Genomic DNA, 121,896 nt, shown 5'->3' on the forward strand with positions numbered 1-121,896 from the left:
TTATTTCCTAGGACGCCCGCGACTTCATTCGCGTAGAATTCAGTTTTTAACAAATCACGCGGAAGTCATGGATTTTTTTGGGATGAAAAGTAGTACTATATGTTAATCCGGAGTAAATACTATTTTTATTCCAAATTTCAGAGAAATCGGTTATGCAGCCGCAATCTAAAGGAGTAACAAACATACTTACACACACTCATACTCACACAAACTAATAGATAAACACCTATGTCTTAGGATAGGATGAAGGGCATTGACCTATGGAGGCTAGCATAAAGCTCCTTTTAAGTGATTACAGGTAATGGTTATGTAATTTAAAAAAAATACTAAATCAAACAAGTTTAACCGAAAATTCAAACACAAGTCAAACAACAACTGTTTCTCCAAAGCAGTAAAAGAAAATGTGATTTGCATCAACAATATCAGGAACAATTGAATATAATATAAAGAATCTCCGTCAACAATCTCCAAGAATCTTTTACATTTATCTTTAAAGTCGACTATTTTGAAACGAAAACACTAAATAGGTTAATAGTGAACAAAGCCTGTAGCCGCAGCAGTAAGTAGCGGAGGCCTATTGTGCCGCGGGAGGACCACTCCGCTAAAACAAACGCGGACCAAAACAAAGAGAACGTCACCACAACAGAGCAATCGACAGCCGGTCTTCGGTCTTCGATATGCTGATATAAAACACCCATAGATACTTAAGACACGCGTTTTAGAGAAGGTGCATATCTGGCGGACACTGCGTCGTACTTTGTATCGTTTAGTCTAATATGAAAGCTCACTGCAGGGTCAGGCCTCTACTATTATCTTAATGGTGGATTTCAGTAAGAAATGAGTCGGCTTAGTTTATACTATGTGCGCTGTAGCATGGTGCGCGTGAGATTGCCTTATGACGTTCATAAAACGTACTATTATCGTGAATTGCGGCAAACTTTCAAAAGTGAAATGAACTATCACCTGCACCATTCTGCAGCTCACGAACTATAGTAGTACAACATCTACTAACAGATAACACAAATATTGTCCTCAAGCCATTCTGTTGAAGTTGAATGTATCGATTAACGGTGGCTTTCTTATGTGCAATAATAATCAACATATCTAAACTATTTTTTTTAATTTTACAAATAATAAGACGACCTAATTATTGATACGTAGTTAAACCCTCAATAGCAGTGTGTCTGTTTATTCAGAACCGAGTAAATGTTTCATCTAAGCTTGAAACACGGTTTAAATAGATTTTGGCCATAGAGTACATAGAAATCGGCACAGTCGCGAGTATCTAGGATAGTATATCAACGTCCGAGGCGCTACAAAAGTTGTCGCAGCCTCATTTGAAAAGGAAACAAAGCTGCTCACAAACTACTTAAGTATTGGAATATCGAACCGACGCCGTTATAATTCTCGCGTAGACGCGGCCGGCGCGCGCCTGCACCGTACTGTGCCTCATGTGGATATATTTGTACTATGTACTAACTTACTAGATGTTTGGATCATCACCGAACCGTCACCGTTTGTCAGTATTCTACCAGGAGAGTGTGATAAGAAACTTTTATCTTGTTCCTCCTTCACCGTTCTATTATAGACCTACCAGGTCAGAGGCTCCTAAGGCTACACTCCTATGCTCTTTTCATACCAAGGCGCCTTAGGAAACCTGATTGCTTGCCACTTTACTTATCAACAATCTATTTTTATAATTAAGTGAAAAGCAATAACTAATGTATTGACGATTCAAAATAAAGTCCTAACTCATCATTCATCATTAGCAATCCATTTTCGACTCACTGAAGATGACGAGTCTCCTCTCAGAACGAAAGGATTTAGGCCAATAGTCCAATGGCCCAATGCGACAGACTTCACACACGCAGAGAATTAAGAAAAATCTCTGGTATGCAGGTTTCCTCACGATGCTTTTCCTTCAGCGTTTGAGACACACATGATATTTAATTTCTTAAAATGCACTCAACTGAAAAGTATAACCGTAACCAACGACCTCTGAATCGAAGGCAGAGGCATATCTACGGGGCTATTACATCTCTAAACAGAAAAGTCCTAACTGAATAAACGAAATTTTACTACTAAAGTTACAGTTACATGTGATTTCCCCTGTTTCGCTTCAACGCAGTGGAAACACAGCCTTACAGTGAGGGCATTGACTTTTGACCCTCAGACTACATTGTAGACAGTTGAAATGCAATTCGGAAAGAGTTTAAGCGAAAAAAAATGAAAATCTTAGCCAAAGCAATCAATCAGCGCGCACTCGCCGCTTCGGGGACACCACACGAATATCTAATTTTGTTTGTTACGCACCCCCTACTAGTCTGAGAGATAGTGGGCACATTTCAAGATAATATGAATTTATAATTTCTATTACTAACGAATATAAATACTACTAACGAACTCTCTGGAACAGTTTGGTGTGATTTTTTTTACGACCGAGATGTTCTAGGTTCGATTCCCAACTCCCAGGTTATTTAAATATAACCCATTTCCCTAAAATTAAGCAATAAAGTGCACAATAATTTGTAGAGCGAGCGAAGATCTAACCTTTCGTCCTCACGTAGGTACTTACCTAATGGTTATGTATTTTAGAATTTCATATTTTCTAATATGGTTTAGGTCTTGTTATGTTTTGGGTGCTACTTACCACCCTGAAGGCATAGTTCCAAGTGATCGAGGTATTCTCTGAAGCATAAAAGTGCTTTACACGATTTCTCCATATAGAAGTATTATTTAGAAATTATTGGACGTTTGACATCCTATTATAGGATTCAAACCGTAGATAGGTCCGTAGGCGAATAGATTAACCACTGGACAACGTGGAATTTAAATCTTGATTAAATTAAAAGAGTTTAAATATTTTGACTAAACACGAGCTCTTTGCCTATAACCCTCCCTTTTCTCTTTAACCCCGCGGCTACGGCGCAGGCGTCGAACCCCCTAAATCCTAGCGGACGTTTTGATGGATCACCCTTAATGACAGGCACTGAAGGGGCGGCATAGGGCTGTGTGTTTATCGGCATTCAATATCGATACTCCATGTTATTATTGACAGAGTAGATGCGATACGATCTAATTGTACGTAGGGTAGGTGGGTCTTGGGGAGGATGGTGGTAGCTAAACATTTTTTCAATCAATAATGTGAATAGTATTAGTTACAATGACAAAGGAGAAGTGAAATTGATTACGGGCACTTAAAAGATTACTTTATACATATCTATTATAAGCCTCAATAGCTCAACGGTAGGAGCGGTCGGACTCATCACCGAGGGGTGGTGGTTCGATCCCCGCCCCGTTGGTCTATTGTCGTACTCACTCCTAGCACAGTCTTTCCCGACTAGTTGGAGAAGAATGGGAATATTGGTCATATTATAAAATATATGGCAAATATTCTTTAAAAAAAAATCTATTAAAACAAACACAATAAAATTATAAACAAGCATTTTTAAAAATTGTATCACTTCGAAATTACTGGATAAATTTAACTGAAAATTGGCACGATTCGAGTTTGCAGTGATACACTCTTTTAAGATGCTTGTTTTTAACTTTCTTGTATTTTATTAGATTTGTTGTTAGTGTGATAATGTTATGATAGAAAATATATATTCTTTACAAAATAAGCTATAAAACTGATACAAATCATACGTCCAGTACCCTTACCATCCCCCCCTCGGGTACGGTATAAAAAAATAATTTACCAACAAATCTCCTTGCAACATGCAGAATTGTAATCTGCATGTTTTTTGAGTTCAAAACTGTAAACAGAATGCGGTCCTCGATTGGTTAGGTTACTCTAGTACTTCTAACACGTAGTCCGTGACTACGTGTTAGAAGTACTAGAAACATAATAAATAATAACGTTGTGTTTTAAACTTAACTTCTATTAACTATATACTTCTATTCTAATACATTAGGGAAAACAGAACCTCCTTTCTAAAGACGATTAAAAATCATAAACATCGATAAAACGCGGCCATCCCTCGCGCAAGGCATACGCCCTCCGCTATATGAACAGCACTCGCTACAATTGCATTAGACATTAGCGATTCCGCGCTCTCGCTTTTATTGTGGCTCCAACCGACGCCGCGGAGAGGTGTTGTGAGTTTTAATTGTCTTCGGGCCGACGCCGACGCCCGCTATACAAGGGCATTGATTCTATTCAATACTTCGTAGGGTTGCCAACTACATATCCTAATAATTTATTAAATCGCATCATAAATAACATAACTTTATTTGAATGCAAGCGACAGTATCATTTTGGACAATAATCTAATCGCTATAACTAAGACATAACTTGTTAAAGTAACTGTTACTCACATTTGAAAAATTTTCATTGCTTCTTAGCTTGAATTTTTTGAACCAAATTCACGACTCTGAGAAAGTTGGTCAAGTAAAAGTCGTCCAACTTCCAGGGCCCTTCACAAGTTTATTATTTTTGAATCGCTTTATTAGTCAAGTGGTGGTAGATTTTGGCGTTCAGTTAGTTAAAACAAACACAAGACAAGGACATGCCGGGAAACGACTAAGCGATGCTGTAGATCATCATCATCATTCTTGCTTTTATCGGTCTATTTTTACGGCACACATATCCTCTTTATAACAGACTGACAGCAATCGTCGAGTTTCTTTCCGGCTTTTCTAAGCAGAATCTGTCTTCCGAACCGGCGGTAGATTCAAAGCAAATAGTTTAACTTGACGTTTCAAAAGAGTTTGTAAACTAAGCCTACTTGAAATAAATGAATTTTAATTTTAATTAAATACCTTCTAAGAGCTGGGTTTTTCTCAAGTCGACAACCCTAATGGAACCTCAAATGTTTTAGCTCTATTGTTAGCACAAACTATCTTTTACGAGGCTTTTTCTACTTTTCACCCCTTTTGTTTCGCGGCTACGGAACAGTTTCATTCTCTAGTTATTGATAATAATTTATTGTTTTTTACACTTGGAATTAAAAATAATTTATTGTTTGAGTGCAGAACTTATTATTTTAATTGATGTGACAGTGTGAATGGAGTTAACATAAAACATTCTCATAAAAGAAAAAGTAGGTAGTTTTTTAATAACAGTCTTTTACTCAGACCGCTACTGTTCTTTATTCAATTTCTATCATCAAAAATTTAATATAAAATTTCAAAAGATCAAAAGGTTTTAAGTAGGTATATTTTATCCTAATTGCCAATTCAACTGAAATGTTATATAATCAGAATGAAAATAATGGAATGAGAAATACAAAAACTAACACAATATTTAAATATTTTATTATTCAATAGCATATTAAATTACATATTAATTATAACTTATACAGAACTGAAGAATTTAAAAAATAATTATAAATGATATTAGAAAAATCGCTTGAACTTAAACATTATAAGTAAAGTAGCTAAAATGACATTAAGGCGAAACACCTTCATAAACAATGTATAGAGTCGACCCCCTCCCTGTGCATCACTGAAATAAATATAAATGGTAGTACGACAACACTAATAGCACGTTTCAATCGATCCAAAGTGAAGGAGCTCTATAATACAAGGGGTACATCGCTAGCTACATCGTCACGACATCGACAGACAATCGTCCGATGATTGGTCGCTGATGAGCCGATGTCGTGACGAGCGATATTAATGAGCGAATTGAGTTACCTCGTAGGTACTTCATGTTGTTATACGTTTTGTTCGGGACTTTGAACCACCGATACAAATGAGTACGATCACCTAATTGGCATGGGATCATGAAGTTCTGGATTCAAGTCCTCGGCGAAGCAATGTGATGTTTAGATTTTTTTTCCAGAAGTCCATAATAAAACTTCCCAGTCCGTAGTAGGGAAGTTGATAGTGTTACAGACCCGTGCTTTAGAGACCACGCTAAGCCTTGCTCACGGGCGTTATCATGAACCCAAATTAAAGTCTATAATTTTTTGGTGAACCATTGGTTTAAATGTTTTATGAAAACTCAAAAAATCCCTTTTGTTGTACTCGTAAGTACAAAATCGCGCCAATCGTGAACAAAATGTGTAATTTAACTTAGCCGATTTTCCTGGAAACACACAACATATTTTCCAATCCGCAAAGCCCTCGCGGGAAAACCGGCCGTTCTCGGAAACTAGTTGGTTATATGACAGGGTGGTGTCCTCTTGATTGAGTCGGCCGCTTGATGGGACTGAGCGGCGAGCGACAGACGATCATGTCACCCGGGTATTGGTTATACGTTCAATCAAGGCTAATCAAATTCGTTTATGTCACCTACCTAACTACCTGCAACAGTGATTACGTCCCTTAGCTTACAACACCGCTCAAGTCATTTTTACTAACTTTACAGGAGACGTAAAAAACTGTATATTTTAAAAAATATCTGTTTTTTTTCTAGTGCTACTTAATACATTCTTTAGTTACCGGTAAATAAATAATTATTTATACTTATTTTAACGATTTACTTTATTTTAACTTTTATTTTATGACTTGAGCGGTGTTGACTGATATTTTATTAGATTTAGGCGGTGTTGTTTGTGAAAATGTTATGGATCAAGGTATTAAAAGATGATTTGCAAATAAAAGCTTTTATTAAGAAATATTTCAAGAAAATTAACATTCTTTATAACAAAGGCATCTTAATTTAAATCTTAAGAATCACATTGTTGAGATCAATTGCTTAAGGTTATTTTCAGCTTTATGACTGCAACAAACGTCGCATTGATCTTTCTTTGGGTGGAATAGGCTCAGATTGAGTTTCAAAAATAATGTCATGCGTCGGCATCTTTGGAAGATCTGCTAAAAACTTTTCAACATGTTTGATGACATGGTCTTAAATTTTTCCTGGATTTCTGCACGGAAGTGCACGGTGGTTTTATGTATCTTGCAGGCTTAAATACGTCTTGTTTCACTTTAAATGTTTCATTAATCTTTGCTTTTCTGTCTCTTCTGTATCCTAAATAATTTTCACCTTTCATCCGTAATTCTTTATTTATATTGCGTTTATATTCATTTCGATCTTTTGACGCCTTGTTCTGTAGTTTTTTATGACTTAACAAATCACCGTGATAAGGAACATCACTGAATATGACCACTTTGTTAGTGATTGAGTATCTGTGTTAATTACTATATCCGAAATTGGATCTTGAGTATTCCTAGCAAAAGCTTTGATGTCAATATTTCGTAGCTCTTGTACAACGTTCTCACTTTCTACCGAGATATTGGCTACATTCAATGCAGAAGGCTGAAGATACTCGATGGTTACTGTAGCAAATTCGGGTGGTATATGTTGCAGATCAAAGAAGTCATCACCGACTTTTTCTACAACTTGTAGATTGTGAATGTCAATGTTTTCAATATTAGTCATAATTAGTAATAATAGTCTAGAGCTGTGATAGCCCAGTGGATATGACCTCTGCCTCCGATTCCGGAGGGTGTGGGTTCGAATCCGGTCAGGGGCATGCACGTCCAACTTTTTAGTTGTGTGCATTTTAAGAAATTAAGTATCACGTGTCTCAATCGGTGAAGGAAAACATCGTGAGGAAACCTGCATACCAGAGAATTATCTAATTCTCTGCGTGTGTGAAGTCTGCCAATCCGCATTGGGCCAGCGTGGTGGACTATTGGCCTAATCCCTCTTATTCTGAGAGGAGACTTGAGCTCAGCAGTGAGCCGAATATGGGTTGATGACGAATGTTCTGGTCAAATATTGTGTTTACATTATCCTGGCTACTTATAATACTTTTTGTGGACTCCCCAAAGTTTTGATTATTTATTGGTGTTGCAATAGTTTCATATTTAGTAAGAGAATTGCATACTTTGGTGTCAGAAGAACTAGTGTTATCTTTTTTATTCAAATCTAAAATAAATAATTGGAATTATTGCATTAAATGCAAGAGGCCTATGTCCAGCTGTGGACGTCTATCGGCTGATAAGGTAAGGTAAGGTATTGCATTAAAGTATTTTCGCGCGAAAAGTATGACAGACTAACGACTTGTGCGGTGTTGCGACGCCAACCGACTTGAGCGCTGTTACTATTTTTTGAATTACGGCTTCTGATTTTCTGAAATCTATTTCATGAGACCAATGGTTCGACGCGCAATGCGCAGCTTCATCCAATGACATCAAAATGTAAATACCGCCAATTTTCGACTTGAGCGGTGTTGTTAGCTAAGGGACGATTAGCCTATTGACTTGATATCTAGATAACTGATACTAAACAATTAAAGAATGTCGAACCCACCTCACCCACTCTCTCTCTCACTCACTCACTCTACCCTACTGCGTCTTTCAAACTAATTGATTTGAATTAGAACGGGAACATTATTTATCATAATATTTTATAATACATATGTTATGGTAAATGTTCTTAAAAACACCTACGATGGTTCCATATACGTAAACGAAGATATACTTTCCTACTTCTCTACCTACAGTTGAATGAAGTTTATGTGTTTTTGTTACAGATAACGCAAGAGATCCCGAACCATTCGAAGGTAAGCAAATCAACATATTGCATTTACTACACAGTCTTCGTGATTTTAAGCAGAATGACAATTATAATTATTATACAGAGTGCTGAGTATTTCCCATAACTCGCGGGTTATATTCTTTACCGAATATTAATTAAAAACTTGTTCTAAAATTAAAATTTCCGGTTATTTTTCGGGGTAAATAACTTTTTTTTTAGGAAATAGATCTTAAAATAAAATGTGTCTCATATACGCATCGTTATAATTATGACGAGCCAAGTTTTACGTGTTTTAAAATGCAAGTATAGATAAAACATATTGTGTTACATGGATTGCCGGAATCACTTGAATTAGTACTTTGTATGAATAAATAAAATGATTTTATTTATTAGTTAAAAAATATTACTTGTGCAGTTCGGTTCGTATAAGTGGAGTCGACACCTTGAAATTATGGGAAATACTCTTCAACCCGACGAGAGCTTCTTTTGCCTCTCAATTGTACATGAGGCTTTCAACCACCGCATACTTCAAGCCGAAACACAACACTTCTACTTGGAGACAAAAACAGTCACGGCGATAGTACTCCTTTGGATGAGCACTAAACTACTCATTTTCTCTATCCGTTCTTGACCAGACCTTAGATAGTTCTAAAATAGCACGGCAAAAAGTCGACGGAAGTTTGCATAGTTTCCAAAATAAACGCAAAGATACATTACGAAGCAGTACAATAATTTCATCTCCATTGCCCTTGCTCATAAAGTTTAAACTCAGTTCAAGCTCATAAGCCATACTTAGCACTGCAACACTATCTTCAATGAACTAAACATTTTCAACCTTAAGGATAACATGAAAAGAGTTCAAAATAGATGTTTAATAGGTGCGTACAGTAAATCGATCGACGCGCGCATTTCGCTGTCATCGCAAACGCATGCACGCACGTCTCATCCGTAGTAGGGTGACAATAATTTATTGTGTCCTTTGGTGGATCGATGAAAACTAACGGATATCCGTTGATAAAAATAAATGCGGACATTTTCAAAGTCAAGTGAGCGTTTGACTTCGATCTCACGGAGTAAATAGTAAGTGACTTAAGTTAGTTCCTACTTGGCATTATACTGGAACGCTATGCCATGACCGTGGCCAGTCCAGGTCTGAATCAGTTTAGAAGTAAGTAATAAATTCTATAATTTACAATTGAAAAATGAAAATAAAATGAAAACAACGTAATTGCTTATATTTTCAATCGAACGAATCGAACACAATCTCTATCTACTTCTCAATTATACTCAGGAGATCGTTTTCAGAACGTTTTTTAACAAATAACATATATATCTACCTATTTTTAAAAAGGGCAAATGTCGAGTATCCTGCCTGCTCCAAATCTGCTCCTGCTGACGAATCATCGGACTTGATTTTTTTTTAGGTGGCTATAAACATAAGATAAATCCATTCTTATTTATAAAATTCAAAAAAATCAATTAAATATTCATAACTTTAAAACACTTATTCTTATTTTGATGATCCTCTATTAACACACGAGCGTTGTTTATAAGGTTTTTACGCGTGTCTTGTTTGTATGATTAATGGAATTTTTGATACAAAGTCGTCAGTTTAACACATTATTGAGTATTTCAAAATTGTCATTATTCTATCTGAATGGTCTTCTCACTTTTGGTCTTTATGACGCATCGTCGATTAACAAGTAAGATCGTAATCGAAAATGTGCTGACTATTGCGTCTATTTCCTATATATTTGGAAACCTTTCTACCGGTGTACCTTTCGAGGGTAGGTAAATTCCTTTATCTTTCCTTTATCAAGTCAAAGTTTAACTAAAGTTCTTGTAAACCAAGAATTTATTCTTGAAATAAAAGAATTTTGATATTGAAATAAAACGATCATGGTCACCCTATTCGTCCTGCACTAAACAAATTTACCCGCACATCTCGCGCTATCAGTTATCTCGTGCTCGTGGGTGGTCACCGACTGCGGCTAGGTAGCTCTCCGTCAGTACTCAGTTCATTGCTACAAGCACCTCATTCAGACCAATCGCCGTTAAACGCGATACATTGTTCTGTTAAGTCCTGCTTATTAAGTTAACAGTAAAACTAATGAATACTCAAGTTGTCTGTTGTTTTATACACTTATTTAAGTACGTATTTAGCTATACAGCAACATAAACCACGTAGAGAAATGGATGCTATATTTATATACATAATTCTATACATACAAACATAGTGATATCTATTTACAGAAAGCAGAACCTTCCTTTCTTTAAAGTCTGTTCTACTTTGTGTGTTCTGTAATCAATAATTATATTTGTATGTCCATGATGTTTTATAATATTTCTGATCAGATTTGGATAATATTTTCATTATTTTTATTACCTTCATACTTTTCAGTCACACGTTTCAAAAGAAATTTTAAGGAAATCATTCAAATTATGTACGGTAAATTTTGAATATGTGTACAAAAACAAAGTCATTTGGTGTTAGTTTTACAGTGAAACTAAAATAGAACTTTTATATAGGTACCTAATTATTGTTATTCCTTATTTTATAAATAAAATGAAATTTTCGAGTCATCACAATGAAAGCAAATTGAAGAAAACAATTAATTATCATGCAGACTGTACGTACCCGCGGACGGTACTGTGACGGTACCTACACCAGGCGCCGTGTCATTAATATGACATGCTTTATGTCGTGTCACACTGTCACGTCTCGGCGGTCACTCGTGTCACTGTGACATCGCTTTATTGTCTTTGTGCTCTTTCTGAAAACATGCTCAAAAATACATCGCGCGATAACTGATTTTATGTTTTACAATTTAAACTTGAGGGTTTTTCCTGAATAAGAAGACGATAGTCTGTAGAAAACCTATGTGACTTCGGATCGGATATACAAATATATTCGGATCGGAAATACTTATCTTTCTACTACGATTTACATGTATCTTACTTATCTATTGAATAAAAGTTCTTAGCCCGGAGCTGGGCTGTGTTAAACTGTCACTCAATTGCTTCGGAGATAATAATAATTCAAAAATGTAACATTAGCATCCTAACCCCGCCAACACGCATCGGAACAGCGTGGTGGGCTTCAGCTAATACTTACTCCTACAAGGGAAGCCTAGTGGATTATCTCAAGAGCGCACGAGTGCTGTATGACCACAGCGAGCTATGTCTGTTTATTGTCTGTCGCAGTGTGATCAGAGCCACAATAATGGTATAGTGGTTAACTAGCTCATATGTATATTTAGGTTTAGGGTTCAAGTCCTTGATCTCAAATTAATTAAAACTTAATGGTTTACTGCACGCTCGGGGTATCTGTGAGGAGTTTAGTATTTCCTAGTGGGAGTTTTCAATATTTTCATACTATTACTACTATAATTATAATTTATATGGATAAACAGTTGTGCAGTAGTGCCACTAGGTGGCGCTGTTTCAATTACTTAGAAATTAGCGTTTACGTTAACGTGATAGTAACAGTATCAAACTGCCACTAGGCCCTCTGTATGCACCTATACACCTCACCTCTTCTAAGAAAGTCAAACAGTCCGAATATATACGAATGTGTGTTTTCAATTTAGTTTTTGTTGGATATACTCGTAATATGCCACCAAAATCAGAGCATCGACAAGTATCAGCCACCACTCGTACCAATTTGTTTGCTCTCCGTCGTTAACTACGTATCGGCGCGCACGCGGCGCGAGACGACAAATAAGACGTCCGACCTTTTTCCCAATATCTACTGATAAAACGCAGATAACTTTATTTTAGTGATGGTATGATGGTATCGATAACTTTTTTATGATGTATACTTTATCGATAACCCCGTCCGCAGAAAAAATTAAGTTAAGTTTCAAATTCAAACGTGCCGCGTTGCAAGAACCAGCTCATAACAAATGGCCTGGTAAGGGTTCGAAACTAGTCGGGCATACTTTAACGCTGTATGACATGAGTTTTAGCTGTGATTCCTAATAAATGAATACATTACTGTATGATTTGTGTGCAACCAAAAAACCGAGACAACATACAACATAATACTTATAATATGGTTTGCTGTTTGGTTCACCTAAAAATACAATATCACTTGTTTTATAAACAGCATAAACTATAAAAAAATATATTACAGTATTGCGAAATTTGTGTTGAAAAATATTCCCTTGCATTTGAAATTATGTATTAAAATATTCGTTTAGTTTCTGTACGCATTAACTCACGTACCAAAAAGACTAAACACACAAATCGCATTCACAATGCGTACGTCACATAGTTTAAAAGTGTGCTCTGAACAAACATTCTCCACCTTTTCATTATAATATTTAGAAACAATAACATGCAGCCATCTTGAGGATCATAAAACACTCGTGGTTAAAACGTTAAACGCAGCGGAGGGCCATAGAGGCGCACTCGGCGGAATGCGACCGAGATGTACACTCCTATTGAGTACATTATACAACTAGAGTATTTTCTATATTTTTATAGCCGACTTCAAACATTCTGCCTTCTACTTGTACTGAACCTACTACAAAAGACCTCTAAGTTTTATTAAATAGAATAAAAATATCATTTTTTCGACAGTCCGTCATATTGTGCAAAGATTTGATAAGTCTCTGTGAATTTCAACCTCCTTAAGCTAATTATTTTCTACTTTTTAAAAAAAATAATTTAGATACTCTAACCTGACAACGGTTAAACTTGAAAAAAACCTACTACTTTTATTACACTTTGTCACAGTTATTACGTTACGCAAAGAAAAACTATCTGTCGAACACATTTTCGAGTCAAGCCCTTATCCGTGCAACGTGAATGAAACAAAATTGCAACAATCATCGATAATGTCAATATTCATCGTCCCATCACTACAGTAAAGCCACGTCTACCTGCGGTCGCACTCACCGTCGCCAGCGCGTCGCGACCGTCGCCACTTGACGTTGGACAAAAACACAAACTAATGGCTTGCACTGATAGATTTGTAGCCACTTGGCGCACTCCACACATGTACACTGGTTTTTTGAGCGGTGCATATCAAGAAACGGAAATATTATTCGTTTGTCTGTCACGTTACGATCGGTAATGTTTGTAAGAAATTAATATTAGTTTTTATTCAACGACAAAATGACTGGGACTGTGTGATGGTGCATCACATGACAGTTTTGTAATTTCGTCTAAAGTACACCATACTGTAATTAGTAAATTAATAGCTACTTGAACCCAAAACCTTACGATCTGAAGTCGCATACACTTACCACTGATCTGCCGGTACAAAAAAGAAATGGCGGAAAAGTGACGGAGCCATAAAGTTTGTCGCTCGATAACGCGTCAGGTAAAACGCAAAATGGAACCGATCATTAGTTTTTGCCTCCTGCTTATCGTGTTTAAACAATCAACAAATGACATCCTGTGTTCTCAGAAACGTTATCTTATTTCTGGATGCATGGGAATAATACCATTGGTTATGGGTTGGCCTATGGGTTACGAATTTGTGCGACACTTAGCGCGATATTCGTTGACAAAAAGACGTCTCAAAAAATAGAAGAACCGTTTTTATCCATTTGCCGCGATTGACTTTAAAAAAGCAAAGTTAAAAGCAAAAAACTCAGTTTGTGCCACAGGCATGCTACAGGTATCCTTATGATCGATCTTTAAAAAACTATATAATAATTTTGTAGCGTTAAGTTTATGACATTATAAAAGTTAACCGATGCGATACAAGTTTGTGAAATTTGCAAAAGCGGTTCGCATATTTTGGTCAACTTCTGGAGTTCATCTTAAGGTAGGAACAAACTGAGGTAACAAGCCGTAGCCTGTAACCTATGTTTGCTGCGAAACAATAAAAAGACAAAACAGTATTATTAAACTTTAAGATTATTTTTTAGTAAAATAAAATCGAATGCATCAGCTATTGAGTGAAACTGTGCAAAAAAATCGTATTCGTATTATAACGCCATACAAAACTCATCCCGTTGACTCAACATGAAAAAAAGGAGGTCAATAAAGCAACGCGGAGCTTCTAAAGAACACTCAATTCGGCAATCAATTACGAGGAAGAATCGCCCTTTAATATGAACTCAGACCTCCCTTTACGGCCGTAATGGGGAAAGGAGATATTTACAAATCCTTGCCCCTGATCTTTGTGACGGGGTATTTTGGACGGAAGCTGCCTTATGGCCCCATTATGGCCCTATTACGTCGCTTAAAAGATGACCTTTTCCACACAGTCTCGCAGCTTTAGGATCAAGGTAGGTAATTTATTATAATGAAATAAATAGAAGCCTCAGTGGTAGAGGGGCCGGACTAAGATCATTGGGGTTCGACACCCGCTTGATATATTGATATCAATTTTTTTATAGTAATAATTGACAAACCAAGCAGATGGCTTACTTAATGCTTGCATTATTTTGTATTCTGTAACGTGTGTGGTAAGTATGAAAAACATCGCTTTTACACAGAACAACACTTCGTAGGAAGCCTTCTAAAACTGCCACAAGACTGTGTAGTGTCTATAATCCTAAGGCGTAAATGTTATGCCTTAATTACACTGGCAACCACGCCTGTTAGTCTGGACAATGCTGCAAATATAAACTATGAAAATAAAATTCAAAAATCTCAATGAGGATTTTGGGTAGTTTAAAAATGTTGCTTCAGTTTTTGGCCTGGGGCCGCTTTAACGAAGTCTGTCGGCAAATTAACAATCAATCAAGTCGAGCGCCGCCTTGAGTGCTTATCCCTCCATGGTGCATGTCTCCATTGATCTACGGCGGCAGCGGATAACGGACGTTGATTTTATGCAACTAGCTGATTATCTGACCGGTCCTGCCACAGCCTATTTTCTATGTAGACATTTGATAGACAATCATGTACCATCAATAAACAATTATTATTTGTACGTACTGTTAATCTGTCGGCTACATCAAAGTGCACTGTGTAGAGATCTTCTTTCTCCTCTTCTTAGCGTGGTTCCCATAAGTGTCTTATGTTAAAAATTAAAAAAAGGACAAATAAAGAAATGTAAAACTACATTGTAGTCTTTTTTAAGTAGGTACTTTAAAATCAATTGCATTTTTTGCCGGAACTATCATTCAACATTGAATATTGAAACTGTGGAAAAAACATTCCGAATTGAAACTACACGCCAGCAACGTGTGCCGGGCTTACCAATAGAGTCTATATTAAACAATCGGTTTCTACAAAAAATATTAGGCTGCACCAATCCCAAGTGAGGTGTTAGTTTATACCTGTATAAAGTGAAGTATCGAATAACAAATTACTCTTTTAATTTATTGTCGTGTCGTACAACAGTGGACCCGCGCATGCTCCAACGACTACCGAATTGCAACAGCTCGTGGTCTCCAATTTGCCGAAATCTATGAGCGACCCTCCCCCTGCCCCGCTACCCGCCGCGACACAATTTGTCCCTATTCAAGAGTAAGTAAATAAGATCATTCGTGTAGCAATCATATTTAACAGTAGTTCGGCCGCGAGTTTATCTGACTGAAATACGCTAAGTTATATTTTTTTTTTTTTTATTCTTTACAAGTTAGCCGTTGACTACAATCTCACCTGATGGCAAGTGATGATGCAGTCTAAGATGGAAGCGGGCTAACTTGTTAGGAGGAGGATGAAAATCCACACCCCTTTCGGTTTCTACACGGCATCGTACAGGAACGCTAAATCGCTAAATTGCCGGTAGGGTGGTAACTAGCCACGAATATCGAATTTTATGATAAATATGCTTGTACTTGACTACTGTCTGGTGGAAAGCAATGATGATGTCTAAGGTGGGAAGCTCTTGTCTTCATTTCAGTCTTCAAAGATTACTAGGTTGTAAGAATCAGGAAAAAACATTCGAAATAAAATCCCTTACTCTAGTCACGAGTATAAGAATTGAAGAAGCAAATAGCTTTATATGAATTCTAAGAATGTCAATGATATAGGGATGAAAGTCTACCCGGGATCTTGCAGTGCGATGGTATAGATGGTCACCTTTGCTAACCAAATAATATAGCATAAAAATCAATGAGTCCTCACTCTTTCTAGGTCACCGCATAAAGGCACTACTTCTAGATCACCGCATAAAGGAACTAATAATAAGTAAAAGAATAAAAACTAAGAAAATCTGACTCTAATAATTATGTGTATCCTACGAGTATCCAGGCTTCAAGAAAAAAGACTATCGCAATTAACCTCACGTTCATTAATCAGTGCCTGGAATGACTTTTCGTTCCACTGAACTATTTATTCCCTTACGAAAGTCGAAGTTTTGGTTCACCATCCAAACCGACATACGAGTTTTGGCTACATTGAGCTAGATTTTTTACCTTTGAATTAGAAATACAGGTCTCTATTACTTAGGTAGTTATGTAACGTTGCAGTCAAATAATTTGTCATAGAATACAAAATAACGCAGAACCGCCACATTTAGTTTAAAACAGAGTTTTAATTATGAAACATGTATTCATAATGCAGCTTCGAAAAGTAGGTATTTTACGATCGCCGCAGCGTGCTGCGCTGGCGGGGCGCCAACGAACAAAGCTTTCGTTGTAGCTGGCAAGTGTCACCAAAAATATGCAAGCATTTTTCATATTTCAATAGTTATAGCACCTTTTAACATCTTTTTTATAGCAACTGACGAAACAGAACGCATAAAGCAGATAACTTATGTTAAGTGGAAAACCATCATAAGACGACCTTTCGCACAGTTGGTAATTCTCAACTGTGAGGGTCTTGGGTTCGATTCCCAGCATGGGTCATAGGATGTGATATTTTCTTAATTGGTCTGATAGTAGGCTTCAGCAAATACTACTCTACGGACAAAGACGTGTCGCCAAGCGATTTAGCGTTCCGGTACGATGCTGCATAGAAACCGATACAGGTATGGTAGAGTAAACTTATACCTCTTCGAATTAAGCCGGCTTCCATCTTAGACTGCATCGTCACTTAACATCAGGTGAGATCACAATCAAGGGCTAACTTGTCCTAGTACTTTTTTTTTGTTGTCGAGAAGGAAAAAAATCCCTTCGGACGTCTGTCGGCTAGTCGCCAGGACATGTCTGACTTGCACGGACTAAAAACCGCTAAGTTTTGTCATAGTTTAAAAAATTAAAAAAAAAAACATACCAATACTCGCTGGGACCAAGTCTTACTATAAGCCGCTTAACGCCGGTTAACTCGTGGCGTAGGTGTTAAGCCTCATGCGTCATATCCCTATATCTGTGTCTTTATTTAGTGAATAATTTGTTGTTAAAAAACTTAGGTAAGAAACAATGTGTTACCAAACACTGTTTAGTTATTTAGAAGCTTTTTACTATTTGAACACTACTCTCTTCTTTCTTCGCGGCTTTTATAATCTCATTTTAAAACGTCAAGATCATTTAATGGTTAAATCGAGGGTTATTGTAATTTATATAGGAAATACGAGTATGTAATTTAATATTTTTATCAATAAAAATCAAAATATGGAATCAATACATTAAAAAAATAATAATACTAGTCATGTATTTTAAACGTGACGAATATTCCTCTGTCCCTTTTACTATCTACTTAAAGTCCAGATACTGCTAAAATATTATAAAAAGCACATTTATTATACATAGTACAAAACATAAATTCTCATGTCTGAAAAATACACGAGTGCCTACCAACGTCCGACAGCTTTAGCGTATTGGTAAAGTATCTAACATGTTATTTGTGTAGAATTCCTCCACACGGAGAGTTCTGGAGGAGGAAATGAGGTGTAGTTCCGGCAGAGGGCGCTTCCGGCGCGGACGTTTCCTCGAGACGTAGCGAGATATCGCGTATGAGATGCTTCATTTGTACTTCTGTACCTACCAACATTATTGGCATTAAGTTTTGTAACAAAAATATGTATCAGGTTTTTAAACATTACCTACCTATTACGAATATTATAAACGCAAAATATTAATCTACGCACGACGCATTAATCATGTAGAAAATATCACTTAAAAACTGGCAAATTTTGCTTTGGTAAAACTGCCAACTGAATTATTGGTAAAGAAAATTATACCTAAAGGCCTATAAATATAGTTCAATATGCAATAAAATCCCAAATTCAGAGCAAATTTAACCTTAAGGATCAATCCCTAAGGTTGAATTTGCTCTGAATTTAGGATTTGAAACTCAAGTTTAAGATTGAATTTGCAAATGCGACTACTTGAAATGAGCGCCAACAAGTTGTGTTTGGCACTCAATGAGTGAGGACGTATTTTGATCGCTGATTGTGCATCCACTTTTTAATAGGAGATCGATGTCTTTCACGCATAAAACTACTTAATTGTTTTTGGCGAAAATCTACTACTTCTTATCCCGGAAAAATCCATTGCTTCTGGTGGATTTGTGATAACATGAATTTCCGCGGATAAAAAGTTAGGTTGATTCTAAGTTGATGATTAAGTATTTATTATTAAGTAAAAGTTGAAAAGACGTGTATGACATCCTGTATCCTCAGTCTAAAAGGGTGAAGGGTCTGACTAAAGCCTTTTCTATGACCCTTCTGATACATATGTAGGTAACGGTTCTTTATTGTCAAGGTTTTTATCTCCAGCTCGGGTCAATTTAGAGATTTATATCTACTAATTATCCTTTTAAAACTAGACTGGTCGTAGCCATCGTGTACCTAACCCAAGTAAGTCTTCTAAGATTTTTGAAGTGATGTGATGTGTATCACTACCACTGCTTTTAAAATGAAAAAATGGTTTGGCTACCTATTGATTTGGAAAAATTGAATAGACAGCAAAATAATTGGCTATTTTTTTTTGGAAATTCGTTCCATAAAATTCCGTACATTTGAAACGGCAATTGGCTGTGAGGTACGCGACAGTTTGATAGCCACGACGGAATGCGGACGCAAACAAAAAATCGCTAAATTGATTTTTTTCTATGAATTTGTAAAATATCCGACATCGAACAAACATTCAAATTCATATTGGAAATGCACATCCAATTAGAACGATTTTAGTTTGTTATTCATATATGCGAATTTTAGGTAGATATTTTCGAAAAAAATATTAGTGAAATTGCCAATGCCAATGAATCTGTCTATAAATTCAATTATTTTAAATTGACTTTGGTAATGTTTGAGTTTGTAAAACCATAAAATATTCTTATCAATAGACGCCTGTATTTTTTCGTTTGTAGATACTATTTGTAGTACCTATCAGCACAGAAATTCAAGTGTCTCCCACGGTAGGATATACATAATATACAATAGTTTAATTTATGTGCTGTGTTGCTTAATCCAAAATCTTAAACAATTTCTGGGAATGCAGTTACAGCTAAGAGAGTGTCGTAGTTAAGTAGCTCATTCTGAATAATATGCCTATCCATAAAACGAAATTTTACGGACATCCCTTGTGTAGGCTATAGCATTGATATCGTTTGATAGTAAATTACTGACCATTACGTCAAACATTATCACCATGGTGAGCCTAAGCACTAAATAACTGAGGCATGGTTTAATGCGACATTCAAATAGGCTAACAATTATAAAAGTACGTGAAATCGCAGCCAAGTGGTAACCTTTCTAACAATAGAAAAATAATATGTTGTGATGTATGTTTATGTAGTCTCCACACGACGCGCCCGTTCCTGCACACTTTGGCAAATTGCAAGCATTCCGCTTAGTCTTTTCCACTCTTGTAGATGGAGGTGTGAAGAAAATAAAAGTAGCGCCAGTTCCCCCGGGCGCGTGTGGGATGCGATACTGCTTGCAGTTGACTGTGAGCGAGCGGGGCAAAGAGTAGTGCGTGTGATGCAGAGATACCACTCGGTGAAAGTGTACAGCCGATGTTAACAATAACTGCCTAATCTTTGAAGTTTGACTTTAAGATTTAATTTTCATAAAGTAACAGTAATTTCAAAACCTTCAACAAATTACATGAATTAATTGAACGTTGAAGTAATTGTACTTAATACTGCTTAAAGATTAATTTTAATTATTTAAATTTGCTAGCTGTATGAGAAGCTGTAGCTTACTGAGAAATAGTATGTATGGTTCAGAGGAAAAACATATAATATCAGTTTTAGTTTTTTGTCATAAAATAAATTCAAATACAACACACGTTTTGGTGAAACAATGTATTTTATTCCAATTCTTTTAGTAAACAATCTTTCCCTAATTGGTGTATTAAGTTATAAATAGTGTTCAAACAGAAATAAGTTATATCTCTTTCTATCTTAATTTCTCTTACTTCAAATACCTATACTCGTCGAAATCCTCAACTTACAAGAAATAATGTTAAATCCACATCACTCACCATCTGGTGTAATGACACATTTTAAATCACAGAATAGTAATATTACTTATATGAGAATAAGTTATTACTTATTCTCATGTCTGGTAATATTACTACTCTGTGATTTAAAATGTGTCATTTCTTATATAGTGCTCCGCAAATAGTAAGCATTCTGTTATCATTTTCCCCTCTTGTGACAGAGGTGTGAAGGAAACATACCTAAGTTACGGCGTGTTCCCCGGGGCCAGCGCCGTGCGGTGCGCCATTAGTGTTTGCAGGTGACAGTTCTGTGAGGAAATATTGTCATAGAGTAATTTTAATAACACACAGATGTTTCACAACAACAATGTTTAACAAAAGTTACAAAACACTTTTCCTAACGTATAACTAAACGATTTTGATATTTAACTTATTCAAGCATATACCTACTTTGTCAGCCAATAAACGTCCACTGCTGGACATAGGCCTCTTGCATGAACCTTCAAGCACAACGGTCTCGAGCCGCTGAAAATCGAAAAAACGATTTACATCCACATTTCTCATTCACACAGCAAAAATCTGGAATTGCCTTCCACGTTTGTATTTCTTGACACTTATAATTTAAAGCAAGCAAGAGTGAATAGGCATCTTTTATATATTTATACTTTACAAGAATTACGTCAATAACTCAGTAAAGGGAAGGTAGTTTCAGAAAATTAATGAATCATTAGGTGATAATCTATGTTATAAATCTAAGCGAAAGTTTAAGTAATAAGGCAGCACGCGATACGCCGCAAATACCGAATGTCCAAAGTTGGCAGATAGTTGGCTAGTTCCAAACTCCACCGAATTTTGTACGTGACCTGCCCGATCTTGATTTACGACTATTCGGGACTTTACCTTGTCAAAGAATATTAAGTAGATGTGAATCTGAGCAAGCGACATAAGAAAGAAGCATTTCGCGTTATACCGATAAATCATGATTTTATCAATTAGGTATCTGAAATGAGTAATACATGATATATAAAATAATCTAAGTTTATTTATACTGTGCTTGAGTCTATGGCAAACAAAATAACGTTGGTGTGTTTTGATGTGTGAAAAAAATGTGTGTTGGTGTACGTACGAGTATAAAACAATAGGGATGATGACAGTTTTTTAAATTGTATATAAATTAAGAGTATACCAATAGCAAAGCGATTTTGTAAAAGTAACAGGGTATCTGCGATCATTACTTTCGGAGCTACAGGGATTTAAAGGGTCAGATTTGCGGCGCTGCCGCGGATCCCTGAAAAACGCTCCATACAAAATGGCACGATTTAGTGACGTCGTTGGCTCGCTGATCGTTAGGTTTGTATGGGCGTTCAAACAAAATTACTAATATCTTTGTTATTTGTGCGTTTATGTTTATAGTTCATTTATTGAAAAATGTCACATTTAATGTAAGGAAGCTAAAACTGTACGAATTTTCATCTAATTACGATAAAAGATTTTTAATAGATTTTGAAATTTTATTATCTCATTTATTTTGCAAATATCCAGACAATCATTGCTTTTTATGTATAAATTAGTTAACATTGACCTTATTTACCCGAATGTATTATAAAAATTAATATATTCAAACCTAGTCATCATCCCCATTATATAATATAGCCATATAATGTTAAAATATATATATATTAAAATAAAAAAAAATTTAAAACATCCCGCTGGAACCATGGGTATTTCCGGAAAAAGGAGCTCTATCTTCTCCTATAACCTATCTGCTTTATGTTTCAGTGAATGTTCCATTATAATCGGTCCCGTCGTTCTAAAGATTAGCCCGGACAAACAAACAGACAAACATTATAAAAAAGCTCGAGTTTGTTTACTATTTACTTGTTTTATACAATATAGTTATTTGGAAATCACAGATTGACACTGAGTATTGATATAAATAAACGGCGATTTTCTCTCAATTTTCGATTTTGGCCGAGTTCTGTAGTACGATACTAAATTTCAGTTAACTTCATGAAGAGCAAACTGTCTGTGAATATCTGACAGCATTGTTAGTCGTTAAATAAACAAAATACAGCGACCGCACGAGCTCAACGCGGTCCGAGCCGAGCCAGTGCCACGGCTGCGGTGTAGCTAATCGCTGCCCCCGATCGGACGACCGCAGCTCTCCATCAGCCCATTACCCAACTAAGCCTACGAATTATCCACATTTGCTGACCTGCTGTTACAGTAGGTAGGTATGCTTCTAAATTTAAACCCGGTAACTACAAACTAATTGGGACTTCTGATTTTCTAAAAATAATACTCTTTGTTACCAACTCCAAGTTGCTACAGATTATATTTGAAGTTACTTGTTACTTCAAAATGCCTAAGGGGTTTCTAAATGCAAAAATCTGTATGTCTGTTACCTTTTTACTGCTAAACTGCTGAATCGAATTAGATGAATTTGGGTATAGTAATAAATTTCCAATGTAGCCGTAATAGCCCAATGGATATGACTTCTGCCTCCGATTCCGGAGGAAGTGGTTTCGAATCCGATCCGAAGCATGCACCTCCGACCTGCACAACTTTTCAGCTTTATGAAATTAAATATCACGTGTCTCAATCGATGAAAGAAAAACATCGTGAGGAAATCAGAGAATTTTCTTAATTCTTTGCGTGTGTGAAGTCTGCCGATCCGTATTGGGCCAGCGTGCTGGACTATTGGCCTAACATTCTGAGACGAGATTCGAGCTCAACAGTGAGCAGAATATGGGTTGATAATGATAAAAATATTAAAATTCATGGTTCTCGCACGAAATGAAAAACATATGTTTTTTTTAATGTTTCAAAAGTTAGCCCTTGATTACAATCTCACCTAATGGTAAGTGATGATGCAATCTATGATGGAAGCGGGCTAACTTGTTAGGAGGAGGATGAAAATCCACACCCCTTTCGGTTTCTACACGACATCGTACCGGAACGCTAAATCGCTTTACGGTACGTCTTTGTCGGTAGGGTGGTAACTAGCCACAGCCGAAGCCTCCCACCAGCCAGACCTGGACCAATTAAGAAAACCTCAATCGGCCCAGCCGGGGATCGAACCCAGGACTTCCGTCTTGTAAATCCACCGCGCATGCCACTGCGCCACGGAGGCCGTCAAATTAGAGTCGAGACACTTCAAACACGAGCGAAGCCAAGTTCAAATATAAAATGTTGATCCATACTGTTATTTACCGCATAGTTATCGCGGGGTCACAGGTGGGTCTTAAACCGTAACCCGCCGGATAATAAACCCATTCCCGTCCGGCGCCCGCAGATACCGTCCCGGTAACTGGCCCTTACCGGGAACTGTGCTCACTCTACGGTAAATGGACTGAGGTCGTATCAAAGTAATAGTATTCTTTATTTGTCTTAAGTTCGCGCGTGTATCATACAGGATTTTGCACCGTAGTGTTTTAAGTAGGATAGGAATATGTTCCAACTTTTTAATTTGTGAAAATTGATGGTGGTGTTCCACCCACGTGCCCCCGATTAGGGATGATGACGTTTTTTAAATTGTATATAAATTCAGAGAATGCTAATAGCAAGGCAATTTTCTAAAAGTAACAGTATATCTGCGATCATTACTTTCGGAGCTACGGGGATTTAAAGGGTCAGATTTGCGGCACTGCCACGCTGAAAAACGCCCCATACAAAATGGTACGAATTAGCAGCAGCAGGGTAAGTAACAGTCTCCAATCCCAGGCTCCTCACCTACCCTCTTTAAAAATTAATTAATATTAAATAGTCTCCGCGAAGGTTTTGAGGACCCAATAATTTAATTTTATTTATTTCTACTCTATATTATATTTCTCACTGACAACTACAAATAATTTATTTAACACACTATATATATGTATATATATAAATATAATTATAAAGGTATATATATATATAATTATTTATTATGTTCTTATTATTAATTATCAATTAGTAACACTTCTTCTTGTTGTTTCCGCCCGCGTCACCACATGGTTCCACGGAAGACCAGCGCTGCGCTGGTGCATCCATCACTAGCGTAGCACATGCTGAGTGGTAACCACTTTGGTACCACACACATCATTTTTTTGGATTTAATTTAATCATTAGTTTAATATCTTTAAATTATTAGTTTACTATATTTTTAAAATTTCTGTCTTTTGTTTTAGGTATTTGTTGTCTTTTGTGTATTATGTGTGTGTGTGTCCAAATAAAATAATTTTCTTTCTTTCTTTCTTTCTTTCAATTAATGACGTCGTTGATTCGCTGATCGTTAGATTTGTATGGGCGTTCAAACAAAATTACAAATATTTTTTTGGTTTAGATTTATTTTGCAAACATTTAGTCAATCTTTTTTTTTCATAGTAATTAGTTAACATTGACCTTATTTACCCGAATGCCACATATTAATCAATATATTCAAACCTAGTCATTATCCCCATTGTGCTAGAACACGTATCTCTAAGCTTTCTACATTAGACATCGTTGGGTTGGTATATAGATAACCTCCTTTTTGTGAGTCGGTATAAGAGACAAGTAGTCTGTCGACATGACATAATCTGCTATAGGACGTCGCTTCTTATGGGAAGCAATGGGGCGTTTTATGTCGACCTATAAAAGAAGGACTCTTCCTTTAGGATGCGGAAGGATCAAATAGGATACGTACTACTTATTTAGCGTGTTTCAGCGCCGGGCGGAAACTTATTTTAGCGCAGTATTTTGGAAGTCACAGTTTTTTTTAGAAAATTTATCTTCTCTGAGGATTTATTAACATATTTACTACATGACTATTTTTAAATTATTTACACATTTTATTTTACAATTATTGTTACTCGTAAATAACGGAGGCCCTATTTTTTGTATTTGCTTATTAGTTCTAAAAACTGCAATTATGTTTTGCTTAAAAAAATAATCATCATTTCCGTCTATCATTCATAATTTTTCGTTAATTCTAACGATTTTTCTTAGGGAAATGAGTAGTTGACCCGTCTTTAGTCACTGTACACTGTCAGAAGCGGTATGAAAACTTTTCAATATAGTTTTTGACTTTAGTGCTTTCAAACAGACAGATGCAGCGGCAGAATTTTGCTTTAATAATCAATGATAAATCGCAACCGATAAATAAAATAAAATAAATTATCATCCACGGCTCCGCACGGTCTATAACTCAATGCTAATAGCTCTCTTGTTTATTGGTAGAACCATAAAAAATTATAATAAATAACGAAGTTTGCGTTACGACCTACGCGCAGCTATAGATTTTACGTCGTTAGTTAGTGAAGACACTATAGGCTGAGAGCTCAGGGCTAAATGGGTCCTAAACTTAGTAAATGCCTCTTTGGTCTACTGGTAAGCCCTGTGGCATCGATTCACGAGGTCCTAAATTCGAGTCCCGGGTCAGGTTATAAAAAGTGAGATTTTTTTCTTTTAAGAAATCTTATCCCGAAGTTGGGAAGATATAGTGTTGTTACACCTAGTGACGTGCTCTCTATAGATGCAAAAACCCACTGCCTGCCCTAGTCGAAAACCTTGTACACGCCAGTGTCAGCCGTATCCATAACTTTATTCAAACAGTGGTATGCACAACATAGATGCAGAGACGTACTGTCTACCCTGAGAAGTCCTATATCGGAGAAAGACTTCCATTTTATACAATCTGTAAGCATAGTGCCTACCCTAGTTAAAATCCTTGTCCACACCACTGGTTACACCTTCGTGCCTAGCAGAGCACGTTTAGATAGACGTCTCGGTCAAAATTTATTATGTTATTTGATAGTGATTTTGGCAAAATCGTTGTCATGTAGAAACCGAAAGGGTTCATTTTCATCCAACTCCTAACAAGTTAGCCTTCTTCCATCTTAGATTGCATCATCACTTACCATCAGGTGTGATTGTAGTCAAGGGCTAACTTATGAAGAATAAAAAAATCAAGTATTATATTTTATAGGGTCCTGAGTTGATGATCCACAAGATATAAGGCAGATTTTTGAAATTATTTAAAATTGAAAATTTCAGTTCATTGTCAATCAATAAATAATAATAATAATAGAATTGATAGCTGAAAATATAACCCACCATCGCACCCACACCTCTCCGACTATAATGGGTCGAATAGTAAATAACAAATTATAATATAAAAGACCACAACCATATACAACAACAACGAGATACAAACAAACTAGCTATTTGTGTTCCACGGGTGTGATGTCCCACCATTAATTAGGAGGCGTCCGTCCGTTGCGACACACCGATACTATACGCACAGGTTATTTGTATTATTGTTCATCTTTTACATATTTTTGTAATCATCTGATTATTTTTAATGAACCAGGCTTATAATAGCATCTCGTGTTATAGGAAAGCGGATTGTAGCTTAACCACACCACGCTTTAATAGTAGAATAACCGTATTGCCAACAATCTTTACCCACCTGTTTAAGGGATGAAACTTTGATATGGGTAGGTAAAGGTTTGTAATACGGATCTCAGACTATTAACTAACAGACTAAGACCTCCCCCCTCTCTGGAGGACATTGTGGGATAGTTTTATTTATTTTCTATTAGGATATCTTCCAACAACTGATATAATATCAAATGTCAATATTATTACAAACATATACATACATATAATATAGTAATGCACTAAGGAAGTGCTATTATTATAATTAAATAAGCAACAAAGTAAGAATCTATGACCGGCATATTGAACACCACAGATCAGACTAATAATAATATACTATGCTCCTCTATTATCTTTGGTTGGGTCTAAGTTCCCTAGCATAAAATCTAATAACTAGTTAATTACGATGCTCAGCTAATAATGATTGACTGTAACAATATCTTTCAGAATAAGTCAATGACAATACTCCGGGCTGCTATTGAAAATTTCTAATTATTAGCAATGCTATGCCTATGCTATCACAATTTTTGCCCTCTATTTTTCCGGGTTTCCTACTTTCCCCTAAAAGTCTGAAAAACGTACAAGAAGGCACTATCGTCCACAATGACTCTGAGAGCCAATGCTCCTTATTCAACGAGGTAGTATACTTCACACATTGTGTAGGTATATTACAAAAGTTGTACAAAAGAAAATATAAACAAATTTATTTCCCTTGGAGGATGTTTGTCAGTCATGGTAACCACGGAACCCGACGCGAGTAAAGGATTATTTCCGCGCAATCCCCACAGACTTCCGAACTCCGTAACTTTGTCCGCAACTAAGTTCGCAACGAATTTGTCGACGATGCATTCATCACTGTTCAAACTCCAGGATATATTTCGCAACTTTCTTTTTTTGGTTGTCTCCACAGAAATATCTACGACGCTTAACTTGTATTGAATACACGAATACACCTAAGTAGATTCGAATACACCATTGCGTTATTTTGTTTTAAGTTTTAATGAACAATATAGATACCTAAAAATCTATAAGTTACAGAAATTATGTGTATATTTGTTTGTATGCCTTGTTAGCATAATACTATGTAAATATAGAGCAAATCTTGGAACAGAAGCTTAAGAACCACTTTGTCTGGACTTAGGACTTTAATTTTTGTAACCTCGTTTAGTTCTGGTACGTCATAAAATATCATTTGATTTCTGATGTCTGAGCTAGTGTAGTAAAAAAGAAGGGCGTAAAGACAAAAGATAAATAAGTAGTACCTACATACATATTATTGTCAGCTTATTCGAATGTTAAAGAATGGTTTTATTTAATTCAGCTTCTAAGATTTGATCCATAGACCATACAGTTATCAACCAACCCATGGTGTTCAATGTTACATCTTAAGCTTTTAGACTATTCTGTATCTATTGTATTAACTAAGTGATCTCTAAAGTACGAACATAATGTGAACATGAGTGGATTAGTTTGTTACGTCTACCTACGGAACCCCGTGGCTGCAGACAATCAAAGTCCTTTTCAATGACCACAAGGACTGTTGCGCCACGCGGCCACTCCACGTCTAGATTGAATCATTGTTTATGCGTGGGGAGCCCTTGACTTCAGGATACCAACTCCATGCACATTGCCACCGCTCTGTGCCTATGGAGATAAGGGTGGTTTTATCTCAAACGATGTGCGTAGTTTGTGGTTTTACGTAAACCGACGTTTTGCAATTCACCTCTACTCTATAGTGATTGAAATAAAGGTCATTTTCACTTAAATGTAGTGTGAATATGGTTTTATGTCCTATATGGGACGATGTGGGCGGTCAAGGTTTTTAAAGGCTTCTCGTATTTTATACAATGTGACAAAATAAGTGTGTATTTATAGATTTATCATGCAATTTTTTATCTTTAAATGAGATAAACATTAAATTGTTAAAATGTACCAAAAACACCCGAGATCAGTGCAAGCTTAAAGCTTTCATTCCCTTTTTCAAATTACATATTTTCATTTTACGATACCCATTGTACCAATTACTGTAAATACAATTAGCTGACGCCATTAGACTGCATATTATCCCCGTTCCCGTAGGAATACGGGGATAATATGCAGTCTATAGCCTTTCTCGATAAATGGGCTATCTAACACTGAAAGAATTTTTCAAATCGGATTATCGCGTTCAAGTTATACCCATACTTAACCCATAATTAACCCCGTAGAGGTGAAACGTTCAAGATTCTAGAAAGCAATATTCTTTTATCGCCCAATGTGATCAATGTAATAGCTTTTTGGCGATTTCATTCGAAGTACAGATACTGGATTTCTATTATATTATTTCGTCTAGAAGATAGATAGTACCTAATTTTATAAAGAAACCGTATATTAAACTTCGGTCATACTGAAGAATTCCTTACTTCCTTTTCTAGCATATTCACGTAATGCAATTGAAAAACATTTATAATAGGCTTGTGTACTATCGAGTTTGCATTTTTAGCCGTTCAAGTAAGTCGCCCACAAAGTCTTGCTACTCTTTGCATATAATAACAAAAGAAAATCCAATAAAACTGCGCCGGCCGGCAATCTATAACCGAAGTGGGCAAAAAAATCGAACCAGAAAATATGAAATTTGCCGACCAAATTGATACGACAGCGACACCGCCTGCCGGTAATTCGTCCGGGCAGTTCGTGAAAAATTCAATTTGGTCCCGTCCCCGTCACGTCACATGTGACGGGTCCAAACAGTAATCTGACCTCTACATGGGAAGGGTGGTAAGGCTTTTAATGATACTCTTTGTAAAAGTATGAGGCCGCTGGGTCCTGTAAATATGTTATTATTTTAATTGGGTCACATCAGAGAATGGGGCCTCAGATAATGGTTATGAACTATGATTTGGAACTAGATGCATCAATCACACTGCGTCAGGACATGTTGGCGGGTTGTAAAATTAAGTAGATATAAATGGTTGCTTTGTTTTATAGGGCTTACATTTTCATAAATCTTTTATAAAGAACTAGCTAGGTATTTCAATTGCTGTAAAGATAACAAGGATTTTTTGTTGCAATTGAATGAATAGTTTTGAAGTTGAAAATTGTACGTAGATCTTGATTCGAAACATGCTTTTGATGTGCTAAATGAGAATGAAACTCGTGTTATTCATTCGACTAGTCGAATGGACATCTCGTCAGCTCATTTTATCTCATCTCTTCTCTTTTTAATTCACCCATAACTTTAGTTTTAAAAATAATTACTTGTTTTGGCTGTTTTTGTTGTTGTACTGCGAATGTTTTGTCAGCTCTAAGTCGTGTTACTCGTCGCATGTGACGGACCTCCGTCATGTGATTATGGGGGAAAGCGTTTCACGAATAAAATCGGCAAATGGGATTTTGTCATTACAGCCTAATGGTATTATCAGAACATTTAATAGCTAGGGCTGCCTAGTGCCCACTGTGCCTACAAGTAAAAAATGAAAGTAGTAATTTTTCATATATTAGTAAATATTTTCACGTTAGTTCAAATTTTCTTTGATCCGAATCAAAGTTCAAAATCAGCTACCACCGAAGTGCTGATTGTTTGAAGGTTTGCACATTGCATTCAAAATTCCTTCTTTTGTCTCTTATTTCCGAGAAAATTTACATTTCGAAGCATTCATCCGGTCCAGAGCATGCACCTCCATCTATTCAGCTATTGTGTATATTAAAAAATTAAATATCAGGTGTCTCAAATGGTGAAGGAAAAACATCGCGAGGAGATCTGCATATCTGAGAATTTTCTTAATTCTTTACGTGTGTGAAGTCTGTCAGTCCGCATTGGGCCAGCGTGATGGACTATAATTGGCTTAAACTCTCCCATTCTGGGATGAGACCCGTGCTCAATAGTGAGCCGAATATGGGTTATTAATAATGATGATGGTGATGATATCGAGTAGCATAACAAATGCGGGGATCTAATTTAAGACCATTCGGATTAGAGTCTGGTCGGCCATGGCTATTGAGACTTCGCAATACAAACAAATATTAACAAAGAGCTCACCGGAGCACAGTGCAGTTTGCGCGAGGTCAGTGGTGAGTGCACCAGCTAACGAGCGCGCCACATGTGCACTCGCTAATGCAATCAGCAATCAGACGTGCGTGCACTGGCGCCGACTGGACACGATGACGTCATCACAGCTCCTTCACTGTAGGTCAAGATAACAATGGCTTATATTTTGGATTTTGCAATACTTGAGGACGTTACGATATTAAAGTGGAACGGCAACCGTATGCTGCAGGAAAGGGGCATTGTCGCATTTTATTCAATTTTAAAGTCAGTTCATCACACCTCGGTGTCCAATAACTATGTAGTTAGTAATAGTAGAGTTGTCTGTAACAGACCTAGATCGGGGAAGTACTCATAATTCTATAATATCTGTCGCCAAGCAGCATTACTGTGACCCAGTGTGAAGGGTATATGGTTGTCCTCAGAATCACTGGCACATTAGACAACATGGCGTATTGAAGGTGGTGCCAATTCAAATATGTAGTGTCAAATTAAAATTAGCGTTTCTTAATTTTTGAGAATAATATTACAACACTACAAATTATGTTATCTAATTTTTCACGTTTCTGTGTAGCGCGTGTTTAAAAGTCCGCCGATGTTTTTAAAGTTTATTCGAAATGCGAGATGTATCAAAACAACAGAGAACAGTTAATTTACCGTTAAGCAACATAGAATCTGTCACCGCTAGCTACCAGCACCCAGCACCCAGTCGCCCACGTCGCGGATGTCTGCTAATCGAAAATTACTCAACGACCAAAAATTTTGAGCCACCGAGAAATATAAACAAACATGATTTGCCACCAAAACATTACCTTTTACTTGTTACGCTGACCGCCCACAGTGCGGAATAACATGAACTTATATTAAAGTATTTTGTCTTCCTGGTTCTTACAAGTTCTGTATATTTTAAACAAGAGTGAATAGGCAAGGCATAATATCCTAGACAAGAGCTCTCTCTTCTGTTTTGGCCCACATTTATTCCTTAATTTATTAATTTAATTACTGATGAATATAAAACGTATTGTACATTTTCAAACAAATGTACACTTTCCAACGTCTAACATAATAACCACGGTTAAAGTATTTCAAGTTATACTTAAACAAATTATAAGTACGTTTAAGTTGTATCTGAACAGATCGAGATGTGGCGTCTACATATACCTTTTACATCCTGAACTCATCATCATCAACCATCGGACATAGAATTCTCTTTTTCCTAAAAGTTCGCATCTACACGGTCAAAGTTACGGACGGCTGCCAATCTTAATAAAATATAAGAATTAATTGTATTATAAGAATTCATTATGTAAGACAACGCTTGTTTTATTAGAAGTTCACCGGTTAAATAAAAATCAAAATTAAAACTTTTTTCATAATGGTGATTATGTTGCGAGGATGTTCTTTTAATTATAGTGGTAGTATTTGCCGAGTACTTTCTAAATTAGATAAGTAAGGTGCAGTTATAATTAGATGCCTGTAGCTGCCTGCTAGCCTATCGCTCGTTCTGAGACATAGTGAGAAACAACCTTTACAAGTAACCACGGCGCAAGGAAAGTACAAAAAGTCTAAAAAAGCCAACACTCGAGCGCTACATTTACTAACCGTGTCGCTTGACATTTAAAACATGTCGTGCCCACAAGAGGTGCTCGAAATATGGTTATTTTCTACTGTGGAGTGATCTTTTTGTGGTCCGTCTGTCATCTGTGCAAACACGCGCACTCTGCGCCCAATATTGATTTTGTGCTCTCGAAATAACGCGTGTTGTGTTTTCGAAAAGATTTAAAATAGTAACTTTTGTACAGGTTTATTTTCGAGTTAAGGTTTTTCACTTTTTATATGGGTTGAGTGTCAACCGTTGGAGTATTTAAGGTCTAAGAATCTGGTGGACCTTCGTCGTTTTATAAAAATACGAAGTTTTTCAGCCCATGTTCTTTTCATGGTTAGGAATGCCCGATCCATATGGCAACGATAAAACTGCACAAACGGACTGCGCTGTTTGTGCAGTTTCATCGAACGTAATGAATAAATGATAAAACTGCACAAACGGACTGCGCTATCTGTTTGTGCAGTTTCATCGAATGTGTATACCTATACGAAAATTAGCTCAGATTTTTTGGTATGCGCCACACTATGGAACGTGCGAAGAACTGTAGTATCTGTACAGACTGCGCAGGCAATTTGTACAGTTTTATCGTTGCCGTGTGAACCGGACATATGGCGGAAAAGTGTAGAGTTAGATGTATTTTTCGGATATTGTGTAGTAATAATTTAAATTCTTTCTTTCCAAATCATAACCACGCAAGGGCCATGTATCGTGAAGTCCCGAGTCCGGACTTTGGTCGGCGACCATTAGCACAGCAGAGGAAGCTGTCGGGACACCAATCAGCGATGACGGATGAGCGATCACCACGTAGCCGATCGTACTCTCTCACCGAGCCGCGTTACGATGCATACTTAACAATTCATTAATATGAATTGACTGTACTTCAATGTCCGTTAAGGATATCATTACTGATCCACATCTCAGCTCAATATACTAATTCGTGCTTAGTAGACATTTCAACTAGGTATGTAATATACAAGTTGTTCCATCAACGCAAGTGAAACATCACCTAATCATGTAATGTGATTACTTTCAGATAATTAGGTGATATATTTTCCAGTTGCATTTGATCCATTCATTATAGCATACCAGCTGTATGTATAGGTAACTAGCTGACGCCACGCAGTTTCACCAGCGTGGTTCTCGTTCTCGTAGGAATACTGGGATAATATATAACCTATAGCCTTCCTCGATAAATGGGCTATCTAACATTGAAAGAATTTTTCAAATCGCACCAGTAGTTCCTATATATATATATATATATATATATATATATATATATATATATATATATATATATATATATATATAGGTTTGAGTTAAAATTCATTGTGTGTATTAGTTGAGTTGAGTAATGGCCGATTAGTTGAGGAAAGCAACAACACCTAATTTCAACCACTAGGCTAAAGATAGTTGTAAAATGTAGTCCAAAGTCCGCAGACACTATGATATGCCACCACAAACTGCAAGGTGCGAGGTACTGATACATCGTTGTGTACAAATAAACCCAATTATACCTACAGTCCACACACCAAGTACCAAGGCGCCAGCACATCGGAGGTGTTGTCAACAACATGCCCACTTCCTCTCACAGCTTCGATTGAGTACAGTTTACGTTCAATACTCGCAGCTTCGTTATTTCCACACCTCAAACTTTTGTGCATCCTCGCATAACATCCTAAAACCATACATGCTGCAATCGAAAACGTACCGTATGACAGAATTGTTAGAATTGATTTTCTATCAGACGGTGTTGCATTGTTTGTTCAAGCAAGCAGCCGGTCATATTTGACAGGTTTATCGACTCCTGAACAGTCCATGGGGCGAAGCGAACTTCTATAATGTTAACTTGGCATCGGGTCACAGAAATAAGACGTGGAATAGTTAATAATATGGTTTATTTGACAGTAATGTCTATTTTACATAGAATGTTACTGGATATTGATAATTCAAATGAAGATAAGATCCAAATGATCTTTAGTTTAGCATTTACAAATTATCATGTTTAGACTTTAAATAAAATACCTACTTATCTCAAATAATATACATATATTTACTCCGAGATACTCGTAGGTACCCTGCAACTATTCTCAAAACGAACTCTTTCCTACAATCTAAAACAGAGCACAAAATGATGGATGACAATACAAACGCAGCGTCCAAATTAGGAAGTAAGCCAAATTACTGTAATGCGGTAATGCGAGGAAAACAAGCGGCCGGCGATCCATCATCGCGCGGAGATGACACTTCGGGAGAAAAAAAATGAGATGCGCGAACTGAGTGTAGTGTAATGTGTTCCGTACATCACAATATGAGCTAAGGTTAATAGTTTTAGTTTCAATTTAATAGGTCTATACCAACTGGAAATGTACCTTTTAGGTTCATTTTCAATTTATCGGAAAATTTAAAATGTTGGAGCATCGCGGAAAGGTTGCTTGTCGGTCGTTTTACTAGAAGATTTATTTCAGACCTTACCCTTTGGATCCATTTAGAACGGAGACTTTTTGTTTCTGATTCGCAACGCGAAACCATGCCCTTTCAGGTTTCGTTTTCTCTAATACATAAACACATTATTACGTGTGCATTAGTAAGTGACTAATTTAGTTAAGTTACAGCTACTGATTACCTAAGAGTAAAGATGTAGGAGAAAATATTTCATCTGCTTCAGAAAGCAAATGCAACTAATGAATGTCGAAATTCGAAAAAATGGCTTTTGTTTTAACTACAAAAAATTAAACAATCAAACATGTATTGCTATGAGTACGAGTACAGACTGTGCGGAATCCTAAAAGCGAGCGACGATTGATCTTAATTCAATGTGTCTTGTTAGCGCTGGACATTAGACGTAAACTAAAGGGTTCACACTCTGAGAGATGACTACTAAATTTAGTTGATAGTAGTTTAAAATGGTACGGCATTTATGCTCTTTTTTATATTATTATTACGTATTATGGTGTTAGCAAACAAAAAACATCAAAAACAACCATTAAATCCACTTTGAAGTAGCGTTTACCCACATCTTTTGAAAAAAGGAAAAACGTTTATCATTCGAAATCGGTACCTACTCTTTGCCCGGTTTACCCCAAAATAATTTAATAGCTAATGATCCCTCCTATCATCCCATAAAGGATCTAGATCATAGTTATTTAATGGTGTAATTGAATTACACAAAAATCGATTACACACGATCTATTTCAGAAATTTTATTTAGATACAACTTTAGAGTGTAGATATGACGAAAAAGTAACGGTTCATAAATATTATTCAAGCGTTTTATATTCGAGACGAATCAGTTGAAAATATCCATCAATCTGACAGTCGAATGCGCGCGCGCATACGTTTGCATACAAACAGATAAATTTGTCCATCGACGCTCGGTGCTGCCTCGTTTAAATAAACATCGACTTTATCGTTTATTTGATACTCTACTCTATCTGCTATCTAATTAAGTTCAATTTTATTCAATCGAATCACAGATTATAGCAACATTATTTTCGAGTGATATTTAAATTTCGAACGGTTTATTTTTTTGTTTTCTTTTTTTTGATTCTGTAATCATGTTGTTCTGCTTCTGGAATCACTTCATAAATGCGTCGTGTTTTATTTAATTTGAACCTTATGTTTGGGTAGGTAGAGTTGTGTTTTATGTGTTTTTTGTGTTTGTTTTGTTAAAGTTGGGCTCATATTGCATACGGGGCGGATGCTGCGGCGGGTATATTTAGAATAGAACGCATTGGACGGATGTGTGTACGAGGTGTAATATTGCAACGAGCTAATGCGCTTTTGAGTTTTTTTTTGGTAGCAGCAACTGTCATGTCACCCTGGAAAAAGAAAATACTAACCGCATTGGTAGGTAATCATGTATTTCTTACTTTAATTATTGTGGTAAGAATTAACTTTAATCCTTTTAGCATTTTAGATTTGCCAAAAAATCTTTTAGATTTTGTAAATTATCACATTTTTCCGTAGGTATATCTGTAAAAAAAACGCATTAAGTTTGTCCTTTAAGACTATTATGAGATTTCCGAAATCGTCAGATGTCGCAACGCTAACTTTATCAACAAACAACATAACACATTTCTTACTCTTATTGTGTTCTACTTGGTAGATACTATGAATGACAATGTTATGTTGGTACTTTTTTCTAATCATCGTTATTTTAAGGATGATGAAGCAGATGCCTTAATTTCAATCCGGATTATATTTTTATTGCTTAGTTTAATTACGATGAAGTATAAAATGATAAATTGTCTACAGTGTGCCACTTCGTGCGTACAATTTGAATTAAATTTATTTTTCTTTTTTTTCAATTCCCTTCATTCCTGTTAATATTTCCAGATGACCTATAAAATGTATCACAGAAAGGAGAACGCAAATACCTACAGCTCAGTAGGCAAGTACAGAACGCAATCGTCTATAATGCGTACAAAGTAGCAAAGGCGTCAAATGCGTTTCCACTACACACCGCGGTATCAGGTCACGGCCTATTTAAAAAATACGCATTTTCGCATGGAATCTAGAACATTTCTAGTAATTAAATTTCTTCGCAATCACATTATTCCTCGTGTGAAAAAAAAATTCAAAACGAAAGTGTGAAAAAATAAAAGTGTCACTCATGCAGAAGAAACAATGTCATTGAGTAAGAGATTGGATAAGATTTCAAACGAATGTTAGCAAGATTACCATCCATTCAATCAGGCATTAGCACAGGCATATTATGATCTTATATCTTGGTCCAATCTAGAATCATCAAGGTCCTTACAAAATTCCATACCCTATTTCAGATCTTTCCATTTTTAACCATGTCCTTATCTACAGACTAATCAACCCTGTGTTTGCGTTTGAAATGCGTAATGAAACGAACAAAGTATTTTATAATATGAGAGACATTAATAGATGGAAGATAACTTAACAATTAAACATGTTCTAAAGGTTAAGGAAGTATAGTGGGATCAAGATCAAATTCGATAACAGACTTGACCAATGCATTCGACTAAGTCAGTCAGTACTATCCCGCATACTCAAGACGTATTCATTAGTTGTGTAATCTTCTCCCCAATTTACTCTATTTGTGGATTCAAAGCTGCTGGTTTCTTTTGTCAATTTCCATCCTTTTCCCAGTCACGTCTAATCAGCGTGCCCGGGTAGCGCCCCCCTCCCCCCTAGTAACATCAAACGAAAACAAAATATTCGTTGACAATTCCTTGTAAACTTTATACGTATGTTCAATGTACCAATTTATGTCAGATTAAAATTTTATGAACGATTCAAATTAAGATTTTTTAGAAATCAAGACAAAATTGAAGCGGCAGACGTACTTTCCCGAATTTCGTTATAAATGCTAAATAGTTTTAGCTATAGGAGTAGGAATAATGCAAACACAATTTAAAGTATTTTTCAGGTAGCATGGGAACGGTGACAGTTGCCTTATAACGTCCATGACACGTACTATTATCGCAAAATGCGGCCAACTTTCAAGAGCGAGATGAACTGTCACCCGCACCATGCTATTTGAAAAACACTTTAAAATTAAACTTTAAGGGTCTCTACCGAAGGGTTGCCATAAAACCAAGTAACTAGGGAATGGGAATACCATTTCTCATAGTATGCCGATTAAAAATAAATAAAAAATACACTTTAAGCTAATATGGTTGATGGTCTGGACGCTTGAAACCTACTACTTATTTAGCTACCGCACTTACCTATGGTAGGAGCAATGAGCTGACGAACTTTCAGCGTTTATAAAATGACAAAGGTCTGGCTGTCGCTGCCTCTCCATGGCTTAGACGAAGAGAAGATGCATATAACTGTAGAGTTGGAGGTGCATGCCCCGGACCGGATTCGAACCGACGCTCTCCGAATCAAAGGCAGACACATCAACTAAGCCATCACGGCTCTATAAATTATTAGTATGGATTATTTTAACTGCACCAACATTTTAACACACACATACATAAAGTTTAGAACGGCACACAGGGATACCGGATATGTAAAACCTATAGTCAAAGAGACTAACAACTTATTTTATAACTCGCAACTCTTAATCTATGATGCACTTTTAGATCAGCCACACACCTATCCGCGGCGTGCTGAAGCCATTATGAAAGCTTGTTTTTGTAAGCACAGAATAAGGTCATGAGTCACGCGCCATGTCAAATTCAAATTCAAAATTCATTTATTTCAAGTAGGCTCAGTTTACAAGCACTTTTGACACGTCAGTTGACTATTTGTAAAGATTCTACCACCGGTTCGGAAGGCAGGTTCTGCTGAGAAGATACCGGCAAGAAACTCAACAGTTGCTCTTTTGAAAAAGTCATACAGTATTACAATTTACATTTGATAACAATTAAATTACAATTTCTTATATTTTTATTTCCTGTGTGAAGGTGGAAGCTGATCCAATGGCCTCCATGCACCTTTGTCGTTAAGGAACTCATCAATAGTGTAGTAACCTTGACTAAGTAAATGTTTTTTAACACATTGCTTAAAGTTGTGCATTGGCAAGTCCATCACAGTCTTGGGGATCTTGTTATAGAAGAGTACACCCAAACCCACAAAAGATTTTTTAACTCTTTGGAGACGATATGCAGAAATAACTAACTTATGCCCGTGTCTAGTAAGACGTGGGTTTAGATCTCCTTTTCGTTTGTACAAATTAATATTTTGTCTCACATAAACTATACTGTTATATATATACTGACAGGCTACTGTTAAAATGCCTATTTCTTTAAACTTTTGACGAAGGGACTCGCGTGATTTTAGTTGATATATTGCTCGAATTGCTCTTTTTTGAAGTACAAATATAGAATGTATATCAGCAGCCTTGCCCCACAACAAAATACCGTAAGACATTACGCTGTGAAAGTACGCAAAATAAACAAGTCTAGCTGTATCAACATCAGTAAACTGTCTTATTTTTCTCACTGCAAAAGCAGCTGAGCTGAGTTTACCTGACAGTTTTTCTATATGAGCACCCCACTGAAGTTTAGAATCCAAGGTCACTCCCAGGAAAACTGTGGAATTCTCTATTTCTAGTGTTTCACCATTGATCATTATAGACTTATCTAATTTTATAACATTTGGTAATGAAAACTCAATACATTTAGTTTTCTTTGCATTTAAAAGTAAGTTGTTAACAGTGAACCAATGCGACACATGCGATATGGCACGGTTTACATCGTCGGAATTATCTTTACTTCTGTCACTCTTAAAAATTAGGGATGTGTCGTCAGCAAACAGTACTATCTCACAGATGCCGCTAACATGGTGTGGTAAATCGTTTATGTACACTAGGAATAGAAAAGGACCCAGAATTGAACCCTGTGGGACGCCCATTGTGTTAGAAAAACCGCGAGACTTTGAATCATTTATGCATACCTTTTGTGTTCTATCACTAAGATAAGAGGCGATGAGATCGAGTGCAACACTTTTTATGCCATAGTGGCTTAACTTAAGTAAAAGAATGTTATGGTCAACACAATCGAATGCTTTGGACAAATCACAAAATACACCAATAGCATTCTTAGCATTTTCCCATGCATCATATATATGTTTTAAAAGTTTAGCACCTGCATCAGTTGTACTGCGACCTTTAGTAAAACCATACTGTTCAGGGTGAAATAAATTATTTAAATTAAAATGACTTAAAAGTTGATTTAAAATGATTTTTTCAAAAACCTTACTAAGTGTTGGCAGTATTGTAATTGGTCTATAATTATTAACATCAGTTTTGTCACCTGATTTAAAAAGTGGTAACAGTTTGCCATGTTTCATTAGGTTCGGAAAGATACCCAAATCCACGCATTCATTAAAAATAATAGCTAAGTGGGGAGCAATGACATCAATGATGTTAGATATTACTTTCACTGACATGCCCCACATGTCTCCAGTTCTTTTTAATTTTAACAGTTTAAAAGTTTTTTTAATGTCTGATACAGTTATATGATGAAATTCAAAAAGAACGTTGCACTCTTTAACATGGCCTCTTAATATCCTCTGGGCTTCCGTAGCAGAAGAGTCCAGTGAATCTGTTAACAAGATAGGAACATTCTGGAAAAAGTCTTCAAAGGCATTAACAACCTCGTTATCGGTGTTTATCTTTTTATCATTGACAATTAATTCAAAACTCATATCACGTGGTCTAATTTTGCCTGATTCTTTATTAATTATGTTCCAGGTTGTTTGTACCTTGTTTTCAGATTTTATTATTCTATCTTTGATGTGTAATGATTTTGCAAGAATACAAACACGTTTGAAAATTTTTGAATAGTTTTTTACATGTTCTAAATATGTTCGCGTTTGATTATACTGTTTCTCCTCGTACAACTCGTACAATCTGTCTCTACTTTTGTAAATGCCTACAGTAGCCCATTCGCTAAACTTTAATTTTTGAGTAACATTAATACGTTTAAAGTTAAAAATTTTACAAAACTCTTTGTCTATTGTCTTGAACAGCGTACCAAATAGCCTGTCTGGGTGACTATTTTCAAATGAAAGACTTGGAATTTTTGAAGAAATTATGCTTTTAAATCGCTCTAATTTACCTTCAGTTATCGGCCTATACTTGAACCATTGGTTGCTATTGGATTTATTGTTTAAAATAGTTATTATTTGACCACTGTGATCAGAGCCTAATTTATTTATTATCATCTTTTTTTCAATCACACAATTGTAAAATATATTATCCAGACATGTCCCTGAAGTAGCCGTTATCCTAGTAGGTTCATTAAAAGCATGAGTCAAATCAAAACATTTGAATAAGTTAAGAAATCTAACAGACTTTGAGTTTTCTGTTAGAATATCAACATTAAAATCGCCACAAATCAGTATTTGTTTGGAAGATGTGCACAAACGTCTCATTACATCCTCCATTACCTCTTCAAATTGATCAAAGTCAGCAGGAGGGGGTCGGTACACGCATACTATAACAATTCGTTCCAACTCCACACAAGATAGTTCAACAATGCATTCCACAGAAAGACTAACTATGTCTTTTCTATCCTTGTATTTTAGGTTATTAAGTAAAAGTATTAAAGAGCCACCATGTCCAGCCCTTCTGGAGAATACACTTGACAATGAAAAATTTTTAATATCAAGTACTGATAGTTGTGACTTTGTGAGCCAGTGTTCCGTAATACATAAGATGTGTATATTGAATTTCTCTACAAATAGTTCAACTTCTAATTCCTTGCCGTTGATGCTCTGTATATTTTGGTGTACAATGTTAAAGTTACAGTGCACCTCCGTTGTCATATTTTCTAGTTTAAAGAATTTTTAATTGTAACAGTACTAGGATTGGTACTGCAGTCATATATAGAAATATTTGTACTACAGTTTGTAGAGATGTCAATAGACTGAGTTACACTACTTGTAACTGGATCGTTTATATAAAAATTAACATTTGAGACAGTACTATCACTCGTACTCTGGTCAATAGAAACAGAAGAACTATTTTTACAAGTCGATTTTTACTCTGGTCAATAGAAACAGAAGAACTATTTTTACATGTTGTTTCATCATCGGCCGGTGATTCTGCGGGTAGTCGTAAATAACACTGACTAATATTAATTGCTGTTATTTCTGCGGCGCGTTAAAAGACTAATTGTTTGCGAATAAAACGATCACTTCTTTTTTAATAAAAACTTCGTGTTAAATGTGTTACATGTAACAGAATAACGTTGTTCTTAACCGACTTTTGTGAGAGAATAATTCAGAGCAGACTTATTATATTATGCAGTATATTATACCTAGGTAAAATTTATGCGATTTCAAATACTTTTTGCTAGGTTTTATGTCATATTTAGCCTCTTTCTAATTAATAAGCGCTTTAAAGCTAAGTGGATGTGCCTGCGATTCCGGAGGGTTTAGGAACCTCCAACTTTTCAGTTATAAGCACTTTAAGAAATTAAATATCACGAATCGCAAACGGTGAAGGAAAGACATCGTGAGGAAACCGGCATACCTGAGAATTTTCTAATTCTCTGCGTGTGTGAAGTCTGTCAATCCACATTGGGCCAGCGTTGTGGACTATTGGCCTAACCCCTCTCATTCTGAGAGGAGACTCGAGCTCAGCAGTGATAGTTGAAATCGAACGCGTTTGCAATAAAAGCGCACTATATCAGAATGGCCAAACAGTACCTAAGTAATATATGTAGGACGATTGTAGTGTGAAGGCGCGCTAATTCGTTGATTGTTCGCACAACACAATGTGCTGGATTAATCATAATGTTGTTAGTGATCCAGCCACTGGCTTTTAGATTAAAGACCAACAAACGATTATAGTCCATTTGTAATTAAGTACAAGGTTGGGTTTGCATTCATTTTAAAACAAGTGTTAAATGGTAGGCGTTTTTGTTCTACAGATTGATTCAATACACGTGATCGTGAAGAGTTAATAATTTCCTTACGGTTATTGTATTGCTCTATCGTTACAAATGTAGTCACTTGATTCTTGAATGAAGAAGTGTATTAGACCAGGCGCTGTGAGGTATTGAGTGTACATAATTCGATGACCGCATTTTGTTTACAGTTTTGGACTCAAAAAGCATGCGGATTACGATTCTGCATGTATCCAGGCCTGCATGTTCTGCATGTATTCATGCAGGTATCACATGCCGTGATAGCCCAGTGGATATGACCTCTGCCTCCGATTCCGGAGGGTGTGGGTTCGAATCTGGTCTGGGGCATGCACCTCCAACTTTTCAGTTGTGTGCATTTTAAGAAATGAAATATCACGTGTCTCTAACTATGAAGGAAAACATCATGAGGAAACCTGCACACCAGAGAATTTTCTTGATTCTCTGCGTGTGTGTAGTCTGCCAATCCGCATTGGGCCAGCGTGGTGGACTATTGGCCTAACACCTCTCATTCTGAGAGGAGACTCGAGCTCAGCAGTGAGCCGAAAATGGGTTGATGACGACGACGATGTATCCAGGAGGTTTGTTAGTCCATTCTTTTGTTATAGGTTTGGTATATTTTTAACATTATTGTGTTTTTTGCTCGCTATTAGAATACAATATTCCCGCCCATCGACCTGTTACATAATTCTAAGCCTCGAATGCCTGCAATATCACTGACAACTTTCAAATCGAAACAGTAATGCTGTTTACCATAGAAGTACCTAGCACCTTTCCCGAAAAATCACACTAATATTATAAAGCCGAAAGTTTGTGTGTGTGTTCGTGTGTGTCTTTACGCTGCGGCTACTGAAGCTATTTAGCTAAAAGAATGAAATTAGATTTTACTCTGTGTTAACACATACTCGTAGGCTACTTTTCATCTCGGAACAATCCATTGATTTCCGCGGGATTTGTGAAAAACTGAATTCCACGCGGACGAAGACGGGCGTTCGCTAGTTCTATTATAAAAGCCTTTCTACTACTAAATGGTAGGTTTTATTTAAAGCAGAGTTTGTGTGAACGCTCCTTGATCCCCCCTCCCCCCTTTCACGTACCTAATCGCGTAATTGTGCGCAAATACGACGCATTTGGTGCGCTCCATTAAACACCGATTATCGCCCGTGTGTTGCTCTATGGAAAATCGACATATTGGTACTTTATACGCTGATTATTTTGTATACGTGGAATTCGATATTTCGCATGAAAATCGCTTCACTCTGTTACAGTCGACTTTATTGAATTAATTGAAAATACAAATAAATTGAACATATTAATGAGCAAGTAAGGCCTATTTATTCATATAACAATAAGGACTTTGGCACAGAAAATATGACTATTATTGACGAGGTACATTTATCAAAAAATAAATATAGTATATAAAATAAATAATAAATCGCAGCCAAGATTCATTGAGCAAGGTTCATCATGCATACAACATTACTTACCATCTTCTGGCTGTCAGGTGGAGAAAAGTTTTCGGTCTTGTGCCTTGTCTTGTCTCCCATATTATCAAATGCACCACGGCAAATTGTGTTTCATCAGTCATTAATATATAGGTTTTAGAGAATTATGGTAAATGTTGAAATAGATTCAAGATAAGAATACCGAGTGTAGTCCCGGCACTTCTCAGCGAAACCCGTCTTCCAAAGCAGTAGTGTCTCTACAAATAGATACTTTAGATACAACTTTTTCAAACTTAACTTTTGTAAACTTTTAATTTTATAATTTTTGCAGTAAGGGAATCACGCTATTGTTTGAAGGTACATTTAGCAAGAAATAGTCTATACAAGAGCAAGCAGCAAACGTAAATGTTCACACATCGACGTCACAAAGGCTGCCCGCGATGTGCTGGCTGTCAGCAGTAATTGAGCGTGAACACACGCCGCGGCTCCGTACCACAGCGACTAACTTGACGAGCCGCGCGACCACAGCGACTGTCAAACGACAATGTGTGTGTTATTATACTACATCATCGTACTGATTTTTATCGAAGGTATTAGTAACGCTATTCTGTAACAATGTTTTTACAACTCGACATTGCGCGACACGGATTCTTCCTGTAGGTAAGTAACATGATATTAAGCGTTAGCTTTTAGCGTTTTCTGTTCTGTGTTATAGATAGAGGGATATCGAGACGAATTCGAAACTTACACTATATAAACAAACAACAAACAAAAAATTGCTATTTTATTTTTAAAATTTTATAAGATAATAAAATAAGCTTCGGTGATTTGTTACTTACTCGTCGGTCTAGTGGTAAGCCTGTATGGGTCCGAATCAGGAGGCCCTGGGCTTGGGTTCGAATCCTGGGTCGGGCTATGAGATACTGAGTTTTTCTTTATTCTAATTCAGTTAAAATTCTCTGCCCGGAGTTGGAAAATTGTTGGTGTTTCTGTACCTTGGAGATCCGTCGGTCTCGATCAGTATTATTAATATCTGTAGTCGTAACTGAATCTAACATTACCACCCTGCTCGCCAACCTGCATTGGAATAGTGGTGGATTTAAGCTCCATTTGCCCCTCTACCATACGGAGGCATGGGTCTGTAATGGGCCGTTGAAACAGACTGATTGGTACCTAATAATGATCAGTTACTTTATCTTAAGCAAGATAATGTAACTAATCACCGTACGGTCTGAATACATCAGGCTCATACCGTGTGAACCTACTATCGGGCTCAAGCGCGCTCAGGCAATCCGGCCCATTCATTAGTCCCGCAACTGAACGCTCGCATCCTTTACGTTTGCTCAATCGACCCGCCACTGCCATCCCCTGTGCTAATGTATGTTAAATGCTTAAATAAATTACTCACCCCCGCGCCCGCATCCGCACCCCGGCCGGCCCTCAGTAATCACTTCATCCATGCTAAGAACATTTGCACTACATTCTAAACTTTATAAAGGTTTAAACTTTACAGACAGCATGTTTATTTGCTCTTTGACTATACATACTATTAATTAAAAATATTTCCATTTTATGACGTGTCTATTGCCACGAGTGGTAATGGAATGGGTTTGCTTTTTAGTTGGTTAATTTTGGATTTTATATTTAATAAATTTTTGGGTCAGGTGATAGAGGATTTAAGAAATTAAATTTCACATGTCTCAAACGGTGAAGGAAAAACATCGTGAGGAAACCGGCATACCAGAAATTTTTTTAATTCTCTGCGTGTGTGAAGTTTCCCAATCCGCATTGGGCCAGCGTGGTGGACTATTAGCCAAACCCCTCGAGGAGACTTGAGCTCAGCAGTGAGTCGAATATGGGTTGATAATGATGATGATAGTGGATGGTTCCCACCCTACTGGCAAATGATATTAATGAATATTAGACAAACATTTCTTCACAAGTCTTTGGTGCAAAATTTACTTGTAACTACAGAAAAGTTCAATTTACTACATACAAATAATGCTAACACTAGTGGTGACTGTAATTTTTTTTTTGATTTTTTTTCTATTTTCCGCCAACTTATTTATGATTTTTCCAATCAACGAGAAAAAAGCAGGCTAACTTGAGAGAAATAAGTGGAGGCATTGGTGTGGCCTCAATTTTAATAATTCGACCTGTAAAGTATAAATAGGTCGAGTCCGTCCGGTACGGTACGACACGGTACGGTACGGTACGACACGGTACATGCTCCAGCGCGCACGCCGAGTGTCATATAGGCACTGAATGAATTCATGAGCACGTACCCACTCGCGCTAATTTGTGCCCGGATCATTGTCGCGGTTCAGTTAGCGCGGCTTAGATTTCAAGTTGAACCACCCTACTGAACAGTGAGAGTCAGTTCAAATCAGAGCAGTGTTCAGTGGAAAACCATCAAAAATTAAACATCATTTAGCAGGTGGCCAGCGCGTCAACCTGAAGAACAACTAAGAAATGTAATAAAATCAGTCCGGGATCCGTTTTTTACAACTGATTACTAGCAAGTAAAATTTTCGTAAGTAGCTACATCTCGATGAAAAGATCAACCTCTGTTTACCTAAACTGCCTCGTTGGCCCAGTCCTTAGCATAAGTGACTTCGAATCTTGGAAAATCGTTTTTTTATTTAATTTTTCAAATGAATTTTTACTGAATATTCTCAGACCGGAGTTGGAGGCTGGTCGTGAACGTGATACAACTCCGTGCCTTGGAAACCACGTTAAGGTTACGCCTTATGTCCCGGTCAATATCATTAAAAAAAAAGTGGGGAACCACTCTAATCCTGCCAACCTCTAAGGGTCTAAGCTGGATATCCCCTCTCTTAAAGGGAAAGAAGCCCAGTAATGACTAATGAGTCGTTTACATAGGCTGATAATGATGATTACTACCTCGTGTGTAATAGGTAATTTTAACACCTTGTGCAACAATCTAGTATTACCTCTTTCTGCAGTTAATTTACCGCGTCATTGTAATCATTATAGCCTCAACAAACCGTTAAACGCAAACAAGTTTCGTAAGCTAAAAGAATGTACTTAATTTCCATGAAGCTAATCCACGGAGGAGTGTAAGCTCTAATGGTTAGTGTAAATGCTACTCTGTTTATACGGATAGTGTTAATTACGTGTACTTGTCACTATCACATGAGAAGCTTGGCTCGTAACGAGGTGAGACAACGCCCTCACCACACGATTCTAAAAATGCCTATTTGACGACCTCTCAAGCCATAGATTTATTACACATACTCGTAGATAGTGTGCAGTCGCCGGATTAGTAAACCGTTTTATGTGCCCCGAAATCGGGGCACTTGACGCATCACTACGCTACGATAAGTACGCTTGTTGCGTGTCGGCGAGGATAATTAGCTTAGCTCTTACGCTCACATACTCACGGAAGTGGCTTACGTTTGGAGTGAAAAAATGTTAGATGTTGCGGTTCTATAGGTAATCAGTTTTAGTCGTTCGATTTCCCAGGAAATTAAGTATCTCGATGTATTTTTTTTATGAACCCACGTCAAAACAATATTTAATAATCGTATGGAATTATTATTAATTATTTAACCGTAATGATTGATACTCAACTTTTTGTCAGATTGGATAATCAAAATTTTTAGATGTGATTTTTAAATAGTTGTGATATGTACAGGTATTTTATGTGATATATGATATGACATCTATGTAGGCATATTAAAGTTATAGATTTTTTAGGTATCTAGTTTAACTAGTTTTTAGTTAACAGTTCCACTAATGATACTCGTTCAATGACGTTTTGTCAAACTTGACGCTTCAAAAGTGCTTGTAAAGTAAGCCTACTTAAAATAAATGAATTCAAAATTTGAATAATTTTAGATTAATAGGAATCTTAGTTTGTTTTGCAATGTTAATTAAAGTTAAGTGCACTCGGCGATATTTTTCAGTACAGTTCGGATGTATTCTTGGATTTTTAGTTCGTATTCATCGACGCTTTATTGGTTCGTATTCGTATAGGTCGTTGCATACAATAATTCTCCACACAACTACGCGGTGTGTATCACCAGCATGTGATTACGAGCTAATATAAAACACGTAAACAGTCGGCGGACGTCGTAAACCAGCAACCTCCGACAGAGACGGACCACCACACGTTTACTGTGTTAACCGACAAAATTACAGATTTTCGCTTTCAGTTTCAGTTTGATGCTGTGACGATCGCGTTAACGTAAACGCGAAATTCTATGGAATTGAAACAGCGCCATCTAGTGGCACTACTGCACACTGTTTCAATACCATATAAATTCGCGTTTACATTAACGCGACAGTAACAGAATAAAATTATTGAAAGCTCCCACTAGGCACACAGACCGTGCTTTTAGATGTCATCTATAAACGCTGAAGGTTTGCCGGATAATTCTCCTAACTGATTGTCATAAGCAGCTATGGAGTTTCCATTTATAGTATAGTTTTGGGACGTCGCAGGTTTCAAGGAGTCCAGCAGGCTCAGTAGCCCAGTGGATATGACCTCTGCCTCCGATTCCGGAGGGTGTGGGTTCGAATCCGATCCGGGGCATGCACCTCCAACTTTTCAGTTGTGTGCATTTTAAGAAATTAAATATCACGTGTTCCAATCGGTGAAGGAAAACATCGTGAGGAAACTTGCATACCAGAGAATTACCTTAATTCTGTGTGTGTGAAGTCTGCCAATCCGCATTGGGCCAGCGTGGTGGACTATTGGCCTAACCCCTCTCATTCTGAGAGGAGACTCGAGCTCAGCAGTGAGCCGAATATGGGTTGATGACGCAGCAGGCTAATTCGCTAACATTGACGTATTTTCATTCATCCAGTGTCTACTGACAACCCTTTGCGGATATCATACAATAGGTAGGTGACATTTTTGATAAAGATCAATTTAGTGAATAGGCCAGATGATCCTTAATCGTTCAAGTACGAGTATAAATTCAATTTTTTTATTAAATTAGTATGATAGTAATCACGTAGTTAGAATTTATTTCACTGAATTAGGTATGTTATAATATGATGATAGCAATTATTATAATGACTGGTTAAAAGATTAAATTATTTTGTTTCAGATAGCCAAATGAGAAAAAATATAAAGGAATAAAAGGTAATTTTAATTTCATTAAATTCATTAACGTTTATTTATTTTTCTTACTGAATTATATATTAGAATATGTAATGTTAAGTGATAATGCAGCTTAAGGTAGCAACTCAGGAACTTTAAAAGACGCAGAGACTGAATCCTACCTCTCTAGAGATCTAAATTTATTGAGAGTGGTAATCATGGCATTAGAATAAACACCAGAACAAACATGATCTATTTGAAAAAAAAAATATATTTATTTATAAGTACGTACACTTATTTGTACACCACAATACAGAAATACACATAGATAAGAAATATACAAAATAAGTAATATACAAAAGGTATCGCTTAGTACCAATCTCTACCAGGCAACCTTAGATTTAGGCAAAAATTTTTAGAGATTTTGAGATTCGAGAAAAAAGATTTAAAAACTCCTAAATTGACACGAAATAGAAATCAACTACCGGCTACGGACCTTCCTTTAATAAATTAAAGAACTCACAACTGCGACGGAGAGGTATTCAAATAACCTGTAGATTTATTTATAGAATCACAAAAACACTACATCATTATTTCTTGTTTAGCCCACGTCAAAACAATATTTAGTGATCGTTTGAAATTATTAATTAACCGTGATGATTGATAACTACGCGTACGGTTTATGAAGTCATTGCTGCCTAACTTGGAGGCGAGTGATCGATCTAGCCGTTACCCGCTGCTGTGGTGTCATGACACCACCTACAGACCTTCAGGCCTGCGTAATGTCCGCCCATGCGATAAATAACTTAGGAGGTTAAAGACGTAGTTATTAAGTTATTATCTAATGACCTCTTTATATCTGTGTAGTATACTAACAGATGCCAGATACTTTTACGTTCTCGTCATATCTAGTAAGGTGATATGTAACTCGTAGTACCTAGGTGCATTTAAAAACATCAAGTGTCAGTCATCTAACATGGTGATTTCTACGAAATGATGTTAGATGATCACAGAAACGAAAAGTCACCGTCACTTCATGTAATGACTTATATTTTGAATTCTAACACCAAGATTTTTCTATAAGGAATAAGCTCGCGCTTTACCACGATTTCATTTAATGGTCAGTATAGATGTAGCCCAAGGTTAAATGCGCTTGCCTAGAAGATGCCTATTCAATCCCATTTTAAAGATGCACAGGTTGTGAGATACTGACTTCAGGAGAAACTTCCATACCCTAGCCATGCGTATACCTAAGAAACAGAAGTTATAAAATATAATATATCTTCCAGAATAGAAAAAAAAAATACTCAGTTTCTATTATGCTAGCCACCCACCATCCGATAAGCCGTGCACATGCCCGTAGCGCTAACATCTTGACATCCGCTAAAACTGATCGTGTGTTAATTGCTAGTGCATGATATCATTTCTAGCATTACATACAGTACCCCTATGTTTGTTTAGACACTTAAAATAAAAACAGCTAATTTGAGAAGTTTAGCTCTGTTGAAAAATCTGTCAAAGGCAAAATAAAATTTTGCAAATCCAACCGGACAATTAAAACCGGACATTGAAGGTAGATACAGTTAAATTAAGTTTATAATATAATAATCATTAAATAGCGCGTAAAATTGCTACGAAATTGTAATAGCGTACAAGTGATTCAACATGAATTCATGTTAAATGTGATCAAAGCGCGCCTTCGCCCACGCAGCGTAATTACAAGCGCCTTCAAATCGTTCCGGACAGCTGTTCGATTATTAAATTGACATTTGACGCTGCTATAGAAAACAATACCTAATAACCACATACACGTGTCTAATACTATAAATATTTTAGACCCTTAGATACATAGAAGGTGTCAAAGTTTATACCTTTCAATAACAATTTGTGCTTTACTTTAAGGTCCTGGCATCAATTAACCTTTTTGCTTTTTCATGTCTTGATTTTTGGATCTAAATCTCAATCGTCTATTCACGCTAACATTGGACTCTACTAAAGGGACTGATCATAATTCGGAAGTTGGGCTCCCAAGGGACTGGGTACCCATTATCGGCAAACGATGTTAGTCAAATAGATGAACTGACAACATTATACGAGTTGGAAGTCCTTTCAAGAGCTTATTTCCAGCTGTCCATCGGCCAATACCGACGATTATGTAGCTTTTCATACAGTTTTCACCAAAGTGCCAAGTATGTACATGGTAACTTGACGTGTCTATCTAATAAATCATAGGACTCTCTGGCAGGATAAGAGCCAGGGAAAAATTGTGACAAAATATATGAGAAAAATTCACAAATTTTGGTTTTGGGTTTCCATAGGTACTCCTAAGTAATAATGAAGAAAGAAAGATATAAATAAATGGAAGATAGAAATAAAATCTCCCGGCTCGGAGTAAACGCGAAATTCTATGGAATTGAAACAGCGCCATCTAGTGGCACTACTGCACACTGTTTCAATACCATATAAATTCGCGTTTACATTAACGCGACAGTAACAGAATAAAATTATTGAAAGCTCCCACTAGGCACACAGACCGTGCTTTTAGATGTCATCTATAAACGCTGAAGGTTTGCCGGATAATTCTCCTAACTGATTGTCATAAGCAGCTATGGAGTTTCCATTTATAGTATAGTTTTGGGACGTCGCAGGTTTCAAGGAGTCCAGCAGGCTCAGTAGCCCAGTGGATATGACCTCTGCCTCCGATTCCGGAGGGTGTGGGTTCGAATCCGATCCGGGGCATGCACCTCCAACTTTTCAGTTGTGTGCATTTTAAGAAATTAAATATCACGTGTTCCAATCGGTGAAGGAAAACATCGTGAGGAAACTTGCATACCAGAGAATTACCTTAATTCTGTGTGTGTGAAGTCTGCCAATCCGCATTGGGCCAGCGTGGTGGACTATTGGCCTAACCCCTCTCATTCTGAGAGGAGACTCGAGCTCAGCAGTGAGCCGAATATGGGTTGATGACGCAGCAGGCTAATTCGCTAACATTGACGTATTTTCATTCATCCAGTGTCTACTGACAACCCTTTGCGGATATCATACAATAGGTAGGTGACATTTTTGATAAAGATCAATTTAGTGAATAGGCCAGATGATCCTTAATCGTTCAAGTACGAGTATAAATTCAATTTTTTTATTAAATTAGTATGATAGTAATCACGTAGTTAGAATTTATTTCACTGAATTAGGTATGTTATAATATGATGATAGCAATTATTATAATGACTGGTTAAAAGATTAAATTATTTTGTTTCAGATAGCCAAATGAGAAAAAATATAAAGGAATAAAAGGTAATTTTAATTTCATTAAATTCATTAACGTTTATTTATTTTTCTTACTGAATTATATATTAGAATATGTAATGTTAAGTGATAATGCAGCTTAAGGTAGCAACTCAGGAACTTTAAAAGACGCAGAGACTGAATCCTACCTCTCTAGAGATCTAAATTTATTGAGAGTGGTAATCATGGCATTAGAATAAACACCAGAACAAACATGATCTATTTGAAAAAAAAAATATATTTATTTATAAGTACGTACACTTATTTGTACACCACAATACAGAAATACACATAGATAAGAAATATACAAAATAAGTAATATACAAAAGGTATCGCTTAGTACCAATCTCTACCAGGCAACCTTAGATTTAGGCAAAAATTTTTAGAGATTTTGAGATTCGAGAAAAAAGATTTAAAAACTCCTAAATTGACACGAAATAGAAATCAACTACCGGCTACGGACCTTCCTTTAATAAATTAAAGAACTCACAACTGCGACGGAGAGGTATTCAAATAACCTGTAGATTTATTTATAGAATCACAAAAACACTACATCATTATTTCTTGTTTAGCCCACGTCAAAACAATATTTAGTGATCGTTTGAAATTATTAATTAACCGTGATGATTGATAACTACGCGTACGGTTTATGAAGTCATTGCTGCCTAACTTGGAGGCGAGTGATCGATCTAGCCGTTACCCGCTGCTGTGGTGTCATGACACCACCTACAGACCTTCAGGCCTGCGTAATGTCCGCCCATGCGATAAATAACTTAGGAGGTTAAAGACGTAGTTATTAAGTTATTATCTAATGACCTCTTTATATCTGTGTAGTATACTAACAGATGCCAGATACTTTTACGTTCTCGTCATATCTAGTAAGGTGATATGTAACTCGTAGTACCTAGGTGCATTTAAAAACATCAAGTGTCAGTCATCTAACATGGTGATTTCTACGAAATGATGTTAGATGATCACAGAAACGAAAAGTCACCGTCACTTCATGTAATGACTTATATTTTGAATTCTAACACCAAGATTTTTCTATAAGGAATAAGCTCGCGCTTTACCACGATTTCATTTAATGGTCAGTATAGATGTAGCCCAAGGTTAAATGCGCTTGCCTAGAAGATGCCTATTCAATCCCATTTTAAAGATGCACAGGTTGTGAGATACTGACTTCAGGAGAAACTTCCATACCCTAGCCATGCGTATACCTAAGAAACAGAAGTTATAAAATATAATATATCTTCCAGAATAGAAAAAAAAAATACTCAGTTTCTATTATGCTAGCCACCCACCATCCGATAAGCCGTGCACATGCCCGTAGCGCTAACATCTTGACATCCGCTAAAACTGATCGTGTGTTAATTGCTAGTGCATGATATCATTTCTAGCATTACATACAGTACCCCTATGTTTGTTTAGACACTTAAAATAAAAACAGCTAATTTGAGAAGTTTAGCTCTGTTGAAAAATCTGTCAAAGGCAAAATAAAATTTTGCAAATCCAACCGGACAATTAAAACCGGACATTGAAGGTAGATACAGTTAAATTAAGTTTATAATATAATAATCATTAAATAGCGCGTAAAATTGCTACGAAATTGTAATAGCGTACAAGTGATTCAACATGAATTCATGTTAAATGTGATCAAAGCGCGCCTTCGCCCACGCAGCGTAATTACAAGCGCCTTCAAATCGTTCCGGACAGCTGTTCGATTATTAAATTGACATTTGACGCTGCTATAGAAAACAATACCTAATAACCACATACACGTGTCTAATACTATAAATATTTTAGACCCTTAGATACATAGAAGGTGTCAAAGTTTATACCTTTCAATAACAATTTGTGCTTTACTTTAAGGTCCTGGCATCAATTAACCTTTTTGCTTTTTCATGTCTTGATTTTTGGATCTAAATCTCAATCGTCTATTCACGCTAACATTGGACTCTACTAAAGGGACTGATCATAATTCGGAAGTTGGGCTCCCAAGGGACTGGGTACCCATTATCGGCAAACGATGTTAGTCAAATAGATGAACTGACAACATTATACGAGTTGGAAGTCCTTTCAAGAGCTTATTTCCAGCTGTCCATCGGCCAATACCGACGATTATGTAGCTTTTCATACAGTTTTCACCAAAGTGCCAAGTATGTACATGGTAACTTGACGTGTCTATCTAATAAATCATAGGACTCTCTGGCAGGATAAGAGCCAGGGAAAAATTGTGACAAAATATATGAGAAAAATTCACAAATTTTGGTTTTGGGTTTCCATAGGTACTCCTAAGTAATAATGAAGAAAGAAAGATATAAATAAATGGAAGATAGAAATAAAATCTCCCGGCTCGGGGAAACGAAATGTTCGCTAACATGTGCAAATAAGTTTGATAAATCTATGTACGAGTATTAGATTCTTGTAAGCTAGATATTCGTATTCTGATATAATGCATGCGCGGGCGCCGGTGTGGGCGGGACAATGCTGGCGTTTCGCCGTGTTGCGACTTTTGCGTGTACCTATACACAGATAACATTGAATGAGTCTTTATTCATCTACATGCAAATATCATTCGACAACTGTTTAATTCTCTATAGCAGAACTAAACAGTATATTTCAAGTGGAAAATGTCCAGGGTCGACCTCTTTCCAGTGACAAAATATCGGAAAGGACCGGATCATCTCTTTCGTGTTACCCTGTGTCACTCGTCATGGGTCTATCAGATACAAAAATAATGTTTACAACCCGACTGGAATTTTCAGAAATTACCGCATTGAAACAAATCCAAATGAACTTTTTTGGTTTACCTGTAACATCTTGACAAAATAAAAGTAACAAATAACTTACAACAAATTTATCAGAAAAACTATTTGCTTTCTACAGGGCGTTTCAACGTACTTACAATGCAATCAAAAATATACCTACGTAATACCCAGACGTCAACATGAGTAAAAAGTAATAAAATTACAAATCGTAATATAATAAACACAATTACTGCTTATCCGTCCATTCTTTGCAAATTTTATACCACACATTGTTAGCCTAATGCAGCCATTTGAATTTCTAATAGCAGCGTTTTACCTGAAATAAAACGCATATTAAAATACTTACCTCACTGGAAACTTTATATTGAGAGTAGCATTTCCGTTTCCGTCGATTTCATACCAGTTTTCGTACTTTTATTGACGTCACGTCGGGCTATGTGGCGCCACCTGGCGGTGTCGGGCTCGGGAAGTTTCGTAAATCGCTGAGCGCGACTTTAGCTCATTGGCTCAATATATCACCAGGCAGGAATTACTTAAAGTTTCCAGTGAGGTAAGTATTTTAATATGCGTTTTATTTCAGGTAAAACGCTGCTATTAAAATATTGACCGTAACTGGAAACTTTATATTGAGAGATTGTTTGTTTTCGCCTGGTGACGCCACATTATGGTATTATTTCGCCAATGTGATTATTAAAATAAAACTTTTTATAACAATATTATCTCTAATTCAATTAGGCTTTATTTAGAGAACAAGCTAGTAACGAAGTTTGACTTACTGTGTCTGTGCATAATACAATATTCCATTTTGTTGGAATGTAGCAAAAATACATGTCTACGGTACAATGGTAGCCAGTAATAAGTATCTATTGTCTGTGGATATTATTTATTCAAACTGTCAACTCTTTGACATTCAAGTGTCATTATGTCATCAGCCATTTACTATATTTTACAAATATTAATAAATAGAACAGTTAGCAGTGCTTAACGTGTTTTCGTTCATCTCGCGACTCCCAACTCTCAGCACATTCAAAAATAAATCAATGAACTAAAAACATACCATACATTTTTGGATTGGAGTTCAATACTTTTAATTTTAGGGATTTCATCATATAATTGATATTCACACTAAATTATTTAGGAAAAACACTGCTGACCGATATAGTAGTTATGAAGATTTCTTACGTGACGTCTTTACTCATTCTGCTATAACCATATGCGAGGCGGTTTTTTAAAAAAATTATTACAAAGAAATTAATATTAATTCTTGCTGCATTTAGTCGTAGTGGATAGTTATTTCATTTAATAATGAAATAGACTTATTATTTCCTAAAGAAAAATTATGATAGTGATTATTTTATTTACAAATAATTTCCAGCCAGAGTAAATACTTCTATCGGTTTTTGAGCCAAATTGCGGCCAAAATTGAATAAAATCATCAGATTTTGTACTATGTTATCCCTATAATAAGTAATGTTAGGTCATATACACCCCTTTCAGAGTGTACCCACAAAAATATAACTATTGAAAAAATAACTTATTAAGAAGTTACTGACATTCCAAACTGGTGGCATGGAATTTTTAGGCTTTCTTAACAATTTGGTATGAATTTAAGGATATACTTTACAAAGTTATTGATCTCTTAAGTAGGTTACTTGAAGATTCTAGAAACTAAAACTGAGTCAGTTCTTAGACATTAGGTCATATAATGTACTAAAACTTTTACTTTTAGACAAACACTACACAAGCCGATTTTTAAGTTTTGACAGGAAATTAAAAATAATTTCAGGTTTTCCCATATTCTTGAAGACTCCCTCTAACAGTTTTGTAACTGCTAAGTCCGTTGTCGTGATTATAATAAATTTGTCTTCATTCTATAGAATTATCGGTACTGCTAGCACTCGGAACCTGAGATCCAAATGACATAAGACTTACTCTTATCAAGGCTATTAAATATATTCCTGTCAACCGATTCTGATGATTCTCTGAGAATCAGTGTAAGTGGTGGCGATACCATAAAGCAAGTGGGAAATTCCCTATACACACTGTACACATCGTATAAAACAACTTGAGCGTAAGTTACATCTCGGGATACGTACAAGTAATCATGGACTACGTGTACCTTATTTAATGAGTCAGATCAGAATAGATCAGTCACCGACATACCCTATTTCACAATCACTTTTTCTATGCTACAGTAATGAAAGCGCCAAGAATGGAAGATGGTGATGTTGTATAACAAGTGATTTGCATGCTTGTTGTTCCTGCCGCATATACTATTGTGTACTGTTGTGAACTTAGTGATAGTCTAATTAAGGTTACTAGACAAAGATCTTGCAATTTTAACTGTTATATTCTATATTTAAACTCATTTCTCTTTTCCTCCGTAATATGTAACGGCAGTCATTTTGTCCAATTGAATGTTGCTTAGGAGGTGAGTTTGATTCTAGGGACATATACGAGTAGTATGACATACATTTCCTTTTTATTGGAATGCAGTACCCATTCCTCTCGTGACCATGAATACCTCAGAGGGTGAATGTTTAGTAACGCTGCCCAAGCGTGGTCACAGGCATCTGCTACTAACAAAAACACTGGCTGAGGGTGTCAGTGAAGTAGGTAGCTAGCAGTCTGATTATATTAAACAAGGTCATTCATTCATTCAATGGTAACGGGCAAGTTTTCGATATAGTCTACATCTACGCTTCGTATTATTTTCTTAGTAAATGATAAAATTGTCTATTCTTAATTCTACATATCTCTTACAAAACATGCTGCGAATTCGATAGCATTGAGAAAGTATTTGAGAAAGAGACATGCATAGTTCAAATGACAAGGAAGTAATAACCAACAATTCCCTGTATACAAAACGTAGGAAGCACCTTTGGGATTTTATTACATACACATGCAAGTAGGCTTGTGTCTATTCTTCAAACTGAGTTTTTGATGCTGTGCGTATTTAGCAAGTGGAAATGAGGTTAAATATTGGTCCGGCTTCAGTATTAGCAACAGAGCATGGTGCTTTTATGATCCTTTGTATTTCATTAAGTAGACAATTGTTGATATTTCTTCCAAAACAGGAGTGTGGAACGATATTCCATATAGATTAAGAAAAACACGAGGTTATTCGAGAGAACGGTAGGAGATAACCTCAGATTAACCTCTGTACGTTTCTGGTGCCACCATTTTCTCCCATTGAAAAAGGTGGTGAAAAAGGTGGCTAAAAAGACCGCTTGAAATGAAGTCTATCTCAAAATACTTTATGTTTTCTGGATGCATTAAACTTTAAAGCATACATAATACCCTTGATGGGCCTCGAGCCCCTGAAAAAGGATTCATTTAGAATCCTTTGTTTTAATTGAAATTTATATGTTACCGCTTATGCGTTTTTCTACATTTGCTAGGTGACGGAGGGTATCATAATATGTTTTACCTTTTTGTTTGTTTCTAAGTTTTATGAAACCTGGAGTATGGTTATAAATTTTGCAAATAATAAACTGTATACATCCAGTAATACCTTTAGAAAACTTTGATGTATTCGGAAAAATAAGTTTCCTGCCTTTAACCTCTATACCAAAATGTACATGTTTTAATCTGACGCTTTCATTCATCAGATTTTTACGCCATTATTACAAAGTAATTAATTCACCCATTGGTTACAAATCTAGTTGGCCTATTCACTATTTTGGTCTTTATTATCAACCTATATCAATTGGAAAAATGTCATTTACCTACTGTGGGATATTCACGAGTAAGCAATAAATGACATTTTTACATAGAAACTCAATTTTGTATATGTCAACTAGCAAACGTAAAAGATAGTGAGTCAGCCTGCAAGGGCTTTAGGACATTAGTTTCTTGTACATTGCTGATAAACACCCTGCGAGAGTGGATTATAATGATCATACAAGCAAGGCTGCGCAAGCGTTCCAAGCGATGGAATCTTAACATTTTTCATGCATTACCCTCGCGAGGGGTGGCGATCACACACACACACGACATCGACAAGGGTATTTGAATAATTTATATAGATAGATAAGATATTCGTATCCATACATCGTTGATAAACACCCGGGAGGGTGGATTGTATTGATCATGCAAGCAAGGCTGTGCATGAACGTGTGCGCATTACAGATATGTATATTCCGTGTTGTATGTTCCACGCGATGGAACATTACTCTTCATGCATACGCCCGCGACGGTGGCGATCAAGGACACCGGTATTTGAATAATTTATATAAAGAGATAAACACCCCGCGAGGGTGGGTTGTAATTATCATGCAAGCATGGCTGTGCATGAGCGTTTGCGCATTGTATGTATATTCCGTGTTGTGTGTTCTACGTGATGAAATTTCAACACTATTCGTGCCTTGCCCATGCGAGAGGCGGCGATCCTCAGTATTTGACTGGAAATACGTCTAGGAATGTTAACACTTTCTATAGCCTCGTCCCCATGAGGGGCGGTAATCTATTAGTCCGGTATTTGACTGTGCAAATACGTCTAGGAATATTTAAACTTTCTATACCTTACTCAGTAAGTTGGTTTTGCAAATACGTCCAGGAACGTTAAAAAAACTGTGTATACCTTGCCCCCGCGAGGGGCGGTAATCTATTAGACCTATATTTGACTGCAAATGTGTCCAGCGACGTTAACAGTGTCTACGCCTTGCCCCTGCGTGGGGTGGCGATTTATAAGGCCAGTAATTTACATCCAATCAAAATTCCTGTGCTAAATTCTGGCGGGATTTGTGAACCTTTTTTCAATGCCGGTTTGAATTGGAGTAACAATATGTTTGAGTAACTTCCAAAAACTCTTTGTCTAACTTGTGTTCGAGCATTCGTAATTTATGTACTCCTCTGAAACGAAAGCCACTGGCCACGCGTTCGTTTTGCAGTATATATGTTAGACAACAGTCTATTGCTAGAACGTTCACTTTGGTTTCTGAGTTCACATTTTTAGGAAGCCCGCTGGGCCCCGCCACTTTTAATACTATTTTAACTGTTGAAAAATCACTACAAAGAAAATATTATTACATGCAAGTACGAAAACATTTGCAAAAAAGCAAGACTTTCAAACACATGAAGTAGTGATCCGAACGGAAAAACCGTTAAAATAATGATCACGTACTATTTTCAAATGAAATTTGAAATTTTTACATAATTTAACGTTAATTACATTAACGTTGTATGTTACAACGTAATAAAATATAAAGTACTCACAGCGAATTCACTTCACTTATTACACTTTATCTTGCAATGTCGGGTACCAACTGATTGCAAGATGTTGCTTCGACGGTAAACAAAACGCCAATGAGCTAAAGTCGCGCTCAGCGATTTACGAAACTTCCCGAGCCCGACACCGCCAGGTGGCGCCACATAGCCCGACGTGACGTCAATAAAAGTACGAAAACTGGTATGAAATCGACGGAAACGGAAATGCTACTCTCAATATAAAGTTTCCAGTTACGGTCAATATTTTAATCAGGAAATTTACATGACTTAGCAAGCGTACAGTACGGCAACACACACATTGCTGCTGCAATATGTTTTTGCTTTACTAATTAAATTGTAATGTTCAATAATAATAGTGTAATGCTACTTTAAAATTCAACATACCTATTCGAAATATTTTTATTTGTATACAAACAACTCATCATCGCAAAATATCCCACTCCGGTTCACCCTTCTCAAAAATGACCTATTAAGCTCAAAATTCTTAGTTCTGAATTTTCTACAAAATATTTTTAATTTTTGAACAGTTCTAGGAACAAATGTCAAATACGATGTGCCGTTTATAACATTATACTAAAATAACTGTATTTAATTTACGAATACTGTCTTATTTATTCTATAATTTACCTATTCATCATCATATTTATCTTTTCTTTAGCTACTATTCCAACGCACTGCAAGATAGCTAAGTTGTGGCAAACACGAAACCTCCGATTTCTCGATTCAGCTCAGCAATCGAGTGGACGTTTAAAACGGAATCGATCGTGGGACTTATCGATAAACGGGCGCGTGCGCTGCATACAGCGGCACATTTGCATGCGACAGAAAAAATACCCGAACGATGACAGAATTCCTGCGGTTCGTGACGCACAAGCATCAACAGAATCACTATGTTCGATTGAAGATCGATTGCAAAATTTAATGGAAAGGAAATGTATGGAACAGTTGTTGCTAGGCAATGGTTCAATCTACAGGGTATAGTTACGTAATACTTATTCGTACTATTTGGTATTCTATGGTAGGTTATAGTTACGAGTGTATATTGCTTTTCAGAGGGGGCAAAGGCGTCATTTGTCCTTTACTTCTGTAGTTCTAAGTTGAATTTCTATCTGGTTATTTTTTTCTAAATGTGTATGTAGGACTAATGGGACTATAGCCGCCTTATTGGGGGTTAGTTTAGTCTAGCTTGAGGGATAGGGGAACAGAAGGTAGTCTAGCTCGAGGGATAGGGGAACAGAGGGAGGATTAGTTCACTGAGTCAGACCTGTCCTGCCGACCCCGTGATCATAGCAACCATCGTTACAGTTGCGAATCACGGATGCTTACGTCATCTACGAGTAAAATATACACAACTTGATGTATACCTACGTCTAATCGACGTAATAAGTTGGTAAGGCTGTACAAATTGGAAGGTATATTAATCACCGCTGTGTATACTTAGATCACGTGCCCTTCAAGACTTGAGTAAAGGGTCTCCACATAGATATTTATGTAATGTGGCATCATCCATTAAGAGAAAGGTAAGGAAAAATTATACTTTAAGATGGCAGCGTAGGAAGCAGCGGTAATGCCGTGCGGGTATCGCGGGGAGAGGGGGGAGTACATTAACATACCGCTAATGTGTAGCCATTGTCTTGGCGTGCTGATGTGCGCAAACAAAGCCGCGTGGGTGGCTCTGTACACTTGGTACACGGTGATATAATTGCTGCTTAATGCTACATCCTGAACTAACTGTTCAAGGAGACTTAAGCCCAAAAGAACCATGGAAAGAGTTCTAACTCCTCCCCAGTTGGTAACGTAACGCGTTACAGCTAACGTTGGCACGTTTGACGCTTGTACTTGACACAGCAAACTTCGGACTGATTTTACGAACACAAGACTATTTAAAACTTTCCACGTAGATACAGGATTCTGATTTTAATTCAATAATTAAAATTAAAGCAATTAGTTTATCTGTGTGGTCGAACCAATGGGGTAATGAGGCATTTATGATTGTATAACTCTGTCGATAACTAAACTGAAGTACCTACCTTCATCTCCAGTTGAAAGAGTCGGTCAGGCCTACCTATGTACATAAATAAGCACTTAAGTAACATTTCGCCGAGTCAGCGCGTCGATATGGAATGTGGGCACTCCACTAATGTACGAGTGCGCTGTCACTTGTCACCGAAAGTGAGTGATCATATTTCTGATGTATTTCTACTCGGCGTCCGTGTTTGTTAGGGCGGGAAATGTATTATTAAAAGGGAAGTATGAAATAAGGGAAAAATGTGAAAATAGGGCATGGAATTGGGAAATATACGGTACGTAATGAAAACTTTTTATGATTGTTTTCTTTTGTTCTGTTGAACATTTCATTCGCTTGATCCTCTAGAGTAGAAATTTCCAAACTTTTTTTTCTTAAAGACCACTTTCTAATTTAACTGGTTTCGGTGGACCCCTGCTAATTTCTATCCAAAACGTTTTCGTTACAGCTCAATCAACATCCACCACGAAAAAGAAGTTTAAAAAAATTGTGAGAATTGATTACTTAGTTCATTAATTCTTAGGCCTAAAGATCATTAATAGATCTTGGTCGGTCGAGCTGAGAGCCCTATCCTTAATCTATGGCCCATTCCTTAATATATTAGTTATCCGTCGTAACTCTGCGATGGGTGTGTAGAGAGCAAACATATTGTAAGTAAGAAAGCGCGCTCTTCCGCAGTCATAGTTACCACAACATTTGACAAGTGTTTCCAGCGTGAGTGTCTGTGTTTGTTCTCGTGTAAGGGCTCACACACGCTGTTCGCAGATTTATAACAAATCGTATGTTCCGCGGCTGCTTGATGTTAGTAAATGTAAACTTTTTCAGGTAATTTACCCTAAAAGCTAACTATGATGAATGTAGATGAAGTCGCAGGCAAATCTACCGATCAAAGATAGAATGTTATAAATACATACAGCGTACGGTATTTCAAATGAATTACGGTATTTCAATTGAATTACATTTAGAAGTTTTAAATAAGTTTTATCTTAAGTTAAACTTCAACCTTAAGATTTAGTAGGTTGGTCAGGTTATAGTTTTTTAACTTCTTCTTGTTTAACTACCTCCGTACTAGTCGTTTTGAGGTCGTTTTTGCACCATGGAATTTAGTTTTTTTATGCATAATAATATTTGAGGGGTACGACAACATTTTCATTGTAACAGCGGTGGAGGAGTTTCAACAACACCAACAACAGACAAGGGCAGTGCACATTGCGACTGACTGACAACAATCCGCTCATTATTTCTACACAACGTTCAACAGTTCCCGACCGAGTCGCGCACTTGGCTGTTCGAGCGATGATTGTCCCCGCGCGACACAACGAGCCAAATGATGCTGAATTATTTTCTGTAGGGGCTTTTTAACACTTAGATGACATAACGAGGCCCTCGCGCCGCTTCATTAACACCTGCGCTATAACGAGGCACCGCCCGACCGACTGCAGACGCCCCGACACGTCGGACGACACGAACCGACTCGGTAGTTGCCGAAATTGGAAATGTACATTTTTATGACAAGTCATTATTTAACTTGTTACACTATTTATTTATTAGCATGAATGAATCTCAAAGATGATACCATGATATTGATAAGAATATACCAACACATTGATAAAAATAATACTTGTTGAAATAAAAAAATACTAAACAATTCAGTTGAAAATTAAAAAAATGTACACATGTACAATGATGTATATGTAAAATGTACACAAGTACATGTACAATGATGATTCCTATTAATAGGTCGACGCTTTTAAAATCACAATAAGTTTTATTATTTAGTTATCTAAGTAGTGCGAAGCATGGTTTTGTTCTAAAGAGAAGTTAAGTCCAAAAATTAAGTTTGCTCCTCAGCCATGACATCTCTGCGCGCAAAACAAAACTTAATTTTAATATTAAAACTTATAAGTGAATTGCCGACTTTAACTGGTTTCAGAGTTGGCTCGTCTACAGACGCTTTATGATATGAATCCACTCGTTGTCACGTCACGCCAATAAAAATACTATATCTGAATGGAATTGTGGCGTGAAATGACGCGCTTTGTAGAGTAAAACAAGAGTGAAACGCGCGATCATTGACGCGTCTGCAGTGCTAGTCAGGTGCTACGTGTAGTGGGAAATAGTGGGAAATGGGAAAATTTCGATGGAAATATTCATTGAAAATTCGCTTCCGCTTGACTCGTGCCGCGTGCCGGAGTCAAAGGCTGCTCTCATGGAGCAATCAAATCAATTATTTTCATGAAAACAAACTTCATGAAAATCTTTACTAGTTTATATGAATTTATTATTCTTGCAGCGCATTACTACATAATGGGGTTGGGCTTTGCGTTGATCTTACCGGTTTCATCTTTTTCTGCTGTGACTTTCGGTCTTGATTCTGTCTTCCTAATATGACACGGTGCTACTGCTTTTGTATTAGTTCGATGTGTTGTATGGCTCTGTTGACAGGCGATGATTTCCCGGTTACCACTAGGCGGGAGGTCTGCTTGTGACTCATCAATTAATACAAAATAAAATATGTCTATCCCAGTGCAATATAAACGCAACCTAACACGCAACAAAGCGCAGCTGCGTCTGCGCAGTTATTTGCGCGCATTGTTTCAGCAAACACGCCGCGTGACTAACGGGCGCGACTTGCTTCCGTCAGCTCATCACTAGCTATTGACTTTTAAATTGAGATGCAGCAGATTACTTATCTCACAAAGGCTTGATGATTACCAATCCATACTAATATGATAAATTCCAAGGTAGGTACATCTTATGTTGCCTTTAAAAGCCTAAACTTGAATTTCCGCAAAAAAATGCTATACATTTTCCCCATAATAACCAAATAACGTTAGATTCTATTCAATATTCGTTCATAATAGCTAGCTACAATCTCAATTGTTATCTGTTAAGGCTTGTTCGGACTACTTTAGCAGTTTAGTCGAGTAGCGTAATATTTAGTTGCTAAACGTGTCTGAACACCAAAAATTTTGTCGAGTATAGGATAGTAAAATAGTTAAGTCGAGTCAATCCATATTACTCGATTTTAACGAACGAGAAACTCCTCTCACCCACGGTCCACACTCCACGGAGTGGGTCCACGCCCACTGGTTCACTAAACAAGTCCAATTCTGGCGAATTAGTAGAGTTAATTAGTTGCTCCTAAAATACTTGTAAAGAATAAAAAAAAATCATAAAATGTCGTTTCGCTGAAGCAATTTCACACAATTTCCCCATCCACTTCTTCTATTACCTATAGCCGTTGTAGGTTGTTCATCTTGCAATATTGTGAACTGTACTCGAAGAAAATGAGAACGATTTTTGGGCAGTAGCAAGTAGTTTAGTACGCTACTCGAACTACTCGACTAAAATGCTAAATTAGTCTGAACTAGGCTTTAGACGCAAAATATAATAAAAGAAGTAATTAAAGTAGCAAAAGCTTAGCGTATATAAAAACATATTTCTTTGATTTAGATTACACAGAGTAAATAACACCAGTTATTTATAAACCTAGCCACCAGCAGTCTCTGCGCTGCGAGATTAAGTGCGAGTGGCGATAAAGTTCGCGGAATGGTGGGTCACGTACTCTACATTATCAGCTCGGCTGCTTAATTACGCTGATACTGAGAAGTTATGTCTACAACAAGTGCCTACGTTGAACTCGCTGATAAGAAATCCATTTGCATAAAAATTACAAAATGGCGGTGTTTGGATGGGTTTTGATAATAATTTTGGTATGAATATAATAAGAAATCTTATCTTCAACACCCACTTATTGTATTTTATAATCTCAGAATTAGATGAGATGAATTGGATCATAAAGAATAAAATAAAAAACTTAAGCTTACTTATCCTAATAACTACATATATACAAACTATGCCCGCGTGGATTGGTGGCTAGAATACTGCCTGCGTTTCCTCGTTGCCAGCCAAGCTGATTCTTCGTGGAAAAAAATGAGCCAGCCCTTCTGTCACCAATCGAGGCAACTAGCCGCGGTGAAATAATTCAGGGAAATTTTTGGCACTGCGACTCCATTGCTCAAGGGCCTCCACAGCAAAAGGTACAAATGTGAAACTCTCAGTCAGAGAGGCATAATTTACATCCAATTTTGAAGTAATTTAGGTAGATACTTAGACAAAGATATAATTCTGTTAAGTCTGTAAGTAAGTAAATAAGTACTGTTATATCTATTCCTGTCAAAGAATAGTTATTTTCAAATCATTCGATTTCAGTTTACTATTAGTATATCTGCTTTGCAGTTGAAGTTCTCAGTCAGATCTGACGGTTGACGTCAATCTCATCCGTCACGTTTCCTGTCACGTAACGCTTTGTCGGCATCTCCGGTATAATCTTATTTATCTCGTGATTCAATTAACATTTCATATGGTTTTATTTCCTTAAGAGGACGCATGATATATCACTGTGTCAGACTCATCATAGGTAATAGTTGAAACTATAATGCTAGCCACTCAACATCCAATAAACTCACACGCCTGCGGGTATGTGAGCTTACCGGATGGTGAGTGGCTAGCGTTACTACACGGTGATGGGTTCTGTGTTAAGCACCAGCACCATTTTTTTTATATCTCGTAAATGCAGTGGTTAGATAGTTAGTAGTTATGTAGTTGAATTATCTAAACACTGGTTTAGGGTGCGGCTACCCGGACCAGACGACGTTATTGAGATTTCTTGTTTTGTTTTAAAATGAAAAGTTGTCATAAAATGTTCTGGTGTTGGTGTAGCGAGTGAGAGAAATCAGGATATATTATTAGTAAGTATACGTGCAGTGCAAAAGTAGAAAGCGTAGTATTGGTCGATTACCCACTAGGTGGACAGAGCACATCAAGCTGGTTACAGGGAGTCGCGGCTCGAGACCGTTTTGTATGAAAGTCCATGCAAGAGGCCTATGTCCAGCAGTGCACGTCCATCGGCAATCAATGATGAAGATTTCACAAAGTAACGCCAGGTTTTTCGATATTAGATATTGAATACGTTACTCAACGTATTCAATATCTACCCATCATCTCCCATCCTTTCAAAACTTTTGGCTGTTATCTCTTTCATCTCATCGATATCCTCTTTCACACTCTCTGTATTTAGTCTTTTTCTTCTTTTTAAGTTAAAAAGATTATATAAGTCATTAAAACCTCTCCTCCTCCTCTTTCCTCCCTAAATCGTCATAAACAACTCTGCCGTGCCAACAACAGAGCGTCTATTCATCATGTCGTATGTAGATGTCTACCAACCCAAACCCGTCACCCGGCACAGAACACGTGACACACAGACACACAGAAACAATGGCCGTCCCACGCTAAATCTGTCAGCGGCGGCAATAACGCACCTCACAGACACACTTACAAACATACACCAGTGCTGCTACATCTTTAACTTGTCATCGCTTGAAAAATCGAAAAGTAATTCCAAAAATAGTAATCCTTATTTTTTACATCTATCCCACTCAATGAAAAGTAATTATCACCATCTTTTTTCCCAAATAAACAGTATAAATTTGATGCCACAAAAATCTCAATTTAAACGTGTACTTGGTTTATCTTTTATTAAGCCATCTGATTTTTAGACATCGTACAAAGTTTAGACAATTTCTCCTATCTTATTAAATGATCTTCCATCACCTCCTACTTTTCAGTTGTGTGCATTTTAAGAAATTAAAAATCACTTGTCTCAAAGGGTGAGGGAAAACATCGTGAGGAAACCTGCTCACCTGAGAAACTTTCTTAATTATCTGCGTGTGTGAAGTCTGTCAATCCGCATTGGGCCAGCGTGGTGGACTAAGGCCTAAACCCTCTCATTCTGAGAGGAGACTCGTGCTCAACAGTGATCCGAATATGGATTGTTGATGATGATGATTAAATGATAGATTATTTCAGTCAAGTGGTCACATTAGAATAATATAGTGAATCAGTGCACATATACTAAAATCATGACTAATGGAATGCAATGATGACAAAGGTGGTTTAATAAATAATAGAGCCATTTATATTACCACTAAACATTGATTCACCTACAATTTGCTGGGTAAGGTAAACTAGGTAATTTACCTACTTTGCAGGGCAATTTAACGTAAACACAACTCTGCATTTTCTATACACACATGTGTCCTAGAAAACCAGTATCATAAATCTACACCGGTGATTATTTTTGAGAATACTTTAAATATAAATGTTAATTTGTAATGTATTGGCTGTTCGTAGAACAAATAAACATTCATTTTATACACTGCGCCAGTCGTGGTTGTGTTTGTTTTGTTAATGTAAGTGGTTGTTATAAAAACTATACTTTTTGCGGCGCGCGCGGGTTAGCCCAATTCATGCGAACACGATCGAAGTCGTCAACGGTCTTTGTTATATTTATATACAATCTTCTATTTATTATTATACTAACGGTTGCCTGCGACTATGTTGACAGGATTATTAACCATAATTTTTTATACGACAAAGCCTATTACTTTAAATAACGCATGACTATTTACTATCATCATCATCATCATATCAGCCGATGGACGTCCACTGCAGGACATAGGCCTTTTGTAGGGACTTCCAAACATCACGATACTGAGCCATCTGCATCCAGCGAATCCCTGCGGCTCGCTTGATGTCGTCAGTCCACCTGGTGGGGGGTCGACCAACACTGCGCTTACTAGAGCGAGGTCGCCATTCCAGCACTTTGGGACCCCAACGTCCATCGGCTCTTCAAAGTATTTACTAGACTTCAATTAATTCAATAATTACTTAAAGATTAGTTTGATTAGTCAATGAATATTTTTCACGTTATTGCAAACATTGTTGTTGTAATAAATAAAGTGAAAATAATTAGATAAATTCTATAAGGGTTCTACATACACCATACACACACCTTGTAGAAGAAGCCCACAACAAATTCAGCCATCAGTTTACGAGTATCTCATACTAAGTACTGTCGAGAACAGGAGGGCTACTATCAACTTTAACCTAGCGATCCAAATCCGACGCTATTCAACTTCGGTGCCTATATTGAATCGCTTTTAATTCGTACCATGACATCTCCTAAACTGAATAGCATTTGAATCGTCTATTGTGAATGAATGATCGACATTTGTCTCTGATCTGCGGTTGAATAGCAATATGTTTGAGAGAGACAACGCTACAAAAAGTCAAAAGAAAAGCGCGAACTTTGAATTTACTTTGGTTTTAACTTAAAATTGTTAGTTTATCTTTAATATTATAGTTAAATTACTTAACAAACAATGTATGCTGTTAGTATAATATCAGTTACGATTTATTACGCAGTGTAGGTGGACTGACAGAAGTACCTACCTACCACTTCAATACAAGAATTTCAAGTGGTATTTTTTACAGAGAAACACGAGACTTAGAGGTAGTTCGCCACATCTATGTTTACACTTCTTAAGCCAGAACATTTGCCCTAATATTTTGTCAAAAAGTTGTTTAAATATATATTATTTTATGAAACTTTTGTCTGGCACAGAATGCACAATGTACCTATTTTTTATTAATACACTGCACTTACCTGCTACACGCATTGCATTTTAATTACTTTACTAAATACACTGCACCACATTACGCACTTTTTTGTTTACGCACATACGGCTTATAAAATTAGCACCACTTCTATAGACATCCACTATAAATTAAACAAAGAATCCTTTTGTTTCCAAATGAAGCGTCGTCTTTGTTTACGCGTACTTACTATTTATTTTACTATCGTTTTTCATAAAATCGAAAAGTATTATTTATCAAACATCACTACAAGCCTCCAGAAATTATTTATTTACCAATACTAATACTAATTTATTAATTTTTAATCAATTATAAGTAAAATACGTGAAAACGATTCAGTTCCAGCCACAATATAAGTAACTTTATTTGGTCGGCTCAGTTTGACAGCTTAACGATTCAGTTTAGGTTACAAGATGACTTTATAGTACGAGAAAGCGTATGAATGGATTCCGTTAGCGACTCAGTTTAGGTTATTTTTCGCCTCAGCGTCAATTGGTCGGATATAGGACTTCGTGGTACGAAAAATCGAAGCAGTTCAGTTTAGGTCTGCAGTTGAGTCGCTATTATAGTTGATGGTAGGTATGCTGTGCAAATAGGAATTTAGAATTAATTACAGATCAGAATAATTTTCACCTCCTGTTCCAGAATACGCAAAGCAAATCATCGAAGGTTCAGAGCAATAGCTTAAGCTTACTAAGCTGTTGAATGTGTCGATAGGCTTAAGCAAATCAAACTCTTTGAGCGAGAGACAGTTGTCATAGCAACAGGCCAAGTACGCAAGTATTAGCTGACTCAGCAATCAGTAGCTCAAACGGTAGTCTCCAAATTGCGGCAACCCAAATGCATAAATCCCTTACTTTGTTCCCCGATGATCCAGCATCCGAATTTGCATGGGAAGCTGCACAAAGCTCCTAATGGTCGTAGTTTTTTTACCGATCGTTTGAACTGCGGAATTAGAAACGATCGCTAAGGACGCTATTGGGATAGCGGCGGAACGTTTGCTGAAGATGCTATCGGAATAGTGGCTCTACGGTGGATTTGAAGCATTTTTCAACGATATATCTGTCTATAAACGTAGAACAGATTAAAACTGTACAGTGATTTAGGAGTATTAAACTGATTTATGTGTTTTAAAATAATATGAATAGAACTTAATTGATATAACAAGTAACAACATAAATCTGATGATAAATAGTATATAGTTATTTGGTCTATGTCTCTATTAAACGAATGTATCGTTGTTACTAGCGGGCCTCATTCATACTACACGTACAAACAGACATAACTAAAAACACATAGTACACTATATAGACAGCTGATGACGGCGATATAAGATATAATTGAAATAACAAGATGCTTGTTTGACGCGCCTGATTCATTTGATCCGCTGTTTGTTCTTACAATTTGTTATTTATATTATTCTATTTGCGTTAACGACCTGTTTATACAGTCTGTACAGTAGAGTCCACTACCATTGGGTGAGACGATAAGGTTACGGATACGTTCGCTCCTGCCAATGTACTGGACCAAAGACAGTAAATAAGACTAGATATTATTGCTCAAGGTATTTTTCTTTTTCATTTATTAAGGAAACAAACAGCATGAACATAAAATCAATAATTTACACATTTAAGAAACACTTAAGCCAATTAAGTTTCCATAGAACGATCGTATATACACAATTTAGGTAGTTGGCAACAAGACTTATTAATAGTAAACAAGAGTACAAAACGAATAACATAATAGAACAAAAAATAAAACGGTGGCAATCTATAGACAGAAGCCAAAATAGTAGTTCTATACCGGCCACTATCCACAAAGTACCACTATACAGAAATTTAAATCATACCTACGTACATTTTCTACATCTTTTATGATGTTTTATAATTTATTAAGAAGGAAATTTTCAGCTAATAACAACAGAGTATAATATGTTAATACATTACAAAATTACCCTATCAAATCTTAAAAAACTTTTAAGAAAAAAATTAAGAATTCAATATGAAAATTGTCTTTTAAGGAAATCAAAAGATTCGGCGTGTCTCATTATAGAGTAAGTTCATATGCGAATTAGGGTTGCATTAGTTATACATTTAAAATAAAAACGAGTGTATTAAAAACAATGACAGTGCTCATGACGATACACCCGACGATAAATATGCAGGCAGGTACAGGTTGTTGGTTTTGCAAAATTGCAACGGCTGAAATAAAATAAAAATTGATATTTATAATAAAATTATATTAACAACTGACAATTAATACTCAAAAAAGATTATAGATGTTAATTAATTTTAGGTAGGATCAGGTCAGGATTGGGCGCTAAGTCTACTCCTTCACGTGTTATTCTATGAGTGTGAAGCTAACTCCCATTTTTTACATCAGACGTCTGATTTTTTTTGTTTTTACCTTCTAATGTGAGTCCAATATGGTGGCTTAGCAATTAATAACTGCTATAATTGAATTGTGGGTTCCGATCATGCTCTTAAAGAAAAAACATTTAGTAAAAAAATTCAAAGTGACTTTCACGATTATTTCTGAGAAAAAACTTCGGTAGTTAAAAATATTGAGGGGGGGACCCTTGTTATTATATGATATTAACCAAAAGCTTATCACGTTGGTATATGGAGAATAAAATGAAAAACCTTTCGCTTTCGATCTCAATTCTAGAAAATCTGTAAGTTTCCCCAGATTTTTTTTTTTATTAGCTGAAACCACATACGTAAATTCAAAATAAACAGACAGACATTACAAGAATGTCCAAAATTGTTTTGTTTTGATCTATTACTTTTCTCTTGTCGCTGCCTCACATTTTTAGGTTATTACAGTGTGCTTTTTATGTCAACCAATTAATAATATGTCTTACTCTTGACATCCTGTAGTTCGTGAAAGCGACAATGAAACAATTTAAATTACGTGTATATAATATTTTAGGGTTAGGTTTTACAAACACACGGGATCTACTACCTATTTTATTACATGAATAAATATATTAGGTTTACAGTTAGGTACATCCTAGCGCTGGTCAAGACTGGAAGAGCTATAAAGATCGTATTCCCAGACCCCCACATAAAGAGAGTCTTATAAGGCAGCGGCCTTCATCTAAACATACGACTTTATCTCCCAGTTACTAAACGCAGTGTTCGGGTAATGTATACAATATAAACTCTCGACTCCGACTCGATCGCACAAACAAATATGGCGGACTCTATTAATTCCGAGGCGCGAGCGCATGTTTCGCTCGTTAAATATTTTGACAGGCTGACGGTTTTATACGTCGTTGCTGTTAAAATTCAATATGGCAATGCTGATTCACGAAGCGGGCGAATTAACTTTATCACTTCATAAACTGTATTAGAGCCTTATCGGGATTGGCGTAACGTCTAAAATGGCGTGCTCGAATAAAAATTGTATGTCTTAAAAATATATGTTTATGCCTTCGCCGAATGGACTATAAATTCCGAATGTCAACCCTGCGATTGTAGGAGTGGGTAGGTATGACCAGTGTTTGCCTTGTCGGGATCGTGTTGGGAAGATTTGTCGCGGGCCGAGTGATAGATTTCACGACGGGTTGGCCGCCATTTTAACGTTATATGTTGAGGGTATAATAGGTTGACAAAATTTTAAAATTTATTCTTAGTTTATTTATATTATACTGGCTTTAAACCTTATTTACAATAAAACATATTAGCCTATAAGGTATCCCAAATGGTCCAACCTACTGTGAATTGTATAAAAATACGTACCGTATCTATTTTCAGACCAAGACATTAAGAAATTGCATTGAAGTAGTAGACACAATGACAAACATAACAAAATTGTTGTTCTTTATTTTACCATCAAAAATTTAAAAATGTAGGCAGTAAACTACAGCGTCAGATCGAAGAGTTAAAACCCTTTTGGGATCATCTCACGACTTCCCTCAAACTTGTAAAAATTAATTGCAAATCGTTTCAGTAATTTGGTAAATCAATGTACTTACACATTTTTTTAAATTGAACTGCCGTTTCCTTAAAAGTAGGTTTCAAAGTATTCAAATGTGTATATTAATGCTCGGCATCTGAGATTTTCCTTAAGCATAAACGTAAAGAAAACATCACCAAACAAAAGCACACACTTTGTACGTGTTATAACGTGGCGCTTTGTGGAAATCCTCAAAAGTCGCCAGTCTGTGGCGCGCCTTATTCAGAAGAGTCCATTAAAACGGAGCCAGTGAATGGACAGTGCTCGCCATAAATTTCGCGATGAAAAAGTCTTTCGTTTGTGTACGTCGTTATATTTTGTATTTACTGGAACGCTTAACACATTTCGCAGTGAATGGGCGGCTTATATTGCTCCTCTTATTATTTCTTTTTATTAAAAGAAGAATTTAATAAGAGAGAATGTCATAAAAGAATGGAAATGAAAAGCTGTTTCTGAATAAGGAAATGTTGTTTTCTACGTAATTGAAAAATGTGTTCCATACTATTTATCTGTACATATCTACACCCCCGATCCTAACGCCGATTGTAGATCTAGACGCCCAAAAAACGTTCTTTACGATCCTGACGACGATATAACGACCGACAATGCTTCCCTGGCAACAAACACGATCTGCACAGCGTTTTCGCGCGAAAAAGACGAGGTTCCCCTGATAAACGTCTAATTGCTGAGTGTCACGTATTTTAACTTACAAGGATGTCTCTGTTAAAAAGGGACAAGGCAAGAATTCCTCAGAAATCCGGATCCAATTTAGTGGATACACGTCACAAGACCACCGAACATAGAACGCTCATAATTCCGTGCGTCAGAGAAAGCTTATAAGCGAATGTGTAAGACATCAGGAAGTCGGACTTTCAGCAATCGATGATTCTTCGCAAAAAGATTTTTTTTAATTCTTATCATAAATGCCTCTTAGTGTATAAATACCCTTATTTATCAATTAGTTCTCGGTATCGGCAGAATCTGTGGGAATACCACACGACACCGCGCGAACAGAATCTTAATCACCTGTCCGGATCAGTTCACCTAACAGTTGCTAATGGTATCCACTTCCTTATGAGCTATTACTACTGCTGTTGACTTTCGGGAACTCCAGGGTTCGATCCCGGGCACACATATCAAATTCTGCTGTTTTTTTTTCGATTTAAGCATATACGGGTACCGCTGGCTGGGTTACGGTGGATTATGAAACCTATCCAGGGCGTTGCCGTGGCCCAGTCATCAGCCAACGAGTCAGAACACCTTGAGGTATTAGTCGGTTGAAGTCCAACTCACCCTTCTTGCCGCCCCCCGTCTTTCCTACGTAAAACAACAGGGTGGTAGTAATCGACTGTGTCAATAGTCATGCGGCTACGTGTCATTATTATGAAATATGGGTTTTTGTTTCTTCCAAGAAATTCACAGTAGTTGGAAGTTGGTATGACACCCTCATACCTCAGTCAGCACGTTAGACCGACGGCTCTAATCTTTACAGGCACTACAATCTCCTTGAGACCTTTGCATTGGACAAACGTGTTTCTGACAGATCTAATCTCCCTATCCGATAAATCAGAGCAATAACTCTGATTGGCCTTCAAAAATAAGCTGATAATGTTGATTACGTACCTATCAATTACAATACTCAGTATAATTTCAGTAAGTAACCGTAGTTGTAACTAGGTCATGTGGTACGTCAATATATTCCACCCTACAACCCCAATCGGTGGAGGTACTGCGTTGTGCGTACACAAACAACCCTATATCCGACAGGACGCATAAAGCACAGGACGCATAAACCCGATCGACACGAAAATATTCAAGTGAATGTTTCTATAAAGCGGTTCATTTTCATAGGAATCCGTATATTCCATTGCCAGAGAACAAACAACGGGATAGAGGATTCGACCTCAAAACATAAAATTTGAGTTATAGTAGAAATCGATTCAGGGTGCCGATCACAAAGCCCTTTGCATCGTTACTTAGAGGAGTTTGGAGCATTTCAAATGAAAATTGATAAATCCATTTTTCATTTACTACTCCAGTTAAAGAGAGCTGATCTGTTATAGAATCTTACTTTATTGTAACAAAATAGTAGCCCATCTCACTTGATATTATGTGACAACAAAATCTGTTCCATTGACAAGAAAGAAAGATAGGAACAAGAATATGAGAAGACTCTGATATGGCACACGTCAGGAGATTTTATTAACCCTACTTCGTTATTACTCGACATTGCACGGGAATGCTAAATAGTGTAATATTATAATAGTAATATTTAGTTTGTTTTGGTCAAAACTGTGCGGTTTAGATACTGGCTTACTCATACTCGTAGTTTTGAATGAAACCTACACTGACCTTGGAAATTCCAGAGATAAATGTGTGAATCAATTCAAAGTTTCTCACCAAAGCTGTGACCGACCTCTTGTTTTTAAAATAATAGTCAACTGTAATTGTTACAGCAACTACAACTAAAAGGTTTATTGAAGGCTCTCAAATAACTATTCATTGGAAGTGTATGAATACAATGCGTTGCCCTTTTCAACATTCCCACATTTACGACCCAGTGTCAGGTAAATCGTCAAATGTTATGACATTTTAAACGGATTTCCATAAAATGCGAGCACAACAGATCCTGACAATGGCTTCACCCGTCAACTAAGATTAAGTCTTTTGAGACACTTTTTTTACAAGTAATCCGCTTTGACACCCGGTGACACTGCGTGCGCTTTGAGTACAATAAGAAATATGGAAATAAAAAAAACAAAAAGCTTGAAATGTCACAAAGAATAAAATTTTACTTTTTTATACGCATATGCTGAAGTCGAGTGACATCCGCACAACGGTTTCCTGGGTTTTCTGCTTCTTATCCACATTGAAACAGCGTGGTGGTCTAAGCGCCATATACCCCCTCTCCTATAAAGAGGGAGAACTGGCCCAGTAGTAGGCTGATAATGATGTTGTACCTATTCAATCAATCAATCAAAACAGCCGATGGACATCCATTGCAAGAGTTTATAATAGGCCTTTTGTAGGGACTTCTAAACATCACGATTCTGAGCCGCCTGCATCTAGCGAATCCCTGCGACTCGCTTGTTGCCGTAAGTCCACCAAGTAGACAGTTGACCAAAACCACGTTTTCTAGTGCAGGGTCGCCATTCCAGCACTTTGGGAGCCCAACGTCCATCGGTTCTTCGAACTATGTGTCCCGACCATTATCACTTCAGCTTCGCGACTCGTTGAGCTATGTCAGTGACTAGTTTTTCAGCAGATCTCCTCATTTCTGATTCGACTGATTTGCAGTGATACTCTACTCTACTCTCAGCATAGCTCGTTCCATTGCCTGCTTTGTGATCTCTTTCTTATGATGTACCTACCTATTACCCAAATCTAAAATTCTAAATTCGCAAAACATGTTTAATTAAGGTTATTTATACACAGCATGACAAACTAAACAAATATGCATAATAACAAATAGATATACTCTTATCTTATAATTATTAATAGTTACGACCATCAAGATAGTCAAAACCTCATCACAATTTACAAAACCGATTGCATAATCAATATCCGCCTAAAGTGCGTCGCTAAACAGAAATTTCATCGGACTAAACTCCTCGGGCAGTTCATTATCGATAAGGTATTTAAAATGTAAATAACGAACAGTGAGTCGGCGGAGAGCAGATAACTGGAGGCAGCGGTTAAGATGATTCTTGCTGATAACCCAGACAGTTTACTGGTAGCTCACTGGTGGCCATAGACTAAAGAACGTTACTGTATAAAACAGAAAAACTCTTGAATGAATTGCGCATTAATCTATTAAAGTTATCAATTTGAACTCTATTTCATTATGATCGTTCTCGATCCTAGATGAAAAGAACCGTGATTAATCTTTCTTGAATTTATTTATTTAGCACATGCTAAACAGAATTATTTCTAAATATTTAGTAACGATGTACTTAGTTAAAATAAAGTTGCGATTCTAAAGCCATAATATAATTAGGTGAGTTTAACTGGTATAAACTGTATAAAATCCTCTAATATAGGTAGTTATTAATTACGATATACATCACATTATACTTCAACCCTTAATAGCACTATGGTGAAGGCGTTGGTTCAAACCTTGCTTGCTGGACTAGCCACTGTCAAGTGTCCACTCCTAACAGTATTTTCGACTAGTTTGAGGGGAACAGGAATATTGGTTGTATTTTAAAAGACAAGACAAATATTCTTTTAAAAATAATAATCTTTGGCAAACGAATCTATTTTAGAGAGCATCGAGTCGCCCCCGGCGGCGTTCTTGATGAGATTACAGATAGCTGCTTCGCACTGACCCACTGTGCTGAGAACATTTTCAATTTTACTTCTTTTTAATTTGCGTCTTTTTACCATACGCATAACTATTGGACTGAAACTATTTATTTACATGAAAACACTGCGTCTTATTCCAGGACCAAAAGATATCAATAGCCATACATTTGAAAGGCCGGACTCATATCCCAGAAGTTTAGTTAGATCCCCAGCCGAAGGACTATTGTCGTGCCCACTCCTAACACAGGCTTTTCGTCTATTTGCAATGCAAGTAGAATGTTTGTTAAATTGAAATACAACGATTTATAAAATAATATACTTTTGGATAATTAAGAAATGAGTTTTAGTGAATGAATTTAGTATCAGTACCAGTAGTGTAATAACGTAAATATGTACGTAAATTAATTAAATTCTTAAGACAAATGGTAAAATAGAAATGTTTCAAATATCCTAAAAATGTCACCTTTACTACCCAAAGTCTTAGAAAAGATAAGATATTATGAAGCATTTGAAAGCTACTTAAATACGTAAATAGTCAAAAGAGAAACTCTATTCAACATGGCTCCGATGCTATCAGGTAAGCCGATGTCAATGCGCCCTTGTGGCGGTTATCGAGCTGTTATTGCCACAATGGCTGTATCGGCTTTTATAATATTCTGGGAAACGGTTATGTAAAATATTCTATCGTTAGATCTCAATGTATTGAATTTTAAATGATTTTGACAACTTTCAACATCGAGATGCTTATCTTAAGTTACTTAAATTGGTCGATAAGTAGTTCGTCGGTTTTTTTTTCATCTTTCATATGAGTGGTTGACAGTGCAAGCACGATTTAATGAAACCATTGCGAGTAATTATATTTTTGTTTTTATAGGTAGCTTTAGTAAATCTTAAAGCTACATGTAGACTTTGTTTCGAATCGGAATAGGCAGAGAAGTGATGTGACTCGTCCGGGACACTACTACCTCCATACTATTTCGGCGGTCAATTGCTGTGTCAGTATGATGAGAATAGTTGTAACTGAAATTATAGACACAGAAGTTTCAACACCTTATTTTGAGGAATAAAGAATAAAACTTTGTAGTTCGTTAGCCTATCGTGTCACGAGAGTCTCCGTATTGTGTCATTGGCAACTGAGGGCCACTAATAGCATTCCAGGATTGTTTCGTATAGGGATTTAGGACTGGATTCGTAGTCGTACCACTGAAATAACATTACTTACGTGTTAAATAAGATGGACAGATATCAAAATGGTTTTGTAAATGGTTGTGGTTATCATGGTGGTGCAACCGGAAATACCACTCTCTTTCAATACGTTGGGACGAAAGAGATGGGATTGAAACAACTCTGCCGCCAATGGACAATGTTTTCTCTGTTTTACTTTACGTGGTCGCGTATTAGCACCACAGGAGGACGACCACAACCTTTTACAAAACTATTAGTATGATGGACAGATAATGTTATCTCAGAGGTATGACTACGACTCGAGTGAAATGGTCAATGACGTCCTAAATTACATGGGCCATCTTGTTTATTACTAAAAATATGAGAAAACTGAGATAAATGGAATCCCGCATGACAACACTTAACCTACAACTACATGTAATTTTGGACCACTAGCTACCATTACCATCAAACAAATAATGATCCATCATCATGTATTTAAATTCAAAGGGTTACCGTAAATGAGTGCTCAATACGCTAATAGTTTCTAACCGTTGTAAACATTGCCTGGCAGTCGGCACCAACTACGTAAATAGAAGCAATCACGCGTTGAATGCGCAATCAAGTTTTATTGGCATTGTTAAAGTGCTAAGCACCGCGTCGATTGCACAATCTACTTAGAGTTACTCTCAGTTAAGACGAGCTCAATTGTTTGTGCTCTCGACAAATATCTCATAAATTGCTCGGGCGCTCCGGTCGCCTTTACACTGATTGCACATTCTCTCTGCAGTTTTACTTTTGCTCATCTTATACTGTATTAGCCAACCCCACGCGATTTTTCTGCGTAGTTCCCGTTTTCATGAGAAGACGAGGGTTAAATTCTTATGAAACACAGAAATAACGTGACTTTCTAGTGTTAAAAGAGTTTTTTTTTGGTTCAAGAGATTGCCCCCTACAAATTACAATTCCTCAAACTTTACCTCTTTATTATATTGGTATAGATGAGCAAAACCAACTTTAGAGTTTTCTTCATTAATCTTTAGCTTTTGCTTTGAATTTAGAATGCCAACAACTCCTGAGGTTGGTAGACATTTTTCGCTTTCTTACTTGCATTCCTTACGAAGTACTCGTAGTTGACATAATGTACGAAAGATACTGAGATACTATGTCAAATGTCATCCGGTAGATTTGACATTATGTTGATTGATTTGGTATTTATTTTAATAGGTTGTCAATAAGGACCAAAATAGTGAATAGGCCAGCTGATCTGATATAGGCGATAGAAATAGGCCATCTGCATATTACGTCAACTGGAACTATAACAAAAACTCCTACTTCAACATAGTTCTAAACTGTGTCTGTCTGTCTGCTATTATCATCATGTAATCGTTTTAGTTGTAATCAAGTTAGCACAAATCAAGGCAACACAACACTCATAATTTAGTTGCATTTTGAATATTATCATGGCCGTGACAACTGAGTGACAGCTAAATGCCGTCGGATATGGCGTGCAACTAAATTATACGCAATGACTGAACCCAGCCACGATTCTGTGATTTTATTGGCAGCTATCTGACGCTGACATCAATTACTGCACTCAGCGAAATTATTGTGAGGCTGACTGAGCAACTGATTTACTGATTGATACATTTTGTATACAATAGTTAACTAATCAATGGAAATTGAAATAACTAAATCAATATATTCGACAAAGATAACGTTATAGCTAGACTACCCTCATTTTATAAAAGCTGTTAGTTTTTCAGCCCATGCTGAACCATAGATAGAGAGAGATCCTACGATAGGTTGGAGGTTGAGCCGTGGTAGCTTTGGGAGTCAACAGATATCAAGAGCCTTATTTAAAACGATTGCCTTTAAACCAAGTATTTAGTGAGAAGGGAAATATTATTATTGCTCATATTATGCCGAGGACACTAAATATGATGAAAAATTAAATATAAAGTCTATACCTGTATAAAACCAGTCCAAAAAATGTAAAACGTTTTAAATCTTTTAAGACTTTTCACGCCTTTGCCAATATCATCTTTTGCCAAATACTAAAGTTTTTAAAGAGCAACAGTGGCGTTGTATTGGCACAGAACAAAAGCAGGGGGTAGCTGTCCTGTGGCCTAATTATTTTATGAAACCAACCATCCTTATTTGGAGCTAAGCCAGCGGAATATAATATAATAATAAAACGGTGCTGCTTCCTTTGGGGTTGTTTTTTCGGAATTTATTCTTTATATTTTTCCCTTTTATTTCTATCTTATAATTGTATCGCATAAATAATTTTGCTTTGAATGATTAAGTACCTAATCGTAATTAAGATAACAGACTGATTTTTGCAATAGCCAAAGAAGTCATAGATGTTTTACATAATACTTTGAAAGATTAAGAAGAACAAAAGGTAATTGATATCGACAAAATATGAGCGGTGTTGAAAGAATCCTATGAAATAATTGAAAAGAACATGGCCGAAAATGGGTGTGTAATTTCAGAATCGTTCGGATGATTAAATAATTGAGTATCTTGGAATTTACTAATGTAAAGTTACTTACTAGTGTAGTGTTATTTATATTAGTGTAGCTGTATAGTTATTTATTGAAGACTTCGGCAATCCAGACTATCATTAATAATAATAATGGCTAACAATAATAGTTTGGTCAGGAATTTTTAGCCAATTTTTACATACTACATTTCATTTAATTCAATTTTAACTCTGATTTAAATTTAAAACTTTTCATCCAATACTAAGGGTGAAGTTCGTTTTAAATTCGATTCTTATACAATACCCAAATACTAACATACCAATAAATGCAAAATTACAGCAGTGTCATAAGACAGCGGAAAATTTCAAGGATAACCATAACGTTATCCATAACATTTTCCATACAATCCTGACAACACAGGGATTTCGTTTGACAGTAGATGGGAGATGCATCTTTAATTTCCACCTACTAAAATTATCAGCACTTATACACAAAACATCAAAACAATGAGTTGGTTCAGTTTACGCGTGCTACAATAATCCCGTCTCGTGTGACGGAGCTATTTGAGGGACGAAACGTGAGCGAGCTAATTACTGGAGATAAAATTAACTAACGCGATGATCGCTCACAAATTAACGCCATTATAGAACTGTCCTATCACAGAAACGTTGATTTTTTTTTAATTTATTTATTTTGCGTGAAAAACCGATGAAGGCGGCAGCGACACCACAAAAAATTTTAGCAGTGATGAAGGCAAAAGTTTGTGTGTGTGTGTATATGTTTGTTTCTCCTTTACGCTGCGAATAATGAAGCGATTTTGCTGAAATTTGGAATAGAAATAGATTTCACTCTGGATTAACACATAGGTTACTTTTAATCCCGGAGAAATCCATAGTACCCGTGGGATTTATGATAATCTGGCGTCCGCTAGTAACTCAATATTTACAACAGCAGTTTATTTTTGTTTTACTATGTTTAATTACTATTTATTTTCTTTGATTTTGTTACAATCACATTTTACACTTCTTGAATACACAACTCGACATTGTATATTTTAGTATAGACGATATTTAGGTATTATTTGTTTAAATAACGTTCGTTGTTTAATAAGCGACTAAATGAAATTAACTTATTTTTCCACATTTGTCCGCCTCAGTTTTAATGCGCTGCTGCCCCATTTCTAGTATACAATAGCATTGCATCAAATCAACAAAAAATTGTTTAAAAAGATAAATTATTTGAAAAAACCATTTTGTGAAACTTTGGCTTAGGCCACTTATACAGCAGATCGGTAATGGAGTCACTGTTTCTGTAAACTGTGAAACAGCTAATTGCTCAAGGATCCCCAAATAGCTCGTAACTGGAGCGGGTTCCGTATTGTTTGACGCAGCCATTAACGCCTGGGACGGTATCTATTACGAGAGATCGACTCCATGTATTTTTGTTCAGCTAAGGTTACTCGTTTAGCTCGAGGGCGGTAATGGAGAGATCCAGGATATTTCTAACAACAAATACACGGAAATAATGGCAGCTATTTTTACTGCCTTAATTAACTTGAAATTGTGAAGTATTTCATTTTAGAGTCAATATCACCTCGAGAATAATAATAATTCTCTCTCCTGTTTAATAATAAGTATTATTATCAGTTAACACAATTAATGTAGAGACTCCATAAAACCTTACTAGAGTTTTTTTTACATTATTTACTGTTTTAGGAGATTTACGTCGCCAGGTAACAGAAACTATGATCTTTAGGATTTCACTCAACCATGTATCTACTGTAGCCATGATAGCCCAGTGGATACGACCTCTGCCTCCGATTCCGGAGGGTGTGGGTTCGAATACGGTCCGGGGCATGCACCTCCAACTTTTCAGTTGAGTGCATTTTAAGAAGTTAAATATCACGTGCCTCTAACGATGAAGGAAAAACATCGTGAGGAAACCTGCATACCAAAGAATTTTCGTAATTCTCTGCGTATGTGAAATCTGCCAATCCGCATTGGGCCAGCGTGGTGGACTATTTGCCTAACCCCTCTCGTTCTGAAAGGAGACTCGAGCTCAGCAGTGAGCCGATTATGGGTCGATCAAATAAAAAAAAAATGTATCTACTGTTTTGGAGGCTACGACTAAGATTAGCTGATGTGCTCTGTAACAAATAAGCGTTCTTTCTTCTTCTGAACATAAGGTAAGTATGTTTGTTTTGTCAACCTAATAATATAAATGATACACGTATATGAAACCGCCAGTCGTTACCACAAACGCACAGTCAGTTTCTCAGCGCGAGAGCGTTTCTCACTGATTGAGTTATTCCGTCTGTCCGTCAGTTATTGTTATTAATTACTTATTTATTGAGCGTACTGTCGAGGTGTAGGCTTAAAGGTCGCAGTGCATAAGCGTTAGCGGGCAGCGGAGCGATTTCCGTCTTTCTTAACACGGATCCATTTTGGAAATTAGACTTGGGAACTTACGAGTGTTATTTACTCGCACACTTGCACAGTTTATTTTACCCATAACCCTAGCCAGGTTTTACGCAACTACACGTTTTTCGCGATCGATGAATCGCGATGAAATAGTATGATGGTTTGCGAAACTTTCCAATAATTAAAACATTAAATTACTCGATAAAACCGTACAGAGTGCCTAGTGGCTGTTTTCAATGTTTTCATACTTTTTTTTTTTTTTTTTTATTCTTTACAAGATAGCCCTTGACTACAATCTCCCTGATGGTAAGTGATGATGCAATCTTAGATGGAAGCGGGCTAACTTGTTAGGAGGAGGATGAAAATCCACACTCCTTTCGGTTTCTACACGGCATCGTACCGGAACGCTAAATCGCTTGGCGGTACGTCTTTGCCGGTAGGGTGGTAACCCACCAGCCAGACCTGGACCAATTAAGAAAATCTCAATCGGCCCAGCTGGGGATCGAACCCAGGACCTCCGTCTTGTAAATCCACCGCGCATACCACTGCGCCACGGAGGTCGTCAAAATACTGTTACTATCGCGTAACCATAAACGCGAATTTCTAAATAATTAAAACAGTTGTGCAGTATTGCCACAAGATGGCGCTGTTTCAATTCCCTGGAAATTTGCGTTTATGGTTACGCGATCGTCATAGTATGAGAACATTGAAAACTGCCACTAGGCACACAGACTACAGACACTAAACAAACAGGTATGTAACATTCAGTAACTATCCGCTATTGCTTGTACAATGTGCCAAGCTTTTTCATAAACTAATATAAATAACTATCGAACAAGTTTCGTGAGTGTCAAGCGATAAACAACACATCGGACTTGCGTGCCAACCGCTTGCGGAAGGACAGGACACGGACCGTACCAACACCGCACACATAGCGGTACCGACGTACACCTTACTTACTACCTAATTCCTAGCATACTAAAGGATACAAGATTGTCGATGTGTATTTTGTTGATTATTTATCTGTGCTTACTGGTCGAAAATGTACGACTAAAGTTGAAATAAAGAAAGTGACATGCAAATTCTGTCCTCATAAATGACATGTCATGCTAATTTGATAAAAAATAATAAACCAGCTGATAAAATGTAAATGTCAACAGAAGCTGAAGGGAAGTAATTACGATGACTCATTACAATATCGCGTGCTAACCATATCCACCTCTCGCAAAATTGTGTTCCCTAATTTCTCAGAAGCCTAATATTCATGTATGCTTATTATAAACCGGGCAAGCAAAAGTCGTCATACTCGCCGAGGGTTCCGTAAAAGTTTGCAATATCTAACTGAAGATTTTCTATATTGTGAAAACGTCGAATAAACTTCTAAAGCGTACTTTATACGTCTTGACAGAAAAAGGATAAGCGACAAACAATACACATACAATAAAAAAGATGTTGATAAATTTATCGGGGGTATATAAATATATCGGGGGTAATTAATTAACGAAAATACGAGTGCGCTGTAGCTCGAAATTATTTCATTGCAAATATAAATAGCAAATCTCTCTAGATAAAATGATACTATAATTTCTTTGTGGTGTTCCAGTCTATCTGTCTGTCCTAGCATACAGTATAGTTTTACAAATAGTCAAGGAATGTTTTACAACATACATATACATACTTATTAACCCTCATTCATTTTAATCATAGTGTAATATACTCCGGCTCCGTCCATCCCGTCCCTTGTAACGGATAGACTCAATTACAACGGACAAACAGAATGTTAGCTGAAACTCATTAGTTTGAGCCAAGTTTCAGGACTCAAACGGTCGTGTACTCTGAGACTTATTTTTTCGACGCTCACACTAATGAGACGGGCCTGTGCCAAAAATGTTTCACTTCATTCTACGCCTTGTTGCCAATCACATATATGACATTATGGTCTGGTGGCTGTGGGACTGAAAGTTCCAGTATTCCAGGCTCATGACGATGTATAGACATAGAGCAAGTACCTACCCTTAAATGAATTAAAAAAACAAATTGGACTAGTTGGCCGCTTTAGCTATCACACACACTTGTACCGAATCGTAAATCTATGCACACAATGGATAAGATCGTTTCAAATAAAACCTCTAAGAAAAAATTGCTTAAATAATTAAATGATGCGTGCCGCTTTTTGTGCGATACCTATTATGGCGAACCCAAATTTAAAAGAAACCTAAACGGAAGCTCCACGAGATGCCAATCTGTCCAAAATTTATCAATTATCATGATTAGATTACTTGTGTGGAATTTGTCATTTACCATATTCCTCATATTCACCAGACTAGCATAGTCGATTGATATAAGATTACAGCTGTTTTGTTCCAATAGCTTGACGGACTTGTAAGTTGAGTGACTCTATTATGGTCGCTATTAGATGCTAAATATATATTATTAATGCCATTCATAATCACAGTTGACGGATATTTCTGTTATTCGTAATCGGCTGAACATTAGAAGCGGTACATAGAACCTTTCCAAACGTCGATAAATTGAAGTCTTGTTATGAATTAGAAGTAATTATAGAAGAGTGCAAAGCTTTTTCTGAATACGTACCTTAAAGAAACTTCCATAAACGATACGCTCAAAGATAACAATGGTACACTACACCGGAGGGCTTCCAGGAATACGATACATCAGGCAGACTAATATTCAAAACATTCAGCACTAGGTGGTCAGGTAGGTGGTCAAGTGGTAGGTGCCTGGGTGTCAGGTGTCAATACTTTGATAGCATCTCACCTGCGTTCCTGCCATCTCACATTACGACTCAGTGCACGAATATTATAAAATGTTTATATTATAAACTACTAGCGGCCGGCCGGGACTTTATTCGCATGGAATTCCTTATTATAACACCTTTTTATCTCCGCGTTTTCTTGATCTCCGATCTTTTTCAAATTTACTTGATCACCATGAATTTTTTCCTATAAAAAGTAGCCATGTGTTAATTCAGGGTATAAGTAGGTCTTTGCTCCATATCTCATCTTAGATTTTAGATGGAAATCTATCTATACTTATAATAAAAGTGTAACAGGTCAAAATCTGTAGAACTGAAGCCAATCATATTTTTTTTCTTTTTTTTTGTATGTCTGTCTGTCCGTATTTTATGTTGATCGAGCATCACGCTGAAACTACTGAATTCATTCAAATGAAACTAAGTAGGTACGGTTTAAGATCATAATACGGAGAAGGTTATGGGATGTTTTTATCGAGAAAATAAAACCAGAATGGGGTTAAATAGGGGAATAAAGTTTGTATAGTCAAGTTACTTTTGTAAAAAAAATAGTATGTGTACTACTAGAAAAATAATGTCATTCAAGATTTTTCAATTTACCCCTAAAGGTTTAAAAAGGGGTTGCAGTTTTTTTTTTACAAATCGTTCATGTTTTGATTTTGTAAAATGAATATTGGACTATTTACATATAAACATGCGAAAATATAAATAGAAGGGGGTGGAATAAGGATTGATCACATCGCTTTTCACGCGGACGAAGTTGCGAACATCCGCTATTATAATAATAAGAATTATTATAATAGCGGAATAGCCTAGCCCTGTAGTAGGTTATTATAATATGGCAATGATTTCAAAACCATCACCAGCCTATTTTTATGAATCTGGATATGGAGCTCAGACCCACCTCGCTCCAGAACGGGTGTTGTTTTTCCTCTAAAGGTGGACCAAGTTAGTAAAATACAAACAACAAATTGTCTGGCATCATTTGTTCTCCACTCCTCACGTATCAGTACGCGGCGCGCGCTGTCACCGGGCGCCATACATCACAGATAGCATCGCTGTCCGTGTGTACGAGCATTGTGTACTCATAACTTTATATTATTTTTATATTCGCCCTGACACCTACGAGTATGTGGGCGGACTTTTATCGCGTTTGCTTTTTTAGAGTTCCCTCGGAGTTGAAGGTGTTTTAAATACTCGTATTCGCAGATATATATATGTCTTGATTTTTTTTTTGTAAAAACAAACTCTAAGCTTCGATGATCATCGCCGAAAAGGTTGCCTGTCTAAGTGTGCTACAAAATGTCCTTCGGGGAGTGTGCTTCGGAACTGTGCGTTGACGTAAACGCGAATTTATATAAAATTGAAACAGTTGTGCAGTAGTGCCACGAGGTGGCGCCGTTTCAATTCCTTAGACATTCGCGTTTACATTAACGCGATAGGAACAGTATCACACTGCCACAAGGCCCTCTGTTTGATCACTGTTCTGTTATAGTACTTCTAGACATCGCAGATATCTACACCGTTGAGTTGTCGATGTCTCTCACACACGTACTAAGCGGCTTTGTCCCTATTGCTCCTTTCCGAACCGACATTGTCACCAAGAAGTCTAAACTAATTTAATATTCTTCAATTCATAGCGTGTGCCGTGCAAAACGGTGTACCTAATCTTACAGGCGATATTTTTCTAAGTACATTACTACTAATCTTATTAACTAATGTTGATTAATATTTTTGTATTTTTTATTACTGTGGTTTGTTTGAACTAAATAAATATTTATCTATTTATTTTATCATTACATAATTACTTCTATCTACGTAACGTACTTAACTTGCTAGCAATAAAGACTAACAAATAAAAAACAACATTTATTTTTAATGGTACGTCTACGGAACCAAATGTGTGCTAACACGCATTTGACATTTTTTTATTAATAATACGCATAAATAACACATTACCAGAACAACGTAGAATTAATACCAGCCATTTATTTCGAAGCATTGTATAAATAATAGAGATTGGATGTCGAAATATTTATGTTCACAAATATTTTTAAGTATATTATAAATGGAAGTGAGTAGGCACGTTACAAACAACATCTAAAATTTTTGGAAACTCGATCCCTATAGCTGGATAGATTAAATAGTATTGGAAGTAGTTCGTAACTTTTCTACTTTTTTGTTTGGTTCTAGTAAATATCATCATCATCATATCAGCCGATTTTGTAGAGACTTCCAAACATCACGAAAATCTAGTAAATGTCACGTTCAACGTGTCGAATTAGCGTTTTTGAAATAAATACATTAATACAACGTTTTACAAACGTACAGTATAACCAAAATATATGTAGGTATATGCCTAATATCTTAGGCTAAGTTAAAATTCTTCGAGAACAGAATTAAAACAATTTTGAAAATTAGTCAGCATTCTTGTCACAGTGGTAATTGCTCGTAGGGAGGGAAATTAACATAATTACTGACCTAACACGTAACATCTACTTGCTGAGGCTTTTCTCGAACATTTTTAACGCACCGTCTCAAGACCTTTATTATTTTCATTAATGAGCCTGTAAAATAGAGTGACCATCTGTTTTGATTGACATGGATTTATTTTATGAATAAAAATACTTTTGCTCATAATTTTATTATATAATTAAGTATAACACAGAAATAATTAAATTTTATCAGTAGGTTAATTTCTATATATTTTTTACAGATAGATTGATAGAAGCCTTTGATCAACCTACAGTGATAGTAAGAAAATATAAGTTTAAAAGAAACGCCAAACATTTTTGTAAATTTTCAAAAGAAAAAACTGAATGTTCTAATTTGAAAATCAGAAATCCACGTGTAAAATTTTGAAAAACTAAAAATAATTAAAAATCCTCGCGTAGTGACTGACGACTACAAAAGGAAAGTACATATCCAACTTAAACTTCAATAGTTTCGCGTGAATTTTGATTTGTCAATCATCATAGACTAACTGTGCCTCCGCGGTTTTATCCTTGTAGATTCCGTACCCGAAGGGTTACAGTAAAGAATTTATAGTAGGTTTAGGCGTAAAAGCGTACAAACACTGAAACATACTCACATTCGTATTTATAATATTAGTTAGGGTAGAGATTCGCACCCACCAACCTGCATTGGAGTAACAACTGTAGCAGCGACATCATCGACAGACTGGATGTTTGTGTGACGTCACGTGACGTCACGATCGGGACGGGGCACGCGTGGAGTCGCTAGCGGCGGCGCGGCGGCAGCCGAAGACGGTAAAGTGTAAAGGCGTATTAACAAGCAATGAGCGCCGCGGAGCACGCCAGACCGTTAATTACTGCCTCTCCACAGCCGAGAGTTTTCTCTAAACTTCAAATGCAATTCAAACTTATACCTACCTGTCTTTTCAAGACGGATCGCTTTAATTGGTATTATTTTAAGATTCATTCAAAAGAGGTTCCACAACAATTTTTAATAAGGAACTTTTCTTTTTTCCCTTTTTTGCGCGTTCGTTGTGTAAGGAATATTCCTTGCGTTCGTTTTTGTAATAATTACGCGAGTGCTCCTCAACTTTTTCCTCAATACACTCGTTCGTAATGTGCTTCCATCTTTACAACGCAAAGCGAGGAGTTGTGAAGACGTATTTTGCAGGAGAACTCTTGGAGTTCCTCCGCCAGTTCCAACAAAGACCTTAATGATTGCAGAAAACGCTTTTTAATATTATAAATTAAAACGAAAACTGAGGCTTACAGAACCGTTTTTGATTAAACACTAGAGAGTTCTCATTTTGTACAATCCTACAAGTTACATGATGCATCAGGATTCCGTAGATTAAGTATTTTTAGGGTTCCGAAACGTGAGACTGTACATACAAAAACAGAACCCATATTCGCGTGTCGTCAAATTATTTTTTTTATTAAATTTTATAAATTCTTTGATCGATTTTAGTAGATATACACCGATTTAATCAAATATTCGAATATTGAACATCCATTTGTTTGGATGTATTAAGTAGAAATCTATAAAGAAAGGTAAAACATAATTCGCTACCTTTATATCCGTTGCACAGAGGTAGTGGCCACAGCCAGCTAGGGGCTCGCGCGTAATTTAGTAGAGAGGTCGACGAAAATTACTTAATTAAGTAAATAATCGACCTCGGTGCCGACGAAGTATCGCCAATCCATTAGCTAATAGTATATTTACATCTGAACTTTACATTATGAAACAAATTTAAAACTACGAGCAAAAATTCTAGTCCGTTTATTTCAAGTTCGGTTACATTTACTACCGTTCTTCTAGAGCAATCTTTTAAAGAGCTTTCGGAATATCTATGCATCATCGAAAAAAATGGAAAAAGATCCTTAAAATAACCCAATTTACCGACATTGCTAAATTAGTAGTGAAGTTATAGTAGCAATGGGTTGTGCACATAATTCGAATAATCTATACTTATAATAAATCTGTAGAGAAGTCAATTCTGTACATGAAATATATTTCCAAAATAACTATCAGGGGGTGTATAGTGATCGATACTGATGCCAAAAATGCAATCAGTAAAATTTTTGTCTGTCTGTCTGTCTGTCTGTCTGTATGTTCTTTATAGAAACAAAAACTACTCGACGGATTTAAACGAAACTTGGTACAATTATTCAACATACTCCTGGGCAGGTTATAGTATACTTTTCATTACGCTACGATCAATAGGAGCAGAGCAGTGAAGAGAAATGTTGAGAAAACGGGAGAAGTTACTCAATTTTTAAGCTTCCGTCGCGTGTACTGCCTTAATGGTTAAAGCTACATAGAAATCATGTATGACGGAAATGTTTTCCTTAAAATTATCTATAAAAACACAACAGCATATATATATGTATCTTTTATGGTTGACTCACAATAACACGTGTAACTCCCGATAGCTTAGCAGTTCGGAGCTTTCTAATTATATTTGTCTACTATTATATTTATAACACTCATCACTCATCCCAAATAAGAAAGTTACTATTATTACCTATTCAACATAAAAATAATCATAAAAGTGGGTAAAGAAACACCAAAGTTATACATGAAATACGCTAAGCCATCGCGCGTGAGTACTAATTCATGCTTTAAGGATTATTTTTGTGTTCGACGACGCGACTCGCGGTGGGAGGAATAAATAAAGTGCAGCCTTAATGAGTAGGGTAGGGGTATGGTAGGGTAGGGTAGGGGTAGGGTAGGGGTAGGGTAGGGGTAGTGTAGGGGTAGTGTAGGGTAGGGGTAGGACAGGGGTAGGGTAGGGTAGGGGTAGGGTAGGGGTAGGGTAGTGGTAGTGTAGGGGTAGGGTTGGGATAGGGTAGGGTAGGGGTAGGGTAGAGGTACGTTAGGATAGGGTAGGATAGGGGTTCCTAGGAGGGGGGGGGGATAGTTAGTTGATAGTTTACAACGACTTTCACGCGGACGAAGTCGCGGGCGTCCGCTAGTTATTAATAATTCTAATCGTGAGGATAGATGACCGCACCGGAAGCGCCATGTTGGTCGATCTGCCCTACAAAGTGGATTAACCACGTTAAGCGAGTCGCAAGGAATCAAGGCTTAGGAGACGGAACCGTGGTGTATGGAACTCCAAACAAAAAGCCTTTGCGTTGACGCCCATCGGTTGATAAATATGATGATGATGATGATGATGATGATGATGATGATGATGATGACTTGAAATATAACTTTGAATTTTCGATACCTATTTTCGTAGATTCGATTACGCACTGTATACAAATCCATGAAAATACGTTACAAAAAACCATAGAACAGTTTTAGGCTTACACTAGATCCGACTTCCGTCATCCGTGAGAATACCTCGACTTCAAATTAAACATCACGCAGTTAAAAAGATGCCACAAGATGTGCCCTAAATACCTGGGATTAGTGCACTCAGCAATAGCTGAATCCGGTCAGAGATTTTTACATCCGTATTTTCACGGATTCGAAACAGTTGCAGTGCGTAACCGCCCTACCTACCCATTGAAAAACTTCTTTCGGAAATAAAGTTTATTAACAGTGGTACGGCGAGTATTCATTGACGTTGTGGGGGCACTGAATGTCAAATTCTCAAACAAATAGAGGTTAAATTCGACACTCAGCAGCTGAATGATCCCCTGGGGGTGCCTCTACAACGTATATGAATTCCACTGTAAAATAATCGCAACATAGCCGTTCCGTTAACGTTAAGTGGGTGCCTATTGCTTATAGTGTATTTAGTGCTGTTGCATATTCTAGGTTTCAACACCCTACATAATTAGACCAAAGTAACCCCTAATCACTACACGCAATTGTGAACCTTACAAACCACTTAATAACGATCATTGTTCTGTATAAACTTATCTTCAAATGAAGTGAACTTCAGTATTGCACGTTTATAGGAAAAGATACCTTAAAATTGCGGCGCAAGGTTGTATTTTAATTATAAAAGGGTGCAGTGAATGTAGTCTAGTGCTAATACGCTGTTGGTGACTGAATTAGTTTGTAATCAGTTCATTTAATCATGGCGAAACAGACCGGTCGCGCTTAGTAGGCTGTTTAAGATTATGTTGACATTTCTTAGGTGCTTAGCTACCATGATTATGGATTCAATTAAGTCGTAAAATAATATCTATCTACCGAGTTTAATACCGCTAGAGAATGACTACAAAGTAAAAATTAATTAACCAGTAGGCTAGGATTTCGTCGGTAAATAATTTTCATTGCAAATTGAATAATTACAAATAATCGCTTAATCCATTAATTTAATACCAAGCCAAGTATTAAAATTGATTTAATCGTCACTCATCTTAACTCCCACACTAACGAAATTGTCCAATTTAGATGTTTTCATTTACAGCAGCTTTTTATTTCCCCGAATTCTTTTTTACTTGCACTAAAGGCAGACAAAATGACAAAAATATCCAAATTGTTTTTCAGTTTTTTAAGATTGATGAGCAAAAATTATTTTTTATAAAATATAGGTATTTTTAAAAATCGGTGAAAAACATCAAGATAGAAAAATTAAGAAATTCCATCTTTTTTGAAGCAAAAATATCGAAATCCGATAACCCTATGACCTAAAAAAACCACGACAGACTACTGCCATTAGCTCGGCTGAAACACGCGCGTTATCTTCAGACAGGCCATTGCCAGGCGCCAACACTAGGGACCTACACCTACAAAGTATGATTCCTCCAACACGCGTCCCGTCTAATATACAAGCTGTAGCGTATTAGCAGATCGCTTATCATTCATATTGGTTAGTAATTTCATCGTCAGCCCTATTTGATAAGACATGTACTCTCAAACATTATATCTTATCATCATTAACAATCCATATTCCGCTCACTATTGAGCACGAGTCTTCTCTCAGAATGAGACGGGTTTGGGCTTAGTCCACCACGCTGGCTCAATGCGGATTGGCATACTTCACACAGGTAGAGAATTGAGAAAATTCTCAGGTATGCAGGTATCCTCACGATGATTTTCCTTCACAGTCTGAAACACGTGATATTTAATGTTTTTAAATGCACATAACTGAAAAGTTGGAGGCGCATGCCCCAAACCGGATTTGAAACGGATTTGACATGAGTTGATAGTGCTGTGCTTTATTAGTAAACACCAATGACGAATAAATAGAAATATATAACGTAGTAGGTATGCCCTCTCTAAAACGTTGTAGCTGGGTGTTAGACTTTTAAATTAATAATTGATTTATATCTGTACACTATATGCTCATAACTTGCGACACCACTCAGTCCACGTATCTTTTGCTCTACAATGTTTTCGCATATATTTATGGGATGACAAGCAATAACGTGAAATAAAAATATTCATACCACACCCGAGTACACGTCGATATTTATTTATTTATTTATTTATTTATTTATTTACTTAATCAATACCCGGGAAGACATTACAGTTGCCCAATTCGTCTTCCCAGGCTATACATACATTAGAATAATACAAACAAAATTACAAACTATAACAAAAATAACATAAAAGAGAAAAAAATAGAAAGAAAACATTAATAATTTAAATACATAAAACATTAATCAATAACAATAATATACTTAACAATTTAAAAAACATAAAAATGAAATGCCCGAAAAAACATCAACTTACTCCATTAATAATAATTTAATGGTTTTTACAAGCATCTGCGGTGGAGAGTGAAAAACGTCCAATTCTAAATTGTTACCAGTTAGATCATTGAGCAGGCGCAGCGCAAGCGCTTACGGTGCGTGCTGAGTCACTTTTGTCCTGCCATGCGGTATAACAAATAAATGGCGACGTCGCGCACTAGCGTATTTGTCCGGGACATGCATACTGTTTCTAGTATGGCAGAATTACTCACTTTGCCCTGAACTAAAATTATTACATATTTTAACAAAGCTACCTTACGCCTTAACTCCAATTTGTCATACCCGGTCATACCAAGGAGAAACAGACTTGGATATATGGTGGGGTACCCAACTGAATAGCCATATTGCTTCCTGTAGAGCCATCTAATAAATTTTTTCTGGATCTTTTCCACCATATCTACGTACTTATGCTCAAATGGATTCCATATGATGGAATTACACTCCAGTTTACTCCTCACATATGCGTTATACAAAAGCTTTATAGCCTCAATAGATTTGAAATGTTGTGACTGTGTTGTGTGTATATAATGATTTATTTATTTTGCTATCATCCGCGAAAAGTCGACGAACCCATGCGACAACGTCACCCAGGTCCGACAAAATACTCTCTACGTACGTTTCACCCCGAAACCGGAGCATCCTCAAGAGATGTTGACTCTACAACGTGCAATTGCAAAGTTCGTCGACTTTTCGCGGATGATAGCAAAATAAATAAATCATTATATAATCATGATGAACTTCCGCAAAGTAACGCCTGCTTCTATCCAATGTGTTGTGTGTGTTATACTCGTACCAGTGCTCGGGCTCTAGACATGATCATAATATCGAGATCTGATTTCTTGAAAATCATTCCTTTAAATCTCATTATTTATACTAAATGAGAGATTAATTCAGGAAGGAAAAGCTAAATTGAGATCTTTGTAGTTTTCGTTTATTTAAAATAGACATCTACGAATATACAAGTATTACTGAAAAATAAGTCCGTCAATGAGTAGGGAGTCTATTATCGGTTTGGAAAACTTTACCGAGAAGATTCGATAAAAAACTGAGGAGTTTCTCTTTTACAAATACATAAATAAATATTTTTTTGCACTGTAAAAGTTCTCAGACCTCATGCAGTGCGAACTTTTCACGACCTTACTCAACTCTCTGTATGTATCATACCGCATGGCATTCTGCGTGAAATCCAACAAAACCTACTCTTCATCTAAATCGAGTGACTTGACCGTATCGTTAGTAAAACTCTGGGTATGCTGAACATTTATGGGATGTAATGAGTTACAAAGAAAAGAAACTAAACCATACTTGGTGATTAAAACTTACGATTGTGATCTATGTATATATTTCTGTGTTTGATTGTGATCTAAGTATTATTGATGAAAATAAAAGTTTATCGCGCGGAAAATCGTTCTCTACACGGAATCATCCCCCAATAATTACGATAATGCGATAAATCGTAGTAACAAAGAGATACAAATGCGAATGATAATTGGCAATAGCCGTTGATTACATCGTTCAATTGCCGATCAAATGGTCAGCAGCGCGCGCCACAAAGTGCCCGCCCGCACAAATACAGAGCGATTATTCCACGCATTAGCTTAACTCTGCGCAAATAGAAAATTTCAGAATTTCCATCATTTTAACGACTACTAACACACGACTTACTAGCCTAACACATGACTGCGCTGGTGATGATGGAAAGGTGGTAATTTTGGCCATACTCTATTTTAAACAGAAAACTGATCAATTCAATATGTTATAGCTTGGGAAGATATTGGCATATTTTGCAGACACAGAAGTGGGATAAAATCATGGATAATATTATGATGATGTGTAAATAAGTTTAATATGCCAGTTTATTTCGTAAAAAAATAAATAAAAACAGTTTACTCTTAAAATGAATTAATGAGGATGTTATTTTTGACGATCTACGAAGATCCCCAAAAATAAACAGTAAATATTTTAGTACTTTGCTATTCTCCACATAGGGCTTATGTAAAGGCTCCAAGCTCGACATACGTTTAATTCTGAAAATAGTGCATTTTCAGGAGATATTGATTCTATAATCCTACAAAATATGATGATATTCGTTGCATTTTTTGGTAAATACTTCAATTATTGCTTGTTTAATAACATAAGATCTGTTTGCATAAAAGATTACTGCCACGTGTAATGTTGGGTCAACTATTATTGTTCCGATAGTTGTTTCAGTCAATGGTCGTATAGCGAATAGCTTCGACCAACACCTTAAGAAGCTTTCGCTTAACTGTTGGATCAAGGTGTCGGATACATAAGGCAGTGATTCTTGAGATGTCGCGTCTTGTGAGGAGGTTCCTCCTCACAATACATTTTTTAATACATTTTTAATAGTATTTTTATATAAACCTTGATATTAATTTAAAAAAAAAATACAAATAAATAAATGAGAGTAACATTAAGATGATTAAGATCTGTTTGCATAAAACGCACAAAACAAAGACATGCACACGTGCAGTGTTAAATCTAGAGTTTCCTGAAGCGGGTGTTTACAAATAATTTGCGCTTCGACTCGCACGCAGCGAGCGCACTCTGCGGTCGCCATTGCCTTTGATACTGCGTTTGATGATCGCAGCTGCCCAAATAACATTGATATGTTTAACTACATTAATCTAACTGCCTCGTTCATTAACCAGTCCCTGCATTCTGTAAAATTACAGCGATGTGACATCGCTCATTTCCATGGCAACTTCGTTGTTAGTGATATTTTGTTTTTGCCATAGAAATAAAGTTCAAATTCTAATAAAACTTGGTATAAGCGAATATTACATCGACGACTATAAAATATCAGAATCACACCCCTGTTTGGTTAATGATCGCGAGACTAGGTTCACGTCTTGTTGAGGTCTGTTCTTCCGATATCTTCGGAAATAATCGATACCCAAAGTCGATGGTGTCACAGCCTCACCTTTGTGTCTCGGAGAGCATGTTGAGGTGATTATTATTATTTATGTTAGTTTACATAATTATATTATGATAGTTAAGAAAGTGAAAACACTGTCGAATTAAGTAAGTACTGTCGTGTTACTATAAGCCTGCCAACTCACATTGAAGCAGAGTGGTAGGACTAATCTCCAAGCCCGCTTTCCGGCATAAAAATGGGCTTAAGACGATCGGAGAACTAAAAAAGGCTTAGACATCCTATGAGATGTGAGCCAAATAGGAAAACTTATGAATTGAGTACAACACTGGTACTTGCACTTTGCTTGGGATGTGGACTAGAAAATTAAAATCAAATTTCACGTAAAATTCAGAATCTAAAAGAAATAAATAACGTTTTTTGTTACAAGCCCTATAAAATAAAGAAAAGTAAAAATTTCCAAATATAATTTACTTGTAGCCGCATCTACTCGTAGCTGCAAAGGCATGAAAATCTTATAAACAGTCAAAACGATTAGAAAAAAAAACGGAGACATAAAATAAGCTAACGACTTGACTATGTGTGTAGCTCAAGCAGAGGCCACAGGAGAAGAAATAAACACTTTGAACAAGGTTGCGGGCTAAATAAGTATAAATGCGATTTGGATGCTGAGAATTGATATTTATGGTCTAAAAACGGTCTCCCGTCGGGGCAGCTGCTGGCTCCACAAAAAATGAGGGTAAAACGAAAAAAATATGCCGTCCCGAGACAACGGGACCGGAGGGCTTATTTTTATTATGTCCTAACTTGAATATAACCTTGGATTTTGCATAATTTGCTTATATCTTCGCATTTTTATGAAGCTCTTTTTAAGCTTTCGTAGCTTTTAAAGTTACCTACTTGGTATAAGTACTGCTAGTTAGTGGATGTTCTTGGTCAAACTTTTCTGAGGGCATAAAGTTTGACAAGCCATTTTACGTCACATGTTTAACGTGTTTATTCATTTGACAAACAATGCTTTACAAAAAAATTAAGTTTGTCAAATATGTTTGACCGTTAACGTGCTCCCTTAGGTATAGAATTAAGTCTTCATTTATTCTAATCTATATCTAAATTTGTTATATTTCTACATAGATTGTAAAGTTTAGTAATAAGAACTTGTGTGTTTCGTTTTATAAAGTACTTCTTTCGTTAATTAAGTACTTGTGTGTTTCGTTTGTTTATTTGTTGTTGGCCTTATGTCATCTATTCTTGTTCGCAGGTCATCTCCATACATAGCTTTTGCCGTCATCTATTTAAGAAGTGGTTAACTGGTAAGTAACACAATTTTCTATTATTTCCAAACACATGTTGTATCTTAACTTAAATTAATCGAAGCGCGGGGAAGACAAATGTGGACGAATAGCGGCGAATTCAAAAATCTTTCTCTTTTGTTTTTGGGCGAAAGAGCTTTCAAGCTATTAACTAAATATTTTGGGATAGGGCGGTTAAATTCACTCTGGTCCCTTATGAACCAGCTTGTCATGTATTACTTTTATGCAAATAAAGTCAGGAGTCATAAACTTGTAGGTTCGATATGAGGTCCTTTGTCAACAGAAATGTAATATCATTAATATATTAATAGAGAGAGTCTCAAGCGGTTCGCGGAACTGATTGGGATGAATTAATGGCGGCACCTCGTTACGTGGAATACTTTAATTTGCATACAGATTAATTCTCGCTAAACTAATAGGACGCCGCCCCTACTACGCGCTCTCGAATGGAATGAAAATGGAAGCGAGTATAATAAGCAATTTGATTACTTTTAGTATGTATTGGCACGTCAACACATTTAGGCAGTGTGATTGTGCTAAAGAACTTTACAATAATACGAATATTATGTAACTCAATAATTGAGTTGAAATTTATATACATGACAATAATACTTACTCTTATATTGGCATATCACTTCAAACTCTAGACCAATATTAATGAAATTTATGTGTGTTTAAGTTTGTGCATTGTTTAGATTCGCGATTGAACCCGGAAGGTTGCATTACGGTTTCTAGGATTTCTCATTGTCACCGAAGTAAACGCGTTCTCTGGCGTTCAATTTTATATACCTACATATAAAATTGAACGCCAACCAAACGTCAGAAAGTCGTTTCTTCTTCAAATTTCCATTTATAATACAAAATCAATGTAGTGACAATTCTAAAAGACAATTTTATTTATAAAATAGTTTTGACTCATACGTACATAAGGAAAATTAAAATAAATTAATTAATTATAGTTTATAATGAGATCCTTTAGTAGCGGCTGCGGCGGGGACCGTGGAACACGACTCGATATCCTCAGCTATTAATGATCTATTAGTTTCACTTCAAACGCGCCGATATTTATATTTTCGCGTTACCGGATTATGTATACAACATAATATATCTGATATATGCGAGACTCGTTTAGCATCGACGGCGTAACATCTTTACGGCCATATTGAAACGGCTATAAAAATAATAATTAATTCAAATATATAGGAGTATAAGACTTGATTGATTTAACGATTGGACATTTAAAATACATAATTTATTATCTCCGTTTCAAGATTATAAATTATGTAAAACTGGCTACTTAAATTGTAAATCCTTACATTTGTACATTGTCGTAAATTGTAAGAGTTAAGACAATAAGCAATAATTTACGTTATGAAATTTTAGAGAATTTGTTTCTAATAATAACTTTAGAATAATGGTACCTCCATTCAAACCTCTATCACTCTCCTCTGTAAGGTTCAATCTATCTCAGTAACAAATTCCATTAAAATTGCTTCAACATAAATCGTCTATCTATTATCTAATTCCAGCATTATGCAGGAGTTAAGACAGAAGAATTCTATAATTAAAAAAACATACATACAGTCGAACGTAGAACCTCCTCCTTTTTGGAAGTCGGTTAAAAAATACCAATTATTTCTGAAATTTGGAAATCTGTATATAAAAATAAAAATCTATATATGCATATTGTTCTATACTTTGTAAATGTATATGTTATATCTCTATATATGTAAAGTATAAGTGACGTAACCGTATCGACCCACATCGCAGCAATATGCACACCAATCCCTTAAAGTTATCGGAACCTTAAAGCGAATGTTATGAAGTAATGCGGTGCGCGGAAAGCCCGCGGGAAATCATCAAGTGGATGGAACTGAAGCGTGCTAAGGCGCCGTACACACAAACTCCGCACATACTTTAAAGTTTTAAAGCCTTAATAGCTCATAAAAATTCAAAAATATAAAATTCATTTATATCATTTAGGCTTACTTTACAAGAACTTTTGAAAGGTCAGGATGTCATAATTTAATTTAATCTAATGGTAATAATAGTCGAAACCTTAAAATTAAAGTTACGAGGGTTCAAAATGCGCGTTGGTCCGAGAAAGACCCACAACAAACTGAGCCAAGGTTTATTTTTTTTTGTTTACCACCATTTTACAAACTTATTTAAAACTAAGCACACAGTCGTATAATACAGTTCAACACCAAGCTTTTTTATCATTTATATAATCATTAACACTATAATAAGACTTTCCTAAAAGCTTGCGTTTAATAAACATTTTGAACTTTTTGAGAGACATTCCAGTGGCTTCATGTGGTATAGCTGTCGTAAATCATGGATTTCAATTTCAAAATAAGATCACGTATTCCAGTTCCACCTTAGCTGTTGAGTTGTTGTGTTATCTACTTTTAACATTCTTAAAACAATTTTGTGCCAGTGATGTCAACAAGGCATAGAGATTAGGAATACTTTACGACATATTAACAGACAATAGTAAAGTTAATTGTGTCAAAGTTTGACAAATATTTGTCAAAGTTCTATCGCTAATAATTTTTTCTCCAAGCGAAGTTACTGTTTCAGTCTGAAGAGTATTGCTGCTAGTGAATATAGCTTTTTCCTCTGAGTTAGTATCAATCTTGTATATCACTTACATACATACATATGCAACTATGACAATTGCAGCGTATTGTACTCGTAGTGTCCAGCCACTGACGAACGAGTAATCTCAAGATCGTGTGTTGGGTCGCGATCGGCATGATGTCGAGCACATGGCGACTAATACATGATCAGTTGTATCGGCCTTCAAGCTGTTAGCTCTGCAGGCATGTGAGATTACTTGATCGTCAATTGCTGACATTAAACGTGTCACTGAGTCTATCCTGCAAGCTTAATCCTTTACTTTAGCTTAATATTGATATGGTTAACTTATGGGCGCCTACTTGTTTTTTATTAATCAGCTGACAATGACATTCACAAAAGTCACAAAATCAAATCACATAAGTGAAGTACATGTGCACCGCACCTAACGTGTGACACGTCGCATCCCAGCGACACGTGAACAAAATGTCCGCGGAGACTTTTTTATAATAATTGAGGTGTGAGCTTTTAATCACTTTAAATTATTGCATTTTCGGCGCCCGGTGCCCGATCGCGTTCACTTTGCTGCGTCAAATGTCATTTTTTAATGGATTACTTGATAGGCCGAGAGACGTGGTTTTTATGCCTCGCTATGGGTAATAAGCAGATTATTTTAATAACTTATGGATGGGTTTTAGCAATTCGGTTGTCTGTGAAATTTTAAGTAATGTAACACTTTGTTCATCAAACGGTTTAGTAATTAGGTATATTTTTTAGGAATATTAGTCATCTATATTAGCTAGAATATTAGTAAAAAAATTAATGCGACTAATGTAATGTTCTTCTTCCCTCTCCATCTAAGCGAAAAGTGACTAATGCTAGCCACCTACCATCCAATAAGCCCACGTACCTGCAGCGCTAACGGCTTGACATCCGATACAACTGATCGTGTGTCGGTCACGATCGGCATGATCTTGCACATCGCGACCAACATACGATCAGTTTTATCGGATAGCTTATGGGGCGGGGATCAATTCGATCTTTTCGATTTAATTCAAACTTGAACCTAATAAAGCTTGATAAAATATAAAGAACAATTTTGTATATCATGAGCAGTTAATTACAATTGATTCAACAATTATTAGTATCGGTTAAAACCGAATCCACAAAGGTAGCAATTTGTCGCGCAGTATTCAAATGACCGGTCAACTAACGACCAGGGGAACGGTTACAGCCGTTATTAACCAAATTAATAGCCTCATAGCAGCCTGCTAACTGTTAACTGCTAAGTTAGCACGATACTATATGGTCATTCGCTGACCATTACATGAGATCCCATTGATTAGATTAACAACAAAATATCAATACGCATAAAAAAAATTGAAGTGTTTGTCTGTAATTTTAAAATAACAGTGCTTTTGTCAAACGACTTAAAAAAAGGAGGAAGTTCTCAATTCAACGTGTATGTTTTTTTTAATGTTTGTTACCTAATAACTTTGTCATTTATTACCCAATTTTGAAAATTCTTTTTTTGTTTGAAAGAGACAGATTAACAGATTTTACTTCCAGATTGGTCCCATATCATTTTCATGAAAATCGATTCATTAATTTTGTGTTAAAATTAAAATAACTGAAATACGTCTGGTTCCATTTTTTTTTTAAAGTATAATACGCTTATTGATATTCAACAATAAGCGTAAAACACAACGCACTTTTTAATTTTTTTATCTGTTTGTCGGAGCTAATTTTAGAAAAGCTCAGCCGATTTTAATGGTACTAAAAATTAAGAAATTATTGAAGCAACATGTACTTTTTATCCCGGAAAAATCCTCGGTTCTCACGGGATTACTATAAAAATATGTTTCACATGGATGAAGTCGCGGGCGTCCGCTAGTATTGATGTCGAGTCACAAACAAAGCAACAGAAAAAAACACAATAAGTATGCAAAGTGTTTAAATACACTCTTACTCTATGGTAATATGCAAATGATGTGTGTAAAAAACTGTTTAAACATTTTAATAATATTTTGATTTGTTATACAGAGCTACAGAATACTTTACAGAGTAATTAACTTTAATTACTTTAATAAAGATTTTATTAACTTTAATTTTAGATTTTTTTAAGTCTCGACCGGATCTATCTACTCGTACAATTACCAAGTTACATTTAAACAACACATAAATACGTCATTCAAAGGGTTGTCCTGTCATTCCGTGACAAATGTTTCTCGCCAACGAAAACAAACACGCCAGACGGGAACGGGTTTTGTCTCCGAGCAGCGCCCCGCGACCATGCGGGCTGGGAACCAATAAAATAATCATATATTTTAAATATTACTCACGTAGAGGCGTTACCATTTGTTTGTTTTACTATTTATGTTTTTTTATAAATCTATGCATCGGTTATGATCATAATATATATCTATTTTAATTGCTGCTTGAATGCGGGTTGGTGGTCATTCTATTATGATATCAATGCTCGAATCTAATTAACAACCATATAAATAATAAGTGAAACCCATGAACCTTACTCACTTAACATCACCAAGTTTGATTCAGGGTTGTTTCTTTGAAAGAAAAGCTCAATATCATTTTGCTGACTTCATGATTCGAATGCGGCTTAGATCCAACTTCCAAAAAGAAGGCTAAGTTAGATCTAAATTATCTCTTACTACCTAATAAAGTTTAGTAACCTTAGATGTTACTAATTTGCCTCGATCGACTCCGAGTAAATAGTGAGATGAGATTTAATCGAGTTCCAGCAGTAGCGCCAAGGATCGACAATGACAATCAATTTCTCAAGGAGGCGTGCGAAGGCGTTTATATTTAAGCACAAGATTTACGAAACATAAAACATAGTCTGCCTGCTCTCCATGCCACCCATCTCGTGTTAGTTTTGAAACATTTTTGACATTATTTTTAATGTGACACGCAATAAGGATGTACTCAGAGGACGCCGAGGGATACGTGTGGGTTCATTTTTTTTTTAAATACACGTATCTTGGATACATGTATTCAAGATACGTGTATTTACTTTTACGTATTTTAATTTGACGAATCATGTTTGGAATTGCATATTTATAACGTGAGCTTTTTTTGTGCTCAATAACAAGTTAGCTTGTTGCCTTTTTACCTGATGTTATGATAGGTAAGTATATATAGTAGGTCCATGAGGGTGGAGTCGAAAGGTGATCAAACGAACTCGTAAACTAAACAAGATATGCTCAACAAGTTTGAGCTTAAATGTCATGGCAAACTATTTGGTGCTTCATGATAAAGTAATAATAATTTTAGTTGATTTTATTTCCAATTGACAGTCAAACTTTAGTATAAAAAATGTAACCGAAAACAATGGGACTCTATAGGTCGTAGTTAAAGTTAAAAGGAGGCACACGAACTTTATCTGGCAAACTTTCAATACAGTTCCGGTAAAATATAGCTACGATTAGATCCCAGTCGAGATTTAAACGACAAACGACTGTAATATATTTGTGTATACTTACAGTAATAAAAAGTTCGGGAGATATACGACAAAACGTATAGTTGAGTCACTTATGTTTCAAGGGACTGGAGTACCTACTGGAAACACTGGTAACCCATGCAAGTTATGTTTTTTATGTCATAGTAATAATTGGTTGAACAAGCAGATAGTTCACTTGATGTCAGCCACTGACGAGTAAGTAATTTCACATGCCTGCAGCGCTAACGGTTTGACGTCCGATAAAACTGATCGTGTGTTGGTAGCGATGTGCATGACATCATTCCGAGCACGACCTACCACGATCAGTTGATTGATTTGATCGTCAGTAGCTGACATGATATGATAGTGAGTGAAAAACCATCGACTTTTCAAAGCAACACTTCGCATGCATGGAACTTGGAATCGGATCTGGATCTAGATTCGATAACTGGGTCATTATAATAGTGAATCTAACCCAATATCTGGTGATTACAGAATATAGATATGACCTCTGCCTCCGAATCCAGAGGGTGTAGGTTCAAATCCGGTCCGGGGCATGCACGTCCAACTTTTCAGTTGTGTGCATTTTAAGAAATTAAATATCACTCATCTTAAATGGTGAAGGATAAACATCGTGAGGAAACCTGCATACCAGAGAATTTTCATAATTATCTGCGTGTGTGAAGTCTGCCAATCCGCATTAGGCCAGCGTGGTGGACTATATTGGCCTAACCCCTCTCATTCTGAGAAGAGACTCGAGCTCAGCATTGAGCCGAATATGGGTTGATAATGATGATTACAGAATGCCGCCCTCCTTATGGAGCTCTATCTCTATCACTAAACTCCGAATCCCCGTCATTAAGAAGAGCGGCCTGCAAGGTTATTAACTCGGTCTACCATCCAAATAATAAGTCACTAATTGGTTTTTCATCGTATTTTCGTAATTATGATCTTCCATAGTTATTTCAACGAAATTACGTAAATAATAGCGGGTTTTAGTTGAAATAATGCTATTATTTGCTAATGATAATAATGTCCCTATAAGTGTTCTTCACAATGTCTAGAATTTAACCTATACTAAAGCCATACTCGATGTGCACTGTTTACCAACAAACGTTTTTAAATCAACGCCTCTGCAACCAGAAAAAAGATAAAATAAATGTATGTAGGTAGACGGGTATTGGGTAAATATATAAAAACATCACTTCTGTACGCGTAATCGGTAAACCGTTTAAGATAAGCGTAATTGGTAAAACTGTTTCATCCCACTCAGATTCAAATTTCCATTATCGCAGGAAATTACGAGCGTGTTTCCTGTGATAATTCCATAATCGTGTGTAAAGTACGAGTGTTTGAACATTTTAAATTATTGTGAATAATTCTGGATGTATTTACTGCATGGAGGCTGAAATTAATTATGAATAAGTAGATAAAAGACTACAGAGTATCTACGTTGAATAAAATTACTAAGTTTGAGTCCTCTCATGTTTTTGATAAGTAACGCATATTATATCCGATACATTAATATACTTTAGTTAGCTGATCTTCAATGTTTCCTTCACATGCACAATAATAGTTGCTGTAATAATAATATAGCCGAGGTATGGCTTACAATCTTTAACTGACAATATTATTGCATGTTTGCGGTTAGTCAATTACCTACGTTTTACTTACACAAGTCAAAAGTATACAAAATTCGATAGAATAGTAAACTTGAGTAAATCAGGATTACTGCGTAATTTACCTTCCAACTCAAAATGCAACCAAAGTCTCGAAAAGATAAAAACTTGTTCTCATGCTAATTAATGGGAGAAATTAATCCCCATAATTATAACATCCGTAGGTACAAACCAACGTTTTAAAATAGGGTTTAAAATGAACCGGCTCGCGGCCGGTCGTTAAATGCGCCACAACAAACCGCGCAGTTAAAATTAAACGTTCGTATTACACGTGCCACTGGTTTATGAGGCATTACTTTTTTTACATTTCCAGATAAATTCCTTGTCGATCAACGAAACGTGTTAAGTAAGTAGTAACATTTGTCGTTATCAACCCATATTCGGCACACTGCTGCGCTTGGATATCTTCTCAGAATGAGAGGGGTTAGGCCAATAGTCCACCACGCTGGCCCAATGCTGATTGGCAGACTTCACACACGCAGAGAACTAAGGAAAACATTATGAAACCTCAATAGCTCCAGTAATTGATGGAGAAGTCAAATCAGAGAGGCCTAACATTCGATCCTTTCCCTATGGATCACATTAGACTTTTGAGGACAAATTTATGTTCATTATCATCAGCAGATGGTTGTTCACAGCTGGACAAAAGGCTCTTGAAAGGTTTTCCAAACACCACGATACTGAGCCGCCAGTACAATTATAGCGTCTCCCTGTAACCCGCTAGATGACATCCAATGGGAGGTCGACATGCGCTTCCGTTTCGGAATCGCCATTCTAGGAACCTTTATCTTGGGACCCCAACGATTGTCGGCTCTTCAGTCTATGTGTCCAACCCATTACCACTTTAGCTTCACGCCTTAATTGCTATATCGGTGACTTTGATTTTTCTGTGGAGGAGAAATTATTAGATGTAGTGTAACATTATTTTATTTATATTTTGTTAAGTATTTAAACTTTTACATTACTGCAATATTATTATTTACTTTGACACAATTTTGAAATGAAATGAACCATCATCTTTGGCTTTAGTTGCTCAAGCCCGCATCCGAAACATTCATCAAGACTGATCGATGTTAGACTTCAACCATAAACATCGACTACCAAGTAATTTCTTTCTGTCAAAAAAAATGTCTTTACGTTGATTTAAAGTGGCTTCATTAGGGCTCAGAAATTGAATTGTTAAGTTGACAATAGGTCCGCAAAATGGCGGAAACAATTTATCACAATTGGCAGGTAAAATGTTTACTTAGGGACAATTTGAGATAAAAGCCCATGCCAAATTCCATCGAAGCGTCTCAAGCAGGCGTGCCTTATCAGGCCAGCGCCGTCCCATGAAATTGACTTTGTCACTACTCATAAATCTTCCCGCCAAATGCCAAAAAAATAACAATATGGCGTCCCGCCGAGGCGTTCGAAATTCGAATTCATCCGCCCGTCGGATGTTTACACAACAGGCGGCCGGCAACGCGGTTTTTTTTGTTGCATTTCTTTTTGAAATGCACAGTTTCGAATGGTTTTTGGATTCACGCTTTATTTAATTCCGAAAATTCCTCCATTGTTTGTTACGTTTAGGAATGGATTTGTCAAAATATTGAGTTAAAGTCGGCTTTCGTTCTTCGTCTCCTGAATATGAACGAAACAAAAAAAGACAAAAAGAATTAAAACTTAACTTCATAGACAAACTCTCTGCAGTCGTTCCTTCATTTTGTGATCCTTATATAATCTCAAATTCGAACGGGAGTTTTTCACCGGTTTCGTTAGGTGGCCATTTTCATTAGCGTGTATATAATAAATACGTCTTCTTATTCTTTGTTATCTGATCAGCCCATCGTGTTAGTATTTTAAACTTATACATATGCATATTCTAAGTTAGGGTTTACACGAAATGGTACCGATAGGTGATATCCGTTGCCAATACGTCATTGCAGAGTCTCGGAATCATATGGCCAAAGGTCATGGGTTCGATTCCCGGCCGCTGGACTGTGTCGTATCCACTCCTAACTCAGTCTTTCCGACTAACTGGAAGAGAACGAGAATGTTGATCACATATTATAAGAGATGTGCCATATATCCTTTTTTTAAAAGCCTTTATTAATATGACTGTAAGACTGTTGTTACATAAGTGTAGTTACATAATATTACATAAATTAATTTATAACTTCAATTGTACATGAACAAATGCAAGATCAATAACACGTATTTTCTTTTAACAAGCGCCTTATTACATACCACACATATTATATGCCAAACGCAACTGCAGTAGAAGGGTTAGTCAAAACTATTACAAGAATTTATTTGACTCGATATTTCCTTTTAAATTGCACGGAGCAAAAGTGCAATAAATCCATTCCGCCTGCTCAGCGCGGCACGTTATCGGCGAAGTATGATGTTTTTAGCTGAGACGAATGAATTAATATCGGATGCGTAGGGTCGTATCCTTTACTGCCTGGAGAGATGCCAATACTAACTTACTAGAACCGCACTTGCGTTTTGTTGTGCGACAAAATATACTAACTCGTTCCTTGGGTTTTAAAATCTGTATTCAGTATTTGACATATTCATAAAGTTTATATTATTATACAAAATAAACTGTATTCTGAACCTGAAAGTTGTGTCCAGATGTTTTCCAAACCTAAGGTTGCGTTGAAGAGATTTCGATTTCGAGACACTTTTACGCTAAGTATACCGTTCTGTACTCTATTTCTCACACTGTAAATTTTCTGTTTCACTTACTTGTCTTTTTTATGTTTGAAAGAACGGAAAGGACAAATAATTGTCTTTCTAATGATTCCTGTGAAATTCGGATTTGTGGAACGTAAAAAATCTTAAACAAAGCATTAACTGTTATCTGTTCATGATTTGATTAAATTAAATTTCAATTTAAATAAAATAGTTATTCAACTTATAAAATGCAAAATAAAGTTTAAAACCGAAATAAGCAAATAGTCACAGGCGGAACATAAAGAAACCATAATGAAACAAATAGTCGCAACCCCGCCTTAAAAACAACAATAAAACAAAAAGTCGCATTTGTGACTTTGTCTACAGAGTAATTCTGCCCGTGCCGATACAGGGTCTGCGAGCCATAAGTCGTGGGTGCAATAACTGTCATCTGGGAGGTGGCGGAGGCGCTGCCACTATCTGCCTCTATCTGCTGGCCTGCCGTCTCGGCACAGACGACACTAAAAAACTAAATGGCGCGAATATAAGCATTGTAATATATCTATGGCACGTATACGATGGGTACGTTTATTCTAATGCTAGCCATCCAATAAGTCCAAGAGCAGCGCTAACGGCAGAACATCAGATAAAACTGATCGTGTGTTGGTCGCTATGTGCATGACATCATGTAGACTGAAGTTGTTGGATGGTGAGTGGCTAGCATTGTGGTCTATGTTTGTCAAACTTTCATGTTCATATTTACACAGCTTTTATATTTAAATAGATCATCAATACCAGCCCCATATTAACGACCCGTGAATATTGTGTCCAAATTCATTAATTACCACTATCAGATGTTAATTATAATTACCGAATATTAATGTGCTCTCCAGGGCACAGGGGTGTAACATAGAGAAGTAAGAAAAGGTCAATATCTCATACAGCTCAGAATTCGAACCCAAGACCTTGTGATCCGAATCCACATAGACTATCTCATATCATATCATCATTGAGGTAGTCTTTTGACTTGAATTGAAAAAATCTTTCCGTTTCCGTTCCTGTATCTAAATACAGTACTGTAAAATCAGGCTATACATGATAATGTTGCGCCAGTGAACACGGGGAACGTGTTTCAAACAGTATATATATTTTATTATATTATTTAAACGCTAGCAATGTCTTGCTGTTGTAGGTTGCTTACATTTTTGCCTACTTGCGTTGCTATTGTGTCCAACGACCTTTTAACTCATTGGTTATATCAATATGTGTGTTAACTTAGAGAGACAAATCCCACTGAATAGTTAAAGCCCTCATTTAGTTAATTCGGTTAAATCGGTCGAAGCTACAGTAGTTCAACGTTAAAACATTTGGGAGCTCGTCGTGTTTAGCTCCAAAACGTGAGAGTGCTGCTCGCGCTGTGAATACTGATGCGCTGCCACTCCGACATAGTGCTGCGCGCACATTCACTCGATCGGTAAATAAAATCGATGTTTTTGGGGTTCCGTAATCAACAAGGAACTATAAGATTTGCCATGTCTGTCTGTCCGTATGCCCGTCTTTCCGCGCTTTAGCTAAGAGAATATTAATACTTAAAAAACAGTATTTTAAAATAGTATGTAATACATAAGTATTTGAAAGTTACTTACCACGATAAATCTTATCACGTAACCGTCGTGTATGTGCGAGTCTATTCGTTAGTAGAAATTTTATATAAATATTCTTAGCACGGAATTCGAAATCTGAAGGTGTTACTTGTCATTATCGTTAGCATCTGATTGTAGTCGTTAAAGAATTTAACGTTAAATCACCAACCCCGTCAACCTCCATTAAAGCTCTATTACCTCTCTCCTTTAACGAAGGAAGCATTGCCCTGTAGTAGGTAAAATAGGCTGAGCGTTAATGATTAATATAAATCCGACACCATCAAAATTAAAAAGAAAATATTTGTATGACAAATATTTTTTTCCCCTAAATCTAAAGGGATGATTTTTGTTTTCTTGTTTATCCCATATTATGCGAAAGAATCATCTATACATGGTGTGACGAATGTGCGATCAGTCTAATGTAGTAACTTTTTAACATTCAGTTAGAACGCGTAATGTTTTTGCGATTTCCCGCTCGCAATGATCTGTCGTAAATCTTCTTTATCGAGCGATCTATCGGTTATTCGTGTAATTTGTGGACGGAAGGACGCTTCGGTAACATTGCCTGCTTCTTCATTGCATTCCGCGGGTTCGATTGCCGGTTGTGACAAATTCTATAAATATCTGTCATAAGTTATGTATAAGTTGATTTCTTAGAAATGTTATAAACAAATACGCGCTATCAACATTAGCCTAATTTTTAAAGGTCTGCAACTAACTAACTAATAGGAGAAGAAATATGGAGCTCAGACCCACCAGACTGCTCAAATGCTTTGACTTTGTAACATCCCCTAACAAAATTTTAAAGATAATGACCGGGGCCGATGGCTTATCGTATTCTCCGAGGCACGGGGCACCATCTTACTAACTTCTAATTGAGATTTTTTACTAAAAATATCTTAGAAGAAATATAAACTGAGTATTTGGTGCCTGATCCTGAGGACCTTGTGACCCGAAAGTCACAAACTAAAGATCGCCATTGTCGGTCAATTAATCTCACGTTTCTGAAAAGCAAACGGCAGTACGCGGCAAACTATACAAGTCATGTACGCAGTGACCAACACACGAACAATTATAGTCGTGGGCGCTACAAAAACGTGAGAATAATTGACCGCTCGTCGCTAGCATAACTGGGCAAAAGAAGAAGCTATTGTACGATAGTTACTCGTATATTTAGTTAGATGATTATTCGTTTGACGAGACCTCAGATACGCATTGTGCAGCACTTTCCCAAAACAGTTTCACCATCAGGTGGTCGGGCAAACACCGACATGTCCTGTGTACACGCACAGACGTCCCACTGTTCTATTATATCTATCAATTAATATGTCCCAGCGCCTCTCCGCCGCCGGTTCAGGGAAGGCCGCGGCTAATATTATCACGACAAATATCTCACGTGCTCGCGACCCATTCCGGGAAAGTTGCTTTTTCAATTTTTTAGGGTTCCGTACCCGAGCGTTACGTTTTGTTTAGACATGTTAATAATCCTCTATTACAATAGGCTAGTTGACCCTTTTTCTATGGTCTTAAATTATTTATTATCGTTCTACTAGATTAAAAACATTTTAAATATTTTTTTTGAAAATACAAGCCAAAACGCTGTTGAAGATGCTGGTCTATATTTCAACTGTTTCATGTCGTCACGTTGACAAATCCTTTACAAACGGAGCGTTCGACAAAAATATTAGTTAACAACTAGTTTAACGTTTTAGTACATCTAAAAGTAACATATAGTAAAATTTTCCTATTTATTAAGTAAAATTAAGTATCTAATAATATATTTTTTTAAAAGTTTTTAATAGTATTTTGTATTTTTTGTTAAAAAATAAAAAAAAAGGAGAAATAAATAAAAGTGGGAACACACTAATTAAATATTTGTTGTTATTTTTCACATTATGTACGGAACCTGTACACACAGTCTCTCGCTCGCGCTTTTTTCATCTCTCTTTGGTTTTATGTCATTTTATTCGTTCCCGCTTGTCGTGGGTTTCCATCAGAGCGTTACAAGACACACCTGTCACGCGGGACACGGGGGGAGGGAGCGTATGACAGCGACGACTATGACAAATGGTATGTTTTGACGCGACTACAGTTTTATGACACAGGCTCTACCTGTCACTGAGGATTATTAATACTTAGCTGTGAGCGAAATCAAGATATAAGAAAATTCTTAGAACAACGATTAATATTTCGTTATTCATCTAGTCTTTTAAAACTTAATGGTCTAGTTCGTATTTAAAAGATAACTAGCGACGCACTGAGCCTTCTTATAGGAGAGGGGATAAGGAGCTTAGACTCACCACACTGCTACAATGCGGGTTTGCGGGCTTAGTTCGTCTTATGTAGGTTGGTGCGGGTGACAGTTCGGTCCACTCTTGCAAGTTTGCCGCGATTCACGATAACAGTATGTACTATGAACGTCATACATGCAACTGTCACCGTACCCATGCTATCTGAAAAATGCTTTAGAGTGATACTGATAATGTTAAACCCTTTTGCCGTCACTGTCTGATGTAATTATAAAGAATACTATATCAGGAATAATAAGTTAGGTCAAATTAGCCGGGACCGTCGGCTTCAGCTCTTCGAGACTCGGGGTAAAAGAAATAACGTTCAGTATTTGTCAGCCCGACGTAGGACTCAAACCCAGGACTCGTGATACGAAACCAGTGGACCAGTGGAGTCATCACCGAGAGGTCGTGGTTCGATCCCCGCTTGCAGGACTATTGTTGCAGGTTCCCACACATAACACAAAACTTTCCGACTAGTTGGAGTACAATGGGAATACTGATTAAGTATATAAAAATAAAAATATATAAAAAAAAACTTTAAATAAAAAAGAAGCAAGGAATTTAAATAAAATACATTAAGTCGTGATGTCGGAGTATGTTCGTAGTGTTGTGCGATCAATCCGCAATAATGAGGCGTCCTGATAGTGACGCGGCCCCGGTCCCGGAGTCCGGCTAACGAGCGTGTCCCGGACAGAAAAAGAACCCTCGCCCCGGCGTTCCCCGTATTCATTCCAATTAAAGAATCCAGCGAGCACGAATACGCTCTAATCGACTCAATCTGTCACGAGCCGCCGATTCGCGCACAAAAATAATCGATTTAAAAAAAAATATTAAAAGAATAACGTTGCACTATCACTGTTAGTATTTATTTTAGTTTGGTTTGTTTTTAACTGACTTTCAATAACGTAATTCCTCGCCAAATTGGATTGGATTGAAGAACGGGGATGTTTAGTATAAAGGTAATACCTGTTTCATTTGGTACGAGTATTTGAGTTGAAAACAGAAACCTCGTTCTTTATAACCGATTCCTGGTTCTCAATTCGGCGTTTAAGATTTTATATACTGTAGCGTATCTGAAACGAATGATGAGGATGCTGATGATTAAGATGAAATGAATCAACAATTCAAAAGCCTGCTTTGAACACATGAAAATTTTTCGTCTTTATCGCTACTATGTATAAAGCTTTTTTGTATGGATGTTTAAGTTAAACCCAAATGTTTTTTTTATTTTATTTATTTAGTTTAGTTATTTCATTGCAAACCTGAATTCATTCCTGAAAAGAAAAAAATTATAAAACAAAATCACTTCCCACCATCTTAATTCTTTTAAACTACACAACGGATTTCAATGTAGTATGATTATATTAGTGAGTATTTAAATGATAAAAAAGCTTGGTGTTAAACTGTAATACGGTATAATAATAAATATATAATAAACTGGTATAATACGATTGTCTGCTTAGTTTTAAATAAGTTTGTAAAATGGTGATAAATAAAAATAATAAACCTTGGCTGAGATTTTTATGGGCTCTTCTTGGACCAAGGCGCGTTTGGAACCCTCGTAACTTTAATTTAAAGTTTTCGAATGATTATTGTCACCATTATCTTAAGTTTAATATTATTACCTGATGTTTCGAAAGAGCTATTAAGCTGAGCCTATTTGAAATAAATGAATTTTGACTTTAACTTTGAATGCGGTTTTCATATTAGATAGAGATAAGACATGTTTGTGTAGTAAGCTATACATTGAGTTGTTCAGTAGAAAGGTATTTTATTGATGGCACGGCAAATGGTCGGAAGTGTCGCCATGTTTAACGCAGTTGTCCCGCGGTCCGGCGCATCGCTCCATCATAACACAACACTCCATCTTGTCTCTGCACCGATAGAAGCGGCGACATTACTTTTATTTTGACAGCACTAGTGAGACATTCACTTGAAATATTAAATACTAGCGGACGCCCGCGACTTCTTTCGCGTGGAATTCAATTCACAAATCCCGCGGGAAGTGGACTTTTCCGGGATAAAAAGTAGCTTATGTGTTAATCCAAGGTTAAAATATATTTCCATTCTATATTTCAGCCAAATCGCTTGAGTAGTAACGGCGTTAAAGATTAACAAACATTCAAACAAACATCTAAACAAACAACCATACAAACTTTCGTGTTTATAATATTAGTAGGATTACTTCCTTTTCATCATCATCATCATATCAGCCGATGGACGTCCACTGCAGGACATAGGCCTTTTGTAGGGACTCCCAAACATCACGATACTGAGCCACGTGCATCCAGCGAATCCCTGCGGCTCGCTTGATGTCGTCAGTCCACCTGGTGGGGGGTCGGCCAACACTGCGCTTACTAGTGCGGGGTCGCCATTCCAGCACTTTGGGACCCCAACGTCCATCGGCTCTTCGAACTATGTGCCCCGCCCATTGCCACTTCAGCTTCGCAACTCGTTGAGCTATGTCGGTGACTTTGGTTCATCTGCGGATCTCCTCATTTCTGATGACTTTTTATATAGGACAAAGTGCTGGAATCAATCTCAACTGATGTTGAATGAAATAATTAAGATCGTTTAAGCTAAAGCTTGCAATAACTTCATGATTTAGCGACCAGTCTCAGACCCGAAAAGTCCACTTAGTTGGAGGAGAAAATAGAATATTGGTTAATTTAAAAAATGTTCTATTTTTTCGAATTACAATTTTTTTGCGTATCCACGACGCTAAGCCATACCTGCTTTGTCCCTGTCATTATTTTTATAACGGCTTTTTTTAAAAATTCGGTCATTGAAGAGTTAAATAGAGAACATGCTGGCACATTATTAGCAGCGAGATGAAGTGAATTGCATCTATTTCGTGAGTCAAATCTTTTCACTAGTGTGTGTGTGTGGGCGCGCTGTCGCGCTGTACTAAGTCAACATGTCTCGCTGTGCTTTTGTTGTCGCCATTGTCCGCAGACCGATACGGTCACCGTCGAAGACTCAGCAAAGCTTCCACGAAACGTATATTTACGTTTATACTCATTTTTTGACAGTAGTAAGTAGATTGAGGTCTATTGTTACAAATCATCCAAGACACTGTATATCCATGTCTATTCAGGTCAAACAGTATTACTGTGTTTAAATTTTAAGGGTATGATTAAAATTTAAACACAGTAATACTGTTTGACAGACAAAAATGAAATTTGGCAGGGAGTTAGTCTATAGTTAGTAGGTATCCGCTAAGATCGGATTTTGCAATAGGGCCCGATTAAAGAGGTTTAAGGGCGGACGAAGTCGCGGGCGTCCGCTAGTTACTTATGTATGCAAAACAATAATTGTCTGTGACATATGCACCTTTCATTTTCATTTTTCATTTCATTCATTTCAAGTTGTATTACAGTATATTTTAGTAAGTAGGTAAATAATAAAGCCTTAATATCTTCCGGACTACGAGTTCGTATTCAAATCGAGAAGTAGTAGTATAGTATAATGGATAGGTATCGATAGTTCGATACTTATCCATTAGACTATACTAGTCATACTCAAGTATCTACAATTCGCTTAGTTTTAGGGGAATATTACTTAAATACAAAAATATTTTAAATAGACTGTATTTTACTGACAACAGTCATACATTCACTTTAAAAGTAGCCAGTGTAAAATGTTAGCGGCTGCCGCTACGTGATAGAATGTAATGCTATTGGGAATCAACATCGCATCTATTATGTATGTAATGTCCGCTAACAGCCCAAACGCCTCGTTTGCCGGATAATAGTCCAAAAGCTACCGAGTTGCCACCGCGCCGGTGAAATAACAAATCGCTTTTTCACAATCGACGCTTTTAAAATACTTTGTTTGCATTACAAAAGCTCGTTGGCGCCAAATTTGAATTTATATAGTTTATTTCGAAATCGAAAATGGCCGACCTGCGCGGTGTTGCGACGTATTCGTTTTATTGGACGTAATCGTAAAATTCTGTATAAATCGCATAAACTTTGCGACTGGGTGTCATTCGGGCAGCTACGCTTATTTTGAATATATATAAATATAAACAGAATGTCTGTTTGTATGTTAATTTCTAGTCCAGAAACCGACCAGTGGGGCAATCGAGACATCATCTTCATCACTGATTTCAATGCTAGACCTCATCTTAAAGGAGAAGTAATTTTGAGCAGAGTCACCATGCTTCTAGAATTTGCATTGTCGGGCCCACAAAATGCTTGATTTAGAAATAACAATCACTATCAGAAGTTGTCTAATGATCGAGACTGGCAACATAACGTGCTCTTCGTAACAGCGATCTATCACCAGCAAGCGATGAACGACATGCCGGATTGCTGAGAAAATTCTCTTGGAAGGAAGAAAAATCCAATAAAATTAACGAAGCTTTATTAGCAAAGTATTGTAGTTCAACCTATATACCCTTACTTTATATGCGACATCACACTGATTTATGTATCTACAAGTAAATTCAATAAATTCATGCCTAAATAAATTGAAGTTTAATTATTTTCGTTTGTAAAATAAAGTGAACCCAGACGTAGACCAATAACGGCTTGCAAATATATAATATCAATATAAACTTATTCTCTTATTGAAATGCATTGAATTTGTGATTTATTATATTCATTTCGATTCGATTTGTGTAAAGATAAACTATACATAAATTTAACTGATATTTATCAAACTGAAATATTTCTATACATATATCATATCATTATAAAATGCTTGCTGTATGTATAAGTAAATTAACGAACGAATTTCTTTAGGATATTAATGTTGAAACTAGTTAAGAGCCCTGATAGCTCAGCGGATAACCTCTGCCTCCAATCCCGGGGGGTTTGGGTTCGAATCCGGTCCGAGGCATGCACCTCCAACTTTTCAGTTGTATGCATTTTAAGAAATTAGATATCACGTATCTCAAACGGTGAAGGAAATCGTCGTGAGGAAACCTGCATACCAGAGAATTTTCTTAATTCTCTGCGTGTGTGAAGTCTGCCAATCCGCATTTGGCCAGCGTGGTGGACTATTGGCCTAACCCCTCTCATTCTGAGAGGAGACTCGAGCTCAGCAGTGAGTCGAATATGGGTTGATAACGATGCGAAAACTCTGGCGCACTCTCTGTTTCTTCACTGTAGATTAGGGCATTAGACATAGAAAACGAACCTGAGACTTCTACAAGACTATTAGGTGTCATAAATTAGTTTATAGAACCTTAGGATAGTGAATTATAATGTATATAAATAATATGTTTAATTGATACCATAAATTTCGGAGTCGGTACGGAGTATGGTTGATACTAACATACCTACTTAACTTTACTTCCTTTTAGGGCCACGGAGAGCGTAAATCTATAATGTTTAACCACACGTCTGGACCGCAAGCTTTAACACGCTCACCTATAGTTAACTCGAATGAATTACATGATTAATATATCGATTCTCCCATCACGTAACCACGCATCGCTCGAATACTAATCGATACCAACCGACTGCATCATTTACATCGAGGAGCCTGGCCAGCTTACCAAGATCTCTAAGTCAATACCAATGTTATCCCTTTCTTTGAATTTCTGAAACAAGTTCTTATGTGTTGAGGTCTTTATTAAGTGGGAAATTATATTGTAATAGAACGCAACGTATGGAATGTGTATAGATATCCTCGTAACCGTTGGGCATAACCTACTGAGTCCTAGACATGGATACAGGCGTGAATGAATGACTATTCTGACCATACTTTTGTCATTCATTCAAGTTATACATCAGCATCATCACCATTAACAACTCATATTCGCCTTATTGTTGAGCACGAGTGTCCGCTCAGAATGAAAGATTAGGCCTTAGTCCACCACGCTGGCCCAATGCGGATTGGCAGACTTCACACACGTAGAGAGTTAAGAAAATTCTCAGGCATGCAGGTTTCCTCGCGATGTTTTTCCTTTACCGTTTGAGACACGTGGTATTTAATTTCTTAAAATGCACATAACTGAAAAGTTGGAGGCGCATGCCCTGGACCGGATTCGAACCTACGCCCTCCGAAACGAAGGCAGAGGCATATCCACTGGGCTATCACGTCACAAGCCATACATGCTATCAATAACGATTATAAATTAAATCTGAAGTCAAAGTTCATTTAACGTCTTCATTATGCAAACTTACTGTTGGTATAGTATGTTCTACTTTCGGAATATAGTTGATTTCCCGTTCAGTTCCCGTTCCCTTAGAAATAAGAGGACAATATGTAGCCTATAGCCTTTCTCGATAAATGGGCTATCTAACATTAAAAGAATTTTTCAATTATATATATATATATATATATATGTATTAGTTTTAAGTTATTATTACGATGTAAATGTATTAGTCTTAAGTTATTATGTAGTTATGTGTTGTGTTAACAAGTAAATGATTTCTATTCTTCTATTCTAAAAAATCGGACCAGTAGTTCCTAAGATTCGCGCGTTCAAGCAAACAAACAAACTCTTCAGAAAGTTACTGAACCAGAAAGAGTTATTCTCGTTCTGATTGTATACGTATCTGTTTCAGGCTCCTAAGTGACTGCAGCAACGTCGCGAGGCTGTGCGGAACGCTGAGGCTCTACCACAGTCGAGCCCGAGCTACGAGTAGAAGAACGAAGGGAAAAATCATATCCCTGAAGACGTCTCCTGTAAGTCTTAGACTTTGATTTTGTGACTTTGAAACCGAGGGGTACTGGTAATAATAATAATCGTTTATTTTCAAGAATTATTGTTTTTTACAACATTCAACTAAATTAATAGTGTGCAAATATTATACATGGTAAAAAATAAAAGAAAAATACAGTCACAATTATCAAAATAAATGGAATGAAATTAAGAAAAAGATAAATACAATCAGTCACAATAACAAAATAATTTCAATGAAATTACAAACAAAAAAGAAAAAATAACGCGAACACTTTTAATTACCAAAATAAATGAAAAATAAAATAAATATAATGATATCCCCGTGATGATTCGGTTACGTTAGAAATCTATAAATAAAAAGATTGTTATCATTTGTCGTAAGCAGACTTGCAGCATTGTTGTAGGTTGCATTATATCGCTGCAAAGCAAACTCGTTCCATTAGTCCTTATTTTATTTTATTAACACAATTAATATCTAAATGTTTAGCTTAGTGCGTATTATAGTACAGCGTTCCATGATCTCGGCTCATAAATACTGTTCCGTCGGCGTCGACTCGATAAAAGCGTAAATAATTCATGTCGCCGTTTAGTATCTATTTGTCCTCTATAAATTATTTCGTATTTATACAATTTAAATTGTTTATTGGACAAGACGCGAAGTTGAAGTTCCACCGTCACGCCGTGACGCAAGAGTGTTCTTTAGTGTCTCCTATATGAAAAAAATACCTCATCTAGTTTCAACATCATTGAAGAAAACTTTAGACGCATAGAGCAGAGGTTTAAAAATTATTATCATATCAAATGGACTACCTAGTGTCCCTGAGAAGAAAACCTTATTATGGGTTAATAGCAGTAGAAATAGTTCAACGCTTTGTGACTTGCTCTAATCTTTAGGGACGTAAAGTGATTATCGCTTAAACAGTGTCCTATAAATGCTCCTGACCTTTTAGACCTTTTAATTATTCTGTTTCTTAGGTAATAAGTTATTAATTCTATACAACGTTTCGACGAGTGAATCGAAACGCTGCTTTATCTATGGTATGCGACCGGCACGCCTCGGGCAATGTTTATTTTTATAGACATTTCTAACATAAAATTTATGAAAGCGAATGTAA

General features: G+C 36.5%; 1 long non-coding RNA gene across 1 annotated transcript; it reads left to right on the plus strand.

Moving 5' to 3' along the window:
* The first annotated feature begins 52,824 nt into the window (after positions 1-52,824).
* LOC128198800 (uncharacterized) lies at positions 52,825-120,774 on the plus strand. Its single transcript, XR_008251502.1, has 3 exons — positions 52,825-52,861; positions 99,776-99,827; positions 120,663-120,774. It is a non-coding gene; the product is annotated as an uncharacterized LOC128198800 (long non-coding RNA).
* The last annotated feature ends 1,122 nt before the right edge of the window (positions 120,775-121,896 follow it).

Source organism: Bicyclus anynana, chromosome 15 (genome assembly GCF_947172395.1).
Source record: "Bicyclus anynana chromosome 15, ilBicAnyn1.1, whole genome shotgun sequence".
Classification (NCBI taxonomy): Eukaryota; Metazoa; Arthropoda; class Insecta; order Lepidoptera; family Nymphalidae; genus Bicyclus; species Bicyclus anynana.